The 129,892-nt window shown below is 28.3% G+C and overlaps 4 protein-coding genes across 5 annotated transcripts; 1 reads left to right on the plus strand and 3 right to left on the minus strand.

The window, feature by feature from the left end:
• Positions 1–31,953: 31,953 nt before the first annotated feature.
• On the minus strand, positions 31,954–58,938 carry LOC129966200 (uncharacterized). The gene is made up of 16 exons (XM_056080611.1): positions 58,923–58,938; positions 58,429–58,456; positions 57,844–57,871; positions 55,920–56,004; positions 51,729–51,847; positions 50,823–50,912; positions 50,530–50,737; positions 48,414–48,510; positions 46,281–46,374; positions 41,962–42,164; positions 41,634–41,740; positions 40,218–40,367; positions 38,301–38,564; positions 37,028–37,207; positions 35,566–35,640; positions 31,954–32,108 (listed from the first exon to the last, which is right to left on the minus strand). The coding sequence occupies exons 1-16, from the start codon at positions 58,936–58,938 to the stop codon at positions 31,987–31,989; spliced, it is 1,866 nt and encodes a 621-aa protein (XP_055936586.1). The 3' UTR covers positions 31,954–31,986.
• A 16-nt stretch (positions 58,939–58,954) lies between these two features.
• Positions 58,955–72,362, plus strand: LOC129966201 (IQ and ubiquitin-like domain-containing protein). The gene is made up of 10 exons (XM_056080613.1): positions 58,955–59,010; positions 59,944–60,190; positions 61,387–61,555; positions 61,958–62,168; positions 63,404–63,579; positions 63,697–63,864; positions 65,168–65,344; positions 66,640–66,903; positions 70,029–70,214; positions 72,231–72,362. Exons 1-10 carry the CDS (start codon positions 59,001–59,003, stop codon positions 72,360–72,362), a joined length of 1,740 nt encoding a protein of 579 aa, XP_055936588.1. The 5' UTR covers positions 58,955–59,000.
• Positions 72,363–72,375: 13 nt separating this feature from the next.
• LOC129965397 (nucleolar protein 8-like) lies at positions 72,376–98,445 on the minus strand. The gene is made up of 11 exons (XM_056079242.1): positions 98,367–98,445; positions 97,247–97,397; positions 87,203–87,328; positions 87,025–87,109; positions 84,765–84,867; positions 84,012–84,110; positions 82,396–82,568; positions 82,193–82,298; positions 78,755–78,819; positions 76,460–76,539; positions 72,376–72,484 (listed from the first exon to the last, which is right to left on the minus strand). Exons 2-11 carry the CDS (start codon positions 97,373–97,375, stop codon positions 72,392–72,394), a joined length of 1,059 nt encoding a protein of 352 aa, XP_055935217.1. The 5' UTR covers positions 97,376–97,397; positions 98,367–98,445; the 3' UTR covers positions 72,376–72,391.
• A 6,485-nt stretch (positions 98,446–104,930) lies between these two features.
• Positions 104,931–117,802, minus strand: LOC129966181 (uncharacterized). Of its 2 annotated transcripts, XM_056080584.1 has the most exons (9): positions 117,663–117,802; positions 116,414–116,455; positions 113,932–114,873; positions 112,877–113,033; positions 111,663–112,203; positions 109,107–109,276; positions 108,099–108,228; positions 106,883–107,095; positions 104,931–105,691 (listed from the first exon to the last, which is right to left on the minus strand). In XM_056080584.1, exons 1-9 carry the CDS (start codon positions 117,712–117,714, stop codon positions 105,551–105,553), a joined length of 2,388 nt encoding a protein of 795 aa, XP_055936559.1. In that variant the 5' UTR covers positions 117,715–117,802; the 3' UTR covers positions 104,931–105,550. The 2 variants fall into 2 exon arrangements, with proteins under 2 accessions (XP_055936559.1, XP_055936560.1); XM_056080585.1 differs by lacking the exon at positions 104,931–105,691 and having other exon boundaries at positions 106,972–107,095; positions 108,089–108,228.
• Positions 117,803–129,892: the final 12,090 nt, after the last annotated feature.

Consider the following 129,892-nt stretch of genomic DNA (forward strand, 5'->3'; position numbering starts at 1 on the left):
GAGACGAGCGATATGGCTGTTGAGTGGTGATGTATTAGCTGTTGATTCTAATGCGCCTGTACCCATTTGAGTATTTGAGAAGCGCCAAGCGTTATGGCGAGCGTGTGTGGGTGAGTGGTTGCTGATGCTGTTGCTGCGTCAAGTGAGTCTGATGACTTTTGTTGCGGGTAGATGGCGCCACAGGTGTTATCTTAGATAATGCCTTGCATAGCATTGTCGCTCAGTAGTTATGTGTCATGAATTTCGCATTCGCTGAATCTATCGTCTCATCTGTGGCGAGATTTTTATCGATTAATCTCTGATTTGCGCTTATTAGTATCCGAAAATCAAATTTGTGTTTTAGACACGTGTTTCCCAACCGATTGAAACGACAATTTGATTCAAAACTACACTTGTAGTCACAGAATCCCATACCAATTTTGATATATTGAAGTCATTGCGTTTTTGAGTGATCGCATTTACATATTTCTGGAATTACAGATCGACAGATGGTCAACTCCTTGTTGGATTTAACTGAAAATTTGGTATGTGTCTACACTATAGATGTTAAATACGTGATCGAATTTTATAGATGTGGCTCTTTTTGTTTGGTAGGTATCATGTTATCTTATATTCAAATTGTCGGACAGACATGTATCTTCTTAAGGGATTTTGCTGAAAATTTGATATAAATCTATAAATTTGGCGTAAAGATCGTATACTAAATTTCATCCATCTGCCTCATTTATCTTTGTCACAGAGAGACAGAGGGACATTTTCCAAAATTGTGTTTTTGAAACTCGGAGAGCTCTAAACCATGAAAATGAGTCAAAATCTCGAGTTTAAATTTGTTGACGATTTCTATACTTTCTCTACACTACATATAAGAAAAAGTAAAAAGCTTTCAAAATGTAATTCATTTTTCTTCACAACTCGGAGTACACCTCACACCTTTTCGGAGCACACACAAAATTGCTGATGCGTGTGATCTTGAAAATAAAAGCCTGCGCGCACTCATGGCTTCCACGGCCTTGTACAAGATTCATCTGCCCGGGGGGGGGAGGTAACACTTTTATTATGAAGTATGTCCATTTCACTTTTGTTACAGCTACAAATCGTGACACATCTGAATTTTGGAAGATAAAATTATGCACTTCGGAACGATTTTTTTAATTAGAATAATTAATTGAAAATTAAACGAAATTTTTACGTTTTTTTGCTATAACTTCCGAAAATATTACAATAAAAAAATAGTTTGCATAACATTTTTATATTTAAAAAAATTTATCTTTTCAATGGTACCCATTTTTTCCAGGTAATTTTCCCTCTGGTGTGGTATGGAAATTTGGAGAGTGGGTGCCAGTTCAAGTGTCATCTACGTCATCTGACCGCGGTTCAAAATAACGAGGTCCGTCCCAGAATAGCCCTAGTATTGCTTTAAAACGGGACGTTCCTATAATTAAACTAAACTAATCCGTGTATTTTTTCTTCCTGTTTTTGATTAATTTTTCAAAAATATTTCATTTTTGAAGTGGAACTTAAACCGTTCGGATTGCTGCTATTAATATTTCATCTTCGCTTTTTTTCCTTTTTTGTGACTAAGACATGAAGATTCAGCTTTTTTTTTTATGTTGAATAAGTTTTAGTATGATCTATGATTTGTAATAATTTCAATATAGTTTTTTGATATTTTGTTATATTTAAAATTATGATTTAAGTTCAGAATCAAGTATTGGTGGAAAAAACGTTGAAGTTACACTGTTTTAAATTATTGCTGCTTTTTATTGCAGTATAATTGGATATATGAAGATGAAAATAGAAAAATGGAAAACACCATGAACATAAGGCTGTCGAAATAATTCTAATTATATGTATATATCAAAATTTCAAGTTTAAAATTAATTTGCTAAGAAAACAACTGAAACTTTACGTAGATACGTAGAGAAAAAGAAAAATCCAGGGAAGCCAAAACGGCAATTTATAGCCAAGCATAGAATGCTTGAATCTATCTTAAGAAATTGTGGCAAACATACATCAGTCCCTTTCTACGAATGGTTGCCTACTTGCCGTCTTATAACTGCGCACGTGTAAACCCGGCATTATTCTATGCATTTAATTAAACCCCCGGGGGCACCTCGAAAAGTGGATGAAATGCTTCCGGTATGGTGGTTTGATCTCGTCACTCTGGAGACTCCTTTATAGCCAAATATATAGCTCACTTTATAGCCAGACTCCTATAAAGATAGGAGTCTGGCTCCTCCCATCGATGAAGGGACGTACTTCCTTCGGGAAGAGTTGTACCGTGGCCGCTGAAGGCCCTTAAGACTCAACCATAGTTCCCGCCAGTGTTGCTGTTGCGATGGTCCGGTCATTCAGTTTTCTTTATCTGTGTGCCTTTGGGTGGCTCGGAGAGTTAATGATATGACTATGCATTTAATTAAAATAAGAATAATTGTAGGCTATCATAATTTTTCAAATATGTTTGAATTGCAAATGATAAATTTTAAATTGTTGCCGACTGATACAATCTTTTCGTATTTGTTTAAAAGCATCAAAGTTTTTCAATAATACAAACAAGAATATTTGCGTATTATTTTTATAATACATGGTATCAATGATATTGATTTTGCAATAAAAGTGAATTTTAAGATAGCAATAAAATCATCATTTATGATTGCTTAATATCTAATTGTTTTTGTCCAAGGATTGAAAGGAATTGGGAAACAGTAATTTAGATTACAAGGAACCTACTTTTGCCTTCCAGCTTGTCGTCAAGAATTGTTTTTAATAATTTTTTTTTTCATTTTTCATTTAATTTCGATATTTTTTTTGATCATTTGAATGAACATAAGTTTTAAAGGCATCCATGAATTTGTTCTTTACTTTTGTTAGTTACATTTTGATTTAATCTTTACTTCGACTTTTTATTTCATTATTTAACCAGCGGGATTGGTCCCCCCAAAATTTCCTCGCAGTGGCGTACAATAGTTGCGAAACATTAACCTTTGATGTGAATTTAGTATTTTTACTGAATCTATAGTGTCATCCTTGGCGAGTTATTTGGCGATTATTCTCTGGCATACCGTTATTAGTATCCGAAAATCGAATTTGTGTTTTAGACGTGTTTTCCTCAAACGATTCGAACAAAAATTTGACACAAAACTGCACTTGAAGTCATAAATTTCCATACCAAATTTGATATATTAAGTTGCATTTTTGAATTATCGTACTTACTTATTTCAGAAAGTATAGACCGACTGACAGTCAACCCGTAGTTGGATTTGGCTGAAAATTAGACTGGGCATAGTTATCTAGACTATAGATAGTAATTCTGTGTATCTAATTTTATATATCTTCGTTTTGTTGTTTTCGTGTTGAATTGTATTCGAACAGCCGAACAAATAAACTTCCTCTGATCGGATTTTACATAAAATTTGATAGAAATCTGGAAATTTGGTGTAAAGACCGTATACCAAATTTCAACCATCTAGCTCAAATCATATTTGAGTTATCTTTGTTACAGACGGACGGACATTTCCCGAAAATGTGTTTTTGAAATCGGGAAGGTCTAAAACGTGGAGATTCATCAAAATCCCAAGTTCGAATTTTTTGACAGTTACTATACTTTCTCTATACTACGTACAAGAGAAATTAAAAGTGAATCTCGGTCGTAACTAAAGTGTTATCCAAAGAATGAAAGAAGACGAATTCATTTAGCAAATGAATAAGCATAAAAGTTTTGAAAGGCATTGAGGGAGGAGAATTAGATTGTTTCGACAACATTCAGCACGCTTGCATATATGTGGATAGGGTATAATGATTTTAAAGAAGCAATGACAAAAATTTGTGAGTTTTGTGAGGGCTTAATTTTGAAAAATTGAAAAAATACTTACAATAATAATACAAAATTACGTCATGGTGATAAAGTGTGTTTTCAGCTGTTTGGAACTGATGAAATATTTTTTTATGCTTCAGTTTACCTGAATCCCATATTCTAGAATACAATTCTCATTAGCTTTCTTATCTACGGAAGCAGAAATAAGTATTCCAAATGGAATTGGACCTTATTGCTTCGAAATTCATGGTCAAATATACCTGACACCACGTTTCCCTTTCCTAGAGCAAAATCACGTCAGATGTTTGATTCCATGGATATGCAGCGACGTGCGTAGTCTGGCATTCTCTGGGATCACATCTTTATTAGAGTATATGCTAGAAAGTTTTCGGGAGACCACTCCCGCTGGTTATAATTGTGGTATAATGTCACACAATAAGTACTTATTGTTGAATATAAATAATTTGTTTTAGAGTCTTATTTAAATAATTCGAAAACTCTTATCTCTTTTATTTTGAATGTTAACAATTTTCTTTGTTAGTTTTGTCCTTCTTCCAAATGCTTATAAAAATACAGGAAGAGACCTTTTTCAAAGCCAAAATATTTCATTCAGTTCTGCTTTGAATTAAGGCATTCTAAGTAAATGAATTGAATTCAACTATAATTGTATTTTACAATTACTTTATGTTCGCGCTAGATGCTTAGTTTTGCTCTCTTTTTAAGTTCGAGCAACATTTTAGCGATTCCGCTATCTTTCTCCCACCTCTGAGTATCATTTCGTTAAAATACTGTTACGAATCTGTAATGCTGCTTCCCAGCATAGTTGGTTCCACCATCGGAAAGAATGTTTTACAGTCTTCTGTACTGGACGGAGTCCGGGGTCGCTTCGAATGTTCCAGAGCATGGCGACAAACTTGGCGACGGATTTGGCGCCAAAATGGATTATACCCGAAACATTCAGAATTTTCCCGAACCGTCCGGTAGAAGCGGAGATACGCCTCGAACGTTCCTGATTGGTTGAGAGGCTTCTAGCCCCGCCTCCTAAGACCTATAAAAGGAGCAGTGGTGAATCGAGTTGTGAACCATTCATTCCGTCTCTAGCCATGGAAGGAGACGGACGCTCTAATGACTCTAGCAGTTGCAGGAGTAGTATCAAGAGCATTAGGATTAAATATCCAGGTTCATATACACCTACCGAGTTTATGCAAAAAATCAAGCAGCACTGTACTAATCTAAGTAGTACGTATAGAAATCTGAAAAATTCCAGAACATCCTTACAGAAATATGCTGCTATGCCGAATACAGATGATAATCAGCACTGGATAGATGAATTCAATAGACGAATTCGTATGTATGAAGAAAGGTTAGGAAAAGCAAAACCCTGCATCAGGAGAGATTGCTATGCCCATGATGGGAACAAGAACCTTTGCGCACATATTAAAAATCATCAGACCAGAATCCAACGACTTAATTCCATTGCTCTAACCTTTATAGAGACCCTTAAACAGATGAAAGAAAACCACCTGGAAACTACAACACAATACTTTGATGACAACTCTAAACTCCAAGAAATCCAATCTGAGATCAAAAATTTAGAAGGCGATCTAGATGAATTAGGCCCCTGCCCTTTCCCGAATTGTGACAAGCATATTTTAGATACTGAAGAGCTAAATCTAGGTACTCCTGACCCACCAAAAAATTGCAACTTGAGCGCAAATACAGCCGAAAATACCCATATGGAAATAGAGCAACCCTTCCAGGTAGTGGAGAAGAGACACGTGGCCAAAAGAAAAATTTCAGCTGACAACCAAGAAATAATTGTCCACAACAAATTCCAAGTACTAGAAAACGCCGAAAACCCAACCAGCAATGAAATACCACCCATAAATCTAAAGATGGACGAAGATTACAACCTGACACTACATGAGATCTGCCGCAAGTATCCTGAAACTGAAAATCAATATGTAAATGGCTTCCTAAAAATCACCCCTATCAGTGAAGAAGAAAGACAAGGAATCATCGAAATATTGCAAAATAAGAAGAAAGAGTTCATCCTCTCAGAAAATCCCGCCGAAAGACCCATTAAAGTTGTCATAAAAGGCCTCCCCGGAAATCAAGACAAGGATGAAATAAAGAAAGAATTGGAAGAGCTGAACTTTAATATCTCCAGAGTAACGCAGTTAAAGAACTATAGAAATAAGACCCTCCACCCAATTTACCTAGTTGACGTCAATAAAACAGGAAACTTCAATAATATATATAATATCAGATCCCTCTTTTATATCAGAGTAAAGGTTGAAACGTACAGAAAACCTTCTAAGGCCACTATGTGTTTCAATTGTGCAGGGTTCTACCATAGCGCGAGAAATTGCAAATGCAATCCTCGCTGCATCAAGTGTAATGGAAACCACCCCACCCAGCAGTGTCAAATCAAGGAGAAAATACCAGACCCGATCTGCATCAATTGTCAAGAAACTGGACACCTAGCCTCTTGGAGAGGATGCAAAAAATACACAACAATAAGAACCTCCCCCCCCCCCCTGTCAGAAGATCCTTCGCTGAAATTACAAAAAGAAATCTCGCAAACACAGCAGAAAACAAGCTCCCGGAGAACAACCTGACCCACGGACCTGAACAGCCTCCCCAGAAATCAGCTTTCAAAACCAAAGAAACCACCCCAATAGAAATTGCCGACTTCAAAGAAATGATTGAAGCACTCAGAGAAATAAAAACCCTACTAAAAGAATTCCCTGGAATCCAGCAAGCAGCCAAAAACCTGAAGAAAACAGCCGACAAGGAAGAGAGAAAACTTATCCTGATAAACGCACTAATTGCCTAAAGTTCCCGTCCGCCCACCACAGCTATCAACGATCCTGATTGGACACTGACGAACAATAGTTTATCCATCTCCTGACCCTCGGAACCCTGAAAATCCAGAAAACCTCACCCACCCCTACTCTACAGTCTTGCTGCTTCCCTATTGGCTCCCACAACTCTCACCTTCCCCTACGCCCATGCCGACTGACTCCTCTGCCGATTTGGAAGATCATTTGCCATACCACCACAGTTCAAGGCACATCCGCTGCCAAGTCTGAATGGATGTCAGGAAGGAGATAGCCCGGCTTCGCCGGGCGGGTGCTCCATAGTCCCAAATCTCGAGTTGTGAACCGACGGTGAATTGAGTCATGGACCAGTGGAGTCGCAGAGTAGTCGGAATCGACAGAAAGAACTGGCCTTCCAGAGATTAGCGGAGCAGCGACGGTGTCAAGTGAGTGCTCAATTAAGTTGTGCGCTACGGTCTGCATTAGAGTCTGTTGTGTGCTATTGTCTGCACGTCTCGGCTGAAGATAATTGTGTGCTGTATATAGTTGTCGTCTTTGTGCTGTCCTGTGTGTCTTCGTGTAGATAAACGTCGTTGTTTCATTTTCTACTGTCGTCTGCTGATTGAGTGTTCTCCGCACCCTATAACTCCCACTATCCAAACGAACCCCGGAAATTTCGTAACAATACTTTTCCTTAATATGTATAATCATCACAGCTTCTAGCTTTAGCATGAACCCCGCAATCTGCCTTAGGACAGCCGAAAAATGTATCAAACTTGTATGTAGGAAAATAAATTCTTTATTATAGTTTATACAGTCCATTGTCTGTCAATCAATCTCAATCGACTAATTAAAGGAAAACATAATTTGGTCCGCCGAGCCAGAATTTGTATTTAATCGAACTTTTCATTTCATCATGGCTATAAAGGATAAAATAGTAATCATTAACGGCAAAGGCGGATCTTTGAAAACTTTTAGAACAAAATTCGCAGCTTTTATGGCGTCAGGAAAAAGAATAATCAAATTCTGTGCGAAACAAAATCGATGAACTTATAGAAGATTAAATTCAAGCTCAATAAAATAAAGAACGAATATTTTAAAATCTTTGAAGATGCTGATTTGGAAGCATTGGAAAACTCAGTGATTGAATTAGAGGAAGAATACGAAAAATGGTAATTCTGAAAGCAATTTTTAGCTCTAATTATAAAATATCTGTGTCTACAAGTAAAGATCTTCCCAAACCGAAAGTTCCATATAAGATTATATGATATTCCACTGCCTAAATTTTTTGGTCAGTACCAAGACTGCCAGAATTTTAAAGTTCAATTTGAAATAATAATTCATTCAAATGATCAACTGACTGAAAGTCAACAATTATTTTATTTGAAATCTATTCTTAGCGGTGCAACCGCAGAAATATTCTCATTATATTAAATGATTCATATAACATTATTTAAAACGTTATATGATTATTTTGATAACAAACGGTTGATTTATAACAGTTATTTTCACAAAATTTTGTCATAAGATATACCAAATTAAGAAAGCCGCAAAAGTTTAAGACAGTTTGTTGATAGTTGTAAAAGTACAACAGAGATCTTAAATCTATTGGATTGGAGAGAATGAGTTCGCTGATTAACATCATTTTTTAAAAACTAAACAGAAGGTCAAGAAGACAGTTTGGACTCTCATGTGCTTTAGATGATTAGCTTAAATAAAGTTATTTCTTAGACGGTTTTGGGGAAAAAGTTCTTCAATGCGGAAAAACTTCAAAATAATATAACATTAAAACCGAACACATCAGCCGGTTACGAATAAGAGATCACTTACATTTTTCATTAAAGGTGACTAAAAAGTCATCTGTATTGCATGTAAGAATCTTCAACCGTATCCTATATTTAAATGTGGAACGTTTTTGAAATTGGACCCTTTGTTCAGACTAAATGTAGTTAAAAACATTCATTGTACGAAGTATAAAATTCACCAATTTTTATTGACAGAAAGTGCAAAAAATTGTATGCTATTGCATTACAACCTTTTACATATTAATCAAAACTTTTGAATTAAAAAAATTTAATCAAAACGCAGCTGAGTTGTCGGATTTGAATCAACAAAATGAAAATCCCCAAGTAATTAATTCTGAAACTCAGCGTGACCTTTCTTTTCTCTCCGTCCAAAAGAGGAAATGAACTCTAGAAAAAATATTAAACTATCTGCTCTTTTTCCAACTACTATGGCTTACATTAAAAACGCTTCCAATGCAAGAATTCCAAAACTTTTTTTTTTTCATTCCAGGAATGAAAACAGCTTTGTATCGTCTGAGTTAGCAAACTGTTTAGATTTGGTAAAGAATAAATTTAATGTATCCGTGGATAGAATTAATGGCAGTATTCATTCTAAAGTTTTTGAGTAGATTTCTAACAGAAATGAAGCTTATCACAGGAATGTAAAATTATTAATTATCCCTAAAATAACAGATTTTATTCCTTATCACTATATTAACCTTCTTTCCTCTATCGCTGAAGTGTAGATCTGTCACATACAACAGATGTGTTGCTTTCAACTTTCTTTTATTTTATTTTTCGATATCTTAGAAGCAGGCAAATATATTATGGATAAATTCAAATCTCAGAAGTTCGGATTTATTGCCAGTTCTAATTCTGATGGATGTTTTAATCATAATTTTCGTGGTCTTGTTATGCAAACATGAACCGTTTGATGATGTTATCCAGCGCTTTTGGGAAATGAAGATAATTGTTCTTTTAAGTGAAGAAGCTATTTTTCGTGAAAAGCATTTCAAGAACATTCATAAAATAAATGATAAATGCAGATATATTGTAGAAATGGCAATGAAAGAATTTCCACCTTTGCCGAATCAAAAGAAATAGCACAAAAACTGTCATTTTAATTAAAGGGCTGGAAAAAATTCTCCCATGTAAAGGCTTTATTCTGCATTCATTTAGGAGTGTGAAACTATAGCTAAAATGAAAAGAGTTTTTCAGGATGAATTACTCAGTGGTAATTATTTACCTCATCATGGGATTTATAAATCAGAGTCCACAATTATTACCCTGAGAGCATAATCGTTAGTGCGAATTCCGTAGTTCATATGGAGTTTCTCTAAATAGTTTTTTATTGAAAAGTGATGTAGTTGAAGATGTTTCTGAGTTAATACTCATATCCAAGATATATAAATTTGCATTCACATTTGATGTTTAAAAGATGTCCCGACAAATTTTAGTAATTCTTCATCAAAGGGACTGACTATATACGCATTTTATGTTTCGACGATAATAATGTCAGCCTACAACATTCAAATAGAAAATTATCACATATGGAACTAACTGCCTATGTACTCTTTTCCGGAATAACGCGCGGTAGAACAGCTGTTTTGTGTTGCTTTTACGATATTGAGCTGAAGTTGTAAACAAAAAACATTTTCTCTGAATCAGTTTGCTTTTTCTCAGTCTTTTTTTTTCCCTTCTTCTTTTTTTTACTTTTGAAGCTGTATAATCTTTATTTTCAGTCAGGGTTTTTTTTTTTTTTTTTTTTTTTCCTCCCTTTTCCAAATTTCGAGTTCGAATCCATGAACTTCCTTGTTCGTTTTTGCTTTTGTTTAAAAGCAAACTGGGTTTCTTTTCTTTATTTATTTTTAAAAGACTTATTCTTTTTTTTTTTTTTTTTTTTTTTGCTTTCTTTTTGCAGTGTGATTTCAGAGCTAAGGGGAAAAAAGTTCTGGCTTACAATCCCTCTATTTTCTACTTCTCCCATTACATTTTTTAAGAGATGCTTATAACCAAGACAGAAACTTTTACCTTTTCTAACAGAATATTTTTCCGTGCCCATAAACGAAATAAAAATAGAAATTAGGTAGTAGTCTTCTTATAGTAATTCCTATTAGAACGTCTGGTAGAAAAATCTTAACAATCTCACAGGCGATTCGAATTTGAAAATTTCAGTAGTCGAGTCCAGTCTTAGGTTACTAAATTTAATATTATCAATTTGTATGTCCAACAAGATTTTGATATTGAACAAGCAAAACATTTCTTTGAATATTTGTCTCTGCCTACTTCCATTTTTGGCGATTATAATCTTCACCACACTTTTTGGGGAGGTTCTCGTTTTAATAATACAACCACTCTTAGATTTAACTCTTTTTTTTTCGATTGATATTTGTAATCTAATCATATGATACGTGATGGATTGAATCAGCAATCATAATCTTATAATTGATAGGCAATAGAAAGTGCCAGTAGAAATTTGAAAACATTAACTGGTCGAAAAATACACAGCAAACGCATAAAATATTTAATGATAATGCCCAATGTTCCATAGACGAAATCACAGTGAATACAATCATGTTAATTTCTCAAAATACTTCTTTTAAACTCTTGTCATATAGAACTTACCCTCCTTGGTCTAATATTTCTTACCATAATTATGAAAAACTAAGTATTTTCGAAAAAAGCAACGAGGAACAATTTTTTGACAGATTGGATTAAATATATGAAATTTGCAAATCGGTTTCGCTCTTATATAAAAAAAAAACGAAAAGAGAATATTGTTAGAACATTTTTTATTATATATAGTAATCCAAAAATGTTTTTAAAATTTTAAATAAACTTTCGAATTATACAAATAATTGCATACAAGTCCGAATTAAACACAGCAACATTAGTTTCCATAACAATCGCTATATTTATGATCAAGCTCACTAAAGTAAATTATTTGCTTACAACTTTTATAATCAAACTGAAAAAAGTGAACCTATTTTCTTAACAACAAATATGAAATTTGTGAACTTAAGAAAGTAATCCATAGAATTAAAAACTCTACTCCTGGTGCAGGATAATACCTCAACCGTCTGGTTCAAATTTCTTAATGATGATCAACTTCAAATTATTTCAACATCAGTTTGATTTTTTTCTGACATTCCTAAACAATGGAAACAATCTCTTATCATTCCGATTCCCAAACAAAGACAAAACTAAGATTTCTTTCTATCATTCAATCACTCCAACTCCAGCGTTTTGTAAAGTTTTGAACTCATCTATCCTCACTCAAAGCTTTACTTATTATTTAATGTTATATATTTAAAAAAATCATCACAATAGTTTGCATGACTTTATACCATCTAGAAAAAATTTTACTGTATTAAAATATTTAGCACTTTACAATATTCAGAAAAAACTCACAGAAACTCAAGAACAACAAAAATAATAATAATAATTCGTTATCATTAATCTTAATATCAAGTGTGCATATGATTCCTTCAACAAGCAATATAATAAAGTGGATATCCAACCTCCTTTAATCCAGAACTTTTCAGATTCGTTGGAGACATACCCTCTTTTGTTTCAAAAACCTGAACAGAAGCTTATCCTAGGGTAGTGTACCTTCTTTCATCCTTTTTAAGTGCGACTTCTACGAAAACGGGAAGAAAAATATAGATTTTTTTTGTTACCAGTGCTATCTTTGTTTTCTGAAGTTATCATTCTTGAGAATTTGTTTCCAAAAAATTTAAAATACATTAGAAAATATACTCATGTCCAAAATTAAGGTTACAAAAATGTTTTTCAAAGTAATTCTAAATGGCTACTAGTAAAATTTAAACAAATTATATTTTTATATATTGTGAAGGACCAGTAACACGATATTAACCTTTGTTGTGAGAACAAATGTTGTTTAGCATTAGTTCTTGAGGAACTACTGAAATTAGACCGTATAGGCATCTGGGATTTTTGCCTGCAATTTTGTGAATATTGCATTAAAACAAAAAATTTAACCTATTTCCAGTGAGAATGAGTTCTCATAATCGTTTAAACGATTCCTTGAGATGGAAAGCCGTTGGCAGGCTTGAAGCTGGGCAGTCTCAAGCGGAGGTATCTCGATGGTTACAAGTGGAACCGAAAGTGGTATCCAGGTTGTGGAATCAATTTCAAACAAGTAATACTGTAACCAGGAAGGTCGGCCAAGACCATCACAGAGCAACGACGCCTGCACAGGATCGCTATTTGGCATTAAGCGCACGATTGCATAGGCTGACAACGGCTCCTCAAGTTGCCCGTGACCTTGCTTCTGCGTCTGGAATAAGAATTTCCAGACAAACAGTATACAGACGTCTAGCAGAGATGAACCTTTATGCTCGGCGACAGTTGAGTGCCTCCCTTTGACTGCATCCAACAGAAAAGCCCGGTTGTTGTGGTGCCGAACACATCAGTCTTGTGCATAGCATGTGTCAAGATTTACCACACAGAGTGATACTCGTCGAATCTTCATCTGGAGACAGTGAGGAGCTCGCTATCATCCTTCTTACGTAAAAGAAATCGACAGATTTGGTGGCAGAGAAATCCTTGTCTGGGGTGGCATAATGTTGTGCAGTCGTACACCACCGCACGTCTTCGATGCGGGTACTGTCAATACATATCGCTATAGGGATGAGATCTTTGAAGCCTATGTGAGGTTGTTCCGGGGTGCTTTGGCCCAGACTTCATGCTTATGGGCGATAACGCGCGTCCACACAGAGCCCAGATCGTTGATGATTTTCTTGAGGAAGAGGATATTTTACGTATGGACTAGCTCTGGAGGTCTCCGGATCTCAATTCTATTGAACATGTTTGGGATTATCTCGGAAGAGCCATTGCACAGCATAATCCCTCTTCTATTACCCTCCAAGAGTTAAAAGCTGTGCTTTTGGAAGAATGGATTTTGTTGTCCCAAGCATTTATTGACATCCTCATAAACAGTATGAAAGCTCGTTGTGTCATAATAATCGAAAAACTCAGTTAAATACCAAAGATAAAAAATCCATTTTCTGTATTTTCAAAAACACATATTCACATCTTACAATCAAATTATCACCTTATCTAAAATTCTTTCAGCCAACTCCAATCACTTCGAAATATATTGTTACGAAATTTCCGGGTTCGTTTGGATAGTAGAAGTGATATGATGTGGAGAACGCTCAATCAGCAGGCGGCAGTAGAAAAAAAAACAACGACGTTTATTTACACGAAGACAGGACAGCACAAAGACGACGAGTACACAGACGACAACTATGTACAGCAGAGACGAACACAGTAGACGACAGTAGCACACTTCAGTAGGCAGCAGCACAGTAGACAGGGAGGCGGGGCTAGAATCTTCAGACCAATCAGGACGTCTCTGCGTGTATCTCGGTTCCTACTGGATGGATCGTGAAACTTCACAAACTTTCCAGTATGACCCATTTTGTCGCCAAAGTCGCAAAATCCATCGCCAAGTTTGTCGCCACGCTCTGAGGTCATAGACGCTTAGCACGCACAGGACAGATCGTACATCCTGTCTTTCTTATGATCATACTAGTCGTACTGGGAAGCAAAATTACAGGTTTGTAACAATATCTTACAGATTTTAAATTCCAGGATAAATATCTCCTTTTGATTAAGATAAATAACTATTTTAATGAATGCATATGGGATTTCTTTCCTGAATACTTATTTATTATTGCTATTAATGCATCAAAAACATTTTATACACTTCAATTACTGATTTCTATTCTATTCAAAAATTCAGATTTAGAATCCAATAATCAACTTCGTTTTTACTGCTGAAAGTTTAGCCATTGCTGAAGAATTGGATGTTTTCGTCGTTGCTGCAAAAGATTGTTTGAGTCTGACAGATAGCTACTTTTCTCTTATTTCCTTGAAAAATATTTCCAACAAATCACCAAAAATTATACAACGTATTGCTTCCCAAGTTTGCGCACTGATCAAACTAAACCAAAGAATATCCTTCCTGTGGGTACCTGGCCATCCAGCATTATCTGGAATGAGCTGGCAGCTCGTTTAGTCAGAGAAGTTACAGAAAATATACCTTGCAATGAATGAATCTCTCCTGAAGATATCACCCCGATCCTCAAGAAATGATGATTCAGATCAAGTTAATAATTATCAGAACAACAAATACACCATTTCCTTAAAAGGCGTTCCAAGTATTGAAGCTCTCTGCCTGTTTCAAAAATTAGAGATAAGACGTTGTTTTGGCCAGACTAATAGAAAAATGATTATAATTCCAGATCTTTTGAATCGTTTTATCCTCCATAATGTTACACTTTGCACATTTCCTGAATCGCAATTATGCTCAAACTACCAAAACGGGAAGTTTTTTTGTTGTATGTGTGAAATAAATAAATTTGACGATACATTATGTTTCTTGAAAGAAGTAATAGTTTTAGTGTTTAATTAATATCTTACCATTAGGGAGAGGAAAAAATTAACTGATTTTTATTCTTTTGTACTTTATTCTTATTCTTTTTCAGTATGTATTATTCAAAATATCAATGATTACTACTCATAAATATATATAAAATGATATACCATTTTATTTTATAAGGATATAAAAAGAAGCGGTATATTTCATTCACTAATAAATGTAAACCGATTAGCTTTTTTCCCCATGCTCTACAGATAACTCTGTGTTTTATAGTAATGCTTTTTGATTGCAAAAATATTTCATTATATGAAGACTCGGATACAGGATATAAGCGTATTACAAATGTAGAACGCAAATCGCATATCGTCAATCTAAATGTGTTCATTCATTTATTCTCCATATTTTTAATTTTCGTTGTTATAGCACTTTTTAAAACAATTTTAATTACAAATTTTGCTACTTCTGATATACATCTTTCGGTGATAGGTAGCAGCCTGAGTTAATTCAGAGACGTCAGCAGAGAAGGATTGGGCCGGAGCTCGAAAAGAGACGATCTTCTGAAAAAGAATCTTGTGTTGAAGAATTCCTTTGCAAATGTCGAGTGTACCACACGTAGGTGGAATAGATAATTTTGAACAACATCAACTGTTCTTCTTCATATCATATAAATTCTTTCTTCATCACTGAATTCTCAATTGTTAAAATCCTTATAGTCATCTTTGACAAAGATGACTAATCCACGATTTTTTGAATAACAAATAATATTGATATTGTTATTTTTAAATATGCGTTCCAAATATCTGTTATTTCAATCATATTATTAATTAAAAATTATTACTTAATATTAAATATAAAATTTATTAATTGTAATTAATACTTAATTTACTAATTTAATTAACGTGTGATTGAATTAATTTATCTGTTTCAGCTTACTTCTTAAATTTTATTTTTTTCTCAAAACTATTTATTTAATTTATTTATTATAGTGAACCATTTTCTGGAAAAGATGAGTTGAAAATATAAGTCATTTCTTTAAAATGTTTACTTTAGTCCTATATTCTACCAATAGATGACGCCAGCAGTAAACAGAGTACATGTAATCAAAGTCAATCATGTCAGGAGCAATTAAAAATGATCTGTATGGAATAGTGCATCATCAAATACGAATATCCGTCACTCCCGTAAAGTGCAGCGGTGACTTCGCACTTTCCGGTGAAATCACCGCTCCGATAAATTTCAGTGATATGCAATTCAATGATACGATACGATAATTCCAATAACCGGTTCGTTCACTTTTCAATCCAATCACAGATTTCTTTCGAGAGCTTCCATTGGACAGATCGTATCGATTGTTACTCTCCAGTGAAGTCACCGCTCCGGCAAATTTCAGTGATATCCTATCGATTGTTACTTTCTATCGTGATCCAAAACCTGTAATCGAAATATCATCAGTAAGATCGTATCAAGGATTTGAATCACACCTCTCTTTGAAAAGTATTGATCACTTGTATTTGTGACTTTTGGATATTGGTTAAGTAATAACCGCTCTGAAAATATTTGTCATCCCTGATCTTTGTTAATCAAGAAATTAAACGATTAAGCTACCTACAACCGTTGGGAATCGGAGCCGGTGAACAACAAATTCTAAATTTACTGTGATACTTCTGTTTTATTCTTTCTGCCTTATTTCTGAAAATGAATATTTTAAATAATTTAAACAAGTGTGATTTAAAAATAATTGCCAAAGAACTCAGAGAAACTGTGCAAGAAAATGCTAAAATTTTGGAACTTAAGAAATTAATTGAAAATTCTGGTGTGTTCAAAACGGATCAAAAGTTTGTCCGGGGCGTCATCAAAGCGATCGTTGCGGATCTGATTGAAAAAACGAAAATGACCCAATTTGGGAAAAAAAAAAAATCTTTAAAAAAACGATCATTCTTCTAGTGAGCGGACAACCACATTTCTTAGCGTTGAAAATTTAATAAAATGTATAGAAACATTAAAAATTTCTGTTGATAAGAAACCTGAGGCATTGAATTTGTTTTTTACTTCCTCATAAAAAGCATTTATTACTTTAGAAGTTCCTAAGGGCTTACAAGCCGAGATACTAATTAATTTGCTAGGGGTTGAAGTTAACAACGTTCTAACGTATGCGACTGAGAAAGAATTGTCAGATTAAGAAAGAATTAAATAGTTATTTTTAGCTAAATTTCAGCCGACACCTCGAGAATGTTTTAGTAATTTCAAAAATGCTCAACTCTTACCGAATGAATTATGCGCGTACAATTTGCATGGAGATTAATTGCGACATTTGAATATTATTGTCAGATAAGATAAAGAAAGAAGAATTTAAAAAAATTATTTCATTTAATTGTTGCAGATAAATTGTATGAAACATTGGATTTCAGAACGAAAGAATATTTAGTTATCCGCGAAAGAAAAACGTGGTTTCCTCCATTACAGTTAGGTCGCGAACACTATCAGAAATAATAATGTAATTCTAAAATATACATTAATTAAACTAATGTATCCGAGTTTCAAAAGTAAGTGATGAAAAGTGAGTCATTCCGTGGAAACCAAAATCAAAGTATTAAACCGAAAAAGATTTGTTATTTATGCTGGGGGAAGCTTTTATTTTACTCGTAACTGTCTAAAACGATTAGAAAAATCTAAAAATGAAAGTGAGGCAGGAAATCAGTTCGTTATATCGGGAATTGGAATTAAAAAATATGCTATGCAATAAATTAGAATATATTTATATTCTCGTGGATGGAAAAAAAAATTCTCAAAGATTCTGGAAGTGAGTTTATAATAGTAAACAAATAATTTTTTCTACCAAAAGAACGTTGGGAAATATATAAGTTAAAACTTGTTTTGGAAATTTAATTTCTGTTGAAACATCCAATTCTCTTATTTGCTTTTAATGAAGACTGTAATCCTTTTGTGATTAAGGCAGTTACAAGTGATAATTGGGTAATGGAGGGAAGTTTTCCGCCAAAATGACTGAATCTTATTCAGCAAGGAATTGGCATATGTCCAAAATAAACAGATAAATTTTAATTCTACAGGGATTGAGAAGAAACTTCTAAAAAATTGAGAACGAATATTTCTTGAAGTTGGTTATACAGTCTGATGTTTGTATACGATTTCAAATTCTGCAGTTGACAAAAAGTTATGAATCAAATAAACAACCTCAAGAGACTGACTTCAGCTTAAATATTGTACTAAAAGACGATATCCAGTACAACAGCGGTCTTGAAGATTGACGTTTGCAGAGAAAAGGATTATTTACAAAAAAAAAAAAAAAAAAAACTAGATGAATGTTTACAAATGAGTATAATCAAACATTTTTGTTCGGAATACGCATACCCAGTACTATTCGCCCTTTATGAAATAAAAATATTACTGTTCAAAATTTTCCTGAACCTAAGAATATTAAACCAATATAAAGCTTTCTAGGTCTGCCAGGATATTTTAGAAAAAAAATATCCTTGTGCCAGAATATTCTAAAATTGCAAAACCATTTGGTGATTTGCTTAGTAATGGTGTAGAATTTGAATTCGGGCCATTACAGAAGCAGGCATTTCAAAGATTAAAAGAACATTTGTGAAAAAATCCTGTACGCCACATTTTCTAGCAAGAGAAACTTTTTGAACTGCATACAAATGCTAGTAGCTATGGTTAGGGATGACGAATATTTTCAGAGCGGTTATTACGTAACCAATATCAAAAAATCCCAAATACAAGTCATCAATACTTTTCAAAGAGGGGTGTGATTCAAATCCTTGATACGACCTTACTGATGATATTTCGATTACAGGTTTTGGATCACGATAGAAAGTAACAATTGATACGATATCACTGCCGGAGCGGTAACTTTACTGGAAAGTAAGAATCGATACGATCTGTCCAATAGAAGCTCTCGAAAGAAATCTGTGATTGGATTGAAAAGTGAACGGACCGGTTATTGGAATTATCGTATCGTATCATTGAATTGCATATCACTGAAATTTATCGGAGCGGTGATTTCACCGGAAAGTGCGAGGCTTCACTGGAAAGTGCGAAGTCACCGCTCCACTTTACGGGAGTGACCGATATTCGTATTTGATGATGCACTATTCCATACAGATCATTTAAATTGCTCCTGACATGATTGACTTTGATTACATGTACTCTGTTTACTGCTGGCGCCATCTATTGGTAGAATATAGGACAAAAGTAAACATTTTAAAGAAATGACATATATTTTGAACTCATCTTTTCCAGAAAATGGTTCACTCTAATAAATAAATTAAATAAATAGTTTTGAGAAAAAAAAAAAAAATTTAAGAAGTAAGCTGAAACAGATAAATTAATTCAATCACACGTTAATTAAATTAGTAAATTAAGTATTAATTACAATTAATAAATTTTATATTTAATATTAAGTAATAATTTTTAATTAATAATATGATTGAAATAACAGATATTTGGAACGGATATTTAAAAATAACAATAGCAATATTATTTGTTATTCAAAAAATCGTGGATTATGCATCTCTAGCTATGGTTCTGTTTTGTTGCAACGCCCAGATGATGGACAACTACATCCAATACACTACATAAGTAGAAAGACATCACCACAGCAAGAAAAATATCAAGTTATGTTCTCAAAGTGCTAGCGATTATAGAAGCGTTGAAGAAATTTAGAAACTATATCTCGGGGACGAAATTCAAAATAGTCACTGACTATGTTGTCTTCCGAAAGACGATGGAAAAGAAAGACATGGCGTCTAAGATAGCCAGATGAGCATTATTGCTTGAAGGGTTCGAGTATGAAGTAGTCCTAAGAACAGGTCAACAAATGAGGCACGTAGATGCATTGAGCAGGAGTACAGTATGCTCCCAAACCAAAATTAAGGCTAAGATCGCAACTGTGCAAAAAACTGACGAACGTCTTCAATTGCTGAAAATTCTGATCGAGAAAGGACTTGGAAATTATGTTATAAAAGAAGATGTCTTGTCCTTACAGGAGAAGAAGGTCAGAAGGTCACCTCAGAACAGGTCAACAAATGAGGCACGTAGATGCATTGAGCAGGAGTACAGTATGCTCCCAAACCAAAATTAAGGCTAAGATCGCAATTGTGCAAAAAGCTGACGAACGTCTTCAATTTCTGAAAATTCTGATCGAGAAAGGACTTGGAAATTACGTTATGAAAGAAGATGTCTTGTCCTTACAGGATGATGGCCGTGAACTCACCGTTGACCAGCAGCGATGAAGACAGAAATTATTCGCGGTATCCACAACAAAAGACGCTTTGCTATTCAGAAGATTTGTGAAAAGAGACTTTCATATCTCGAACGCAAAGAAGAAAATAGAAAAAACTCATAAAGAACTGTTTTGAATTCATCCAATGCAATAAGAAACGAGGCAAAGGAGAAGGTCTTTTGAATCTAATTTCTAAGGATAATATTGCTTTGACCCCATATCATATTGATTTCATTGGTCCCATTGGTCTACAAGCAAGATATATCAATATATATTTACTGTAGCAAATGCCTTCACTAAATTCATTTGGTTTTACCCAGTAAAAACAGCATCAGCAACAGAAGCACTGCAAAAACTCAAGATATAACAAGCTGTTTTCGGAAATACTTCGAAAATTATTTCTGACAAAAGTTCTGCCTTCACTTCCAAAAACTTTGCGAACTTCTGAAAGGACGGGTCAAGACTAAACGTCCTCCCGCTGGTGTGGTGTGGAGAGGGGGGTGCCAGCTCAGGTGTCGTCCTCGTCAGTGTTGCTTCAAACAGGACGTTAATATAATCAAACCAAAATACCAATCTGCAAGGACGAGGGAATTCAACGTATGCAAATTACAACAGGAAAGCTAAGAGCAAATGGACAGATTGTAAGGCTACATGGTACTGTTATTCCAGAGCTTTCAAAGCTGTCACTAGATGATTCTGCCAAGCGGTTCAAGTTCGTACCAGTATTAATGATGAATCATTAATACATTATTAGCAGATCCATCAAATTTACTCCTTTTGAGTTGATGAAAGATGTGAAGAGAAACAAAGTAGACCTAAAAATCAAAGAAATCCTTGACGAAGAATTCCTGTATGCCCTATTCAAGAGAAAGAAATTGTTCGAAAGGAGGTCAAAGCGAACAACTTCAAAGTGCGAAAGGAGAATCAACGCTAATATAATAAACGTCGCAGAATTGCTCCACTTTACAAAATAAACGATTTAGTAGCAATTAAAAGAACCCAATTAGGAGGAGGTCTGAAACTAAGACCTAAATTCTTAGGACCTTATAAAATTGTCAAGATAAAGCCACATGATCATTTCGATGTAGCAAAAGTATGAAGGGCCTGAAACAACTTCCACTTCAGCTCATTGCATGAAGACTTAGACTGATGCAACTTTAAATCAACGCATTTCACGCTTTTTCTTTTTTTCGTCTCCATCATCTCCTTTTTCCCCTCCATTTCCATTTTGTTCTCTTTATTTTCCATCTTCATTTGTATGTTTCAGATTTTGGAGAACCTCACGTGCCGATGGCTAAGTTATGTGGTAATTTAATTCCATGGGAGAAAGAGATTCTCCTGACAAATCTAAATTATAAAAGAGACATCACAACCACAATAGCAAGACTCAGAACAGGGCACCCGAGGGGCATGAGGATCATGCCTGATGGTTCCGAACTCTATGAAGATTGCAGACACTGTCCAGACGTGTAGCTGGGCCCGGAACATAATTTTAGCTGCCATTATATTATTTCAACCCTCTTCGAAATAGACATTGACTGAACCAGGGATATTCTTTATTCCGATAAAGCTGAAGATGTGACCAGGGCGGTTCTGCATGCTTTCGGCCCAATCTAATTGTCCCCCTCTCTCAAATTTTTTCTTATAAAAGCACTTGTCACACGACAACAACAGCAATAACGGGTGGGTCTCTGTATTCTTTCGATGATAACTAGCAGTCAGAGTTAATTCAGAGTCGTCAGCAGAGAAAGGTTGAACCGGAGTTCGAAAAGAGATGATTCTCTGAAAAAGCCGCAATTGGCATTCTTCCGTTGAAGAATTCATCTGAAATTTCCAATATACCACACGTGGGTGGAAAATATCATTTTAGACAACATCACATGTCCTTCTTTATGTATTATAGTTTAAATTCCTTCTTCATCAGTGAATTTTCACTTGCACAAATCGTCATAGTCATCTTTGTTAATAAAGAAAAAAAAATTAAGCTTTACAAGTGGATCGATGCATTAAAACTTATCACACACACACACCCATACACATATATAAAAATTGTTTTTGAATTAATTACATTTAGATAAATTATTAAGAGTTTTAACTCTTTTTTATTAATTTTATCACTGATATACTTGATAAAAACTATATTTTTACAATGCTAATTTAGTTGAATTAGTTGTGTTAGATCAAAACCATTATAATACAATATTCTATTATTTTGTTACTTTTGAAAACATTCTTCGGCATTCTGGTAAGGAAGACTATCTTAATGATGGTGCATCGACCCTCGGCTTTAGTGACAAAATCGAAAATTCCAGAAACATAAAGAATCTTGTCGATGGATCCATTAGGATTCAAGGTAGGATTCCATTAGGATTCTTGCAATTTCTGTTCTCTGTCACTGAAAAATAAAAAAGCCAAAAGACAAGTCTTGGAGTTAATTAGTATTGAGTCAGTATGGAATGAAGTAGCGAATAGACAGTTGAGTTCAGCTTAAGCGAGTAGTCACGGAGACTAGAAGATTCAGATAGTTGTGCAAAGTCTCTCTTTTACGGATTCTTTCTGAGCTCTTTGCGTTATTACGATTATTTATTACCGATTAGTTGCTTATTGCAAGTATTGTTCTTGTATATGCCTCGGCTGCGTTTTGTTGTCTATGTTTTCGTGTTGTAAGAAAGCGTGGTTATTGTTGTGGAGATATTGGATTGTTTTATTATAAACCCACAGCATCAAACTCTTGATTTTCGTATTTAAATTTTCAATAACATTGGTGTCAGGAATGGGGTTCTCGTATGGGGTTGCTGTATATGTTGTTGAAGACATCCAAGCGAAGATGGCTGAAAACGTCTGTTTAATATCTATGTTAATCGAATTATAGAAGACAATAAAGAGATTCGAACTGAACAAAAGAAATACTTGACTTCGATCTTCAAATGAAAAATTGGAAGTTGGACTTAAAAAAACTGGCCGCTGGATGCAAAGAAATGACGAATATAGTTTAAGCTGGACAAGAAAAAACGGAGCAAGGAGAAGAAGAGCCGAAGAATCAAATTCAAGCAGCGGAAAAAGAGTTGTAAGCATTCGTTTAAAGTTAATTCGCTGGAATTAAGAATCATGATAATAGATGCATAGGAAGAATGAAGGAAGATTCCAAGGAATAGAAGAAGAGATTCAAGTTGCGAAAGGAGAGATCGAAGAAGTAAAAGGTGAGAGAAAAGTAAATGGCGAAGTTCGAAAAGAGACTTAATTAAAGGGAAGGATCGAGGAAAAGGGATTTACTTTGATTTGGAGAACAAACCAAAGTAAGTGTAATAAAGAGGGACATGTACTGGAAGAGTGCTGAGTGATCACAGGAAAGTCATCTCATAACCATCCTATGAAGCGAAGGCTGTCCTCTCTGAATGATGGCTCTAAAAAAAGATTTTAAGTTCCTTCGCTTAATATTGGGAAAATGGAACTTATTTGGCCTGATCTATTTGTGATACCCTGTGTTCGATGTTAATAGACACCAGTGCTAATGTGATTCTACTGGAGTAGAATCACAAATTAAAGATAGAGTATATTTACAAGACTCTTGACATTTTCTTGCGCAGTCTAGGACACCCTGCTTTCTAGGTTTAGATGTTCTTTAAAAACTCACCTTTTCTTGGGATCAGAAGAGGAGCTTTATATAAATAGGAAATTTAAAAAAAAAACTCTTTGTTCCCGGACAACGTGCATCGTCCTAAACAATCTCTCACAGAAATATAGAGACTTTCTCTAAAAGATTTTGTATTAAAAGCTGCAGATAATCCTCAGGAGCCAAGAAGAACCCAAAATGAACGAAGATATTCCCGTGAAAGCTTTGGTGACGACAACCGAGAATCCCTGGTTTTCAAGAGAAGTCCATAGTCAGGGCATCCTGATGTTATGTGGAGGAAGCTAAAGCATCTACCTTGGCAGGAATTAATCGTCCCGGAAGATCCTGTCACGAAATGATATTTTACTTTTTAAGGCGCACGATCAAGTTTGAATGTATAACCCGAAGAAGAGGGCCGAGTCCGGACCTCCATTAAATTTAAAAAAGAAGCTTTTGCTACTGTCAAGAAATTAAAACATATTGTCCCAGACTTCAGAAATCGCGAGAGTCAAACAGGTGATATTCACATTTATTATTTAGCCCTATATCGAGTTATTGATTATGCTTTGATCTAAGAAAATTGGCGGGACATTAGTCTTTGATTAGGAAAGCAATGTTACGAATATGTAATATTGCTTCCCAGTGCAGTAAGTTTTCTTCTGAGGAAGACACTATTACGGAATGGATGCTGGGTCAATGATCCCCGACCTTGGCCACAAAATCGAATATTACAGAAAAAAAACTAAACAAAGCTTGGCGACAGATCCATTAGTTTTCGGGTTATGATACTTCTAGAAGTATAAGTAATCCGTGCCCTGTCACGTAAAATATAAACAGTCTAGAGACTAAACTTAGAGTCAATCAGTACCGAATCGAGTAGCGAGTTCAGCTCAAGCGAATAAGTCATTGAAGATTAAGAGACGATCAAGAAGCGTGCATAGTTGTGCAAAGTCTTTTTTTCCCACAAATAACACACCAGTCAAGTGGCATGGAAATTATTTGTCGATTCACTCTGTTTTTGTCCGTACTGTTGATTGATTATTACCGATTAACCACTTATGTATTGCTGATTCTTGTTTCTATTGCTGAAAGTTCTTGTTTACGCTTAGGTTGCTTTTCTTTTTGTCTGTGTTGAATAGAGCGCCATCATTTGCTATTGAGTCTCTTGGAATGTTACACCATACACTGGACCCTTGCGTATCGGTTTTAAATTTTCTGTAAAAATATATTTTATACTCCAAAAATTAATACTAAATGCATAATGTTTTGATACCTAAATTGAATTTAGTTTATGATTATATACAACGTTGAAATAGTTACAATTCTAATAGATTAATTTTGCGAAATTTGTTACTATATTAATAAATATTGAGTATATAAAACAAACATTAACAAGTTTAAATAGAAAGAAATGGTCCTTTTCTTGTTACAAAATTTAATTAATGCATGACGTACTCCATAAAAAGGAATAATTCAATATGCTTGTAAAATTAAATATTACAATCCTAGAAAATATTTATTAGGAAATGAAATAACATTTTTCATTCACATCTTGTTTTCTGTAGTCATTAGATAAGCTGACCAGAAGAAATTTCAACTTGTCAAAAGGATAGAGACTCTTCGCAAGATTTAAAAGCAACGATAATTAATAAATTATTATGGCACTGAAAAACATTATTTTAAATTTGATTTTTTTTTTTTTTTTGCCCTTAAATAAAAATCTTAAATGCTAGCCGCCGTTGGCGATCAATTGGTTCGTCCAGTTTACTGACTTTTTAGATTATTAAATGATTATTCGTTTATTTAATATGACTCATGGCCTAAAAACATGAACTCGTTATTTGATACGACCATGGCATAATAAAAACATGAATTCAATTCAGAGTACTGCAAATTAAAAAGTATATATATTGCGAAATAAAAGCGGAAGTAAAAGTCCTACTACTGAGTTAATGACTGGTAAAAATACGCGATTGAATGTTTTGATGTATAGTTTGAAATCCTTCGTAGCATTTAAAAACGTTTTTTTTTCAGACAATTTATTAAACTGAATTAAAAATATCATTTCTTTTAAAGAGGAAAATGTACAGAAATGAAATTGATATCATTAAAAAGATAATTTTATGAGTTTAAGATAGTACAAAAATAAAAATATCAGTATCAATTTCCATAGGGAAGTCAATGATACGGCTGGACTTAATGTACGGTCGCCAAAATTGAAATACTTTGAAGCGATTTGTAGCCAGTTTTTTGCATTTTCTAAAACTATTTGCTACCATTTCTGGTACCCATCCAAAACAGCAGTTTTTGGATGGTTGGCACGATTTTAATGTGCTTGTCAAGAAACCGTTAATTAATCTCAAACCTAACCACAATTACTTATCTCGAGATGGTTAAGCCTATTTTTGCGTTCGATTAAACTTTTTGTTTGAAATCTATTTCTTTCTTTCATTCATTTATATCTTCTTTTCTCTGACTTAGGGATGACGAATATTTTACGAGCGGTTATTACGTAACCAATATCAAAAAAAGTCACGAATACCAGTGATCAATGCTTTTCAAAGAGGGGTGTGATTCAAATCCTTTATACGATCTTACTGGTGATATTTCGATTACAAGTTTTGGATCACGATAGAAAGTAACAATCGATATGATATCACTAAAATTTACCGGAGTGGTGATTTCACTGGAAAGTAACAATCGATACGATCTGTTAGTGGAAGCTCTCGAACAAAATAGAAAAGGAGAAATCTGTGAATGGATTGAAAAGTGAACGGACCGGTTATTGGAATTATCGTATCATTGAATTGCATATCACTGAAATTTATTGGAGCAGTGACTTCACTGGAAAGTGTGAAGTTTCCGCTTCACTTATGAGAGTAACCTTGACTTTCCCATATTCGCATTTGATGATGCACTATTCCATATAAATCCTATTTAATTGCTTGTGACTTGACTTAGCATATATTCCGTTTATTGCTGGCGCCATCTATTGGTAAATTATAGAACTAAAGTAAACAATTTAAAAAAATAATATATATATATTTAATTCAAATTTTCCAGAAAATGGTTTATTCCAATAAAGAAATTAAATAAATAGTTTTGAAAAAAAAATCAAATTTAAGAAGTAACTTGAAATAGATAAATTAGTTCAACCACACGTTACATAAATTAGAAATTAAGTATTAATTACAATTAATAAATTTTATATTTAATATTAAGTAATAATTTTTAATTAATAATATGAATGAAATAATAGATATTTGGAACAAATATTTAAAAATAACAATAGCAAAATTATTTGTTATTCAAAAAATCGTGGATTATGCATCTCTACTCTGACTAAATGTACGTTTTGGTAAGAGATGGTGAAACATCCCCAGAATATTTCTAATAATATTTTGCAGCTCCATTAATTAGCTGAGCGAAGCGTAGGATTTAATACGCCTTTAAAAATATTCAATGAATGAGGCAGTCTGAAATTCATATCATGGTTTGTTGATATTTGAATGTTGCCATTCTACTGTAAATAATAAGCGCGATTTCTGTGCCACGTAAGTTAAGCGTTTCCTTTTTATATATACAGATGTTCTTCAATTACGGCACCATAAAAAATGATATTTGATTCAAGAAATGCAAGATCAGTAGTATCTGAATGCCAAATAAAAAGCTGATAACATTTTGAAATTTATGAATGAGCTCCTAAATACATTATCCCAAAAGCAATACAAAAAACATATGTAAAAGATAAATTACTCATAGAATAAGCTGAAATTTTGGATGCCCTTATAATATGGCCTTACTCATTGATTTATGCCTAAATTTAGATATGTTGCCATTAAAAAATTTTTAATCTTAATTTTGAAAAAAAAAAAAACATTTAAAAAATTACTTTTAAATGATAAATATACATGGGAAAATGCATGGAATACCTTATATTTCCATTATAAAAAATTCAGGTCAATAACAATATTATTTCTCATGATACGAATAAAAGTCAAAAATTTTATTTTAGCATTAGAAGATCTAAATTTTGTTAGTTCATAATTTCAAAACTAATAGACCTAAACAGACGAAATTAATGAATATATAATTGATATTATATTCATCAATATTTATTTTCTTAATTAGAATTTTAATTAATTAATATTTTAATTAGAATTAGAATTTTTTTATTTATTTTAAACAAAAGGTAAATTTTAAAAATTTAAATTTAAAAAGCCAAATGAAAAATAGTAGAGCCTATTAAACAAGAAATATAGTAATTCATCATAAATTTTAAATGAATTAAGTGAATATTCATCTGCAATAGAATTTTATTGCAACTATGACATAGATTCTACAGACCTTTAAATACATATAAATCTTTTGACAATTACATTTAATGCAGAGAAGATATTTAAAACAAAGCATTAAGTCTATAAAAAACAAATTTGTACTAACATTTTTGTTAAAATATGCATCATAATTCATTTTTATTCTTTCCCCTTTCATTTATTGTAAAATAGCATAACATCATTTCTCAAAACTGTCCTTTAGGAAATGACTTTAAAAATTATACATGTCTAAATATTATCAGAATATCAAGCCCACCAAGGCCTACTAGTTACTTTTCAAAACTTTAAACACAATGTAATTTTATTTTTTTAATGAAAAAAATTATTTTAAATAATATAGCTCTGCATTTGAGAAAAAAGTCTATAACAGGCACACAAATTTGTATAAAATTGTAACAAGTCAATGAAGTATTTACATAGCATAAAAAATAATTTTGCCTTGCACATCAATACAAACTTTTATATACACATTTGCCATGCATATAAAAGAAACATGTCACAATTACTTATTGATAACTGCACTGGAATCTATTGCCAAGCACATGATTTACCAATAAACAATGAACCCCAGTACAATTATCAATTTATTAAAGTATTTTATATAATGCTCTTGGGAAATATTTTAGCAACATGCCATACAGCCAAAGATTCTAAGAAAATACATTTCAATTTTTATTTTTGTACACATATTAAAAACAATGACGAAAAAGGAATCAGAGGAACAAAATAAATTTGTTACTAATTAGTGTTTTTGGTTAGAAAATAAATATAATTCACATTTTTTTCATTCAAATTTTTAAGCTACACTTGTTTCATAAGATACATTTATTTTATATAGCAACAGCTTGTTAAAAATTTGGTGCAGAAAAAAAAAAATATTGAGCTTTATTACTAGCTTTATAAAAAAAGTTTCAATACAGGGATGCTATAATTATAATATTTTAAACACTAACACACATGCAGAAAAGAAAGTTATTTAATTGTGAAGTGAGAAAATCCCATGATTAAAACTGGTATGAGATTTTCATGGGAGAAAAAAAAAAAAAAAAAAAAAAAGGTTAAAAAAAATATTATTATTAAAAATACACAAAATAATACAAATTCTCAGGAGTATATCCAAAGAAGTTTACAGGAAGTAAAGAATGGCAAAAAAGTTTATATTCAACAATATTCAGCTTCCAAAAATCTGAAAATTCTTTGACATATTTTACTTTTTTAAAGAAGTTATAAACTGTTATTAGAGCTACACTAATACAAAGAAAAGAATACCAGAAGAGAAAAGAATACAAAAAAAAAAAAAATCTTTAGTATTTTACTGGTGATGCTATGGCAATATTGGATTGCCATCATACTTTAGGCATAGCACATATAATTAATTTTTTTAATCATGATTAATTAATTACTTTGATTAGCAATAAAAATTAGTAACTAAAGGTCAACCTATATTGTTTGAAATTGAATTATATATGTTTTAAGGATAAAGAATGCATGAAACTCAATGTTGTAACAGCACCAATGGAGTGCTAGGGGTTAAAATATACATGTGAAAAATGACTGAATGCATCATCAGTATTATAGCATAAAGAATGAAGTCACTACAGTAAAAATAATAGCATTATTTTACATTGAAATAAAAACCGTTCTGCGGTTGAAATTTTTTTTCATAATAACAATCAATTTTTCGAATATAACATTATTTAAATCTGTTATTATTAACATTATTACCATCTTTATTTGATATCTCTCTCAGATTGAAAAAAAATGAAATGTAAAGAACCAAAAAGAAGCTAAGAACTAATACAAGTGTTTTCCCTTGACTTCAATTTTATAAATAATTATAATTTATGCATATAAATTGCACATTTAAAATTTAAGACAAAACAGTGCACATAATTTTACTATGATTGGAAAATGGAAATTTAAAGAAGCTAGAATATCAGAAATTTGATTATACAATTAATCTAATTTCCTTACTTTTAAGAAAATTTTGAAAAATTTGGTAGCTCATTTTTATTGTTATGTTTCAAACTTTGCCAAAAAAGTGTTTCAGTAAAAGTACTAATCAAGTATGTGCAAGATTATATAAGTTTCACAATTTCATACTAAATGAAAAAGGTGACAAAGAATTTAATATCACATTTAAAAGTTACGAAAATTAATTAAGTAGATATCAAACCTTAATCAGTTCAGATTATCGATCTTCAACTGAATTTTAAAATTGAAGATAATTTGAAGTGTGCAGTTATGTATGTGTCCTTTGTTTATATACATAAGAATATATATATAAATATACACTTCTAAAGTAATAAAAATTAGTGCCAAATTTTACTTTATAATTGACTGATTAAAGTAAACTTGGGTAGAATCCAAAATTAAAAGCAGAATAATTTCCAGTGATGATTATCATGCATTTTATATTTAAATAAATTTTTTGTATATTATATTACATAGATAATTGAATAATACATATCTTATTTATTCAAGGTTATTAAAACCTTACAGTTACTTTAAAAAAATACACTGAAATAACAAAATCGGTACATATACAATCACGAAAGCATTTTTACAGTTTTATTGCAACAGAAAACTGAATAATATAATTATTAATGGAAACTATAAATAGTTTATAGCATACATATATATTTCTAAAATTCAGAATTCAATCACTCATTTTTAAAGAAATGAGACAAAGAATTAAATAGATTAATTTTTCAGCTCTTTCTTAAAAGCTCATAAAAACAAAAATGCAGAAAGTCTTCATTCCTGATATTTTAAAGGCTAATATTTTATCATTCAAATTTCAAGTTAAGCTTTAAATGGGATGAAATATATAATGAAATGGCAGTATGCTTTCTGACTCAGTAATGGAATAACAAACAGGTCATGAAGTACCATTAAAAAATAATGAGGTAGAACTAATTGGCCATTAAAATATTTTTTTTTTGGTATAAGTCATCTCACATCAATGTGTATTCTTTATTTAACAGATTGTAATAAATTAATGCTTTTAATTACAACAAAAAAAATAGTAGGTGGCAAATGCATCATCAGACAGATGAAATATTAACCTCTTAACAAATAAATTATTACATCTCAATTAAGTTTTCTTTGTAAACATATTATTTTTCAATTTACACAGAAATTCAAATCCACCAGAAAAACAAAAATATCTCACGAAGTTTGTTGCTTGAATTAAATATTTATTATTCTTTATTCTTCTAGATCTTAAATCTGACAACTTAACAGGAGTGTAAGCCACATCATATGTCAGTCGATTAAACATGATGAAAGAATTCTCTTCATCACTATCCATCAAAATAAAATTTATCTAATTATAATAAATTTTATTGATAACAAATTAATACTTAAAACTTATTTTATACATGTTTTCCCTATATCATTAAATAAATGAAAGGAAAATATATTTTAATAGACTACATACCTAAGCAAAAAGGAGGAAGAAGGACCCATGATGAAAAAATATAATAAAAGAGATTTTGGCCTATTAACAGTCCAATTTTAAAAGAAAATAATTAATTTTATAAGGTCAATTATTTATTTCAAATAAATACGGTTCTTTTTTTTTGTACATAGTGCCCCAAAATGCATTTATCTTTTTACAAAATAAGATTCAATGAAGAGCGTATACAATTAAATAGATTTATTTAAAGAGTTATCACTGCCAAACAAATTTTCATGATGTGTAATTTTTTACATGCACATCTGATTCTTGATTAACTGAATATTCATGTATGCAAAAACATCTATCTTCTGAGAAAATAGTTTAGCAGTCAGTTTTATGGATACAAATAGATTTAATCAAATAAATTCACAATAACAAAAATGCACAAGAAAGATAATACTGATAACAGCACACAAAAATATACAACGGTGTCAACAACATTCCTCAACATACATTTTTAATAAATTAATTTATTTTATATATTCAAAACTATCAATCACTTATTTTTTCCCCAAAATTGATCAAGTCTGCTTCGGGCTCTGTCTAAAACATTAGCAGATGTTAATTTACCAGAGCTTGAAGTGCTACTACCTTCTTGTGGTTCTGCTACATTAGGCACTAAAAGAATAGATTAAAACAAAGTATTAAGACGTTTAAAATCAAATAATAACTGTAAAAACAATGGATGCAATTCATTAAGCACTAAAATAAGATAATTTTAACTTAAACTTACAACATTATGAGAGTTCATAACCACCAGTGAATGCAGAATAAAATGAAAACTAAGAAAAGTGCATATAATAAAAGCAAAATAAAGAAATGAACAAAATTGACCTTTTGATATTTTATTGATGAAGCACAATTTTTTTTTTCAATATGAATTTCGAGACGGAAATCAGTCTTAAAATTTAAATAAGTATATACACACATTAAATAGTGAAGTCAAATATATTGAATTTACAGTTATTTTAAATACATTTAAAAATGTACACTTTATCATACACAATAAATTCAGCACACACTAATTAAGTCAAAAGTTATTAAATTAAATCAAATCAAATAAAGAGAATAAAATTTAGTACATACATTTTTATACTAATACAAAATGCAACTTTCTATTAGTTGAAGAAACAAGTAATGTATACTGTTCCAAAATTTGTAAACTGGACAGTTTACAATTTTTATGATTCTAACAATTTAACTATTAAATACTATTCAGATGAATTTTTTTCAAAACATACACTAATGAATGCATCAAATAATATCCACTGTATAATTAAAAAGAATCTTATCTTCAGCTTTCCACAGCAACAATTTTTATAAAAACTAAATCACATTTAAATGAAAAAAAAAAAATGCTTAAAAGCTATACCTGAAAATGGTTAAATTTATCTCAAGTTCATATTTCATTAATAACACTGAAATATAAATATTGAGTTAATGCTTTAATAAATCATGTTGCTAAATTTTTTTGATGAAATTTCTTATTCAAAAGCTTAAGCAATGAATTACTCTGCTAAATATATATAATTGTTAATAATATTCTGTTGATTTTAGAGTAATTTTGTAGGGCTGATTAGGAATCTAGTATTGTTTTTGAACAATTCTAGTCTTCTAGATAAAGTGAAAATTGAATTTCAGCAGTAATATTATTTAACACTCAAATCACACTGAAACTTTCTCAAATGTAAACCAATAATAAAAATAAAAGTAATAAATTTAATCCTAAAAATAATCAATATATAAATAAAAAGATAAATCAATACAGAAATCACATGAAATGTATGTCAATTGTATTATAAAATTTAAAACAATATTAGTGAAGTAAAGAAATACATTTCAATAAATAGAAATAGATCCACATGATTAATATACTGAAATAGTAAGAGAAAACTAAAAAAAATATATAATAATGCTGTTTTAAGCACAATAAAATGAAAATAAAATAAGTTTATGTTGTTGTTACTTATGGCACTTTACAAGCACGCTGGTAGTTATCTGTCAGTGATTTAAGCCTCATGAGTGTCTCTTGTTTTTTCAGTAGCGCCAACTCGGGCTAAGAGTACAACTTAGCTACTCATACATCACAATCCATTTTACGGGGCGGACTTCATTCATGCATTTCATTCACTCATCCACAGATCGTAATTTAGACCTGAATCAGAGTACAATCACCTTTGAACCAGTACCCCCCAGTGGTATTACTCTGAACATAGAGGACTTTGTGACCATGACAGATTTATACGTGTGCCAACCACACACACACACGGAGAGTCTTCGGCCGGCAGAGTTCGAACTCGCAACCCAAAGGATGAGAATCCAACGCCTTACCAACCAGGCTATCCCGGCCTTAAATAAGTTTATTCAATAAACATATAAAAACATATCTCATATCATTTCCTTTTATATAAAGTAGAAAGAAGTGTTGGAATTCTAGAAGGAATCTGTCATCCTTTGTACACTTCACTCCCTTAAGATTTATTTTATTTCTATGATATCCTATTGGAATTTTTATTTATATTCCTCACTAACATGATCCAGAATGCACAAAAATTTATGACTAAGCAGAAAATGCAGTTTTGTATTCATATCAGCACCCAGTTTTCCGAACATTCTAAGCATATTTTACAGCAATTTTGCTCTGCGGTTAGTTACTCAACAAATTCTGAACAACTAAGATAATACATGATCAAGCAAAAAAGACTCAGATGAAAATTTTGAATCAAAATCTTCTTTTAATTATTTAATCTTGAAAATGTTTTGTAAATGTATTGGAAGCAATCCCCATATTTATTAAATGCCCTAATGGATTGATTCATTTGGACAGATTTTATATAAAGCATTGGCAGAATTGTCTCTATCAACAAATGGTTCCTTCATAATATTTACAGAACTTACAGTCAGTTCTCTAAAAAATTATTTCATATTTTGATATTACTCCTTAAATTTCATTAATGAACAATTGGCACAGATGGATAATCACTTCAGTTAATAATAACACACATCTCGCACTTATAGTTGAAATGTCTACAAAAAAAATCTTGTTTTCCTATTATATACTGTTATAAGAAGAAAGAAAAAAGAACCTTAAGATTATTATTGCAAAATATAAGTTCTTTAGATTAATGTATGAAAATTCTTATCTCTCCTAGCACTGTTGGCAGATATTTAAATAGCAAGCAGTCCCCCCCCCTAATATATGCATAAAAAGTTTACACTCCGTTTTGACAGACCATCAAATCATTTAATTTTCTTTCACAAAGCTGTTGTACATTTACATCATATTTGAAATTCTGAGTTTTTATATATAATTCTGACAAAAAAATATCAGAGAATGATGTTTATAAGAAATATTTAATAATAAATAATATAATTGATTAAAATAATTTTCCCATTATGGTATTAAATATGATAATGCATAAAATAGACAAATAAATATATAAAAATTAATATTAGTAGGAATATTAATTTTTACTAATATTACTTGAGGCTGCAGATCTCATTGAAATGTTGAGAATATGCATTATTTCAAAAACTAGACTCAAAATTCATAAAAGTAACAAGTTTTGAAATCAGCAGCCTCAAGTCACCCTAAAATTGTTAAAACTTCATTGGCAACTAAAAATTTTTTTGTTATTGAAGAGTAAGTATTATATGAAAAATTATTATTAATTTTTAGAAAAATATGATATTAAATTAATTGCTATTTCTGTCAACATAGGAGGAGCTACAGAGAACGATGTTAAATGAAATAAACAGAATAGCTGATTCAGTTCATAGGCTTAAGATATATGTACAGATACAGTATATACAGAAATGCACGTTAATTAATATAATTCATGCCCCAATCTACGAAGATTTATTTTTGCTACACCTAAAAAATAATTAAAAAGCATTTGAAAGTTTTTTATTGAATGTGCTTTATTAATTGAACAAATAAATCTACTCAATTAATAAAATTTACATTAGAAACCAATACATTTTTAACGAATCTTCATTATATTACTACCTATAAACAGGATGATTTTGGAAGATGAATAAAACTACTAAAAACAATAGGAAAAAGAAAGCTTACCTGGTTCATCAGAAATATTCATTTTTGACAACTTCTCACTTACTTCTTCTGGAGTTTTTATTTTTAAAGGTGCTTCTGAAAAAAAAAAAAAGCTCAAGTTCTTATGATTTTAAAGATAAAGGATAAATTTTTAATTAAAGAGCTTTTGATTTTTTTAATGAGAAATTAGCAAACTTTCAATTAGTAGGCATAAGCACGTTGTCAATAATAAGCGAACATAAGTGGAAAAGTTGTATAATCGAAGAAAAATAGACTTGTATAGGTAATAAACTGATTATACTGGCCTCATGATATTTTAAGTATGGTTTTAATACTAATAAAAAATTATTTTCTAAGTCATACAAGAAATAAAGTTAAATTGCTTTAAAATTTAGTTAATTTTACTACAGCTACTTTGATTAATAATTTTTTAACATTTAAAGTCATAGTTTCTTTGCTTTAAAAACTGTTGTAAACAGAGAATTTGAAATTTATTATTTTTTAATGATTTCCATTTTAATTTCAGATACTTTTTGCATGATTTTTCATTTCAGATACTTTGCAAAGCTCATAACACACACATTTACTATTGGGGCAAAAATATTAAAAAGTTTTAATTTAAATTCTGATATTAATAAATATAAGTTGTATATAACTGCATCATTACACTTTAATGAATGTTATTTATGTAAATAAGAATCTTCATATTAAGCAAGTAGATTTTTTTGAAAAAGATTAGAAATTAAAGTAGAAGTAAAGTAATAAATTAGAAGTTAAAGTAATAACTGAATTTTGAAGTACTTAAATTTACAGAATCGTTTAAAGCATAAACATTCATTAAGTTCATTTTATGCCTAACTGGTATTATATGAAATCTGAAAAAAAAAAAAAAAAAAATCACATTTTCATTAAAGAATGGCTTCTGGACCATCATATTGAGACAAGAATTTACCTGATGTTTTACTGATATATTTCATTACATTATATAATACAAGTTCCAATTTAAGTAATCTTCTGATGAAGAAAGTCCACTGTCTGAAGCAAGATTTTTTCCTCAACTCATACTTTTCTGTATTCCTTACAGAGGTCAATTTTAATCTCTGACATATACACAGGCAAAATGATAAAACCTAACAATTCTTTCATATTCCTGAATGCGAATATCAAAATTATACTTTTGGTAATATATTTGGACAAAAACATAATTCTACGCATTATTTAAAGCATTTGTGCATTTGAAGTACACGCCAATTTTTTACAGTTCAGAAATGAACAAATAAGCTGTGATCAGAGCAAATACACTGGATAAACATATAACACTCTGTATATAAATAATTTTTTCTTCTATTTTAAGATTATGCCAATTTTACAAAAAATGTCAAACATTTCAATAAAAGTTTGAATTTATAATGTCCAGTAAAAAAATTTTGAAACACTTCACCAAGAAAATGAAACAAAAATTCCTATAAAAAACACAATATACCAGATGTATTAACTCCACTCCATTCTAGGCGTTCACTGCTTTCAATTGGAACTGTCCAGTTTTCAGGATCAGGGCTCTTAACACCGGTCACCTCTTCAGGAGTTCGGACATGGGTCAAAGGAACAACAGAGGATTGTGGCACAACAGGTTTAACTTCATCTAATGGTTCTTGTTCATTTACTATATAAAGTTTAAACATTTATATTAATTATAAAAATAAAAAAAATTCACCATGTTTATATTGATACAGACAATTCAAACTTTTATATATATTATAAAAAATATTCCTAGAATAACAGAAAACTCCAATTAGAATTTAAATTACAGAAATTTAATTACCAAATTAGAATTTAACCAAAATTAAAAAAAAAAATCTGCTGTTTCAAAAAATGCATTAATATACTATTTACCTCAAATTCTGCAAAAAGAAAAAAAAAAAGAAGAAATACAATAAACATTAACGCTTTGTTTGTTAAATCTATAAGCTTATTTTCTCCAAACAATTAAAGCAAAAGAAAATTTCGTGTTATTTAGTTTTCACAAAAGAAAAGTATTATTTAGCAGTAGCTCTCTTCTAAATTTATACTGTACTTATCAGTCTCATTTGACTGATTTTTTCTCCAATTTGCAAATAAGTCCTTCCACTTCTGTTATTGTTCCTTCAATTTGTCAGATCTTCAATTAACAAAAATAAAGGTAGATGACTTGATATAATTAATGTCAATTCTTTTCAGATGGAAATTAAACTCTACTAACACGATAAAAGACATTAAAAAGATTAAACCACTAGGTCTGTAAAATTCAAAAGGTGAGTGGAGAGGGACTGATGCAACTTGCTACATATTCCTCCTTGCGATTCTTTAATACAACATATTCATAGCTAGTTTCATATGTCAATACTTTATATATGAAGAATGTGTTTTATTTGTTAAATCTATTCGCTAGTTTTTAGTTTTAAAATTAATTCACTTCTTTTCAGAATAAAAATTCTTATGACAAAATGATTTTTTCATTGATATGTCTGTATATTTGACATAACGATATTTGCTTCTTTTAGAAGAAAATCCTACACACAGTTTTCTTTTTGAAAATACTACAAACAGCTAGCAAGTCAACAAGTATTTATTTAACATTAAGAATTTTTTTATGCAACTCAAGAGCATTTCTCAATTAGAATACATTTATGGAAGCTAATGTTTAAACTAAATGATTGTCATAAATAAGCAATAATAAGCATAAATAAGCAATAAAAACTTCTTGGAATTTTATTTACCTTTAGTGGTTTCAGCATTATCGGAAACATTTTGAGGTTCTTGCTTGGATAAAGAAGCTGATGGAATTGGTGACAAAGAGGAAGGCCTCACAGCATCCGAGTGCTCTTTTACAGGGAAATCATCTTTCTCTGTAGTTGTTGAAGTTGGTTGACCGGCCTGCAGCCAGACCTTCCCCCCACTGCTAAGGGAAGGGGATTGTTGAGTTTTCTTGGAAGCAGATGTTGGTTTTGTAGCATCATCCTTTTGTTTCTTCCCAATTTTAGCTACAAAAAAAAAAAAAAAAAAAAAACCATCAAAATATAAGTTTCTTTTCCATGTAATAAAAATTTTAATGGAAAATAAGTCATATTTTCAAAAAATGTATGAGTATGATTATTAAACTATAAGGATTTGCTGTGAAAAGAACCATTGAAAATACTGTTAATCCATTAACAAGACATATGACATTTACAACTTTTTTTTTATGTACAGAAAATAGTCTTTATTTCCTACAATGCCTATTCCTATAAGCAAAGTTACTGAATATACACTTAATTAGCAGACAATATCAAAATATGGGTAATTTTTACAGTATAAAGTTATATGGAAAATTATGTCTATGAGAGAAAAATTATGAAAAAAGAAGTGTAGACTTGAGTGGATATGTACAATTTTGTATCCTTTTCAATCTCCCTTGATGGAGACAAAATATTCATATTGTCATAATACATACATTGAGAAAGAATAGGTATAGAAGCAAGAAAGATACAATATACAAAAAAGAAATTATATGAAAGAAAATTTTTTTATAAAATCTGCTGGCCACTGATCTATGTCAGCAAATGAAGCTGTTGGATTTATGGTATATACATAGTGAAGTTTCAAAACTCTAGAAACACTTGTATAAGGAACCTGACATCATCAAATTAAGAAAGCGGTAATTTTTAAGTAATAAAATATAATGTAAAACTTCATGCAGTTTTTCAAAATGTTTCATTTTGTTTTTCTAAAAAATAAAATTACATCTATGTTATTTTAATTTTAAAGAATCTATATAATTTTCCATAAAGTTTTTTTTCCACCAATTTTTAACTGTTGCATTAAAAATATGATTAACAAAAATAAGAAAAACATGATTAACAATTATATTGAGTGTAGAAATACATGAAGTAATTTCCATAAATGACATCAAAAAATATAAATAAATATGTTCTAAAAACATATAATCAGTCATTCAAAATATCTAATATATGATATCAAAAGGTCTATTATTAGCTAAAAGAGATGACATGACATCCCGAAATAAAAAATATCAAAGATTTAACTACAGATTATTTTAGAAAACTATCAAAAGATTTAACTACAGATTATTTTAGAAAATTATCAAAAGATTTAACTACATATTATTTTAGATAACTATTAAACAATTTAACTACAGATTATTTTAGATAATTATCAAACAATTTAACTACAGATTATTTTAGAAAACTATCAAAAGATTTTTTACATAGTTTGAAATTCACAACTGATACAAATATCTGTTAGGAATAATAGTGTGTAATGATTGACTTTTCAATTAAATAGGAAATAATTTCAAATTAAGTAATACATTATTAAATATATCAATACATTTTAACAAACTTTTTCTAGTGAAACTTGCAAGATTCTTAGATTTATTTTGTAATTCTAAGCTTAGAGCTAAGGACAAACAATTCATTAAAAGAAAAAGATTATAAAAACTGCATCTAATAAATTGAATGCAATCAGATCAAATCCTAAAAACATAATGACTTTAGTAATAAAAAAAAAAAGAGTTCAAAATACAAGACTTAAATAGATAAAAATAAAAACAAAATTCTAATAATTTACCAAATTTTTGATATAAAATGATTTATTTATTGAAATTTTGTTGTCAACTGTTATTACATAATAAATACCTTTTGGAATTTTTTCAACTTCATCAAGTTTAGGCATTCTTTTTTTAAATGGCAGTGAGTGAGAACTAGACTTTGCTGGAGGCGTTGTTGCAGGACGCTTGTATTTCACAGTTTCTTTAGCCTTAGCTGGTTCTGCAGATTTTGGTCTCCCTAATGAAATAAAATTATTTTCAATCTTTTTTTTTTCTCTTCTGCAAAAAATAAAATTGTTTAAAAGTGTTATATTTCTACAGTGCCCTGAATGCAATTTTTTCCTTTTAACATAAAACTGAATGAATTTTAAAATAAGAGAAAAATGCAATAAAACATTTGGATATTTAAGAACAACAAAGCTGCTCAAACACTCTCGTACAAAAATATTAACTTTCCATGTTTCTTTAGAATACAGAAGTTCTCTAATAAAATTCAAACTTTCAGTATTTTTAAAGAATGTAATACAATAAAATTTCAGTTGTTTGATATTCCACATTAAATAAGAATGATTCTGAATAATTTAAAAACCACAAACATATTTCTTTCTTTATTTATAAGGTATCCAGGCCACCAATAAATGTAGCTGGTAACTTCTATGTCAATTAGAGCACAACGGCAGTGAATACTTTTATATGTTTCTCTTGATTTTCATCCATAAATGGATGAATGTTGATAAATAGTATAAAATGATCTGTGGTGAAATAGTCAAACTTGTGAGAAATGCAGATAGACAATCAAATGAAATCAGCAATGTGAAAGAAAAAAAGAGTCAGAAAGAAAGAGAAAAATGGTATTGAAGTAACCCAGCACAGAAAAAAACTCGAGTACACATACTATGCTTTTCATGAGATGGCATGCTATAGCAAATAATAATAATAATAATAATAATTAAAAAAAACCATGTCCATCCCTAATGAATGAGCTGCTACTGGTGATTAAGTATATTTAACTAATTAAATTAACTACCTAAAGCTACTATTAAAATAAATATTACTCATTTACTAGAAATATCTTATGTAATATGCAAGACAATCAAATTTTTGAAATAATAAGATTTTGCACTTTGAAGTTAAAGAACGGAAGTTGGAAATCAGATTGTAAAAGATGACTCAATAATTTAGAAATATCTATAGCTTATTACAACTCCTTAAAAAAATCTTGGATTATTGTAGTGCATATATGATTTGCATTTAAAAAATAATAAATTTGCATTTTATTAATTAAAAAACAAGGACAAAGATGCTTTCAAAAATTTTAAAGAATCTTCATTGATTAAAATTATAAAATCATAAAATAGAAATGAATGCAATGATTGTTATACTATACTATTATCTATTAAAGTGTACTATTAAAGACAAATGCAATATTAATACAGATATAAAATTCTTTGTATTATCTAAAAAAAAAGTTATGAAAATATATAATGATGACCCAAAAGCTTACTTAGTGTTTGTTTTTTTGGTTCCTTTTCATGTTTCTTTTCTCCTGAAATATCAGTATGAACTTCTTTTTTCTTAGTCTCGCCCTTTTTTGAAGTGGTTTGGTGACACCTTTCAATTAAATAAAAAGTTTTTAGATAATTTGGAAATAATTACATACTTGATAAGTTCTATATTTTTAAAGCAAAAGACAACGTAAACACGTACTTTAAAAACACTTAGATGACAGTAGATAACATTGACTTGATATGGATTATAACTATTTGTAATGTTGAATAAGCTAAATTTTATTAAAAACATTAAAAGTAATAAAATATACGAAAAATACATACTTTGGTTTAATAAGCTGAATTTCAACAGGTTCTCTCTTTGGTCGAACTGAAGGATCACAGAGCTGCTTGTAATTATCAGCTAATTCGTCACCATATATAGTATGACCATGGCCTCTACAGCGATACTCATTAGCCTTCTGTAATCTTTCAGCAACTTCAACAATCCAAGGTTCAGCATGATCTATAGCTACTTTTTCAGGTACCTAAAAGGAAATTTATAAAACAATACTATAAAATATAATAAAGCATTGATTTGATCAACTGTTTCCCCAATTTGAATATAAAAATGTTCTAAGGCATTGGATAATGATATTACACGTTCAACATAACAAAACAACTAAGTTAGAGAAAAAAAAAATCTGGATTTTTTCTTCTTCTATGCTTTCATGTCTTTGCTTTGAAAATTAATCTCACATTTCATCCCTTTTAGCATATATAAAATTTTTTACATGATATTTAAAATAGCTACACTTTTATTTTTTCTTAACAAGTATTGCTTTGCTTAAATTTTTGCAATTATTCATATTTTCTGTAATAATGGGATTGTTATTAATTTTTAATCCTAGTTTGCCCAATTATGAATGTTAGATCATTTACAATTTTGTCCATAAAACAATGAATAATGACAATTTTGTCCTTAAAACAATGAATATGATTTAGTACAATTTTGACTTGAAGTAGGTGAAATTTTAAATGATTCATTTCACTTAAAAATTTAAATATGAATTTAATATTTCATCCTTTTTATATACTTTAAGGCTGATTTATTAAGATTGGCTCAAATACATCAACAAAAAAATGATCAAATAATAAAGGGGAATAATTCCGTATTTTTAATAGGATCTTAGAGTGTAATTAAATAAACTATAGTTGAGTATTTTTTATAAGTATTTTTAAAAAACACATAAAAATAAAATTTATTCTTCTAGTTTAATTTCTAGTAAAAAGTTAACTCTTACTGAATGATTATGAAAAAGCACTTTATTGAAATAATTTCAAGTGCATGATGTAACCTATCCTGATTCCTGAAGTACAAACTGCAGAAAAGAAAAAAAATGATTGATTCCCACAGCAGTCACCACTTATAGTGATCATATTTTGATGAAGTCATGATCAGTCAGTTATATTGTTCAAAATAGCCCGAAATAAACTAGACATATCGAATTTGCTGGTGATTCTAGAGATCAATAATTTGTTTGTAATGATCTATTTCAATGGTTGAACAAAAAAATTTAACATTGACGGCAAAGTAAAACCTCTCTAGATCACTATTTCTGCTAACAAAACAAGCCTTCCTCTCTACTCTCTGTAGTGTTCCATTTTCTTTTTCTTCAGCTAATAGTTGCGACTTTGTTCCAGTTCCACAGTGAGCAATTATTAAAGGTTGAGCATGAAAGAAAAATGTGATTTTCTGAAAGAGTACGATCAATTTTACAGACTAAGTCAGCATGAAATTACGATTATTTTGATAATTTCACATATATTGCTTGATTCATTATTAAAATGCATTACAATACTGAATTTATAGTTTAGAAAAATGATAATTTGATTTAAAAACAAAAAAGATACGAGAAGGATGGGGAAGTGGAATATACATGGAAGGAACAATTTATCAAAGTAAGAGTATGAGATGAAAGTGTAAGAAGTCTTTAACATCATTGCGGTAGCATTTTGAATTTCTCAATGAACCTTATTCATATGAATTGTAGTCCACTAAATGCTTGATAAATCAAAGAATACATCAGTAGTATATAAATGTATAACTCTGCATCACTTTGCAAAGTGATACAGACTTATACATAATTTTTGACGAGAGAGCTCTTATGAATTGCAAGACCGGTGTATACATAGTGGGGGGAATGCAAAGCGAAGCGACAGCCGCAATCGATAGTTGATGACAGGAAAAGTTACATTTCAATCGAATGTTGTTCGCATTGACTCCCAAGGAGAAAAAAAAAATATCATCGATCTGTAAAGCGGGGTTAAAGCGTTAACAGTGATGCGTTATTTGGGATCTGGCTTTTCATGTGGGAACTCGGGAGGCCGCAGCCAGATATCCCCACTTGCTTTTTTTCACGAGGTATCACCCAAACAATCATAGATTGCTTAAGTTCTATTCTCTGTTCTCACATTTGCCGAATAATATAGATATTAAAAGTTTAAAATTTTGAACTGCGCTCAGCTGATGTGAAATCAACTGAAGCAGCACCTCACCCATTCCTAATGAAAATCTAAAAATTAAATTTTGAACTGTTTTAGCTGCTGAGAGGACAACTGAAACTGTAAGTTAGATGTTAGTAAATAGTAAGTATTTGCGACGTGAGGACTTGGAAGCTCAGTTAAATTAACGTGTAGCAGCTTCCATTATTCTACACGACAGTGTTTTAGGAAGTTTAACACAACAATTTCCAAAATGTAGAAATGAAACGTGGCTTCCTCAGGTTTGCTGCTACCTGGGGAAAAAATGGCGGAATAAGATAGAAAGCAGCATATAAATGGAAAACACCACCTAAGCAAATATATCGAAAGCATGATGATGATGAAAATGATAGCAATTTCAATTTTCTCACTAATAATTAGCATAATTGGATGTTTTGCGTTTTGATTCCTCTTTATTTGATAATGTGGTAGCACAGCTCTTGTTCAATACAGCTCATGACAATACAGTTTCAAAGTTCGCCTCATCTGTTGTTTTGGATTCAGTTCTCTGTTGATTCGATTCTTTTTTCATTCGTAAAATTTTGCTAATGATGATGAGAAACATTAATAATTCTATTAATGATAAGCATTTTAATACTTGCAGTTTTTTTTCATTTTATTTTTATGAATTTTTTTTAATGAAAAAGCATTCTCAATGAACCTTATTCATATGAATTGTAATCCACTAAATGCTTGATAAATCAAAGAATACATCAATCGCAATCATTTTTTTAAAAGAAGCTTAAAGAGTTAAACATTCATGATTTTGCTTTCAATTTTGCATATTGTGTCAATTTTTCTAACTAAAATGAATAATACAAATAGTGATTTGTTTTTCTGGCATCCCTGCAAAATTACAATACTTTTTGATTTGTAGCATTTTGGTACTATTGATCCTTCAGATGAAATCATCACTTTGACTTAGACCCTAAATGGATACAAGTGGCATTTGCTGTAGTTGAAATATGTATATTTTGCTTTTACATATGAATGCAGTGATAATTTTATAATTTTGTTCTTTCAAGCTGTTTTATTTTGACCCTTTTGTGAAGAGCGTGTCACATATGCATCACCTACAAATATCTCTCGCAGCCGGGCGTACCATCCACACGTTTCTGGAAATTAAACTCATGGGATGGTGATGCATATATGCATTTTGAACTGATACAATTTTTAAATGCCACTAGATGGCATCCTGTGTCCATTATTGTTTGAAATGAATTATTATACTGTGTCCATTATTATTTGAAATGAATATAGTTTTAGTATCCTGACCTTCAGTTTGCTTCATATTCAACCTGATTTTGATATTTTATTCATCAGCTGTTGCAGGGGAGAAGGGTAAGAGTAATGTAAATAAACAGAGCTGGGTTATGTAACTTTTATCTTGATAGAATCATTTGCGTTTTTGGTCTCCTTACGGGTATTTTTTTTTTTTTTTTTTGTTATTATTATGCAACTGTAATTTTTTCGGATTTTACCATCAGTTCTGTTGTATTTCGTGTAGCTTTAGGACACATTTTGAACACTTCTCTTTTTATTACAGAAAGCCTTGGTTTCAATTTAATATGGCAAGAAAATACGATTTGTCAGAGGAAGAATGTGCTCATATTATGAATGAAATAATAATCTAGGTAGCAAAAATGATATTAGGATTTAAACTTCATTTTTCGTGACTTTTTTTTTTCAAAGTTAGGCTTAGCGATGCAAACCCCCTGTCCTGTGGAATGATTCCATCCCATGCGCACATTTGGATAGAGGCCTCCCCTTTTGAAAGTGTTAAAAAGGCTTTTTAAACAATGATCACAATTATTTTCAATAGTAGCAAACATTATAATAATTGAGACATAACTTTCCACAGAACTTTAATTTGTATTCTTTAACATTTATAAATAAATATTAACAAAAAGACAAAATTTAACTGAAATAAATACTATTTTAAATTATTTATCTTTAATCAATCTTAAACTGCCTATTTGTTTCAAAATTAAGAAGCAAAGAAAACAATTTCTGTTCATATGAGAATCATATACCACCATAACAACACTAGAATTCAAGGGAAATTGCTTATCATAACTTGTGCATAAAAATTAATATCTTTAATTGATAAATGAATATACCTTCATAAGTCTAGATGTCTTCTTCCATTCTCCATCCACATATACATAAGAAGTAAAAGGTTTATATTTTGCTTTATATTCTGTTTTGATCTTCCTACAAAATAAAGGCTATATTGGACAAATAAATAATGCATAGTGAGCAATGCTAAATTTCAAGTCAAGCCTACCAATAGGAATGATTTAAAATTTTTAAAAAAGTAACTATCCAAATTGAAAATATATCATTAAAAATAATCTACAGTTGCAAATAAAGAAAAAAATAATAATTTTCTTATATTTGTATTTTATACATCATATAAAAATCAATTTGTGTATATCATATATAAGTAAATTTATCTATAAGCCAAAAGTGCATTTTCTTTCAAAATTTTATCCAAAATTCAAACCTTGTAAATAAGTAATAAAAAAAAAAAAAAATTCAAAAGGGGCAAAAAATATTGACAAGTAGATAGAATTGGAGGAATATTTTCACATCAAGTCACAGTTAAGTAAAAGATTTTGACAATGGTGACAGTTTTAACTCTTGTAATATCAGAAGCCAATACCCCCCCCCCATATTCATCTGTTGTCTTGTATACATAGTCTGATGTAATTGTGTTACTTTTATTTTTATTTACATTTATTCATTGTTTTAAAGATAAGCAGAAAGAGAAATTTTCATATGGGCAAATTTCAAACTATAGGATATCTTGCTTGTAGAAAATTCTAAAAATAGCTTTGATACTTTTCTGCCAACTAGGAGCAAATTCAAAAACATCACATGTTTCATTTTGGTGATGATGCAACAAACTAGCAATAATTAAACAATTTCAACAATAAAATAATTTGGTTCACAAATAAAATCTACTTTCATTAAAAAAAATTAACTTAATAAATATAAACAATTGAAATAAAAATATTTGGCAATATTTAACCATTTACTGTTTGCATAACGAAAAAGTATTAACGGCTTTTGCAAGATTGATGGATCTATATAAAAGCCAAATACCAAAATTTAGCTTTAGAAAAAGTTGCAGAAATTTTCAGTAGGCATATGGAAATATGTGGTATGTACAAAATGATACACAAAATTTTCTTTTCTATAAAAAAAGCATACAAAGGCTTCATTTTAAATTCTGCATGCATCTGTCTGATAACATTTTAAGACTAAGACTTTTTCAGATATTAATGTTTTGGGAAACTTCAAAACTTTATTGGTTTAAAAATTATAAATTAAAGTTTGCAGATTATTTAATGATTTCCAATTTTCTTCAAGAAATGGCATGATATACTGCAAATAACACTGAAAGATCACACTAATTTCAATTTCCTTCCCTTTATTTCAATTAATTTTTAATTCAGTAGCTACTTAACAAGATATTCAGTGAATTATCTTAGAATACAAGAATGATTCAAAGAATTTACATTCCTATACCCTAGAAACTCATAAGTGTGTTTATATCTATTGATATAAACACACACATTCAGGAATACTAAAAAAGTAAGATCAGACCTTTCAGTCTAACAACCTGAAGAATTTCACAGAGTCTCATTGGTTTCATCTAGCATGTAAGGATAATAATCAACACTAATGCCTAATCTAAACTGTGTAAAATATTGCAATTGCTGTGGAAAGAAAAAAACCCTATGACTTTAGAAGTATTTAGGTTATCTTTATAAAGATAAAATGTCATTATGTTATCATTATAATAAAGTAAGGAAGGAGCGAATTTTTCTTTCATACATAAACCATGTATAGATTATTTATATGTGAAACATGGACACACCTTCAGAAATCAAAATTTGAAAAACCATTTTATTCATTTATGTTAGGTGCATTTTTTTAAAAATTCCTCTCCCATGTAGAAAAAAATACTCACAGAACAAAAGTTTGTCCATAACAAAGACAAATTGAAGAAAAGCAAGGTATTCCTACTATTGAATGGAATTCAATATAAATATTAATTTATTAACTCAGCAATTTAAAACAACTGAAGATTAATTTCAACAAAGTAATCTGATCTAAGCCAAAACACTTACAAAAAAAGTGAACAGAATTCTGGTTATCGCACATATATTGCAACCACATGCTTTCACTTTTCATCAATCAGAAACAAACATTACTGACTAAACATATTAATTAATAATACTTACTTTTTACCATCAGGAGGCTTTTCTGAACTAGTTAATTCTCTATGCACCACACATGGTCTATGAACAGGAGCTAATTTTGATTTGTGCAAAGAATCCACTTGAAAAATTATACAATAAATGAAAAATATAAATTAAAGAAAGCCCATAAAGCAAAAATTTAAATTGTGAATAACTGTCAATTTAGAAATTATAACTAAAGAAATAAAAAAAAATAGTTTTTCTTGGAAGTGGGTAAATTCAAAAACATAAAAATAAAAATTGTCAAATTGTTACAAATAGTTCTAGTTATTATTTATAGTTTTTATTAACTTTATATGCAATAATATACTATTAACAACTTCATATAAACTTAAATATTTTATTAAAAATTTAACGTCTTACAAGCAAATATAATTTTTATTGTTTTATTATACTTATTAAGTATTCAAAATGTGCATGAAATACATCAGCTATTTTTTTAAAATTTACTTGAGAATTAAACAAGACTGAGAATCACTAAAATGCTGAAAATGAAACTCTTACTATATGATCAATATAAGCTTACTAAATGCAATTAATAAAATTTGTTAGATAAATCTAATGTATCAAAATATAAACTGTGCTAAAAAATAATCTAATATTTTATTATCAAAATGCAAACAAACACAAAAATGTATTGGTGAACATAATGCACAATATAGCAATTAGGTATTAATTACTGTTAATTTTTTTAGTTAGATACAATAATTAATTTTTATTCTACAAATACATATTTAATATCTTAGTTAAAATTTTTTCTTGCATTTAGAAAATTGTTGTGGATTGGGTAGAATAGAACCTGAGACCTTGTCGTTCGTAGACAAGTAACAAGACCACAAGATGAAAGTAATTACTCATGTCCCGTAGCTGTTATCTGGTTTACAAGCTTCACCATAGTACTCTCCCTTCAGTGAGTCGGAGGTGAGATGAACGATATTACAGTTGAGAAGTGATGTTTCGAAGCTGTTGAGTTTAATGCACCTGTACCCATTTGAGTAGCACCAAGCGTTATGGCGAGCGTGTGTGGGTGTGTGGTAGCTGTTGCATCAAGTGAGTCTCACGACTTTGGGTTGCTGCGCCAAGTTATTCTGATGACTTTGGGTTTCTATGCCAAGTGAGACTTTGGGTTGCTGCGTCAAGTGAATTTGACAACTTTGGTTGTGGGTAGATGGCACCATAACAGCTGTACAAAGGTTAAGGTTGTGTTTTTGCTCATCGTCCGAGGTCAACAATGTGGAAGTTTGTGAATTGGGTAGAATAGAACCTGGGACCTTGTGATTCACAGCCGAGTAACAAGACCACAAAACGAAAGTAATTACATGTACCCCGTAGCTGTTAACTGGCTTATAAGCTTCACCACAGTACAAAGTTTGTGACTCTAGCTCCATAAGCCAGTTAACAACCTCTAGACAGAAGTGATAACTTTTGTCTAGTGGTTATGTTACATGGCTATGAACGCTAGCGTCGCAGATTCGATCCTCGCTCATAACAATCTGCCACAATATTTAATTATCTTGGTTTTTAATGATGAAAGACATTTTGTATCAAATTTGAAAGCATAAAAAAAAGAAGAAAAAAAGGTTCCTGTTTTTTAAGTTAAAATTATATAATCATAATTTAATTTTACTAAGTCAGTTTCTACTATGAATGAAGTGTTAACAGTCAGAAATTAGACAGATAATCTGCAAGCATAATAATTTGAATAAATAAAATATCCATTTAAGTCTATGGACTTGTAGTGCATATTAAATTAAGCACTTCTATATTTGAAGCAAATCCATACTAATGAACAAGTACAAACAGTACTTGTTATTTTTATGGAACTGAATTTACTTGCAGATTTTTAGATTACATCAGGATTGCCAAGCTCCATTATATACAAGATGCCAAAGATTTCACCAAGGTGGTTAGCAATGGTTTGTATTTTTTTGACAATTTATTACAAGGGCAGTAAAAATAAATAAACATGCAAATCACTATTAAGAGAATTAAAAACATAAAGGATAAATTAAATATAATTAACACATTTCAATAGTATTGGTCAACTATGAGATAAAAGGAATTCATATAAAATATATTAATAATTCTATAAACTAACCTGCATCTTCAGAACTTTTAATTACATTCATAGAAACAGATTTTCTAGCCATACATGGCACCTGATCATCATTTTTTCGAGGCCAAGCAAATTTTGCTTTATATTCACTAGTCTCACATGGCTCTTCAGAAACATTTGGAAATTCTTCTGTTTTGGGAAGCTTAGACACACGTCCAGATGTAATAGGAGGAAAACTCTGCACCATGATCTACAATTAAAGACACTAACCATAAATAACCTTTTTTATAAATTAAAAAATACATATGAATTTCACTACAATAATGAAATCTTACTGATTTCTGCTGCTGATGGTTCATGCCAGGTTCAGCAGAACGACTACGTGGACCTGATTTTGAAAGTAAACCAGCATCCCGCTCTTCACTCTAATATTAAGAAAGAATACAACACACAAGCATGTAAAAAAGTAAACAACATAATAACAAGCATGCAAAAAAGTAAACAAAGGATTTTATTAAATATCGTTTTTATTAAAAGATTTAATATGATAACATTTTAACACTCCCTATATTTATACACTTTCTTTAGCAATGGATGCTGAAATGATGTCAATTTTAAGGGCCATGACCCACTAACAATTTGCTCATTGCTATTAACACCAATACCTTCCCAAATAGTTCATTTTCTCACAATATTTGCCATCATTTTAGGATTTTAATTACATTGTAAAACATAGTTTATTTCAAAATATATTAACTGGATTTCAATGAATAAAATTTAAGTATAAGAAACACAACATTGCAATCCTTAACATAAAATTTGAACTGCTCAATAAACAATACAATTATTTTAAAATCAATAAAAAGGAGGTAACTATGATAACAGCATTGCAAGAAACACTGATGTTCTAAATTAAGAAATACTAGCCAAGTAAAGAAAATCTACTTTACAAAAAATTAGACATATAACTTGTAATAAACAAGTAGATTTTAAACCAATAATCAATGGTATTAATGGACACATTATATCAATTTGCACAAGCCAATACATGAAAGTACTATTTCTGTTCAAAAGGATTTTTTTAAAAAAATTGAGTTTATGTATTTCATCACATATATTTAAGACGTGGTGAAATTACAGACCAGAAATTCAATTAACCACCAAGATTTTGATATTTTAAAAATTAAACTTATAAAAAACAGATATTAAGTATACATAATTCATTTTAAAATGAAAGTTACTCTAGCTCTGGTATCAACATCTTTTAAATGTTGTCCAACATCATGACGAAATACTTCATGACTCCGATGAGCAAGATCAGGGTACTGCTTTCTTCTTTGTAATCCAATCTCTTTGATAGCTGAAACAGGGGGAAAAAAACATGTAACATCACAAAGTAATAAAAAGGCTCAAATATATTATATTTCTTAAATAATTATTCAAATGTTAAAAAAGAGTATATAAAGAATAATTGGAAGAAAAATTGCCATTATTGACTTACATTGCCATAACCACATTTAATAATAGTGTTTAAAAGCATGCAGTTATTTTTAAGAATGAACTTCTTCCTTCATATTCTAACTATATATATGTAACACTTTTCGGAATCCTGTCGGCTTTTTAATATGTATAACATTATTTGTTGTGAAGCATGATGCAGTTTGAAGACAGTGAAGAGACTTTTTAAATTCTTTTTAATATTCATCGGGAAAGCATAATTATTTACAAGCAAAGATGCGGACATTGCACGGCCAAAAGCAGAAGTGTGAAAGAAGGAACAAATTATCCCTCACCTTATATAACCTTAGGTTTTGATAGGGAAAATATTTCTTCATTGCGCTAATATATTAATAAGATTCTGATAGGGATTTCTGACACTTGTCAATCACATGTAAGGGAAACACAGGGATCTTTTAAGAAAGAATGTGCTTACTGGACATTTTTACCCCTTCACGCCGAGCGTGTAAAGTATCGGCGTTTAGCTGATTAAGCAATTTTATAAAGCTTCTCTTGAATTAATTAAGTAGAGAAAGTGGAATTGGATCACGAAATAAGAGAATATTTTAGAATGAAGTTACTATGGGCTAAATTAAGATAAAATTTTGGAAATTAATTAAATCGAAATTAAAAGTTTAAAATATCATTACATATATATGTGTTAGAAAACATGTGAAGAATTTTCATATACTGACTGATTTATTAAATGAATGCATTGTTTTGAATTTGAATAAAAGATTTTGAAGCGATAATATATATTTAACACAATAAAATAAAAAAAAAATTAACAACCAGGAATTGATTGGAGTTAAAATGATAAAAATAAATAATTATTTTAATGTAGTCATTATTACATATATTCAATATTAAATTACTTAAAATGGTTGGTATGAAAGTATATATACCAATAAACATAATTATGAGATTTCTTTCTAGTTATTTATTACTTTAGAAAATATAGCACCTAAAAATTTTCAAGTTTTCATTGCACCCATTAAGTTATATGAAAACTTTCCGAAAACATAACATTTTATTTGGAAGACAAATGAAATATAACAAAATAGTTTTGTTATTCCTTTTACGGAAACACCAAGAAACTTTTTTAAGAATAAATGTAAGAAAAATAGAAAAGCTTAAGAGTTTGTATGCTCTCTTGTACCCTCTTTAAAACAGATTTGGTTCAATATCATAATTTATAAAGCATTTATACAGAATCTTTTCATTTTCTATCATTCAGAATTCAGCTTCACACACATAAATTTTTTTCCCATACAGTATAATTAAAATTCTGAGACTAGAGAGGGACTTAAGATCATCTGTATATTTTTGATTATGTTAACTTTTTAACATGCTGATGATGGACATATATAATAGCTTTTAATGAATGTTTCGTTAAGCTATAACATTTAAAATTTTACAAAACGAACATATTATACAATATTTGTTACAGTCAATAAATGAGGTTCACATATTTCAACAAGTGTCAATTAGTAGATGAAATTAGGCTAATTCATTACATATTCATTCATTCTTATGAGAAAATTATTCACCTTTTGCAACCAAGTTATAATAATTGTGTTTAATGATTGTGATAATTATAATGATTGTGTTTAATTTCATTAAAATTTTTTATAGACTTTATAAACTTCAAAAAACATTTTTAATCAAACTGTAACAGACATTATAACCATACTATTTTATAAGCTTTACAACTGTTCTGTTTATTATGTACATGAACTATCCTGATGGGAGTAAGTACCAACTAACTGTAACCTCCATTCCATTCCCCCCCCCATATAACAACATACCTATTAGACATAACCATTCTCTCTTAGCTTTCAACAGTAGAAGAAAATCATGCAATTAAACATTTGATGAAACAATAAAATTTATTTTAATTTTGGTCCAAAATTGAAATTTATTGCTGGGAATTATACAGATTTTTTTTTAATTGCAAAAATTGAGAACATTTTTTTATGTCAATTAAAGTGGACCATCTAATAGACATATTTGTTTAAATTTTAAAATAATATAAACATTACTTTTGTTCAAAAATCTCATATTATTTTGCTCATTACGCAATGCATCTCCCAAATTTTCTGTCATGTCATCCAGAATTTGACCACTGAGTAAAATGGAAATGATTAAACTTTAGACTTACAATAACTTTTTTGTTAATGAAAACAATATTAATAAAAGGACAGAAAGTAACACTGTTCTGTATTGAAAAATTGTAAGTAAGATAAAATATGTTCTGTAATTTATACAAAATTTCAAATGATTATTCAATAAAAAATTTCTTTGATTTAATGAAAAGTTTAGTATACTACAACAGAAAAGCAATATTCAAGTTTTAAGAAGAAAATATATGTTTTTACAATCAAATCTGTTTTTGGAGAAACAGTAATATTTAAAAATTAATGCATTTCAAAAAAATTTCATGATTACATGCTATAAAATTAAACTTAAATTTAGATTACATTAAAAATATTTTTTTACTTTATCAGGGGTGTTTGTGGGACCCCAAAAAATCCCCTGAAACTTTTACGGACTTACTACCGACATTTTGGAGTTTCGAGAAGGGGGGGGGAGAGAAATGAAAAATTACGATTATGAAGTATTGAATGACCTAATTATAAAAGTTCAATTAATTACTTTTTTTGCAAAATTAATAACCATTAATTTTGCAAAATTAAGACCTTTGAACCCAGGTCACGTGATCCACATCTGGTCGAACGAAGTCTCTCCTTTTTTTTTCTACCGCGCCTACTTGCCGAAAAGAATCCAGAAGAGAATGTCCGAGAACCGGGGGAATGAGTCATAACTCGCAATAAGGAAAGAACAAAAAAGAAGTTTTTTCCCCCTTTTCACGCATTATCACTGCCTTTGGAGAAAGAAAGGAAAAGTTTTCACCACACACACTGACCTTGCGTTTTCTGCTTTCAAAGCAAACAAAATTACCCAGATCAAAATAAATAATTCATTATTATTCCTACTTCCTTTTGAACGACGATCCCCGGAATTTCCGGGTATCGAAGTTCAAAATCCCCGGAATTCCGGGGTTTCCCCGGAGCACAAACACCCCTGCTTTATTAAAGGTATACTTTAAACAGATACTCAATATGAAGACCTACATAATGAAGGTGTCAAGATATGGTTTATTCCTCCTTATGTATATATGTCATACTTCCGTTTAAAATGTGCAAAATGGAAAAATGTACATTATTATCCTTTTCTTTATCTTAGATATTTTTAATATTAACAATGAAAAGAAAATACAGATCAAAATACTTGTGTTAACATAAAAATGATTGAGTTTTATAATGCAAAGTAAAATTATTTCTGAAAATCAATTAAAAATAAAAATTTCACAGAAAATAAAGTATTATTATTGAAGAAATATTTTTTTGACCTCTAAGATGATTTCAAATTTATTTTTGCACTATAATATTTTCAGCAATTGGGAAGGAAACACTTCAAAAGTTTATTTATTTTTTAATTAAAAATTTTAAATAATTATGAATACACTTAACCATTTGTCAAAATATATTTAAACTAAATTTAATAGCTGGCTCAAATTTAATATGTTTTCAAGATATTCTACTAGTTATACAGCATCAACATGCATTACCTTTTTACAACAACCTTTTTACTAGCAGAATTGTTTATTATTATTTATGAGTTTTTATTTACATTCAAAAAATTTATTTGAATGTAAATAAGAGCTAAATAGTGGCTTTTCATTATTTATAACTAATCAGGAATTGTCATAAGAATGAAATGATTTCACAGATAACTTCAAAATAAAATATTTCAAAATTTGCTACTTTAATATGCAAATATTAGAGAAAAAATGTCCAAGACTAAAACTCCATACAAATTTAGAGACATAATAGTATAATTTTAAACATAAAAAAATGATACTTAAAACCTACCTGCCTGCGGAGCAACACTAACAACTTCTTGTGCCAGAGGTTTGTATTGTTGATGCCACACATAATTTCTCTTATACTCAGAGTTCTGCTGTAAATATATCACTTAAGTTGAATTTTATATTATATATCCAACATCCCTGCATAGCAAAAATAGATAAAACATTACAAAGCCAGAGATATTCACGACTGTTTATTTGTTAAATATTTTTATTATTATGAAATTCTGGATTGCCTTTAAATGAAAAAATCTTTTATAGTAAGTAAAATTAAGGCTTATGGATATGATACACTTATCAAGATATATAATATCTTGAAACATAATTTATAACACTTAATATGTCATTTAGTATATAATATCAAGTATTTTTTCATTTCTGTTATATTATTTCTGTATCTTATTTTTCATGCAGGATAATGAAAATAAAAGAAAAAAATTAAATAGAATTTTAAAGTTATGTATTAACTCAATATTTAAAAAAAAGCAAAAAAATTTTTGCGTGTAATTTATATAAAAATTTCATTTTAATTACTGGGCAAAATTCAGTAACATTAGGTATATTTTTTATTAATAAATAAATTTCTTTAGCATTTTTATTTCTATAGATTTTTTAACAAATATATACATTTTTCATTATATTTCTGTTTTATATATGCAGTAGCACTTTTCAAACTTATCATTAATTGCTCTTTTGTCATTTTCCCCTAATTATTATCATAAGGTTACTTTTCATAAACTAAGCATATGCTCTGATAACATATAATGAAATATTTAATTAAATATTCTTCATGATGTAAATATCTATTAATATCTACTTGATTATATATGAATTATGAAAAATGAATCAGAAAAATAAAAGTATAATATTTGATACTCAGAACACAAGTCTCAGTTTTAAAGAAATACTAGATACTCAATGATTTGTAAAAATTGCAATTTGTAAGTCAGTTTTTTTAAAAAATAAAAATTAGTTTGTTTATACAAGGTTGGATTATTCAATAATCTATTGGTCCTACAATTTTGGGACGCTTCAATTTTTTCTGGTATCTTCCGAGTAATTTAATATGAACATTCATTTAAATTACAAAGGCCATGCACTCAATCCCCTCAGAATTAAAATTGAGCATCACTGAAATTTTGATCAGACTTAAGATTTTTTTTCATGTTTTAAAATTCACTTCTGATCAGTGTGATCTTTATTTTTTTCAGTTGGCTGAGTATTTCACTCACAAATCAAGAAATAAGTGTTAAGGTTAGTTAAAATTAACTTTTTTCCTAATTTATTTAAAATTACTTTCATATTTACCTTTTTATATATACTGAATACTGAAATCAACTATCTTGAAGGTGACACAAATTGAACATTTTTGTTTTTTCTTTTCAATTTGTCACAACAATATTTAAATACAAGCAGCTTTTTTTAGAAATTATGATCTTAGATTATTTTTCTTTTCATTCAGTAATTCTTTTAAACGCATTTTTAATCAAATTTTTTTAACATTTTGAAATGAAAATAAAATTTATTAATTAATAAATAGTGAAATATTTTGCAAAATGAAGAAATATTGTAACTGCATTAGAAAAATGTTAGAGTAAAGTATATATCACAATCACAATGATTTATCACAATTATCTGATTTTTGCCAATGACTATTGTTCTAATCAAATAGACTTCTAAAAGCAATCTTTATTACAGACCACAACTAAATAACAAACAACTTACAAAATAAATCACAGTAATACTTATTAATTTACAATATAAGACACAGTTATTTATGCAAAACACATTAATATGATTTTAACTTTTAAGGAACAAAACAAAATTTTAATAACTAAAAGAAGCAACAAATAAAAATAAATTCATTATTTTTAAAGTTTTATTTCTTACAAGATCTAATTTTTCTAAAGAAAAAAAAATATTCTTACACGGAATAAGCGAAAATCCTCTTGATTTCTACAGAACAGAAAAATTAAAAGCACTGAAAAACATATAAAAAGAAAATGATTCCATGCAAAATTCACATCATGCAATTGAAATTATAAGTTTTGGAAAAAATGTGAACAAAAGGAAAGCAAAATTAAAACGCTTTTTGAAACAAATGCATACATAAATATAATTTACAAAAAAATTAGAAATAATAATATGAGATATTTAATAGTGAACTTGATCATAAATATTAAAAATTCGTGAAAGTCATTAATTGAGAAAGCATAAAATGACACATTTTAATTCACAATAATTAATTCCATTATAAACTCATAGATAAAAAAAACAAATCTTTTCTATCATAAAAAAAATCAACAATTTACTTGACTATGAAAACACTGCTGTGAAATATTCCATTAATATAGAAAATCTATTGCAAATTTTCAGGCAGCATAAATAAAATTAATATAATTTGAACGAAAAAATGTACTTACACTTAAGAATAATAACTGCAAAAATTTTGAATCACAATTATATAAATAAAATAAGATTTATTGCACGAATTAATGAAAAACAAAACTAACCTTCTCCTCTTTGGGCATCGGACAAGTACTACAGATATTCCAGAACGAATTAATCATGTGCTATGCTGTTTGTAATCACACCTGCAGAAAAATTCTTTTAAATAAAATTAAAAAGATTGATGCAAATAAAGCATATGGTTTAAAATCACAAATTTAAACGCCAGTTGCTAAAAAATCGCACCGAAGAGAGAAAAAGCGATACAGCAGAAGAAAATCCGAATGACTTCACTTCGTTTCACAAATTCTTACTTTATGTATTCCACTCACATTGAACTGCATAAATAAGGGCAATTAAATAAAGTTTAGAATTCAATTGTACAAAATAAAAGACAAAATAGCATCTTTTAGCTTTTTAATCATCGATACAAAAATAACAATGAATAAAAAGAAAATTATTTTGAGATTTTACATTAACGATATTGTGATTTTGATATATTGCAATCGTTTTGTTACTATGGAAACCGCTAGCATGGCAAATTTAAACTCGAAAAAACTTGGATGTAGAACCATACTTTAAAACCTTGCCCAATACGGTAATCAACTCTATAATTTTAACTTTGTACAGTAATAACATGTTTAAAGGTAAAATTTTCAGTTTTTTATTTTGAAAATAAGGATGAAATGAAAGGGATAATTGAGTCTGAATAATTCCTCACTGTATATATTCAAGTTAAAATGAATCTAAATAATTTACTTTAGCCATTTAAATGAAGCAACAACATAAAGAGAATTTAAATGCATCTATACCATCTAATTTATTAAAATCATTTAGATAATATCCTAATGATAATTTAATTCTTCAAGTTAAAGTAAATCTAAATAATTTACTTTAGCCATTTAAATGAAGTAACAACATAAAGAGAGTTGAAATGCATCTATACCATCTAATGTATTACAATTATTTAGATAATATACTAATGATAATTTAATTGTAAAGCAGCAAATATTTTATTAAAAACGTAAATTTGCAGAAATTCTGAATAATTATTTTTTTTAACACTCAGTCTTGCTGACTTGAAATACTACATATTAATTTTATAATTTTTATCTTAAAAGCCCTTGCAATATTAGTCTTTTTTTAAGACTTAAATAAAATAATCCCAAATTTTATAATTAACTGCTAATTTGTTTTACTTTATGATGTCATTAAATCACTCGCATATATTCTGAAAACTATTCAATTTGTGAATGATATTATATTAAAAATTCCTAAATAAAAATAAAAAATAAGCTAATACTTAGGCATATATATATAAATAAAAATCTGTGTACAAAATTTAATTATCCAAATAATAGAATAACACATGAAGAGATTTTTGAATATTAAATTATTTTTCTATTTTGAAAATTATTCAAATAAGCTTATTTTAACATGCTATAAGTCTACAAATTCTAGAATTCAATCTCATCATTCAATAAAGCTCATAATGTGAAAAGTTTTTCATTTGAATCATGATAAGAAATCTGCAATAAATAATGATATAAAAATACATTAATACTACTATTACATTTCAGAAAACTCGAATCACTTATTAAGTGCAGAAAATAGTTCAGATTCTACTGACCTGACAATTAAAAATACTAAATCTTCATCATACAACATAAATGAAGTTGGTAGAGAAGATACCAAACCTCTAAAAACTTCAAAGAAACCCTTCTTAGGAGGATATAGAAATAAATTAACTGGTCAAATTTTTCATCATGCCTTTACCCAGACTCGTCCATCTCCATGGAAATATGAGTTTGTTCTACGATTTAATCGGCAAGTTAAATTTCTGTTTTCCTTATGATATTTTTCTACTTAAGAATATATAGTAAAAGCTAAGCTAAACAGCATTTACAGATAAAAATTTATGAAAAATGATAAAAAAGTGCTTGTATAAATTGCTATGTTCTATTTATATATCATCAAAAGTTACAACATTCAAAATCATAATTTAAAATATATTGTCTATTTAAACTGAATTAATTTTGAGTCATTACAAAATAAAAATTATTTAACAGATTTATCACTTCCATAATTGACTTACTAATTTTTAGAAAACTCTATTATATTATAAAATAATGGATTGGGACCTCTAACTGCAATAGTCTCTCAAAAAAGAGATCTTTTTTAGGATAGGGGGAAGATTAGAGGCTCTTGCTTGAATACCAACGATATTTTCTTGAAATATTTATTTTTGGAATTTTATTCTTTCTTATTCATATAATAAGAATATTGGCAAAATTTTAAAGAAACAGAAGTCTTTTGAGAGTATATAAAACAAAATGAATTTTAAAAATACATCATGAAAATAAAAGTTTTTAAAACATACTTATTTTCAATATATTTACTTTGTAGCAGTTTTTTTTTTTTTTCAACTGAAATTTGGCCAAAATCACCTGTACTTACCTATACCTGATGATTTAGTAATAGTAGTCTATTTAATAAGCTGTAAATGATCCATCTAGATTACTGAATTTTAAGATATTGATTATCATTTCATAAAAACAAGTAAAATTAAATGTTTAAGAATTTTTAATTCCTTGGAACTTTAATTCTAATTTGTTTCTTTATTTTCAGAAAATACAACATTTAACACTTTCAAAGGAAAGAAATAAAATTTCTTTACAAAATAAACATGAATTAAAATATCAATAAAGAAGCTGAAAGGAATAAATGATTTTGAAATATTTATTTTAATTTATTTATTTGAATTATTAATTTATTCATTTGAATTTGTCCATTTTTCTCAATTTTTGACACAAACATTTTTTTAAATAATCAAACACCCAATATTAAATATTATTATTGATAAATTTTTTATAATATATTAAATAAATCTCCTTAATAATTATTATCAAAAACTCAATTAACTGTTATGAAGAGTTTATATTTTTAAAATTTAACCTAATTTATTTAAAAATTGAATTAAATTGAACAAAAATTTTAAAAATTGCATACAAATTTCATTTTAGTGATGCACAGACAGTAGAAATGAAAGACAAATCTCAACAAACACCAAAAGATGCAAGTACTCAAGTACAAGCTCGGAATATATATTTAAGCATTGAAAATGATAAAATTTTAGAAACAACAAATAATTATATTTATGCTGATGAAATTAAAAAGGAATATTTAAATAAGGTAACAATGTTCTTATCTTTCCTATACATATGTTCATTAGATTTAATTCCTTTTTTCATATTTATTGGCTAGTATGATTTGCAATGACCAATATACCATGTTTTTTCTGTTGATTTTGTAAGTATCAGTTAAGAAATTGAATTCTTTTTAATAAAATAGTTTTGAAAGTAATTATATATATATATATATATATATATATATATATATATATATATATATATATATATATATATATAAATTTAATTTAAATCATATAAATGTAAGGATTTTAAATAATTGTATATAAAATGTAGAAAAATTATAAATTGTTCAATTTATTTACAGACATTGGCAGATTTTCATACTATATTTAATTTATACTAATAAACCTTTCATTACTGATATTCATTTTCTATTGTGCAGATAATAACATTGCAAAAATACATTAGAAGTTGGTTAGCCTTTCGTGAATTGTTAAGAAGAAAAAAGAAAGCTTTACTACAAATTTTATGGGATAAAGAACAAATTAAAATTAAACGTAAAGAAGATGCTGACTGGCTACAGAATTTAGAGAAAAGAAAACTAAATCCAAAAACTGCAGATGATTTTAGATTAATTTTCAGTGATTTACAAAGTAAGAAATTTTTTTAAACTTATTATGTTTTTTCATTTATTTTAAATATTTTTAATGATGTTTTCCTTTATATTTATATCTATTAATAAATATGTAAATAATGATTTCCTTTAAAGTCAAAACCAAAATATCAAATATAAACTCCACATATAATCCTTTTATTATTATTAAAAGCTTTTAAAAATTGTACTAATCACAGAATTAAGCTTTTATATTCTTAACCCACCTAGAAAAAGACAATCTTTGTTAAATCTCTATCTCTGTACATTATGCTTGATAAATATATCTGTCTAGTAAAATAATTGTCTTTATAAAAGACATTATAATAGTTAAACCTTATAAAGTGTAAAACAACATAATCTAGACATTTAAAATAATAAGGAAAAACCAAAGGACCAATTCCCTAGCTCTGCTATTGGTTCAATTTCACCCATTTTTGTTTCAAATGAAAATTAAAGACTCCTGGAAAAGTCATCAATGAAGGGAGAAAAAAAAAAAACACAATATAATCCCCCAGTCCAAATTCAAATGTTCATCTTCACTCTCATTTTTGAGAAAAAATTAAAGAAAAAAAAATGCTAAAATGCTGTACATTTTCTAAAGAGAGGGGGGGGGGAGATTCAACATAATCCTCTGGTCTAAATTGCTTTGCTGATTTCATTGATTTCTTTATTTTTTGAAAAACTCATGAGATTTAAACTCATGATTTATAGTTACTTGCCCCTCCCCTCTTTACCTTTTATTTTCTAGAGATAATGCAAAATAAAACCTTGCTTGATACAGCTTGAAGCATCAATCGACAAACCAATTTTATTCACCAATCAATATCACAATATTTTTGTACATAAAAAACTCATCAAAATGTGCTTTGCTTATTTTGTAAATATAATTTTAAATAGTATTTTCATTTGGCGTAATAAGATGTGTTTTATATTTTATTGACATTTCTAAGTGCTATTTTTAGATGGAGAAATAGCTGGTTTCTGAAGGGGGCTAATATATTAATAATTAATCATTCACTTTTTAGATATATGAATATTATATATAATCAACTCTTATCTGTAAGATGTCACTTTCATACATTTTTCTGTTACCTAAACATAAAAGAAAAATTCCTAATATATAGCTCAATATGAGGAATAACAAGTTCCATAAAGAAATAATACTAAGTATTGTAGATAGGTGATTTTGTAAAATTGAATACATATCAATCAAAAATTTACATATTTCTTTAGAGTGGCTGAATTCAGAAACTAAATCTATTTCTGAAGTCCGGTCTGGTGCAGATTGTAAAGCTGCTATGTGGTTACTTGTAAATTCAGAAGTGGCAAGAATTGAAGATGTCAATAAGAAGAAAGATAAGTTTGAACATGAACAATATATTCAGAGGAGAGAAAAGTTTCTTGAGAAGGTATATTTTAATTACTGAAATAATCTTTGATGCATATGGATTTAATAAGTTCCTGTTTTCTTATAAAAAAACTATTTTATCACTTAAACTTACTTCATTTTATTATTATAAATAAAGGCTGCTAAATCAAAAATGTGGAAAGCTTCAAATGACACTGCACAAGTACATACTGGTACAACATTAAGAGCAACATATCTTCATGACCTTTACCAGACTTTATCTACGAAATATATATCAGTTCAAGATCGTGTGGATGCTTTAAAAAATTTAAAAGCAATTCTAAAGGTAAAATTCTTAATATATAATTTCTTTTGTTAATTATGTAAGCCATAATTACTTTTTTTTCGATGGTTGAATTCACATTTTAAACAGAGTTATTTGTTTTTGTTTATAATTGTATATTTGAGTATTTGTAGTTATAATCAAACAGTTTCAAAAACCAATTAATAATTTTCCGAAAAATTGAAAATTGTTGTTAAAGATATCTGCATTGTATTTTTTTTTTCCAAATATAACTTAACATGATGTAGTTTATTTATAAAAGTTATATTTTTTATTAATAAATAATAACATTTTTATTAAAAATTAAAATGATATATACCTATAAATTATTATTTCTTAAGATTCAGTAAATGTAACAATATGATTTCAATGACAGTTTACACCTGATAAAGTAATTTTCAATCTCATTTTCCAGGTTCAGAATAAAAAGAAATATTATTATAAAAATAAAAATAGTATATATTTTTTAATGTAAAATGTTCATTTTTTTTTATGTACAATAGACTAATTAAAAAAAAATATTAATTCTCTATAGTAAAATAAGTAATAATTTACTTTATTCAGGCATTGGATACTTTCAGTAGTTAAAAATTATCAGCTTTGAGTCTTTCATCTTACGCCAACTTTACTGGCCTTATGCTAGTATTGTAATCTTCCATCAATAATCAGTAAAATAAGTTTAAATATTTTTTGTAAGGGTTAAGCTGATGATATATAATAATATTTTGATAATTTTAAAAGTTTTATGTATTTACATCATAGTGCAAAGACTTTTATTAAATATTTTTTATTGCATTTATTATTATTTTTATTTAAGACATCAAATATGTACTATAATTTCATTCTTACACTTCCTTTTTCTGTAATTGGTCTTTAAAAGGTAAAATATGGTACTTTATACATTTTAAAGTACCGACACTTGCTAAGAAATCAGTAATTATGAATGAAAGTGGGATTTAATATAAAAAGGATGTTTTTAATGGTATGAATAAGGTGTGAAATAAATATTCACAAAATTCCTGTCAGATGAGATTTTTGTTATCCATCGCATCCACATGCCATATATTCTACTCCTTCCCCATATTTGACTAGATAACAGTTAATCATATCATGAAATACTAATCTAACTGACAGTTTAATAAAAAAAATCTATAATAATTGTTTATAGGATATTCTTTCAAAACATGTATATATTTTGTTATAAAGGTTAAAATAATTTTAGGAACTATATTCATATTTAACCCTAAAAATAAGGAAACCAAAAATACATTTTCTAATTTTATTAATGCACTTTGACTTTTCACAGCCATATCATTCTAAACTAACTGATAATTTGATACAACTGGCAAATCGAGAAATTGACTTGCATATCAGAGGAATAAAAAATGTTCATCTAGAAGGTTTACAAAACAGGATTCGCAACCTATTCTGGCAGTTTGCTAAGAAACCAGTATATAATCCAGAAATGCAGTTACTTACTAAAGTAAGAAGAATTTTTCATTTTTTATTAATTTATGATTCATAACAAGCAATTTTGTTTCAACCCTAAAATAAAATTTATGAATTATTAAAAATTAATCATAACATTTTCTAATTGTTAGAAATTATTAATAAATTTTATGTATTTCATTTTGAATATGGATCTGTAGACACAAAGGAAAATTATAAATTTTATCTATTTATCAACTCATTCCTAGTCATTTAAATATATTGAAAAAAATCCTAAATAATCTTCCCAAAGAATTATTTCCCATGTGAAAAATGCAAAGGTGATAAAATAAACAAAGCTTATGAATAAAATGAATAAGTTCTAGAAATTGTAATGCATGGAAACAAAATTGAACATTACATATCTTCAACCATCTCTTTTCTCTTCATCTTAAATGAAATGATTAAACAGACTTATTTTAATTATTGGCAAATGTATATTTCAAATTTTGAAGTAAAAAAACCTTTGAAAACATAACAATAAAAGAATTAACATAAAAATGAAAATCAATGAGAATATGATTTTAAAAAGCAACAGAAAAAATAATAAATTGAATCCACTTATTTTAATGAATATTTTTAACAGATTTTATTCAACTGTTAATTCTTTTAAACAAGTATTTCTTTTACACTTCTTTAGAAATTATCACAATCAATTCATTGCAGAATATATTAAAAAAAAGAGGACATTTTATAACATTTTTTTAAATCTCCTCTTTTAATGTTCGATTCAAGGACTAAAAGAAACAGGTAAAAAAATCCTTTTTTTTTCCCCCTTCTTTTTTTACATTTGAATACTTTCACAACTGTGACACCTTGAAAATTATCCTTTTGTTTTTATCATTATATCTATCTTTAATTTCAAAGAATTAGTCATTATTCTTGACATCTTAAAAAATATGAGATTAGATTTCAATACAATTCTTCCATTTTCTCTTTTTATATCTGGAGAATTTCATTTAATTTGGTAGTTGAAAGCGACAGTTCACCAAGGAGTTGAGATACAGTTTCAAATAGTATGAAATGTCCATAAAAATGTATTTTATATATGAAATAGAGAAGACAATGTTTGTATTTTTCCATATAGTATCAAAAAAATTAATATATTTTTAATTATATATTATAATTTCTATTCTTAATTTAATTATATATTAAAATTCTTATTCACAAAAGTTCTTTATGAATTTAATAATTGCTAGAAATTTTATTCAAAATAGATTATTAAGTACTCAATGATTTCTAATTTGTTAAATGTGTTCTTGCATTTATTAGTTTCATTACATAATATAGATGAAGAAAGATGATACATCTTCTCCTTATATTATGTGCTGTTCTGCTTGCAAAAGCTTTTATATTTTACCAATCAATTCGACTGATGAGATTCTTGGGAAAAGTGTTATAGAAAATTATTTCACAAAATGCAAGAAATGTTTGAATATTGAAAATGAAGCTTGGATTAGAAAAGATCTAGAACTTTACAAAAGAATATTAAGAATACTGATATCTGAGGAAGAGAAAAAATCTTCAAAATCAAGTATAATATATATTCTGCGGGTAAGTGTATTCTTATAAAACTAATTAATAATTATTTTTTTCATCACTAATATTTAATGTATATAAGCAGTTAGATTATGATCACATTATAAATAAACATTTATATACCATTTAGTCTATGAAAGGAAATAATTTTGTTTTTTAAATCACTAATTAAAAAAAGATGAAGTAATAAATATTTGAAGTATAGCAATGAACACTAGAATAGCTTTGACAATCTGCCCACAATATTCACATTTAACAACATAAAAAAAATTCTTTTTATAGTCTTTTTCTTTTACAGTCAATTAATCTTGCCATCTAATCAATAACAAGGCCTTTCAAAAAATGAAAGCATTTTTAGTTTTTGCCTTTCTAATCAGTCTAAGAAATTGAGTTAGCATATTAAAATATCTTTTTCTTACAAGAAAATCATATAACAACATCAGACCTGCATATAACAGTTTATTAACAATATGTTAAAATGGACCTGATTATAATTTCTTATTGAACTGTTTTTGAAAAAGTAAGATTATAGATTAAGTAAACACCATGTCATGTTACTTCAGCATGATAGAAAGCTTTTATGAAAGCTACTAGAATGAAACTTTGTCATTTCTTTAAAATTAAGTTTAAATGCTTTTTGGTAATAGTCATTATTAATTGTTACCTTTTAGCAGTACTTTAAAATTTTATATCATCAAATATGGCAGCCTTTATTTTCTACATGAATTTTCTGTATAATCTTTAAGCCTTTTTCTTTTATAAACTGCTATTTTGTTATTGCATTTATTTAAATACAACCATACTTTGTGAATTGTAGAAATAATTATTTATTAATTTCATATAATAGATGAAAATTTATTCAGTAATTTTGTAATAGCTCTTGGAGCATTGGATTTACATTTAAATAAGTTAATTGACTTTTGAAATATTAGAACATAATATTTCAAAAGTCAATTTCTTGGATACTCGATTTTGGGATTAATTGCATATATAATATCTAAACAAAAGACTTATGAAAACAATTACATGTGAGAAAATGCTATTCACACAGAAAATCTCTTATTATTTTTTCGTATAGAGAAAATATTGTAACTGTTAAAAAAATACAAACTCAAGATTTTGGAGAATTTCTATTTCAGACCTCTCTTGGTTCGAAAAACACATTTTTGGAAAATGTCTATCCGTCTGTGACTAAGACAATTAAAAAATGCTTCAAGCTAGGTTGGTTAAATTTGATATATTACCTTTAATCAAAATTTGTAGATTTCTATCAAATTTTGAGCAAAAGATATGGATTCAGAGGAATTCTATATGTCCAGCTGTTCGAATATAAGCTGACATGATAATTACAAAATGAAGAGAACTGGATGGATAAAACACAGATTTAATATTTGGAGTACTTTGGAACTAGAATCTGTACTTTCAAAAGCATCTAAACAATATAACTGAAAAATGAAGTGACTTAAATATATCAAACTTAGTAAGTGATTTTATGACTACAATTGTAGTTTTGTGTAAAATTTTCGTTTCCATTGGATGGGAAAAAAAGGCCTGAAACACAAATTGGTTTTTCGGACACTATTAACCGCAAACCACAAATTAATCGCCAAAGATCACTTGATAGATTCAGTAAAATTGTTAAATTCATGCAAAAGGTTAATATTTCATATTGTACAATAATGCCATGCAAGGCGTTCTCTGTCCGACACAAAGTACATGATTTTTTTGTAGCAAGTGGAGGATGACACCTTTACTAAAGAGTATGTAAGAAAGTTTTAGGCAGACCATTTCATTGTTTTGAAATTAAATCTGTATTTTTATAACATTTCTTATATATAATAGCATAGTTTTTCAATTTGTAAATCATTAAATTTTGATTTGAAATAAAGATCATTTTGAAATTTTATAAAATCCATCTGCACTCCATATAGATAGAATCCTAGCATAAAACTCATTTTTAGTAGTTTAACTTTCATGCGGGTGCATCATATGGGCTTCAAATCACTGCTTCTCAAACTTATGAACTAAAATTAAATAATTCAAACACTTTCATCTGATAAAAAATTACCACTTAATACACAAACTCCTTGAGTATTCTGTGGATTCTTAATTAAGTCAATGAGTCAGACATATTCAAAATGCAAGTTGTCCTCTACAAAAGTAAAACAATTAAGGAATTAAATTTGATTATCTGATCAAACATGACAGTATGATTAATGTTAATCTGGTTCAGATACTTGTAAGATTTTAATTTTCAGAATATATTAAAAGTTTTTGAATTAAATATCACTCATAGGCTAACATTGCTGTAATCAATTTGTTTTAGTATATGAGTTCCCTATATCTTTACAGAAAAAAAATCTAAAAATCCAATCAAATAGAATTTTTTTTTTTAATCAACAATTGAAGAATTTTGAAGATTCTTTGTAATTCTGAATCTTCTACATACTTATTTCAAATTACAATAAAAAACGTTTCACTTTAATAAAAAAATAAAAAAAAAAAACCTAGAAGAAAAATTACTTATTTCATCCTACCTTCTTTCTGCCATAATAGTATATAAATGATCTTAGCCAGCCATTATCTTCATTTGACCATAACTTATGCCATACTCTTTATGTAAATTCAACATGGTTACAAAGCCTCTCAAAATCTTTACTTCAGCAGCTAATTTCATTTTCTACATGCACTATTTATACATTCAAACATATTAACTCCAGTCATAGAGCTAATTTAAATTAGAGCATTAAATGGAATACTAAGGGTGATTATAATGTAAAATCTATTTAATTGTTTGAAACTTTATACAATATAAATAAATCCTCATCAATTTTTTTATCTTCCAAATGTATTTATTATTTTTTAAGTGGTGTCCCCATTCATTCTCTTAAAAAAAAAAGACATTGTATGCAAAATATATCTATATTTTTAATAATAATTGAATCGAGTTTAAAATTTGTCTATTATACAAACAAAATTGATTATTTTATACTAATTTTAAATGCACTATTATTTTATTCCTTAAAATAAAAATACAACAAAAGCCAATAATCGAAAAATAATTTTCTGCACTAATTAAGAAGAAATATATTCTATATTTAAGAAATAAGATACCATATTTAAAATACCCCTTTTTTCAGCCGAGTGATATAGGATACCTCGTAGAAAAAATATGGAAACATCAAAGCTGTTTAAGCTGTTCAAAAAATGACTTGGAATTAGAGTTAACACGCTTTAACATGGATAAGAATTGGACACCTTGGAATTGTCTACTTGTTACAAGGCAAGAGGCAAATGTTCTATCGAAGATTCCCGAATCAGAACCAGTAAGTAAATTATATAATATTGAGAATTAAGTTATGAATAAAACTAATAATTTATAAAAACGATTAAAAAAAAATTTGTGTCCCGATTTTTTACATATTGCGTCTTAGATTTATGAAATGCAAAAGTGCAATATCAAATTTTTATCAGGTTACTTTAGTATTTTGCAACCATTTTCAAAAGTCTGGCATTTAACACAAGAAAGCTAAAAATAATACTTCATATTTAGAAGTAGTTTTGTCTTGATAAAATCTTTTCATTGCTATATATAATTTGATTTATAGTATTAAATATTTAAAAAAAAATCCATAATTACACAACAGCTTTTAAGCAAAATATTGATATAATACAAGGTGATCTAGTCATTTTAGAAAAGAGATTTCATTAAGAAAATTGCATAAAAATAGAGAAAATAACACTTTGCAAATGTATAAAACTTCTAAGCTCTTCAAAATACCTACAAACAATCATTTAGTAGTTTAAGATATATATGTTTTTAACAATTCATCCCCCCCCTTAAAAATTATAATCAAATGTGGAGATCAATTCTTAGATTTTAATTTCTAATATATTAGTATATTTAATTTCTCATATAAAGAAACAGAAAGTATTATGATAGGAAAAAAATTCCTCCTCCATATTTTTGATGAAATTTCGAATATTTCAAATGCATCCAATTCCTAAAAACCAATTTTTTAAAAATATATCTGTTACTATTGAACATAATTGCAACAAGTGCAGAGGATGAAATTTAATACAAATTGTAAATATCAAAATTATGTGTTTCTTTTATATTTTGGTCAAAATCTGACAAAGTGAACATGACAGCTTAAAAATATAGAGCTAGATAGACAAAATTTGGCATATAGTTTTATCACAAAAATTATATCTATCTCTGTCTATCAGAGTTGGACTAAATCCACTAAAAGGCTGGTTATCCTTTAATCTTTGATATTCATGGGTTTATAAATGCAACATCTAAAAAGGCCAAAAAAAGGTTATCTGAACATCACAAGTTTAAATCAAACTTCACACTCTAATAGCTAATAAAAATAAGTTCAAAGCCTATTCGATATTTTCTACTGTTCTATAATTATGTAAACTGCCCAAAATTGTATAAGAGTTAATCGAGGGTAGTACAATATAGGTCGTTTCTTAATGCATATTAAATGGTAGGCTATTTTAGCAAATACCGGAACCGTATTTTAGCAAGTACCGTAAGCTATTTTTAGTACAGCAATTAGTTATATTTAAATGCTTTTATCTTTAAAATAAACATACTTGATGTGCATCACCATATCTATCGCATGTAAACTTTATGCATGTACCTCCTTCAGAATTTGATAAAGGGCAATGCATTATGTTCGATACTTTTCTGTTATATGGATGCCACTTAGTAAGTTTTGGCAAATTTCCATCTTTTTTTTTTTTAAAATAAATAAACAGCAGCACATTATAAGCCTTTTTTTTTTTTTCATTCTTAATTGGAAAAAAAAATGTAGGCTAAAAAATAATAAATTGTAATATATGACTGGCATAAATTTGCTAATATCTGCTACTATGAATGAAAACATTTTGACCATTTGGGTAGATGCAACAAAAATTTTACTAAGCGAGAATCAAAATGTTTTCAGACAGAACTTCTTTTATGATTGATAATTGAAAGAAAAGCAAATCAGGTCAACAACTGTGGCAGCTGTCTAAAGGAAAAGTGTCTTATTTTCTTGTACTAACTGAGATTATTAGTTTACTTTAATTTAATAATAAATTATTATATTAAATAATGAGTGAGACACTTCAATTACAATTACACAATTATGACCTGAACTAGTTTATAAAAGAATGTTTTGTGAAATAAATTTTACTTTTAAATATTGCATTTGTATGTATTTTAAGTAGCAATATTTAAAGTGCAGAAGCAATAAAATATGTAATTTTTATGTTTCTTGAGAATTATAACTTTCTTTAATAAAACTGATATAAACTTTTATCATGATTTTTTTTATATATAAAAACAGAAATATGATAAGAAATTCAAGATGTGTGTGTCTCAGAAGCATGCAGAAGCAAGAAAATATTTTGCTACCATTCCAAGATTTTTACCATATCTTGTAGAAGATAGTGATGCATCTTTGAAAACGAATATTTAATAAGTAAACATACTTTTCATATAAAAAATTTATTTTTTTGCATAAGCTTTGTTTTTTTGACTGGCTTTTATTCTAGTTACAAATCCTCTTTGGTTGGATTTTCTCTTTCTTCTGAATAATTCCTAAAAATAAAATATAAATTGTAAAAAAACAATAAAAATATAAAAGTAGTAGAATAAGTGTAAAGTTAAGTACAACTACATGAATCTCTTTATACAAAAAATAGTGCATAAAAATTCAAATTTAAAAAGAAAAAATAAAGACTTCTGTATTCTAAATTTTGAGACAATCAACATTCTGCTAATACAAGGACAAAACAGGTTCTAGCACTATCAAATAGGTATTCAAAAATGTTTAAATAAAATAACCAAGTTGTATTTTTTGGGGAGAAAAGAAGTAAGTAATTACAGAAAACTCAGAGCTTCATAAATAAAAAAACAACTAAGCAAACCCGATTTTAGAAAAGGTCTATTATTATGCCTTTAATTTCAATTCAAATATCTTCATTCATTTTTGAAGTCAGTATATTTAAAATCAAAAATTTGCAAAATTTCCTCAATATCAAAAATTTACAGAAAATTTCTTTATTAATAAATAAATTTGACTTGTACATTTAACGAAATTCTATTTATAAAAAAATTTGATTATAATGTTAAAACCAATCATGGACCAAATTTTCTTGAAAACAACGATTAAAGAAACAAGCACTACATGCCATAAAAGCCTTTGATTTGTATTTTGCAAGCCAAAGCTGCCATAATTCAAATTTCAAGATCTATATTTTTTCCCAAGAAAGTTACTACAATCTGCAATTAAAGACAAGTCCCATATTGAGTCTGAATTTTATTGAGTGGTCTTCTATGTTGGGGATCTTTATCCATGCATAATTGTATGATTAGGAGAATCAGGCTTGCTTTCAACTAGGTTAAATTCTTTTATAAACAGTAGAACTCTAGTAATGAATCAATACTAAGTCAATCACATACTTTTGTATAATGTTTACATTAATTTAGACTTCAAAATCAAAATTTATATTGAAACAAACAATGAAGTTAAATTACTCTTAAAATAAGAATGTCTAGTTTTAAATGGGGAGCTCAGATTTTATTGAAACAAAAAAAAATATCAAATTCCTATATAAGGAATTAGAGATGCAATCCATACAAGTCAGTAACGCTTGTAATGTTATTTGCACACTATTAATGTTCTACTCTCATTCAAATAATAAATAAATGCACAGACACACTGATATAAATAAGAAATATAAAGTCTTTTTGTTTTACTTCTACTAGGTGTCCCCAAAATGACCAATGGATTTGGAAAATTTTTGTTTTAAAAAGACAGAATGCAATAGAAATATATCGTTTATAGCCTTACGCTTGAGAAATTAGTCAATTTTATCCATCAAATTGCAAATTTAACTAACACTGCCACCAACAGATTGTAACAGGTGCAGTTAAAATGAAGCACTTTAGATCTGAAAATTTTTGCACCACACTGTGCTACATTGTTGTTGTAAATGGGGGTTATATCAAAAATGTTGTTTAATTTTTTGCAACATTTTCTTGCCAGTTTTTATTTTTCATATTTTGCAGTGCCATCTGTCAGTGGAAATGTTAATTAAATTTGCAATTCGTAGGAAAAATTTCCTTATTTCCCCCAGCATATCATCAATCATCAAAGTGCAGCATAAGATATATTTGATACCTTATGCTGGGCACAAATGATACATTTCTATTGTATTCCGTCTTTTTTTATTATTGATTTTCAAAATCCATCAAAATTGAATATAAGTTATTAAATAAATTATATCTGAATATTTAGGCAACTTGATTAGCTGCTAGCCCATTTGAACAGGAACTAGTAAAAACCTTTAAGTATGGAAATGAATTTTCAGCACTTTCACTTCATAGTACAGCTGCAGATTGAATTATTTGCAACTCAAATCAGTGTGCATTACAAAAGGCCTCTTTTATTTAACTCAATTTGCATTCCTATTTCAACACATTTTGAATACGATTTTAGTAACTCTGAAAAAAAATGTAGAATCTTCTACTTATTATTTCTCATGAATGTACAAAATTATTTAAGCACATGCATGGTATTTATAAATACATTAATAACTGAAATAAATATAATAAAAAATGTAGAAACCTTGTCATTTATATATTACATTAGATGAGTTCATATTATGTGAATAATTTTTTTTATTTAAATAATTTACATTTTTAACTTTACAAATTACTTTTTTTACTACCAACAGACGACTTTATAATTACCAATCAAGTGTCTTTATGAATGGCTGTCATTTAAATTATGCAAAAAATGCCAAATACTTGGGCTACATTCTCGATCAAGAGATATTGAGCAACAGACATATTCAGGCTCTTGTAAATAAATGTAGGAAAAGACTCAACATACTTAAATATATTTCTGGACGAGATTGGGGTGCAGATGTTAATACACCAGGAACCACCTACATCTCTCTGATCAGACCAATTCTAGAGTATGGTTTCCCAGTTTATTTTTGTGCCTCATAAGCTAACTTAGACAAGCTTTAAAGAGTGCAATTAAATGCTTCAAGAATAATTGCTGGCCTTCGTAACAACTGCCTAATGATATTGTACAGTACGAGAGTGATCTACCACCTCTTTCTCTGAGAAGAAGTCACTGTCTTTCAAAATATTACAACAAGCTCTTTAGCTACAATGATCAGCACAGAACTTCATCATGGTATAATAATAAGCGTTTAAAGAAACACAGTCCTTTTTCTTTCACAAAAGTCTACCTTCGACTACCTTCTGGATATGTGGAACCACGTTCCTTAAAGCCTTATTAGAATTTTAAGTTTGACCCTGATCTAATTCATTTCCATACTGATCTCTTGGCCAAGATTAGCAAAAAGTCAGAGTTAGCTGAATTTACTAGACAAACGTCTCTGGAAACAATTCATAGCATTCTATCTTCGGCTCTGAAAATGTACACTGATACTACTAGACTCCTGAAGGAGCTACTGATATTTTGATTAGAAATCCTGTCAACTCTTCAGTATTCAGGTCCGAACTTATTGCAATCTATAAGGGACTTCAATATATCGACATGTCCTCTGAAATTGTCTTCAGAGACATTTGGATTTTAACAAACAGTCGTGCCTCTGTACAGCACCTTTCTCATTGAACGAAAGTGGGGGACAAGATTAGTATAAATATCTTAGATCTTATTGCCAGGCTCTCCGCTGAGCACTCTATACACTTTCAGTGGTTCCCCTCACATGTTGGTTTAAATAGTAATGAGATAGCGGATAACTTAGCTAAGACTGCCTCAGCTGACATATTTCATGGTGATGCAACTCTAACTTATTCTGAAATCTCCTACACCAAAAAGATGCCCTTTGGAGAGTCACACCTGCTCACTCTTGGTACTTTGGTAAGAGTCCCGGTTGGTGTCACCATCTGAATATCACTAGAAAACAGCAAATGGCTCTCTCTCGTTTTACGAGTGGACACACCAAATCCCTCACCTTCCCACACGGACGGAGGATCTTTGCTGAATGTCCTTGCTGCAAGGACCCAATTCCCAATATTTTCTCCAGCACATTTGCCTTAATCAATTGCCCAATTAAAGCCTTGCCACTAATTATTTGTCAGGATTTTTTTTTTTTTTTAAATATCATGAATTTAGAAGACAGATTGGTTATGGAGAATTAATAAAGAGTCAAAATTATTGTAAAGACTTCTATTGGCTATTTTTATACAAGCAGTTTTGAATACATAAAGCTCTTAAATAACTGAAGATGAAGAAACAAATATTTTATAATTGATTTCTCTTCTGAAAATTTTTAGAATAAATAAGAAATCAAAATATTATGATTTTGAAAATATGCCAAAAGCATATTTTCAGTAATTCAAAATCATACTTTTTATATACAAATCAATGCTAGGAGATTAAAATTCCTTTTTTAAAGAAAAATCTGTTTTATTATAATGGCCTAAAACTGTAAGAAGTTATAAGGGCAGGTTGGGGCTTTTGATATAATAAGAGCATTCTTCCTAAATTTATAAAAATAAAAATTTTAAAAAATATTTAAAATTATTTACCATCACATCAGCTTTTCTTTTATTCCAGTCATCATGTATTTCTCCAAGAGTCCTTTTCCTTTGAAAAAATTCTACACCTTCTATTAATATTTAGAAAAATAAACATTTAGTAATATAATTCAATAAAAAAATGTTTCAATATGAAAAAAAGAAATGATTTTGTCGTTTATGATTAATAAGCAACAAAATGAACATTTTAATATAATTTTCTTAAATTATACATCAATTGATTTTTAAAATTATATATACCAAAGATAGATTAAATAAATTAAAATCATTCTCAATTAATTAGTAGCCAATTATTTTACTATTTGAAAAAAAAAAAATTCTTTGAATTCTTTATTTCATTGTTTATATGCCAAAATTAACAGCAATGTGATTTTGATAAATGCTAAAATCGTTTATCTTCTGACTATCAGCAATTGCATTAAAATATTTTCAAAACATTTTAGGATAGTTTCTCTGTCCTTTTCACCCCATTTTTTCTGAAAAGAGCATAGTTAATGAGTAACACTTAAATAATCATATGTTTTCTTAATAAAAATAGTTTTGTTAATATGAATTAGATAAAACTGTTTTCAATGAGAATACCAAAATACACCCTATGATAAACTGTTGAAAAAAAATTATAGGAACAACCCAAAAAAGAATTTTTTTTTTAATGTTAATTTGATTATGTGAAGTTCAATGAAATGTTGTTGATTGGTAACCAAGTAGCCTAATAGGATTCCCCTTCATTAAATAGAAAATACAATTTGTACCCATTCTCTTTGCAATGTAAAAAAGATTGCATATGTATGTTTATTTTTAAAATTTCTAAGAAATATACAAGTAGTTGAGTAAAAATTTCACTTGCAATAAATGAAGCATATTGCTGAGAAGATGCCTGGTGCATTATGAGAAATGAGATGCAACTGATATTGCCAAAAGAAACAGAAACTAATGGCAGGCCAAACTACAAATGAGTCTGCTGCAACTGCAGGAATTCTACTATTCAGATGTATTCTGTAAAGCAGGTTGCATTAATGGAGATAATTAGAAATGGAAGCAAATAATTTGTTTCTAATTAATACAGATTATAAAATGCACTCCGTTGAAGTGATACAGCGACTGAAGTGGCAGGAGCCAGTTTCCAGTGAAATAGAAACAATGTGGAAGAATAATAATATGGACTGGCATTATTTTGAATGAGTACACTGATCAATGTATTTTTATGGAACAATACAGAATACTAAAAATATGCAAAGATGAAGTTTTGGTTTTTCATGTCAAGTTATTTAATGGTGTAAATGGCAATTATTTCCAACTAATAGATGATAATATGCTGCCCATTATTTTGCAATAGAGGGTAAAATAATCCGTCAGAGGGTAAAAGAATCCATCAGAACCTTATATATTTTTTGAAGTTACATTCAGTAGAACATGTAAAGAGAAATTAGAAAGACTGATCTGCCTCTTGTTAATTAATTGTTTCAGAGGATGCCACTGCTAAATTTTTTTCCATGCTCTAATCAATCAGAGCTTGCACTTTTTTACATGACTGAATTTCTGGATCTGAGAATATTTCATAGGAAAATGTTCACAAATAAATTAGTGCAAATGAATAGTGTGAAGAAATGATGGATATTGAAATAATCTAGCTTGTAAACAATGATAGGTATACACTTGAAAAAGAGTCTGGTTATATTTAAAAAAAAGTTTTAATGTAATAAAACCAATATTGGAGTAACTTTGAAATGTAATAAACAGTTTGAAAAAGTGGATGTAATGCTGTTTTTTTAAACATGCAATACAATTACTAAATATATATATCATATTATATGCTTTCTGTAACTACTTTATCTTGATAAATTAATTTTGATGATATTTTTATTAATAAGCTTAGATGATAGTTTTTACAGTATAGAACTTATGTTTTTATCTGCATAACATATTATAAAGATATTTATGCTAATACATAATATAGAGCCATTTACATAGAAGGAGAGTCTGCTTTCCCCGCCCCCATTTTATTCAACATTTTCATCTGTCCAACATCAGAAATCCTTGTCTGTATTGTACAAATGAGACTAATATAATTGTAATACAAAAATAATTTATAGGTAGAGAAGGTGAATTAATTTCACATAACATGTTTAAATATTTTACTCCATGTAACACAAAGCTTATCGATGTATTTGTTTAGGAATAAACAAATGTTCTTTTTCATATAATGTTGTTAATCAGTTTTAAATGTAAATTTTTAAAAAAGATTAAACTATATAATCCAAATGTATACTAATTAACAAAACATACCTTTTAACTTATCATCATCCTCAGCAATAAAAAACTGAAACTTTTGTCTATTTTCAAATATATTCCTGGAAAAAAAGTAATGAATATTAAATTACATAAAAACAAAAAATAAATAAATAAATATGCTTCGGAATGTAGGAATGTGCTTCTAGAAATGATTAAAAAAAATTTTTAAATAGTTGAAAATTAAGTTGAATTTTGGGATTATTCTGGAATAAATTACAAAAATATTATCCACAAAAAATAAATTTTACACTATTTCAAAATGTAAAAAAATTTTTCCTTTTTATGATATTAATTTAATAATCATGCCAATTTTTGTGCTTTGGTTTTTTTTTTTTTTTTTTTCCAATTTCTTTTTTTTTTTTAAATGTGTGCCTAATTTACAACAATATATTGTATTATTGTCCCTAAGTTCAGACTGTTTTCATTATTTCATCAACTATCTTCTTCCACTGTTGAAAGTTAAAGAAGGATTTTTTTTTTTTAATATTTGCATAAGTTACAAGACATATAAAAAAAAGTCATATTACAATATCCAACATTAGAATGGGAGAATAGCAAATATGAAATTAAACTGATTTGTGGCATATTGTTTTGACAGGTGTAAATTGTTATGCCAATTTGAAAACAATAAAAGCAAGAGTAATTCTTTTTTTTTACAAATTGCTCTTTTAAAATATTAATTCTTTTTAACTGAATATTTTAATTAGAGCAAATATTAATGCAGGTAAGTGATAAAATATGGCTTTTCAAAAGAGCTTCTTTCAAATATAAGATGACAAAAAAAGGATTTATTCAAAGCAAAGTAAGATTCTTTTGTCATAGATATCAATATGCAAATTTTCCTTTATGTTTTATTCAATGATTAATATTTCTTTTTACTTTATTTGCTATTGTGCAATATTATATATATATATATACAGTCACTCCAAGTCAAACTTGGACATCAAAGAAAAAAATATTAATACAGTCAAAATTTGTAAACTAAAAATGATAAGAATCATAGTTAAATGAATTTTCTATAATATATATATTGCAATTATAAAAACAAATAACAAAAATTATAAATCAATTCATTTCACAAAGAAATTATGGCAAAAAACAAAACAAAAAATTGTGCACAAGCAAAACTCAGACGGATAAGAAGATTTTGAAAACTAGTTAATATTTTAAATGAATTATTACTTTGTAAGCAAATCCTTGTTTTTTATAACCACTTTAAGACATTTAGGCATAGATTGCCCAAATGTTTCACAAAAATTAAGTTCCATATTTTCTCATTTTTGCAAAAATACTCTTTTCAACTCAACTTTAGAAGAAAAGGCATGTTTCCGGACTTTTTTCTTAAGATATTCAAATAAAATTTCGATGGAATTTATATCAGGGCTTTAGGGTGGAGTGTCCATGAGGTGAGGACAATTATATAGAAGCCAGGAACGCACATGATAAGCTTTATGTTTCTGGATCATTATCCTGATAAAATCACCACTTGTTGCCAAGAGAAAGTTTCAGCACAAATTGTTTTAAATCTTTCTTTAAAATGTCGTGGCATACATTCTTATCCATTCTCCTTTGAATAAAATGCAGAATTCCTGGACCAGTGGCTGAAAATGAGACCTTGGCCATTACTGATCCACCACCATGCTTCACAGTTGCTTTCAAATTTTTTTGTGTGAAATTCCTCTTTTGATTTTCTCCAGATGTAAGACTTGCAATCAGATCCAAAAATGTCAAATCACCGGTAAATAAGACATTTTTCCAAAAAAGAAAAATCCTTGTTTTCATGTTTCTTGTGAATCTAAGTCCTTATTTTGTGAATTTAAGTCTTAATATTATTTTTATTAATTATGAAAGGCTTTTGTCTGACTTTTCTCCCATTGAGATCTGCTTTACGGAGCACTTTTTTTTTTAAATTCCTTTTCAACAATAATAGATAGGTTTAGTGCACTAAGGAATGGATTGGCTTTTATTTTTCTGATTAAATATTGATCGTTTGCTTCTTTGAAAATCTTATTGGACTTAAGCTTATTTTCCCCTTGATTATTGGTTTTGAAGCATTTTATGATGTAATTAACTATTGAATGACTTCTGTAGACAGTCTCTGACAGTCTTATGGCACATACATTACAACTTCAGCTTGCTTAATAAAAAAATTTCTAAACTCAATGCTCATTTGGCTCCTTTGCCTTGATATTTTAATTAAATTAATATTTAATTCCCCAGTATATGAAAATAACACAATTGAAAAATTCCCCCGAACAATTATAAAATTAACTATAAAGGTGGCAAAAATTTTTAACCCAGGGTTGCAATTATTAGGGTGCTTAATTGTGACATGTCCGAGTTTGACTTACATACTCCTCTTCACAAATTTTAATTTTATGTCTAAATTTATAATTATAATTTATGAATCGGCACTATTTGGATTTGTTTTTAGTTGTACAATAAATTCACTGTTAAAAAAAAATCTTTTCACATTTTTTCTAATTCATTTTAGTTAAAATATTTAGGTCGAGCAAGTTTTTGTCTTATGATGTCCTAGTTTGACTTGTAGCGACTGTATATATAAACAATTTTTGATTTAATGAGAAGCATGCGTTTCTTTAACAATTTTTCATTCCTCAGAATACTACAAATTGTGAGCTCATACAATTTTGAAGTGAATTTCTCCTAAATTCTCGAAGAATCAGCATTTATTTTATGAGAAATAAAGATTGAAGTGAATGGTAACTAAAAACCTGAGTAACTCAGAAGTGAAACACATGCACGCACGCACACACGCACAAAAGATGTTTTAATGTTTAGAAAAATGAACATTTTCAATTCATTATAGATCATTTTCTTTTCTTTAAATAATTTTTTTTTTAAAAAGCTGTTACGATTCCTTTTGAATATAGAAATTCACTAATGTAATTATTTATAATACATGAGCACTCTTTAAATTCCCTCACTTTGGAATTTGTAATACTTTAAAAATGAAATATAATTTACATATACAAGCACATATCTGAATGTAGATTTATTAAAAGTTAGATCTTTTAAAGATGGAGTTTGGTTTTACTGTTTAAACCTATATTTGAAGAAAATATTTCCTTAGCAATAAAAAATATTTCAATATTGCTCAGATTTAACATCTTTTTCAGGTTTTACACAAAAAACAAACACTGAAAAAAAAGACAAGTAAGAGTATCATAGATTATAAAGATCAATTTACTTATATTTTCATTGAACCTTGAAAACTTGGAAATCAACAGTATAAAATAAAACAAACAAAAATCTAGCACAATTTTGTATACTTGTAAACTACTACAATAATAGTAAATAAACAAAACAAAAAAAAATTAATTAATTAATTTTTTGACATTTATTCATTTTTAGTTAAATGAAAATAATTTAAACAATATAAAACTGAAAGTTCAGATAAAATTTTCTTACCTTGTTTGCTGTGGTTGTTTTGATGTTTTAGGTTCCTCTTTTTTATTTTTTGGAACTATTTGTTTCACTTGTGAATCTTCTTTTGTTCCAAATGAAAAGGAAAAGCCTAAAGAATTTTAAAAATAATAATAATATCCATCTAAAAAAGGGTTCTTAAAAAAATCATATTGAAAAAAGTATTAACAAGCAAATTCCATACATACCAGTATTAGAATCATTATCAGTTTCATTACTAAATTTCTGAGATAAACTAAATGGAGTTGATGATGAACTTAATAAGTCTTTCAAATTTGAACTGACTTCAATATATCTTTCAGAAGAAATAGGTATTTCTTGCTTTTCTTCTTTATTTAACTCTTCTTTCTCCTTTTTCTTTCTATAAATATATATAGAAAATAAACTTATAAATGATTTACAAAGAAATTTTTGTTTAGTTTATTTAGAACAGCAAGTTTATAATACTAAAAGACAAAAAATTTATTAAAAAAAAACAATAAAAAAATCACTAGCTGAGTAACAAGCCTATCAAACTAAATCCAAAATCCAATTTACTCAACAAAAATTTTGTCTTTCATTTTGTTAGTTTGTAATGCAATGTAATAAATACTGTAAACCCCCAAATTTGCTAATTAAGACAAAAAAAAAATTTAGCAACAAGTAAAAAATCAAACAATAAGTACAGAAATCTAATAAACTGTTAGATGTATTGTGAACAATAATTAAAATCAGATTTTGTATTTGAAATAATTTTATGCAATGTAAAAGTTGAATATTAAATGTATATCACCAGTTAATAACAAAAAAAAATTATAATTAAATATTAGAAAAGAAAGGAAGGAACTTGACCATCAGTTATTTAGCTGTTAAATATAGCTTCTTAATGTTAAAAGACAAGTTGATTGGAATGATACTTGAAGCTGTGTCTGAGAAATTTATCATAAATGTAGCTGAAATTCCACCTCAAAATAGCAAGGGGTGCATTACATGAAATATTGCCATTTTACGATGATATCTATTACTGTGTCTTTTAAAAATCAAAGAATACTTTTTACTTCAACAGTAACGATCTCTTAATGATATTCGCTACATTATCTAACCTGAATTCAATAAATCTGTAGTAAGAAGATTCAAAATTTATGAATTCAATGATTTACACTATATATTTATAAAAACATACTTGAATAAAACTGCAAGATTTTAACAGCATATTTCCAGCAAAACAGCAATTACTGTTAAAAAACTTCATTTACTTCAGTTCAAATAACTAATTTTATACTATTATGAATTATCAAAAAAGTTATTATGAGTTATCAAAAAATAATAATAAAACACTAAATATCATTCAAGATAAAAAATCGCCTGTGAACAGTTTCTACAAATCATAGTTTTTCTTAATACTTATTTATTATTATAATTCACTGAATCATACTGCAAAACATGTCAAAACAATCAAGTTCAAAGTGCTGAATAATTAAAAAAAAAAATTAGAAAAAATCAAAACACATTTGTGTCAACCAGAAGTAATTTGTTCTTTGTGAATTTGGTTATTTACATCATATGACGTAATTTAAATCAATGCAATCTATATTCTATTTATCACAAAGAGTCATTCCAGAAAAGAATACTGCAGATTTCAAATATAAGTAAATGTAGATAACATATGCATTAAAAGAAAGAAATGCATGCTTTTCGTGCCACTTCTTTACCATAATAAGTTGGAAATTTTTTTTCACAATAAATAATTAAAAGCTCTTTATAGTGATAAAACAAAATGCATACTAAAAAATGAAAAAAAAAATAAATAATAATAATAACTTACCGAACTTTTGTTTGTGGATGTTCTTCTGAGATGTCATTTGCTTTTAAATATTTTGATGCATTTTCATCTTCAGGATCAAATCTCATAAGACGTTTTTTTCTGAAAAAATAATTATTAGCTTTAAAAATTGGCCTTAAATAACAATATAAATTGATATTTGCCTCAATTTCATTTTACAATACTAAAATGATAAAAAATGTTGATTTCAACTTTGATGAAAAGTACATGATTCCTGTATTTCAAATGAGAAAAGTACTTTTTTGGCAGGGTTCCATTTTTTGAAGAGGTATAAAATAAGAAATTTGTACTATCTAATTATAAAAAATTTTAATATGAAGATGACTTGAAGTCATAATATAAGTCAAAACAATATATTAAAATTACAATTCAATCAAAATAACACAAAAACTTACTTTATTAATTTAATAAATTACTTTACTAATTTAATAAATAACATAAAAACTTTAAATTAATTATTTATTCCAGCATAAGGAGCTTTTTTTAGTCTCAATAAAGAGCCTTTAGTTATAAATAAGATTAATAATAATACTGAGAATAATTATTTAAGATTGTTCACATTGAACAGCTAAATATATAAAACAAAAGTTTAAAATTCAATTTTTCAGAAAATATACATTTGCATTTAAATATAACGATATTCACCATATAAATCTTATAATAGTATATAGAACAATCTACTATTTGAATTAAAGAGAATAGTTGAAATCTTTATTTAAAAAAAGTTATATTTACTTTATCACACTCTTTCCTTCTGGGAATTTTTCAGCAACTTCATAGCCCAAAACAGATTCAAGAATTTTGATGTTTTTCACTTTTTCTTCATTTATTTCTGCAGCTAAAGGTAAATTTAAAAATAAATACACAGAAAAAATAAGATGATAAATTATAAATATGACGATAAATTAACTTATTAAATAGAATGTGTTTTTGTTGAGAAATATGAAATTCTTATAAAATAAAACTTTTTGCACAAAGAATGATCATTGAAATGTTTAGATTTCATGAACAAAAATGTAATTAAATATTAATTTTTGCTTAATTTTTTGCAAGTAAAAACTACAAAATGCTACAGACCATGAGCCTTTATAATAATCACATAATAAAAAGGATTAAGAAACAACTGAAATCTTTGTAAAGCGTAATATGTTTTATCATAAATCATGGAATAATGTTTTTGATAATGAAATATGACAAAGCTTAATATTTAATACATGTTTGACACAGAATTTTATACTATTTTCATTAAAAAAAATAGAATTAGAATTTATGCTTTTACATAGATTGTTTACTTGCTTCTAATTAACAACCCTGAACTTATTAGAACTTTAAAAATAAATAGCATATTCTAAATTTGATTATTGCATTTTGTTAAATGGTTTCTTTCAAATAATGGTTTGAAATTAAGATCCATAGATGTTAAATACTTCATTTAACCAACAATGCTGATGTAGCAGGTAAATATTACTGCAAAAGCAGTATCTACTTTTTCACAATTTCAAACACTGATGTACAACATATTTACTATTTTTTAAAAAAAGGGGGGGATTGTGGAATCAGATCACAAGCAGATCTCCAATAAACTATATTTCCTTCACCCTGTCATTACATTCTGGTATATAAATTAATTTGCTTTTCATCCAAGTAGATAGCATTATCATTTGTGACTCCTTTCATAAGTGAAAAGCAGCATATGGTGCAACAATATATATATAAAAGTAATTGTAACTAGAATTTGTAAAACTGATTAGGTATTTTTCAAATAAAAGTAATGATATTATTAAGCTTCAAATTTACTTGTCTTAATATTCATCTTTTTAATTTTTTTCTTGCTTCTAATACAACTCAAACTACCATATGTTTAGACAAAATCATTAGCAGCAGGATTGTTTTACTTTCATTTTGCTTATCTTTGGTTGCTTTTACAATTTCTATAATTTTTGCTTTTATGTACTTTATAGGAGTTACCATTAATATTTCGAAAAGAGCAATATATTATTTTCTAAAGAACAATTGTTTTACTTAATATTAGTAACAATAAAAAATTATTAGTTACACAAAATGGTTTTATTTATTTATTTCACTTTTGAACAAGCCATTCAATTTGTCATTTAGTAACAAACTAAGATTTTGTTACCATTTGAAACTTAATTAAATAACTATTAATTAACATAATTAAATAACTATTTCATTGAACTTGAAATTTAACTAAAATGGATTATTTCAACATCAAATGTAGTCTCCAAAATATTCTTTTTAAGAGGTATTAAATAAAAATTTATTCTAGAATTTTTTTTAATGCATCAATGTTTATAGCTCATTATAATATTTCATTTGATTTTTTCTAAAAAATTTCAAAATACTTTTAAATAAATTTAAATCTAGAAGATATATTGGGCTGACAAAAATATATCAAGACATTTTTTTTTCCAGAAACTTTCTATACTCTGCATATAAATTTTGATATTTAAAAAACTAATATATAATACATCACTAAAAAAAAAAAAAAAAAATATTATAACATTTTACAATTAGTAATTTCCAGTTCTTTAAAAAAATAATGATCCACTGTCTTTGCAATGTGAATTTACAAAAAGAAGTTTTCATTCATTAAGTTTTCGGAAATATAATTTAAAGAAATGCTTTGTAAAGATACACTTAAGTAAATGATGCAAATATTTATCTTACCTTTTTTTCATTTAATGTTTTAGCTTAAAATGTCTATTAAAACAATAATAGAATGCAAAAACATCTTAAATATGACATGGATAATTGAGGTATTCAGTAAATAAATAAAAATCGGTATGAGAGAAAATGAAAATATGCATATTAATGATTTTTTTAATAAATGCAGTCATAAATATTATTTTTATCAGTTTGAGATCAGTTATTTGAGAACTATTTTTGCTTATTTTAAAATATACTTAATTCATGTCACCTAAAAAATATTTTTTTGATTAAAAAAACTAAGTCAAAATCAAGTAAATAATAATACCATTAGTTTCAGATAAATCATCATCTTCTTTAAACCGTTCATCTAGTTTAAAGCGGCTTGACAGCTCAGCATTTAATTCCAACAACTAAAATTAAAATAGTAAACATTTTACTAATTTAAAGCAAAAATATTTACATATCAAAAGCATGAATTCCAACAAATAAAAAATACTACATACTTCTTGGCCCTTTGCACCTTCAAATTGAGGACGTACATGAAAATCATCTTCAAAATTATCCTCCTCTCCATCTGAATTAAATAATGTAAGTTTGTTTTCAGGTATATTCTTCTTTCCTAATTCTTCCTGAAAATTATTATAATATTAAAAACAAATTCAGTATTTTAAACACATAAAAACTTTACTGGAATTTTTAATATAGCTAAAATTTTTAAATTTTACTTGCTCAGTGCATGAATGAAAAATTTAAATTCTAAGGAGAATGAATACCTATTTTTAATCTTTATATGTTTCCAAGATCCATAAATTTACTTTTCTAAGAACCACTCATTTTATTTAGCAATAACTTAATTTTTATGAATTAAAATTACAAATAATCTTATGGCATATGAATAATAACATACATCTCAAAAATTATGATACTTTGAAGATTTCCAGTTCAAATCGTAATGCATGTATACATGCTAGATAATAAAACAGTGGGCTCAATATTTCCATCTTTATTATGACATTTTTCAATAAATTTCTTTCATTAATCAGATATATCTTTACATCTTTCAATTATTTAAATTTCTTAATGACAGAATACTCTTATTTTAAGATTACTGCTCAAATCTGGAAGGAAAAAAAAAAATCCTGTTTTCCCTGTATGTTTACACAATATAAGAGGGAAAATGTGAATAGCACTAACATGATAGTTACAAAAGTATAATAATTCCTTCCTACTTTTTATCAGTCTAAAAAGCAAAGGGAAGTAAGCAATAATTCAACATTACTTGAAATAATAGTATATTAAATTATTGTTTATATTTACAAACAGAAAAAAAAAAAATCCCTTACTATTGATTATAATTTTGTAAGAAAAATTCATATATTAAGGGAGGAAAGAAACACAAAATAACATTCTTGTTATGATGACACAAACCATTTAATAATTACTTTTTAAAAAAAAATTACATATGTTTTTTTTGTGTTTTTTTTTAATTCATACATTCAAGCATTAATTTCTGCAATTTCTACACATTTTTCAGCCATTTGGTTTCTTTTTTTTTTTTCAAGCAATTTAATTTACAAAGTTGTTTTATATTTTTTTAATGCTTCCCTTTTTTTCCTTGATTTTTTTTCTGCTATTTGCTAATTTTGCATACTGTAGCAAATTTCTTAAAATTGGAATATTTAAGATACCTCCAAAACAGTTTATGGCATCATATAAAGCTCTTAGATCAATTAAAGAATTTTCTTTCACAGTTCCAACAAGGGTATGCTTGTAGGAATTGTGAAATCCACTTTTTATCGTGGCAATGCCATGTGACACCAAAGCATTACTTCCATGACTTCTCAAGAATCAGAAAATTCTTCGGATTTCAACATATTAGAATAGAAATCATCTAAATGAATTTCTCTATTAAATGAACTAAGCTATTCTCTGTATTCACTTTTTAGTTTCTTTTCAGAAAAATTTCAAATTGAATATTTGCATGTTCTGAACATGCAGAGAAAATTTGTGCTTTGGAATAAAGAAGCAAATCAATTATTCATTTTTTGCATAATACTTATTGTTTTTCAAAAAACATGGATTTAAACAAGGTAGAGCTTTTAAAATAGCAAAATTTTTGGCTAAGAATTAAAGTACTCTTTTGTAGTCTTTACTAATATAAAATACTTTGCTAAAATCATCTTTTCACTAACTCCACTAATATTCAAGTCACAATTCCATTATTGCTAGCTTTTCTCAAACTTGGAAATTGACTTTATCTATGCAAGACAAAAGGAAATTGAACAGAAAAAGGATGAGATTCTGTAGATGGTGGTGTTTAGTTTTAGAGCTATGGTGACCATCTTTTATTTTAGCAATGTTTAAAGAAGTTTTCTGATTTAAAAAAAAAAAAAACTAAGAAATATTAAACTTTCTGCACTTTCACTGATTTTAAGAAACATTTCAAAATTCCCTGGTTAAAATAATTTTTAAATTCTCTGCCTTTTTTCAGTTTTTCTGATGCTATGGCAATCCTATAGAAGCTTTTTCACATAGCAGCTGTCAAAATTGAGAAAACCGTACAGGAAGAGCATTATTGCAATTTGATGGCATCCATGTTTTTGAGGGTTTTTTCTTTTATATATATAATATTATAAATTAATGGAAAGAATTTAACAATGAATACAATGATAAAAAAAAACTTTTATTTATCAGTATTCTATTAAATATTACAATTAAGTAATAAAAAAACATTGTTTAAGCTGATGTGAAGTAGCTTGCCTTCATTTTCATATCTATGCCAATAATAAGGATGAATTTGTGTATTTGAGCATAGGTGAGGTGAGCATAGGTGTTGGTGTTTTACAGCCTCACCATGTGACTTAGAAGTGATAAATTTGGCTTACCTTAGAGGGTGGGAATGTGCACAACAGAGATTTTTTTTTTTTTTTTTTTTTTTTTTTAGAATTTATATTAATTAAAAATTAAGATGAATTTTGCTACTTATCCACAATAAGTTCTGAAAATATTATTGCACAAAAATTAATTTTGCACCACTTCAAGGCTTAAAAAATTTTCTTTTTAATGATACTTATTTTGTAGTCATGCAAATTTTTTATAAGATTTGGTAATTTTTTAAAAATAATTTTTTGCCTGATTTCCAGCAAAAGATTACATTACTGCTCTGAACATCAAACCTTTTTCAGTATTCCACCAAATATTATTCACATAATTTTTTTTCCATTATTGAAAGCTAAAGAGTAAAGAATCTGTTTAGTACTTGTGTAGATTACAAGACAAATAAAAAGGTGAATATCGTAAAATTTAGAAGATAGATTTAAAAAATATTATGTTTCTAATAGGATTATGATGTTATGAGACAATCTCAATTAGAAATATTTATGTATAAAATAAACAGAATTTAAAAGAACTAAACAAGTAAAATAACATGGCTTTAGTCAGATAATTAATGAAGTCAAGAAAATGAAGTAATAAAAACAATTTCTCAGGAATCAAATATAACTAATATTCCTGATGAACAGCTGGTCACCTAAGGCGACTACTAACCAATATGAACAAGCATTTAAAAAGCTAATACAGAGAGAATGAATTTACTGAATAAAAAGTCAATCCAATAAAAATCAATTCCTATAAATTTCATAAAATAAAGAGTTTTGAATAAAATTTTATCTAAAACAATGTTGTATTAATCATTATAATGAAGTGTTTATTTTAATTTTGTTGAATTATTATGTAACTGTTCATTAGGTTTTTATTGTTGTATTGTTCTGATTATTATTTTATTATTATTATTATTTATTATTATTTTTATTAATTTAAAAATTGCTAAATGGATAAAAATTAAATTGCCTAATAGTATAAAATCTTTTTCTCCACAAATCATTTTGTAATTGCATTAAAAATATTTGTTTAGAAATTTATTATGTACATTCTTTTTATAAGGAAATATTTCTAACTAATTTCAATTTAAAATTCAGCTTAAAAATATATTAAATAAAATCAACACTCAGCTGGCATCCAAAATTTATTAAATATTTTCGGAATTCCACAAGAATATTTCTTAGAAGTTATGTACTCTTTGCCCAAAAAAGTGAATTCATTTTTAAGTGTCTATCTTCTGTGATTTTCTATGATGTAAAGAACCTTGTCCCCTCCCCCTAAAAAAATTCTTTCAATGTGGGATTTTTTTTTTTTTAATTCTCTAAGATCATCCTTTGCATGCAGCTATAAGAGGACTTTTAATCTTACCCATTCAAGAATTTCAATATTTCTTCGTGGGAAATGGTTGGCAATGAATTCCTTTGTGAAATTACAAAACCCTTCACCTAACTCATTAAAGATTAAAATTAATGCATTAAGAATTAGATAAGTTTGCAAAAAGAAAAAAAAAAAAAAGAATAGGGAAATAATTTAGCAGTTTAAAACACGAAACTCACTATGGGGCAAGAGAAGGAATCCTTTTTAACAACTTGCATTCGTGAAGAGATGGAGATTTGACCTTTGATTTTTCAAAGCGAATGATTGCAAGGACATCACCAAAAGTCCAGAAGAAATATGAATGTATAAAAATTCCTGGTAGAACAGACCAATCTGAAAAGACTCTCCCAGGAGTGCAACATGATCACATTGTGATAAATAGCTATATGTCAGAGTGAACGATCAATTTCTCCATTGGAGGAATGCTAAGGGAAAATGAAGATTCAAATTTGGATATAGTCACTAACAAGGCCTGCTTTTAACGCCAAGAAATCTTCAGACATTTATATTACCATGATGATTCTGCAATCTCTCTATGTTACCTCACCTTGATGCAAAGATGCATCCAAAAATCACAACTGTTTAGGCATTTAAACTAAAATAAATAGAATTCTGCTCTTCAGGTTTATTCAGCTGAATAAGCTCAGAAAAGTTTAAATATTCTATCACCTATACATAAATATATTGTAAATTCCAAAAAAATCCTAATAAGGTTATATAAAATTGTATTGAGTTTCTTTTGTTTTTATGTGTGCACTAAAGTTTAATTTCTGAATCTGTGATAATTTTTTTTTTAATTTCTGGTTTTTAAAAATATTTCTATGTAACAGATTTTTGAATCAGAAGATGTTTTGAGTTTGATATGCCAAATTTACTTATAACCTCTTCAGTCCTGAGGTACACATATGTGTACCTGCAATTTTTCTCATTTCTCTTATTCGGTAAAGAAAATTTTTGACGAAATACATTTCAACATTTATGAATGTAGCTTCCATTTTGCATCAATCAATAGCACTATAGTTTGATATTTTTTTCATATCCATTGCTATTAATTAGAGACATAATGAAAATGGCACTGAACAGAAAACACAGCAAATATAAATACATTTTTAATATTTATTATTAAAATAAACACTTGTATATATATATTTTTAAAAACTAAGTGTCTGGTTAAAGTCATTACCAAATTATATCTTGTTATCTATAATAGAATCGGTGAAAATACAAATTTAACTAAGGTACACATATGTGTACCTCAGGTGTTTTCATGCCCATTTCCTGACTGTTTGTAATCTATTGCACTGTTTATCTTTTGAGCGCTTGTTTCCAAATTGTCATTTCTTGTCCTTGAATATATTATATATCTTTTTTATAATAAATAATTCTTATGTTCTGTTATCTAATAAGATATAAATTTAAAAATATTTAACTTTAGTAAAAAATTTAATTTTATAGCTGTCTTGTAGTCAATAATTTCAATCCGACATCATGTATAGAATATACAGAATTTTATAAGCTAATAATAATTTTTTTCATGTCAAGTGGCTTTAACTCAAAAGGAGGTTATTGAACTTTTAGAAAAAAGTGATTTTAGGGGAAGCAATAGAATTTCTCATGTATCGAAAATTATGAAACCTGGCAAATGAGATGAATGGGTCACAGACGATAGTCAAATGTGCCTTGTCAAGTAAAAAAATAATAAATCTGTGACTCTATTATCCACATGTATAGGTAATGAGCCAATTGGAATAGGCAGAAGACAGTCAAAATAATTGAAACAAAAAGTTGATATAAAATAATCTGCTATTGTAAAGGCATATAATATGGGAGGCATCGACCATTATTTTGCATATTACTGGTATGCAGTAATTACAAAAAAAGACCGACGCAAACATTCATGCATTTTGTACATTTAGTAGTTGCCAATTGCTTCATATACTATAAAATGGTGGCAAAGCGACAAGCAGAGCTATTAGGAATGAAGCCGAAAATGTTATAACCTTAATGCAATTTTGAATGCATATAATTTGGTCTCTGTTGAAATATGAGAGCATTCTCATCATCAGCAAGAAAGGAAACCAAGAACAAGTAAAAAATTATCTTTTGATGAAATTAATAAAAGAAGGGTCATCAAATGATGGAAATACAACTAAAAGACCACTGGAGATTTCATTATCACCATCTGATGAAAATATCTCCTCTAAAAGAGCAAGAAAAATTGACCCTTCCCAATTAAAAAGAAATAAGACTAGATATGTCAAGCCATCTACAATATTACATAGTCAATAAGTATGAATCAAAATGCAAGTATCCAGGATGTAAATCTAGAAGAGTCAAGTGCTCAAAATGCAGTATCTATTTATGTAATATTTTTAAAAAATGAAATTTCATTCAAAATGAGGTTTAATAGATTATTAATATAATAATTTTTATTTTTATTTATAAGGCCTTAAAATAGAAAAAGTATAGCTATTAACCCTAGAATGCTACCCTTTAGTATACTCACGGGAAGGGTAACGATTCGTCTGGGAGACGAAGTATGCATAGGCGCTTTTAAAACCTAAGTTAAAATCAAAATAAAACAAAAATATACTACCTGTAGCTGTTTTTAGGCTTTTTAAACTTCATTTAAGCAAAAAATATCATTTATTCATTTTCAGAACAATCTTTACAAACATTAGCATGGTGATCTTCGCACATTGCTCTTGCACAACTTTGACAAAAAAAAGCGGGCCATTCTTCGCAGATTGTAAGGGCAAAATGCACAAATTTTTCTTTTGTTACTTTCATTTGTTTTCGGAGTTTCACAGACCATGTCTATTTTTAAAAGTTCGCTAATAATTGTTCTTGTAGAACGAGGTAAAGTAGGCGCATCCAAACGCTTCTTCATCCATGGAGCAAGAAGATCTTCACTTAACTTTACTGCAAACTTTTTTCTGGACATCCCTTTTTCCGATTTTCTAGTCATGTTGTGGCTATATAAAACATGTGAATTTACTAAACTGATATTAATAATATCATAAAATACACAAAGAGGCCATCGACGTGTCTTCCTGCTGCATGACATGTTGCTACACATCTGGTCCAATGTGTCAACAGCTCCTTTTGTGGAATTATAGAATTCTATTATTTCAGGTTTTTTACTTTCTTTATTTACATATGGTTTTTCATGGAATGTTGAAAGCAGGATAACACACTTATTTGGCTTTGTTTTGTACGACAGTAGAGTTTTGGCTTGGTCAAAACAATACATTCCTGTTCCGACACTTCTAGAAAGCAACTGTAAAAGTTCTGGAGGAATTTCATTTTCATTTTTTCTTACAGTTCTCACAATTGATAAATTAATTGGGCTCTTTAAAAGATTATCTGCTAAAGGTATCGATGTAAACCAATTGTCCATCGTAACATTTCTGTTGGTCCTTTGAATGGGTCTTGTTAATTCTTCAACGAAATACTTTGCCAATGGAGTGCCTTTGGTTTCAACGCTCTTTCCTAAATAAGGTATGGCATTAATCATATAGTTCGTCCCTACATCGCAGAGCATTACTATTTTTATGCCATATTTTGCAGGCTTATTTGGTATGTACATTTTAAAGGGACATCTTCTACGAAATGCTATTAACTGCTCATCAACCGTAACATATGATTCTGGTTTATAAAAATCTGTACAACGCCTGATAAATTTTTCCCAAATCTCTCTGAATGGTGTAAATTTATCTTTTTTTTTTTTTTTTTCTTTCTTGTCTGGTTTCCTTTGAGTCAAAACGAAGGCAGTTCAACAGAAAACGGAATCTCACTTCACTCATTCCACCTCTGTACCGCTGACCACATAATGTTGTATCAAATAACTCATTTGTTGCTAAATGATTATTTTTCATAGCCGCTGATAAAACCAATAATCCCAATAAAGCTTTAATTCCATCAATGCAGGTTTCCATAAAAGAAGAATGTTTTTCAACATAGGATTCTTTTCGTCTTTTGATTTCAGAATTTGTATGAAAAACAATTATTTCCAATATTTCTGAAGTAAAAAAATGAGTAAAAGAATCCGAAGGTGTGAAAAGTTCTTTTGCTGAGTCTGTTGGTCCTTGAATGAAATGAATAATGTTGCGTGAGGCTGTCCTTCTATTACTTGATTTGGGAATAGACGACCATTTTGACTTATCTTTAGCAGTGAGCTGAATTTTTCCAGGGTATACTATAGATTTGTCGCAGGACTTAAAAAACTCTGGAATATTTCCAACCATATCACTTATTTCTGGAACATTGTGCTTTCGTTTTTTAGACTTCGATTTCAACTTCATGTTATCAACTTCTGTATTTTTCTCGAGCATTGTCTCTTCTTCAACTTTATTTTCAAGCAAATTATTTTTTATTTCATCTCTGTCACTATTTGTGAAATCACTGTTTTCCACTTCAATGTAATCTTCAGTTTACGATTCATCAGAAAAAGTAGAAATTTCTTCATCATTAATACCTCCCGAATTGCATCAGGTCTACCCCAAAAATTTTCTCCGCGAAAACGCTTTGACATCTTAACAGTAGCAAAGAAATAAAACTAAGTCCTTATCTAAAAAGCTAACTTGCCTGCTAACCATTCGTCTGCGAGACTAACATTGCTGCAAATGTGGCACTTCCTGAAAAGTTTTGATAACAAGGAATGTGTGCACGTGTAGCAGTCAAGGTCACATAAAGGTACTGAGGGGTACGTCCCATTTCCTGTTTTAGGGGCGCCCAGAGAAAGACATTTGTAAGTGACTTCGTCCAAGAGACGAATGAGTAGCATTCTAGGGTTAAATTATATATATATATATATTTATCGAGGATACTTTAACTTGCTTAAGACCTGAGGTACACATATGTGTACCTTAAAATTATGGGACTTAAAATTGCTTGATCAGCAAATATTTCTTTCCACAAACTGTTGAGATGTAACAAAGGTGAAAGATCTTGAAATCAAATTTTTAAACCAGTTTTTAAAAAGTCAGGTTTGAAGAGGATAAGAAGACAGCTTGGCTCATTCTACCTCCTTTTAGAAATACATTTTTTATTTGTATTTTAAATTCGATATAAAAAATAAATGTTAGCTGTTCCATTATTTCCAATTATTCCATAGAAAGTATTAAATTGATTAAATTGTGTTTATTTGTATCAAATTGATGAAATTTCCATAGTTTAAAAAAGTCTTTAAACTACCACAAAATAAATGTCCAAAATAATCATACTTCAATATTGTGAAAACAAGCAAAAATGAAATCATTACAAATCTGTTGTGTAAAATAAGTTAAAAAAAATTCTTAATATCTTGGCAAAAAATGCTTTCAAAAGGAATATAATTCAATTTTAACAGAGCTACAAAAACAGAATGAAGGGAAAAAATTGTATAAATCCATAAGAATGCACTGTAACACCTCATAAACATTAGTTTATCCAGATTAAAATAAATTGATATAATAATAACTACAGTACACTCCCGATTATCCGCGGAATTGGGTGGCGCGGTCGCCGCGGATAACAAAAATCGCGGATAATCCGAAAAAAGCTAAAAACGGGTATAGCAAAAAAGAAAACAATCATTCCAACTTTGAAAAATCGTTTTATGTACAATAAAACGTAAAATAAACAGCAGGAAATGTTTAACTAACGCTTAATATTTTAGTATATCACTCAAAACTAACCTAAAATGCATTTTGTTAATGAAAACAGAAAAGTGCTTTGTATTTACGAGAGGCGTCAAGAATACACAGAAAAATGAATACATATGTACTGATTTAATACTGTAATGTATTATATAATTACAAAAGCATAACTGTAAAACCACCTTTTTGAAAAAAAAAAACTTTGTGCAGCAGGCGCGGATAAGCCGCTCACGGATAATCGGGAGTCTACTGTATAACAAATTTCAGTTTATCTGTACATTTCATTTTTCTTCTTTATTATTACTGATCAAATAAAAGTTCTTGATAATTGTGTCAGACCAATATGATACCAAAAATATTATTTGATCTATAGGCATAATTCCCCAATGGCACACAGTTAAGCCAAAGATTTTCTAGTGGCATGCATTTAATACACAAGCACCAATTCCTGTTACTAAATTTATTCCTTTACAAACTTCGTGAATTTATCTTTTTAAAGATGCAGAGTTTTAAATCATTTTTAAGTGGTATTATATGACTACAAACAATCAAAATACATTTCTTTAAAAAATATTTTCATAATTTACAACTGTAATTAAAATTAAAATACATTCAATTAACAAAATAATAATAATAATAATAATAACTTACAAAATTTACTCGAACTGGTTTTGCTTCTACTTTGACTGAATGTAGATTTCTATTTTTCTTCCATTCTTGTATAGCTTTTAAACGTTTTTCATTAGCTAGTCTCTTTTTTTCCTGAGCATCCATGGCCATTGTTTATGAACTACACAATTCACTTGGATAAAATTATAATAAAAATTGAGTTAAAAGAATTCACTTATTTATAATATCTGTATAAAAAGCACAGAATCAACATAAACTTGCTAATTTTTAAAATGTCACTCATTTGTTATATATATATACATTATAAACATTCAAATGATTCATTATTTTTTAAAATAGTTTGATCACTTCATCAGACAAAAAGTACATAATATTTATAAGATGTAGGAGTAATATTAAATGATCTAGTGAAGTATTTATGAAAAATCTTTTAAACAGATCATATATCTGCATCTGAAACAGATTTTCAGAATATGCTTATATAATAAATCGATAAAATATATGAATAAATATTAAAAATCAGAAATGAAAATGATGATGGTATTTTTAGGAGAAAGGCACAATTTGCAGATTTCGAATTCATTTTGTAGACAAATGATTTCTTGCGAATATTTTTTTTTTCATTACAGGTAATTATATATATAATGATTAAAATAAAAGAATTTCCATTATTAACAGAAATTCAAATATTTTTACAATATATGATACTTTGCATTTGTTTAAACTCATTATACATTTAAAATAAAAATTATCGATGCAGTTACGATATAATTTAAGTAGCTACTTATAATATATTTAATAAAAAAAATCATTAAATTAAACATGCTTATTCTTAGAAAATTTGTAATTAACTTGAAACTCTTTAAATACATTGAATTAATTAATTTAAAATTTTGTTTAGATTAATGTTAATAAAAAATTATTTTATTAACATTTATTTATTTTAAACAAATTTAAAAGAAAATGTAATTATGTCAGTAACACGTGCTGAATTGCACTGGATTTAAATTGAGAATTTAATATCAAATTCATTCAATTTATTCAAATTCCTTTAATTTTGATGCTATTAGTTTGAAAATTGCAAAATTATAAAGATTTTATATGCATTTTTAATCGTTAAATACAACCACCTTCAACTCACCAAAATAAATCTTCAAAACCACGTCCAAAATTGTTTTTATTTACAAATTTGAAAGACATTTTTGCATGCTTTAACCAGTGTTGGCAATACATGTCGTAATTTTTAAGTAGTGTCATACTAGAGCTACATATCGTTCTACCGACTAGAGATGCATAATCCACGATTTTTTGAATAACAAATAATTTTGCTATTGTTATTTTTAAATAATTGTTCCAAATATCTGTTATTTCAATCATAATTTAAAATTATTAGTTAATATTAAATATAAAATTTATTAATTATAGTTAATACTTAATTTACTAATTTAAGTAACGTGTGATTGAATTAATTTATCTATTTCAGCTTACTTCTTAGATTTGATTTTTTCAAAACTATTTATTTAATTTTTGTATTGGAGTAAACCATTTTCTGAAAAATTTGAATTAAATATAAATGTTATTTCGTTAAATTGTTTACTTTAGTTCTATATTCTACCAATAGATGGCGCCAGCAGAAAATGGAATATATGCAAAGTCAAATCACAAGCAATTAAGAACGGTTTGTATGGAACAGTGCATCAACACATACGAATACCAGTAAGACCGATTACTATCATGAAGTGGAGCGTCGACTTCACACTTTCCAGTGAAGTCACCGCTCCGATAAATTTCAGTGATATGCAATTCAGTAATACGATGATTCCAATAACCGGTCCGTTCACTTTTCAATCCGTTCACAGATTTCTCCTTTTCTGTTATGTTCGAGAGCTTCCATTGGACAGATCGTATCGATTGTTACTTTCCAGCGAAGTCACCACTCCGGTAAATTTCAGTGATATCGTATCGTGATCCAAAACCTGTAATCGAAATATCACCAGTAAGATCGTATCAAGGATTTGAATCACACCCCACTTTGAAAAGTATTGATCACTTGTATTTGTGACTTTTTGATATTGGTTACGTAATAACCGCTCGTAAAATATTCGTCATCCCTACTACCGACCGCAAGACCAGAGATACATAGACAAGAATACATACCAGAATATCGGGAAGATTGTTCATGATTGAGGTTGTATTTTTACAAGCAATAAAAAAAAACAGTCTATAATGTCAAAGTATTAAAATTCAGTGTTCTTTTGCTGATTTGTATACATTTTTATCTCTATCAATAATGAATGAGAATGGGTGTCCATACAGAAAAAAATTGTTGGATCAATTTGGGAAAAAAAAAAAAAAAAAAAAGCTCAATTTCGAAAGATTATGAACTTGTACTTTCTCATGGTTTTTAAACAAAGTAAAAAAAAAGTAATTATGGAATGCGCTTGGTTTAAATACAGAAGCAAAATATCTATAAATAGTATGCTGAGCATTAAAGGAAGGTGGAATAACTTCGTCATCGTTTAAATCAGCCAAGATAAGTTGCCTTCTATTAATTCGTATGCACTGAATACTTCTGAAGAAATGATATCATTTTCATGCTATAAATCGACATGCCTCTTGAAACATACTTATGCTTTCAGGAGATTCTAGCTTTCTTCAACAACGAATCGAAAATGGCAGATACCAAAGCTTTCCGTGGTATAAACAGGGTCAGATTAAGTCTTCTGGTGGCTCTTAGCTATGTAAATTTTGGATCTCCTTGCACTCTGAACTTACAAGGCCAAATTTTTATTTTCTCGCATTTGAAATATAGAGAAAGTATTGTAATCGTCAAAAATTCTAACTCAAGATTTTGACACATCTCTACGTTTTAGACCTCTTTGAGTACGAAAAACAGATTTTTGGGAAATGTCCGTCTGTCTGTAACAAAGATAATTCCAAAAACGCTTTGAGCTACATGAAATTTTTTTATAAGGTCTTTTTACCACATTTGTAGATTTCTATTAGATTTTGAACAAAATCCATTCATAAGAAATCTTTCTGTCCAGTTGTTCGAATATAAATTAACGCGATAACTATAAAACGAAGCGAGCCAGATTGATAAAATATGGTACGAAGAATTAACATCTACAATCCATACATCTACCCGATTTTGTGCTAGATCTAACAAGGGGTTGACCGTCTGTAGGTCTTTCAGAAACATGTATAAATGAGAACTCAGAAACCCAATGAGTTAAATATATCAAATTTGGTACGAAATTTCGTGATCACAATTATAGTTTTGTGTCAAATTTTGGTTTCAATTGGATGAGAAAAACGCGCTTTAAACTGAAGCACGATTTTCAAATACTATTATAACAGCATGACAAGTAATCATCGGCAAAAAAAAAACTCTCAAAGGATCACTCGATAGTTTCTGTAAAAATGTTTAAATCATGCCAAGATTTAATTCATTGTACACCAATACTATGCAAAGCGTTCTCAGGAACAACCCCTTTAATAGAGAGTATGTGAGAAAGTTTTGGGGAGACCTTTCCCACTGGCTGGTTATCCCACTGGTTACAAAATCCTTTCTTTTGCTTCCGATAATGGAACAATGTCATGGGAGGAAATATTTGAGAAAACAATGAAAACGGTTTGAATTGCAGGGAAATAATGTAGTCTATCGTTAAAAATAAAGTAAATAAATAAAAGTAAAAAACAGTGCTAGGATTTAGGGAAAATTTCCACATATTTTCAAATTACTATCAGTAAAAAGATATTTTTTAAAAAAATTCTGGAACGGCGTAAAATTTTTTTTGTGTAATAATATTCTCGAGAGTTATAAAACAGAACAAAATTCACCTAATTTTCGATTTAATAATTCTAAGAATTTTTTTAAATATTGCTCGAGAATGCACATTCTTATCCTCCAAGATATTCATGTGCCAAATTTGGTAACAATACATCAAATGGGCTCACTTATTTAAAGCCATTTATAAGAGAACCATGCATGTTACATTTTTAAGTTTTTAACAGAATTTTCGCTAAACATGATTCTTATGTCCGGCCATATTACGGTAACACAGCTTTGCCCACTTGAAACGGGTTGTGAGATGTACCGTTTTAGTTAGTAATTGGCGAAAAAAAGATTTTATATTTTTCAATTTAAGATAATTGATCGGTTTTTTTTTTAATGTTTTTACCTATACACTTTGTCGGTATATTAAGTTTTAAAAAATTGCTTAAATTTTTTAAACTGACCCCAATATTTTTTTATAAATTAAAAATGTTGTCCAAAATTATGTGATGAGGCAATTATACGAAAACCTAGGGTCAAGTTGCAGCATATTACAATTTGTAACATGTAATTATCTTCATGTAGACTTGATTTAGATAATTAGAATATTTTCTTTAATTATTAATATGCAGTCAAATATCAACCCACTTCCGCCGAAAGAGGTTCACTTATTAATATTACTACTACTAATAATAATAATCCCAACTCATTCATCTGATAAAGAAGCAATAGAAAAAGTAAATTACGAACTGATTAATAAGCAATTATAACAAGAAGAAAGGGAAAAGTTCCAGGAAAAAAAAAAAAAAAAAATTCAAACAAAGGGGGAAAAAAAGTGTTAAAAGGATTTTGAACCAACATGCAGATTCTGAAGAGATGCATATTGCAACTCTGATGATAAATCATATTATATCAACATCCAATTACAAAGCAACTTTAGGGTTATTTTCGGACAGATTACATAATTTCGATCAGACGATGAAAATAACGTCTCAACTAACACTCTTCACTCCCCCCATCTTTCCGCGCAACTACAGGCAGATTAGATTTAAGCCCCAACAGATTTACTATACATCACATTCGCTTACGCGGTGATATTGGGTTTCAAACCGAGAACAGTCGAGCTCTAAAGGCAAGACATTTCAAGACGCAATAAGATGAACAAATATTACAACTGAAAACGTTTATTTTTGATAGAGAAAGTAGGAAACTAGATTTAAATAAGTTAAACATGTCCAAAATTATTATTCAGATGCTTGAAATAATTATTTTCTTAAATGATTCCAAAATTCCTTAAAAAAGTCATTGTATGGCATAAAAATTAAAATACTAAATTGGCACACATTATCAACATAAATATTTTATTATGAAATTTGAAAAAAGAATTATCTGATACCATTCATCAATTAAAATGCATATTTTTATTTTATTTTTAGATTATGTTGAGAATCTTAAAGAAAAATGAATTATTAAACTTGCACTCATTAAAGCTCCAATGCACGCATCCTTTAAAATAATACACATAAAATTTAAATTTATTGGCATTCTGATATCTTACTTTAAGCTATTAGTTCTAAATAAAACTGTCTAAACATTCTATTTGCATAAATTGATGTAGAATTTGTGCAAATAGAGTATTTTGAAAGATTAATGTCTTTAGATAATCTACCCAAGTTATCTATTATAGATAGGTTATCTTTAGCTTCTTTAGAATAATAACTGATATTAGCATGAAATACATGTTGAAGTTTATCAAATTTCACAAATCAATACATTCTAATGTCTTAATTGTAGCAAAAAAGAAATCATATTTGTACATTTTTTATTTTAATTATATTATAAAATAAGGAAGGATAATATATGTGCCATTATTAAAACAAAACTAATATAAAGAGATACAACCAAAAAAGAAGTTAGCGAGCAACATAGATCTTTTAATAAACAGATTAATAAAAATTTCCGATGAGATCAATGATAATGTGTCTGTCTTGAGTATGTTAAGGACAAATTATTCAAAATCATTAACACACATTGAGAAAAAAATATGTATGTTATAATGTTTATAACATAACTTATTAGGAAATGTAAAATGGATTAACAATGCGTTGACTTTCCCCCTAAAATTTAAGACATGCAGTAAGGAGAGAAATTCTTCACAGCAGCTATAGATTAGATTTCACTAAAAACAATCTTGAATTTTAAAAATGAAACCCTTTCAAAATCACAAAACACTTGCTTACGAGTGGTTATTAATAGACAACAAATGACATGCCTACATTCCATTTCAATTAATGTAATTAAATTATATAAAGCTATTTAAAACTAATAATAAATTTGAGAAAAACTATTAGAGAAACAAATTTAAACAAAAAAAATATTTTTATTAAAAGAAACCATAAGAAAGTTCCATTTAATTTTTTAAAAATTCTATAAAGTTGAATTATTAAAAATAATATAAGTCTTCAGAATAAGCAAAATGATGAAATAAAAATTTGATATCTCTCTTTAATATTTATGAATTATAGATGAGACAAGTACAATCATTTCAAAATCATCAATATTAAGATAAGAGCCAGTCTGATCAAATTATATAAAACATGACATTTAATCACAATCTTTATAACCATTTATACAAATTTTTGGCACCATAGAATGTTAATTCTATATTCAAAATAATATACAAAACAGGTAGATTCATGGATAGATACAATTCTAGATAGAAACACTTAAATCATAAAAATACTACAGAAAGAAACTAAAACAGGAGAATCCTTGAACAAAGAATTGAATGAAAAATAAAAAACACCTGAAGAATGTACTCTTAATTCTGATTAATTTTTGTCATTAATTTTAATTATCAATAAGGCTTAAGATAAGTAAAGTCTGTTCTTCATTGTTTTAAAACTTCATCAAAATATATTTAAATTTTTTTAGTATAACTCAAAAACTATAAAACTAAAAAAGTTTCAAATAATAATATTCTGTAATTCTAGAAAATTTTCGCTACAAAAATTGGATACATTTTTCACAACTTACATGAAAGATAATCATAAATGAAATTGTACATGAATTATGATATTTCACTTCCTTTCAGAATTTCTACAAAATGATGTACCTCAAATATGAAAGGCTCACACACAGATTTCTTTTTTCTTCAAATACCTTCTCTTAAACACAATTGCAAAACTTAGCAGCTTGTATTACTGGTTTTTAACATTCAAGCATCAAAATTTAGCTTATTCTTAAGCCACACAAGAATTTTGTTAGCTTTAATTAATAAGTTAAAAAATTAATTTTTACAAAGCCATCTAAAAATTTAATGCACTATCTTTTTAAAAATTATATTTAAAATGATGTTATTACCATTATAATATACTAATAATAAAAGTGACTATTATCCAATTTTACACAATTGATTATTTATGTATCACTTTTTAATTTTAATATTATTATATTAAATTGAATAATTCCTTGAAAATAGCCAGTCCAAACACAAGCTTTTAGGAAAATTCTTAATATGAATCGAAGTTATTATATCAACAGAATTTCTAACTGGAACATTAGCCAAAAATTACAAAATGGAAACTAATATTTGTTTCTAGTTCTAACAGTTCAGAAGTATATATTAAAAACACACAAGAGTTGTTATTCCTTCATTTGCAATTTCTATTTTCTTTTCAATGGAAAATATTTATTTATACTTAATTCTTAGATTTGTTCTCTTAAGAAAAATAAACCATATAAAACAATGTTTAAAAATAAATTGAATGTAACAATAAAATTATGATTAAAATTGAATATATTGGTAATGAGACTAATGATTGAATATAAAATATATTTTTTTTTTGGCAATTTTATACTATCAAAATTTCATATTTAAATATTCAATTAATATATTAAATGATTTTTTTATTACATGTTCAACTTTTTATTCAAATGCATTGATTAAAGAATTATCAATTTTGAATTATTCATTGGCAAATGTGGTAAGCAAATGTATAGGTCCTAATTACAGGGTCTCAGACAAATTATTACTCAGAACTAAAATCTTAAAAATAAGGAAATGTTTGAAATGAAATCAAAACAGATTTTTAAATGTACACAAATTCAGCATTTTGAAAGGTGTTACATCATTTTTGAAGAATAGAAAACAAATCCGAATTCTAACAATTTTTTTTTTAATGAAGTAGAAGGCAATAATATGATGATCAATTGTGTAAGAGTTTGTCATTTTTGCAATGTTTTATGTCACTTCAAAAATGTTTATCATAGAAGATTCAGAAATGCAGAAGTCAATTACATGATTTTATAAAATTAGAAGAATCGTAGATTATTATAGAGGATTTAATAAATATATAAGGTAGGCACTCAAATAAATATTTTGTAGGCAGATTTGAGAATAAAATAGAATCATGTGTAGCACATACACAAATAAAATATTCTTTCTTAATAGTACATCTGATGAAATTCTAAAAAATAGTATTACTGCTGGATTGCTGATCTAAATACATAAAGGATTCTCCCGATAACTGAACAAAGCTAAATTTCTATTGTATATCATATACAACTTTTGTGTTACTGGAGGTCCACTGAAGAACTTTTTCTATTGGAATATTTTGAAGTGCAGCAACTTGAGCTGCAACATGAATGGCCATACCAGGATGAGAATAACGAGTACCTTTTGGAGCCTACAAAAGAAAGGCAAGAATTTGTAACAAAAAAAAAAAAAAAAAAAAAAAAAAAAAAAAAAACTATTATTTTAGCTGACCAATGCATTGTATAAATTATTAACTTTAATACTTTCTACCTCATTCTCTTATTAAATAAATTCTGCTTGAAATCGAATGATGCAATTCAAATAAGATGTTGCCTTTAATAGAAATTATCACATATTTATAATTACGATGAATACAAATATAAACAACATATTCAGAATTTTTTCAATTTTGGGACAAAAGAAAATGGATTAAAGTTTTAATCTGTTTTTTTTTTTTTTTTTTTTTTTTTGTCAACAAATTTATACGACAATTCAAAATAATAGTAAAGTAGAACCTCGCTTAATGAATATAATTTGTTATTGAATCAACTTTTTCGACAAGTTCCATGTAAAATAGGATAATATGTTCCATTAAAAAAAAAAATCAATTTATAATAATTTAATTTATTATTTATAATATACAATTTCTTTACATAAAACGTTTTTTAAATACATTTATTTTTGCCTACTTTTCAAAATTTGACAAAAATGAGATACAGCATTATTGTTAAATAAATTTATAGTGCATACTATTGCTTTAACAAAGTGAGGCTTTCTCAAAGTGCAATGCAACAGTTTTTCATACTTTCAGTAATTCCTTTATTGAAAGATTGATATATTTATATTTCTTGATAAAATATCTTCCACAATTTATTGTTGCAGCACAGAATACAGTTCTATTATACAACTTCAGAAGTCGGCTCTTGGTTGAGTTTACATTTAAGCCTACATATTAAAGAAATACATCTTCATATCACAATGTGAAACAATGGTACTTAAAGTGTCTCACATTTTTTTTAAAGTTAAATATATAGTTTATAATGTGACATCACAATATAGCTTCATCATTCACTTTGAGAAACATTAAAAAATTACTGTCTTAATAAGTAAACTTTTTGTTCTATTTTTTATACAAACAAAACAAATACAAATAACTCTTTACGAGCAATGTTCATCAAGCGAGAATTTGACTGCATCAATTACTATACCACAAAACAGAATCCAATGTTTCGGAATTTTTAATAAAAAATATTCTAAAAGATAACCAAAATGCAATTTCTACAAAAAAAAAAAAAAAAAAAAAAAATGTATGCACTATTACTGATGTGGAACAAAAACTTACCATTCTAGGCACAAAATAAGGAGCATCAGTTTCAAGCAATAGATGTTCTAAAGGCAGCTTTCTTACTACTTCATGAGTTGGAGTAGCTGAAGGAAAAGTGACAAGATTTGTAATTCCTATAAACACATTAGGAAATTCATTTATCCATTTCTGAGCGGTAACCCAGTCGCCAGTGAAACAATGCAGGTGAAAAATAGTATCTTTAGGAAAAACCTAATTGAAAAGAAAAAAAAAAAAGTAAATTAACCTTTTACTGAAGAATAACATTGTACAAAAAAATGATTTAATGTCATATGAATTAAAACAAAACAAAATTTTCAAAGTGAGAAAATGAAAGACGAAGGGTTAAAAAAAAACAAAAAAAAAAAAAACAGCAAATGTAATATATTTCCAGCAATAAATACCAATATGATCATCGTTATAAGGAAAACTTGAAATAACAAATGTACAATACTTTAAAAATATGTTTATTTATTAATTGCTTTAAAAAAAAGAAGCAGCTTTAAAATTAAATGCTCTAATGTATTTTTCAATACTTTGAAGAAAGAAATTTAATTTATAACAAAAGTATATTTTCATTATATAGACAATAAATCAATGATGCCAATTAAAGTGTTAAAATAATCATTACAAAAGAAAAAGAAAAAAGTTCAAATTTTAAGTTCAAAAATTTTAGTACTCTTAAACTAAAAGCTTTTAAGAATAGTTATTTTGTTCTGAAAGCAGAATAATATTTTACTAAAAATACTGATATTTAAGATTTCTTAGGGATTGGAGGAAAATTAAATTTCCCCCACTAATTTTGTAATTCCTGGACATTTTGAAGAATAATATCATAATAAATTAATTATTGGGCACTATAATAAAGATAACCTAAAAATTCAGCAAGTTACATAAGATGACCTCAAGCAGTTATAAAATCTACAATTCTGAAAGCTTTATCAAGGCATTTTTTATCAGAATAGCCTATTTAGAAATATTTTTGAAGTGTTTTGTAAAGGATTTAAAGTAGGTGATGGTCTTTGTAAACTCACATCAATGGAATAAATGATGATTAATTCAAACGTGAAATGAAATTTAAAACTATGATCTTACCCAAATAATACCAATAAAAATGAGATAACTATTGAAATAAATTAATATATTAATAACAATATATAAAGTATTAAATAAAATATTTTTATATGTGGAAACAAGAGTCATTACCTTCACTTACTTCAAGCATAATTTTAATAGTGTCATCATCAGCATCACGGCAATGGATAACCAGTCTCAATTTTCTTTCACTTGCAATTTTTAACTGCCTTTTAAAAACATTTTGTTGCACATCTCTTGGACATCTATTTCTGATAGGGAAAAAAAATTATGTAATAAATAGTTTACATTTCTACTACATATTCTAACCTGCTATATCAAGTATTTATAAAATGAATTTTTAATGTGCATGACAATAAAGATCTTTTTACATGAAACTCAGTAGACCTTTCACCCAATTTTTATATACTTTTTGGGCAATTTATTTGCAAATAATTCAAATAAGTAATGATAAGTAAAAAAAAAAAAACTTGTATACCAAAAAAAAAAAAAAAGAATTGCTACAGCAATGCACTACAATAAAATAAACATATTGTAATTGAAAGTATTGCTACTCATCAAAGTTTTTGATGACAAATTTAGCAAGTGGGTTGGGGCATAGCTATTTTATTCACTGGAAGATTAAATTGCTTTAGCTTTATTTACTGTAAATATATGTAAATAACTACTATAAACAAATTTCAGCTTGTCTTCACTGTCTTAATTAAAGTCCACTCAATATTCACAAACCTACCTGAACCATAATATAATAATTAGTATTTTCTTCATTGTTTATATATATAATTCATAGTGATGCAATACATGATAAATAAAAAGTTACACCACCTAATGCCGTGATAAATAATTTCATGCTTTCTCAAAAATAAAATTTATTTTCATGCAATACTTTCAATGATGGGAAAATATCAATTAAATTCTCAATTTATTAATGAGAAATTTATATTTAAAAAATGCAAAGCAATACAAATATGAAACATAGTTTTTCAAACATTTTTTGCATAGAAATTAATATTAGAGTTATCAACTCTAGTATATTAATTATCAAGTCTATATAATATGGCTGACTCTTATTGTAAGAGATAACTGAAAATTATTTTAGCTAATAAAAAATGATAAATTGAAATATTACCCCTCTGAATAGTCTAAACCAATTTCACCTAATGCTTTCACCTTATGATGGTCAAGAGCAGCTTTCAAATCTTCTTCTATTTGTTCATTATAATTCTGAGCCTCTTTAGGATGACAGCCAAAAGCTCCCCAAACATTATCTTGTTCAAGATGTTTCTGCCATATATATTTCTGAAAATAAATGATTTAAAGTACCTTTAATAAAAAGATTTCTAAAAATAATGCATTATAGCAGTCAGGTTATAATATTACAATTAAAATGAGTTTAAGATTACTTTAATACAATCAACTAATCTCAAAAATAATCCAGGAAAGATTAAAAACTAACAAAAATTTAAACAAATTTATATATATATATATATATATATATATATATATATATATATATATATATATATATATATATATATATATATATATATATATATATATATATATATATATATATATATATATATTGGAAAATTGAATCTTATTTAAAAAAAAGATTTATCTTATAAATCTGTAATATTGTTTTCTTACATAGTTAGTCTCATAGAAATGAAGAGAGATAAACAAAGGAAAGAAAGAGGATTATTTATTTTTAATGGATGCCTAGTTAATGGCCCCAAATTCCCCCTTATCAAGGAAACTATATAAACCAAGAGAGGTAACATGTCACATTAGTGATTTCTCTTTTTGGAATATTGATCATAGAGTGAAATCTCCAGTTGTTTTATCATGAGTTCTGTTGTGCTGCTATTTAATTAATGATTTACTGCCTGCAAATGAATTGCTGATATATGCAGATACCATCTTTATGAATACTTCAGCTCTGTTTCAAGTTTTCTTGTGGAAAAAAACGAATCATCATCCATTACACAGCTCACATAATTTCTTTCACAAAATACTCTTACATAATTATCCACAAAAATATTCTTAAAGATCATTTTAAAAAAAGATTTGATAATTTCTATTTTATTAGTCTAAAAAAATTAAATTAGAATAAAAGTATTTAAATTACTAGAATATCTTAGCAATTTAACTATCAGTCTCAGTAAAAAGTTGATTCTTTAATTAAATGAGACACAAATTCGTCTTAAAAAATATAAAAATTCAAGATTCAGAAGAAAAAAATTGCTTTTAAAAAAAGATACAATTTTTCTGATGAAAGGATAAAGTTAGATTTTTGTTTTCCTCATATAAAATGAATTTTTTTTTTCAAGACAAAATATTTAAATAACATATAATTTAAAAATTTATTTATCTACTGCAACATTCTTAAAAAATATTTATATACTAAGGGGGGGGGGATTAAAATTTGAGAATGATGAAAGCTGCACTTAAAAGTTATAAAAAAATAATTATTCATTACTTTCATTGAAAAAGAAAAGAAAAATGTCTTACTAAAAATTACAAGATTACATTGACCATTTGATCACATTGATTGGAAGACCACAAAATTATATTATGAAGTCATATCAGAAACTTAAAATTAATTTAGAAAATTTTCCCAGCACCTGCAGTTTTACTCATAAGTTTCTGGATTTGATATAAGATAACAGTTTTTTAATTTCCATTTAATAAAATAAAAATGAAACTTGATAGGACAACTTTTTAAATTGAAAATTATCTCTTGGCTGCATTAAATTTAACAAAATATTACTTCATTATTCTTTACTTATTTATTATTCTAATTTTCTTTGTCATTTTATTCTAACCTATAAGTTTAAAATATTGTTGAAAAATCTTTAATTTTTTTTCATTGTATTTTCAATGAATTAATAAGCAATTCTTTGAAGTATTGATGAACCTGGATAATTTTGAGTATCAATAAAAATGGGCACCTAAGTTATTTTTAAAAATTTTTAATTAAAATTTTAATTATGAATTAAGCTGCATTTTGGGGCATTTATGCAATCACTTCCCTAAATATTAGCATGCAAAAATGAATTTTAAGTTGTTTAAATTTTTTAATTGTCTTTTTAATGATATACTAATTTAATAAATGTGCAAATTTTTCCTGAATTTTGGTAATTATTTAAAAGGATTTATTTGGCCAATTTCTAATAATAGATTATATTCTTGTCCAGAAATTCAACCTGTTTTCATAGTATCATTAAATATTTTGTTGCAGGATTTTCTTCCATTATTGAAAACTACGGAAATAGGATTCCATTTCATATCTGTGTAGTGTACAAGATGATGAAAGGTGAATTTGCAATGCCATGGAAGTTAGATGGGAGAGAGAGATGAATTGGATAATTGTGTTTTGAATACCACTATAATGTTATGAAAATAGTCCCCACCAGGAAAGTTCATGTATTCAATCAATATAAAATACACAAGTCTATTAAAGCAACGTGATTTCAATATTTGACAGTATCAAGGACATGAAATTATGTCAAAGTGATTAAACTAAAATTAAATATAACCAATATTCCTGGTGAATCAGCAGGTCGCTATAGGTAGTTAGTTTTTTTTAAAAATGGGTCTATTTTAGATTAAGCACATTATATTAAACTTTTCCTTTAACTAAAAATTTTAAATTACTTTAGTGTAATATCAAATTTTTTACCTTAGAAAATGTAAATGGTTTGCAGAAAACTGCAATACATCCTTTGTAACTTTCAGGATAACTGTTTTTATGCTGAGCCATATAATCAGCATATGTACCATGAAATCCTTGTCGATTAAGCAAAAAATCGAGATGACAATGTGCATCAAAGAAACCTGTTGTAGATTTCAGAGTCATTAAAATATCAGCATCATAGCTAGGTAATTTAGCTACATTATTTTTATTTCTAACCATTCTTTTTTTCCATTTTTCTTGTAACAAATTGCAACTAATGTTCTCTATCTTGTTGCAACCACAGTTTTCGGGTTCTGAAACTGCAAAATGCTGACCTGATGACTGGGTTTCTTCTTTTACAAGACAACTTTCATGTTCTGAGAGATTTGCAAATTCAATTATATTTTCACAAACAGATTCAACATCTTTATATGCTGTGGCTTTCTCCTGGTCAAGAAATTGTGAATACCTTGAAGAAAATTTACAATCATATGAAAAATTCTTTCTCTCAGTTGACTGTACTTTCAGTTCCTCATGCATAAGATGCCTATAATAAAAATGTTAAAATACATAACTAAATAAATAAAATTCATTTTTAACATACAGTTAAAAAAGAATTGCATCAGTAAGTAATATTACTTTTTAATGCAGAATCAATCTTTTAGAAGAGCTAAAGGTTATTTTAATTCTCAGATTTTAAAAAAATGCCATAATAGCATGTCCAATGGTAAATGCCTAAGGTAATAGCATTTAAAAATGGTATAATGAAAAATTCACTCCCTTTTTGTCATAGCTAAGCAATACTTTTTAAAGATCACTTATTTCAGCTTTGTTAAACTTTTACCCATCTTCTATCAATTAATAGTATTATGAAAATTGGAAAAATGCCAATAAGTGCATATAATTTAAAATATTTTAATAGTGATCTAATATTGATATTTCATTTTATATACAACCTATTAAAAATTATGAAAGCATTAAATTTGAATTAATGTTGCAGTGAATAATTTTTGACTTACTTAAGATATAATGAAAAACAACAATACAGATAGTATCAATTATTCAAATTCAAAATTCCTTCGCAAAAAGTATAATTATTTAAATCCAAAGATATTTTTAACTACATTAGCTATTAAAAATATTAATGTCTGACATTTCTTAATTACAAATTTAAAATAAATTTTAGTATACTAAATATTGTAAATGAAAAAAATATTTACTTTTCCTTCATTATAAAATTATCATTTCTGTATGAAGCATTTAGGATGTTGGAAGAATTTTCTTCAGATGAAGAAATTGAATTTTCGGCAGAAGGTGGCAAAACATTAACTGATTGATAATCTGATGGATTACGAGTCAAATCTGGAGATATTTCCCCTAAAACATTTAAAAACATTTTTATGCTTCAATTAGGAAATAACATAAAAAGCATCTTTTCAAATTATTAAATTCAAGTTTTAAAAAAATGAAACTTCTAAAGAACTTCTTAGTTTAAAAATAACATAAGAAATTTGAAAATAAAATATTTTTTGAAACTTAAAAACTTAGAAAAAATGATTTGGGGATTATGAAGATTGCTTTTATAAATCTATGATGAATAATTTCCATGCATTTATTACCCAATTTTGGAATTAATATTTTTAATAATAAAATTTCAATTTTACTTAAAATACGACTCAAAATTTCATTATTAGCACACTTATTTTTTTTAAACTGATAAATAAATATATTATTCATAATTACAACTGAAATAATTTAGCTATTTATTCACTGGTGTATTTTAACAAATTTTTTTAAAAGATGCAACAACAGAATATTTCAAAATCCAAACAATGCTTTAGTTATCTACACATAAATGATTACAGGGAAAAAAATATTAACTTATGCATCATAAATCACTAATTGAACAATTTTAAATAAAAACCATTAAAAAACAAATATTTAATAGATGTTAAAAGAAAAATGTTAGAAAATTGAAACATTTGGTATAATGATAAATTTTAACTGATGAAAAGCATTTTATTCATAAAGCTGAGAGTTTGAATTCTCTGTTTCTATCACTTATCATTCAAGCTGATAAGACAGATAACCTCTTATGGATAAATAAATAAAAAACTCAAGTGCAAGACAGAACTTATTTTGTGCAATAAACTATTATGAACTTTGCACCTAACATCAAATTAAAATACCTTTAAAATCCCAAAATGTTTCTACAAAATGATTATAACTATGACATAAGCAATTAAAAAGTATCAAATTAAAAATAAAAGCTTACCAACTGAATTCATACAATAAGGTGAAATAAGAGTAGCATCAGAAGTGTATTCTTCTAAAGGTACATTCTCTAGTTGCTGTAAAGCTCGGAGTCTGTTTTGCTTCAGCCATAAATCAGTTTCATTATTAATGTCCATATGCAATGTTTCTTGAATTGAAGCCAAACGACTGTTCTCTACCCAAGAACATAAATCAGATGAATTATTTTGAAAAGATGGACTGCATTCATCAACAACTTGGAAAGAAGAACCATTCCCTAGCTGTTGCAATGCTTCGAGTTGATTTTCCTTTCCCCGTAACTCTGGTTTATTATTAACATCCATAAATAAGGTTTCCTGAATCGCAGTCAAATGATTATTCTCTACAAAATAAACCATATCCATCTGATTATTTTGAAAGACTAGACTACTTTCCTCAACCACCTGGTCAAAAGAATCGTTCCTTAGTTGTTGAAATGATGAGAACCGTTTTTCTTTTATCCATAAATCTGATACATTTTTCACATTTGTATATAAGTTTTGTTGATTCAATTTCAAAGGACTGTTGCTTACACAAGGAAAAACATTTAACTGATCATTTAGCAAAGGTGGGCTGCATTCATCCACAACCTGTTCAAAAGAATCATTCCCTAATTCCTTCAAAATGCACAATTGGCTTTCTTCCATCCATAAATCCCATACATTTTTAGCATTTGAATGCACAGTTGCTGCTGCGTCTAAATTATTGTTGTTTAACCAGGAACACATATTCAACTGATTATCTGGCAAAGATGCAGCACATTCATCAACTTCATTGGGAAGAAATCCATATTCATTTTCACTTATTTCCATTTCATTAAAATCTTCAGATGAGCATATATTATGCATATTTTCTTGGGTAACAGGAAGATGATTGGCAGGCATAACCTTTGCCTGAATAATATTATTCTCACTTGTAATAGAAGCTATAATAGAAATTTTATATATATATTTATATGCTTTATTATATAACTAAATATTTATATAATATTTAAATGCTTTATTACATAACTAAAGTTAGATGGAGATAATTTCTTTTAAATTAGATAAAAATTATAATTTTATTATTATTGCTTTTGAATTGTAAGAAAGTACTGTCATTGAATAAAAAGAATGTCCCAAATGCATATATAATAAAGAAATTTTAATTTCAGCACGATAAAAAGTTTTTGATTCATTTTAATTCTCAGCTTAGGTGAATCACCCTCTAAAAGCAGTCAGACCATATTTTAAGAGATTTAATGTGATATGTAATATTCATTTCTCATTAAGAATTATTTTTAAAATTCAATTGGCACATATCTAATTACAATAAATACTTAATTTTTTTAAGAAAAAAATTTAGAATTAATTTTACTTTGCTTAATAAAAGGTCTTAATAAAAAAGATTTTCAAAAATTCAATTTTTTTTAAACAATAAATAAATTCTTTAAAAAAATCTCATTCCTTAAAACTATATTTGATTATATTCTCTATTTCTGTTGAATTTTTTTTTTAATATTAATTTTACAATCATATTCAAGTTTCAGCTAGAGTATAAAATCTCTGAATTCATTAATATTTTAAAAGAATCCATAAAATAGAAACTAGTATTTTTACTCTGAAATCAATATTAATTCTCTGTATTAACTATATGCTATTGGTAAAATTTAATGGTATGCCACTTTTGAACAAGTTAAGCACTTTTTTTTTTACTGACTCATTGCTGGCATGTGATTAACAACCAAGTGCCTCATTATCAATTGTATAAAAAAAAGAAAAAATAATTAATAAACCAATTTTTATTTAGTAATTTTTGATGTGAGAGTTAAATTTTTAAAAATGATACCTGAAATATTTATAATGCATTAGAAAATAAATAAAACATACAATTTGTATGAAATGTTTGGAAAGTTGACTTTTTATGGATGGCTGACTACATAACACAGGATAGAGCCATTATGTAAATAGAAAAATTATTCATAGTAAATTAGCACATTTCAAAATATTTAAAAAGCATGCAAAAATCAGAAAATAAGTACTTAGTGCCTAATAAAATGAATTAATTTTTAGTGGTAAGATATATTTACAGCCACAAAATTTAGATAGCAGTTTTCGGCTAAATAATTTTAACTATAAATCTCTTCTTTTTTATTACTTAAAGAAATGGCACCTTACCAAGTTTCATGAAATTCACAGATTAAAGAACTTGCAATATTGAAAGTTCTATTTTTAAAAGATATCACAAAAAAGTTTAATATTTCACGCAGCCCACTATTTTGACATGATAACTATGAACTCTCAACATCGATGATTACAATCACATTTTATGATAAAAGGCTTCCCCAAAGTGTCCAAAAAAGATTGGTTCAGATATATGGAGAATTAAAAATTAATACACAGAATTGAAACATAATTTGAAAGTCAAATTGATTATTAATCTGGTTGTAAATAATCACAGATTTACTCAAAATATAATTATCTTACTTTTTTTAGATGGTGCTTCAAGAGATTTTATAGACTTCAGAGCTAAAAATATATAAAAGAAACTAAAGTCAATAATAGATAAACAATAAGAGAAAAAGATACTTTAATAATATTTCATATTATTTACTGCTATATTTAAATAATAATCAGCTGAAGGTTTTCAATTAAGGAACCAGAGAACAGTTTATTCTAAAATAGCAAGTTTGAAACAGGCATATTATTGCAGTAAGAAAATGTAACAAACTGAGATATGATGGAATTTTTTTTTCTCTCATATAGAAAAAACAAGTTAGCCAAATTCTATTTGCAGAAATATTTAAATCTGAATAATTATGTTTTCCCTCACTTTCTTACAAAGGTGGACTTTTCAAGATGCCAAATAATTTTGAAATTGCATCAGTAAGAACAATAATAAATAGTTAAAAATCATATATCATTTCAACATTACCATAAATCATATCTACTTCCAATTATAAAAAGAGATGAAATGAAAAAGCAATAATGACCAACACCAAGTAAGTGAGAATAATGATGAATCACCAAAATTCATAAACATAGAATTATAAATACTATTTAAGAAACAAATCAGAATTATCATTATTGTGGATAATCATTCAGTGTAAAATATGATATGTTGTCACAATATTGATAAATCTAATCTTAAAAATTGATTTTGAACAATTTTAATCTCATACAGGAAATAAATTAGAAACTGGCACAGACTTACCCATAAATTCAAATTATATAGATAACTTAAGCCAGGATAGATATGTTATAACTTTAAATGATCCAGCTACTACTTACATCTTATACTATAAACATAAACTTGAGAATTTTTAATTAATGATTGTTGATTTAAAAAATTATAGATATTTGACCACTCTAAGCATTTATATGAAAAATTATCAACATAATACACACATATTATTAAACACTATAGGGATTATTTCGCAATCAAAATAATCCCGAATTGTGTTGGACTAAATATTAATTTAGAATGGATTATTCAAAATGTAAACAATAAGAAATTTATAGCTCATTTAATAATATCATTAATCTGAAATAGCAAAATACAATTTAGAAATCAGAACAAAAATACAAACTCTAGATCGATAAAAAGAAATAATATTACTTATTATGCAATTCTGACAATATGAATTAAAATTTTGCTCACAATCTTACTTACGAAATGCATTAACTTAAGCCACGGTTCTTTTTAATAATATTAAATCGTTGTTCTAATGCTCACCATTATTGAAAATCCTAACCCGGCCATCCACTTTTCCATTAGGTGGCTTCATTATTCAGCTTACGGATAATTTGCCCATAGATAGATAATTAGTTTTTCTTGAGGTTTAAACCATGCGGGTTAAAATTGCGCAAGACAGGCCAGAGATGGGAGATCACGCATGCGTAGAAAGAAGCTTGCGCATGCGCTGTTCACATTCAAAACATTCTTAGACATGCGGACATCGGTTAGCGAAAGAACGATTATACAATGTAAGAGGACTATTTTCTGAACAGGAATGAGTGTCTCTGCGCATGCTCAGATTTAACTGGAGAAAATGGAAGCATTAAATTAAGAGTTTAAAATATCATTATATATATTATAAATATCAGCTTTGTAAAAAAATGTTTTGCTTTATTATCCTTTTCTCCTATTTAATCATATATATATGATTAAATAGGAGAAAAGGATAATAAAGCAAAGCATTTTTTTACAAAGCTGATATTTATAATAGTGTAAATTTTTATTTTTAATAAGTCACTCAAATGGTTAAAATTCAAATTTAAATCATTTCATTGAATAATTTAATTAAAATTATTTATATGCCTATCTACACATATATATGCATAATTCTGGATAATGACACATTTTAAATGTTATACAAAAATCTAAATCAAAGCAAAACAATTACAGAATAAATAAAATAAATAATCTAAAAGTATTTGCATACAATAATAAACTTAAAATAATATTATATCTGATCCAGGGTGCGTAGTGTGAAATGGATGCAAAAATTAAGCACTTTTAAACACTTTTTAAGCACCTTAGTGAAATGTTATCGATTAGAGCTGCCTGGTGGATATTTTTCCCCCAAAAAAATTTCTAAGTTCGTTAACATTATATGATCGTTCTCTCGCTATCCACTTCCATTCTTGACACTGAACAGAAGTGGATAGCAAGAGAACGATCATGCTATGTTTAGGAACTTGAAAATTTTCTGGTGGATAGCTCTGAAAGTTTTCTAATTCCGTTAACATTATATGATCGTTCTCTTACTACCCGCTTCTTTCAGTTTTGTAATGGTTGCGACTAGATGGCATATCATGCGAAATGAACGAATGCTTATCTCTCTTATAATAGAGTCTGTATCAAATGAATGTAGAAATTAAATTCAAAGGGTTTGAAGCGGTATGGGACGTGTGAGGATAGAACCTGGGACCTTTAGGTTAGCAGTCCAGTAACTTAACAATTATACCAAAACGATCGTTCGGGTAGAAGAGTTGTTACTGGCTTATATGCGATTCACCACAGGTTTTATAAAAGGAATTTTTTAGCAATCCAAAATAATTTATACAAAAATATTTGATATTTTCGCTCCAAATCGATCTTTTTAGCTTAATCTTCTATCTAATATGACTTTTAAATTCGGATTGCAACAATGAGCAGGAATTCAGTTGTGTTTTGAGTCTAAGGGTAAATTCGCGCGCATGAACAAAAATTTACTATTCGAACACAAACAATATAGAAGGCTAGAACACTACGACAATGTTTTTTTAAGAAGACTGGAGAAAATATTTTGTATATATATATATTTGCAGTCGGTAATATTTCATTAGTTAAATAATTACACCCTAATAAGTTGCAAAAAAAAGTATTACTAAATAACTTAATTTACAATTACACAATTTACATATCTCAATAATTTACTGTGAATCTCCTTTATTTGGCCACGACAAAGCAACTCTTCTTAATACCGTATTGCAAAAAAAAATGCCGATAATACAGGATGGACCCACAAGGTATGCAGCGTCTAATTTTTAAAGATTCGGATAGAACATGTCGAGTATTTTGATGTATAACATATTGGGTATATAGTATCATAGTCTAATTAAGGTGTAAAGCTTGTGTCATGAAAACTTCAAGAAATGAGAACAAAACCATGTTAAAATAAATGTTCATTGAGAACTTTCTATATAATAGATTTTCGACATGTCGGCAGTTCAAATAAATAAAATGGCGAAGTTTGGAATCGAAGTTCTAAATTGTTTTCTGCAAAACACATGTTTCAATTTCCTTGACCTCGGTTTCAGTTGCTGCTCTCAAGCAATCCAATGTTGAGGGCTGCATGAGATACACTGTGTCTTTCAAATGTCCCCATAAAAAAAGTCGCACTTGTTAAGATCCAGGGAGCTATTCGGCCATTCTCTAGCATTATTTGCTTCGTAATGGAATCTAACTCGATCAATCTATCGTGAAAATGTTCAGCTAAGAGATTGAAGTGCGGTGAGGTCTATGACTATCTTGCGTAAACCAATAATCGCTTATCTTGTCTATGCCATGCAAGAATCGGATGTCACCGTCATTCAAAAACTTTCACTTTCTGAACAATAGGTTCTTGTCTTGCATGCATCTCTTCGCTAGCACATTGTCCAACACAGTGCCGGTTTCCTTAGATCTTTTGTACGTTCTTTTGATTGTCGTGCCATTTATGTTGTGGTGATGTCTGTTTTTTTTTTTCACCGCACTGTGATATGATTGCAATTCATGATAAGTCAGCACCATGAAAACACGTTTAATCGAATATTTGCTCATTTCAGAATCACAACGAATACGTACATTACACAGAAATTTTTGATTTTTTCACCGCACTGTGATATGATTGCAATTCATGATAAGTCAGCACCATGAAAACACGTTTAATCGAATATTTGCTCATTTCAGAATCACAACGAATACGTACATTACACAGAAATTTTTGAGCGAATAACGCGCCCCTCATTCTCACAAACCTGTTTTCTAGCTTTATATGTAGCTGCAAGAATTTGCATGTTCACTTGCAGACACGTTTTTCCTCTCATTGGTTGCCACAAATTTGCATAATTACCGAGGGAAGTTTCCATGTTGGGCAATTGTCACATGCATTATAATTTGGAATACACACTGTCGGATTCATAATTAACGCTTTTCGTGTAATGGGGTCAATTCATGTGACGTAAAAGTCACGTACTTCTTGCGCTTGGCATTTAAGTTTCATCCGCACCGCTTTCGTCGATCAGTCTGTCATTAACGTTCTCCGCCAAGTATGAAGCGGATATTTTGTTTACATTTGAAGTTATAATTTTTTAGTCATTTTCTTTCCTCTTATTATGTGTTAACAGAGGAAATACTGGTGTGCTGATGGATGCATGCTTTAATGCGGAACACAAGAGTGACTGTCATGATAAAATGTTTTCGTATTTTCCTTTCAACAATCCTGACTTGGGTTGATAGCTTTGGTATAGATTTTTTCAAGCCTTCGAAATCGGTGATATGTTCCGATCATTTTGAAGAATTCATTCAGTGTGTGTCCATTTATTAAATATAGCTGTTCCAGTAATTTGTTAGAAAAACTCTTCGAAGGGAAAGAAATCGGTAAGCGATTTGCCACCAAAAACGATCAAACAAAATCGTGAGTGCATTTCTAATTTACTTTATTCACATTTGATGAAATTTCTGATAATTTTGAATATGCTTAGAAGGTTTTAAAATGTTTACATGATTATTACATTGCATTTTTTTACAAAATCTTATCTAAATTTAATTAATGTAAGTAAACAAACTCCTGTTGCAAAAATAACAACTGCTATAATGCTAAACTTAGGTGGAAGTGAATATTACTAGTTTTCTAATTACATTTGCAGATTTGTGATGGATTTAAAGTGAATTTATATCAAACAACTCTTCTATTGTTAAAAATGAAATGTCAATAGTTTATTGTATTTAAACGGAAATTGAGTGTTATCATAAATAAGTGTTATAATAATAATATCCTGTTATAACACTGTGCACCTCAGTGATTTCTGTTTTAATAAATAAAGGTTTTTTTCATTGAAAATCAATTTCCATATCAACATTTATTATATAACTTTTATTTCCAACTTCATTGCTACATGCATGTTTCACTTTTTTTTTTCTATTTCTTTAACATATCAATTTTGAATTATAAAATTCTGTGAAAGCATAAAAGTGTTTCTTTCAATTCCTCTTTATATCCTATTTAACTTCTCTCTCTCTCTGTCTGTATATATATATATATATATATATATATATATATATATATATGACCTTATTCTTGTTTATTAAATTTAATGTATTGTATGTTTTTGTTTTATTTTATGATATTCATTCAATGTAATTTTTATCAATGTAACTTTAGCATTTAAAAAAATTTCATAAATGTTCTGCTTTAAAAGAATATTGTTCAACATTATGTTTTTATTAGTGATAAAAAAACTGTTCTTTAGTATCTAGGATGTTTCTGTTGAATAAAATTGATTTCATCATTTACACTGACATTCTTGTCATACTGTGTTTATATTATTTCTGACTAGAAAAATAAATGTTGATAAAAAGTAAATAGTTTCTTTTTAGTTTTTTGAATTAGTGAGTACATTAAAACATACATTTGATCAAATTTCTTCAAACAATTATCACATATATTTGATCTCTCTCTCTCTCTATATATATATATATTTGTAATGTGTAAATAAAAATTATGAAAGTGTGATTTTGTTTGTTTTCCTTTAATGAATTCTACAAATTAAAATGAAATTATTTATTCATAAGTTGCATAGATTTAAAAAAAGGTATCCATGCCTTTTATATTTCATAATTTGAAATTGTAAATATAATTTATTGAATAAATACTAATTTGAGTTTCATGTTCTTTCCTCTGAGCAAACTGAAAACATCAAAGTCTCAATATTTATAAAAGTAATTAGATAAGAAAAAAAAATAATTTTATTAGTAAGCTTTAAAATATTAAATTATCTAAGAGTAATAATTATTTTTAAAAAGAACTAACTGGGGGAACTATATTCATAAGATTCAACATTCAATACTATTTAAATAATATCTAAAAAAGAACATATGTAATTTTTCAAAAACACTGCCATAGTCATTTGTCAAAATGTATCCTTCGGATAAAAAAAGGGAGGGAAAGGAAAGAATAAAGCGTCACCAAACGAATTAAAAAGCGATGCAATGATGCAAAAACAATAATTCCAGTGAAAATACTAATTAAAATTTTAATATAAGAAATAAAATTATATAGCTAAGAAAATTTGGAGAAAATAATTCAATCTTTAAAAAAAAATCAGAAGTTTTTAATAATTGATCGGCTAGCGTAATATTTACTAAACAATGGTTTCGTCAACGTTATCGGCAGACATCACGATATGCGCAGAACGGTTGAAAATTGAACAGAAACGGTTTGTTTGGTACCTGACACGTGACCGTGAATTGACCCCATTAGACTATGATGCTATATTCGAGGACCCCATATGTTACATATCAAAATAATCGTCTTAACGTGTTCTATCTGGATCCGTAAAAATTGGATGCTGCATACCTTGTGGTACACCCTGTAGTTGTCTATGTTTTATCTGGGAGCACGGCAGTGCCCCCGCCAAGTCGAGCAAAAACAAGCGGCACGGCCGTACTATCCTTTTCTCGAAGCAGTTCAGGCCATTTTCAACCCCCTATAACTTCGTTATGGATAAAACTAGAAGCCTGAATTTTCAGTAACCAAGAAGGCATTATATAAACACGGTATATTTCAAATTTCATTAAATTTGAACCAGTAGTTTAAGAATTATAACTAGTCAAAGTTTGTGAATTTTGTCACTGACTGACTGACAGATCATCAAAACTCTAAGGCACTTCTAGCAGACATAGAAGCTTCAAATTTAGAATACAAATAGTGTTTAGTGTATAAATCAAAGAAAAACTAAAATATCCATGTAATAATGGACGGATCGATAAATTTTTCGAAGTTTCGAGCATTATCCATTTTGTCGGCAAATTCTTCGCCAAGTTTGCCACCAAGCTCTCGTATCACTGGCTCGGCATCCGGCAGCATCCAATACAGATTACTGTAAAACTGTCTTTCATATGATGACACTATTCTCTCTGGGAAAAATTAATTAAAACTCAAAATTACAGGTTTCTAACAATATCTAATTTGAAATAATTCAATTTGAAGCTGTGGAAGCTGCAAACGCAATGGGTGACTTTCAGAAAATCAATCTGGTAGAAGAAAGCAAACTGATCTTCAAAGTATGATCGCAAAACTTAATGTCGATCAAAAAAGAGTCTTCGATATGATCACAAATAAAATGGACACAACCGATAATAACGCTGACGTTTTACGCTGTTTTGTGTGTGGAACTGGTGGCACTGGAAAGAGCTTTTTAATAGAAACTCTGAAAATTTGGGTTAAGACGTATTTAAACAAAAAAAAGTGGCAGTTAGTGCTCCAACAGGAATAGCTGACTATACATAGAATAGATTGACTATACATAGACTATTGCAACTGCCTGTAGAACACAAGCAAATACCGAAGTACAAACAACTTTCTGATGAAGTGCTCCTTCTGAGATCAGATTTGAAAGAAGTAGTGTTGATTATAATAGACGAAGTGTCGATGATATCCAATGTTTAACATATATTTACTTACGCTTATCTGAAATATTCGACACAAGAGACGATCAGAATAGGTAGGTTGGAAAAAAACATCTTGTAGTTTTCGGAGATCTCTTACAGCGTTCGCCGGTAAAAGAAAAGTCACCTTTTGAAAAACTATCAACTGCTGAAACTAACAAGTTGTTAGGTTCCCTCAGTGTACCGAATCTGTGGACCGAACTGTTCATATACGATGAACTTACAATTAATCTGCGACAGCTCAATGATTTTGACTCTGTTGAAATGCTAAATAGAATAAGATTAGGTGTGACTACACAAAAAGACCGCGACTTACTCTCGACTAGATTAATAACTCTCAAATCCAATTCAAATGAAAACAGATTAATTGAAATAATTGAACACCTCGCGAAACTTCCTGATGATATCGTTTGCTTATTATCTACAAAAAACATGTGTCAACAATTAAATACTGCAATGCTTAAATCTCTTCTACATCCCAAAATAAAACTTACAGCTGTAGATAGCATAAATTTCCCCAGATACCTAACAAAAAGAGCTCGTGAATGCATAAAAAAATATGAAGACGATGCTTCTATGACTGCAGGCCTGGAAGAGAACATAATTATAAAAATAGGAGCAAAAGTCATGTTAAGGCGAAATATTGACGTGAGTCTTGGTTTAGTTAATGATTCTATCGGTATAGTGCAAAGAGTAAAGGTTGATCTGGAAAATACAAAAAATAATTAAGAAAATATACATTGCATTTAATAAAGAACATGTTTACGAGCTTAGTCCGATCAAAACTAAATTTGAAATTATTAATAGAGCTTATGTTCATCGCGAACCGTTTCCCATATGTATAGCCTATGCTATAACTATACACAAAAGTCATGGTCTAAATCTAAATAATGCACTGATGGATATTGGTTCTGCAGCGTTCACATCCGGTCAAGCTTACGTGGCACTTCCGAGAGTTACAAGTCTGGACGGCTTACATCTAATAAATGTCGACTTTGCAAGTATTAAAGCGCAGGAATCCTCAATTTGTGAATACAACAGACTAAGAAGCATTTACCGTCCAGACTTGTCAAAAATTGTCACATCAAAGCTTAGGAGAAAAACCCATAGAGACAGAGACTGGGCTTTGAGAAAAACTGTGGCTGAATCTCAAGAAGTAGTACCGGAAAAGAAAAAGGGGAAGACTACATACAAAAATAAGAAAAGGACTATCTACAAAAAGAAATGAGATGCCATCAAAAACATAACTTGTAAAAAAAACCAAGTCTCGCAACTCAATTCTTCTATCGTAAAAAGTTGTGAGATCCATGCAAAACCAAGTTGGTCCATTTATTCAGTCCCTACTTAAGGGTCCTTCTGTCTTAAGTTATTACGTAATTAGCTAACCTAACAACATCTTATGGTGACCATATCAATATTAAAAATCTTTTATGGTTTAAATAAATAGATTGACTTGGCAATCGCACTAAACAATCTAATTTGATATAATATGTTAATGTAATCTAATTTAATGTAAAGATACATTGTGTTTTCATGTGATTGCCAAGTCAATCTATTTATTTAAACCATAAAAGATTTTTAATATTGATATGGTCACCATAAGATGTTGTTAGGTTAGCTAATTACGTAATAACTTAAGACAGAAGGACACTTAAGTAGGGACTGAATAAATTGACCGACTTGGTATTACATGGATCTTACAACTTTTTACGATAGAAGAATTGAGTTGCGAGACTTGGTTTTTTTTACAAGTTATGTTTTTGATGGCATTAAATTTACTTTAATTGTTAACCAGATTTTAACCAGGGAATTATCATAATGAAATAAGCATAACATATTAGAAAAACTTGAAAATTCATAAAAACTGGATGAATAAAATGATGATTCTTTTCCGAAATATTCAGTGCATTTTGAATAAAGGAAAAGAACCATATTTTCCGATTCATGTATAATATAATGCTTCAGATTCTCTAATAAATCCAACGAAACGTGATCGAAATAGTGGAGGAAAATAAAAATTTAATTTTTCAGTATGATATCTTACAAAAAACGGTCAATGAAAATGCGACATCTTATTCATTTGTAACCTTGCCGTTTATTCTACGAAAAGTAATTCAAATTATAAGCTGAATGAATTATATTTAAATCAAATATATCAAACTCTGCGGAATTAACGGACTTTGTGGACATCCTCAAATTAAGTTCTTAGTCTGCCGACTAAAAATTTTTTGGCTTCTCACCCTATCGGCTATTTTACCAAATGTAATAATTCTGCTGACTTAAACAGTTACTTGGATATTTAGACTGTTTACAATATACTAATTTTAAAATGGTTTTTAAATTATCGTATTCTTTAATACCCAAATCTCAATTGTTCCGAAACAGTGAAAACTTTTGACAACGAAAGTCGTTTTTTCACCGACGAGGGAATAACTGCCACACTACTGACGCCATCCCTGACTAAATGGAGTATAATACCAAAATAAAAGAAATTATTCAGTGAATGCAAAATTGTATTAATTTTTAGCCAGCCTACCAGTATTAAAAAAAATCACTAAGACATTAGCAGAATACTTAACCCATTTTTTTTTTTTCATACACAGAAAAGCAGATAATCGGTCCTTATCACCAAATGACTTTCTTTGTTGCAGGAAAAAAATATTTTAGAAATATAAATTTTAAACGACCAGGAATGGTCTATCCGAAACTTTCTTGTATACTCTTTACTTAAGGTGCTATGCCCCCTTTCCCATGCTTAAAACCGGACAAGGTCATAGTTTAGATTTTTTTCAAAGTCCGGCTCATAACTGGTGCATGATTTGTAATATACTAGAAAAAAACTGATTAACTTGCATGTTACTGGCGAACAACATTACGAAAGACCCTATTAATGTCAATTAATCGTTGACATGTAATTAATACCAAGTACCAGAAAATTAAATATGTACTTTGGATGTCTTTTTTACGACCAATTGAAACCAAAATTTGATATAGAACTCCAATTGTAGTCATAAAATTACATTCCAAATTTCATTTATTCTGATTTACAATTATTCTGCAATTTCGAATATTATTATAACCGACTTCACAATTATTTTAAATAAGAGCCTGGATACTAAACAGAACCTCAATCACGACTCGATCTAAAAACAATGAATTAACAAATTATAATATCATCGGATTATCATTGTAATATCATAAATTATGCAAGAAATCGCAAGGAAGGAGTAATTATCTTAATGGATAAATATAAGATAGGTAATATAAATAGAATACAAATAATGAACTAGTTAGTTGGTTCAAAACAGCCAGCACAATTTGAAACAAGCATCCATCATAAGATGCATGACAGCTTTTCTTCAAAATCGAAGGAATTTGTCACATACGGCGCTGACGGAATTTATGAAAACATTTCATTGTTAGACGAGCGCATAAAAAAAAGGCATGGTCTCCATTTCCGATTGTCAGTAAATGACTGATTTTCTTTGGTTGCCAAAGTTGTTTTATATAACTTAAGAAGAAAAAAAAAAAAAAACAAAGGATAATGAATCGTGAAGTCAGCCAAGAATTATTTTTAAATAAATCGCTAGGGCATGTCTTGGAATTCCCTGCCCATTCTCGGTTTCTCAATCGGCCCAATCGATTGCTGAACTGAGCTGTGTGGTAAGTTCTGGTGTTTATTGTGGAAACAGCATAGAGTCCTGTGAGGAGTAGCCAGTGTCGACTGTATATATTTGTTATCGTAAAAAAAAAGTTAAAAAAAAAATCCTTACAGAAAAGTAATCCGTAACAATATTCTGGTAGTATGTGTTGGCTTTATTGAAGTTCTGCGATTCTTGGATATTTTTTGAAAGCATAAAATGTTGGATCTCTCAGATTTTCAAAAAGGCAAAATTGTAGGAGCCCATCTAGTTGGAGTAAGTGTGACCGAAACATCCCAACTTTTAGGCGTTTCTAGAGGTATGGTGTCTAAAGCCATGACAGCATACACACAGCATGGCAAGACAAGCTCGGTAAAGAAAAATAGTGGGCGGAAAGAGAAGCTCAGTGAAAGAGACCGACGGTATTGAAGTGGATTGTAATGTCTAAAAAGCGAACAACTGCAGCAAAAGTGACCTCAGAGCTCAATACGCATCAGGATTCTCCAATGTCAGTGATTACAGATAGAAGGCACTTTCATAAACAGAACATTTATGGCAGAGCATCGATTCCTAAGCCACTTGTCACAGATGTTAATGGTAAGCGTCGTCTACAGTGGTGTTACATTCACAAAACCTGGTAGATTGATAAAGGAAGAAAGTAAAATGGTCTGACGAATCGTGTTTCACACGTTTATCTACAACAGAATGGGTGCACGTTTGGAGGACACCTGTACAAACGTACGATCGTGATTGTCTTAACTTCCAACTGTTAAGCATAGAGGTGGATCTGTCATGATATGGGCACCAATGTCGTGGTTTTCTGCTGGACCAATCGTAACCCTGAAAGGAAGGATCACTGGGGAGAAGTATAGAGAAATTTTAGCTGACCAGGTCCATCCTATAACACAAACTTTGTTTCCTGCAAGTGATAGAATTTTCCAGGATGATAATGCATTTATCCATGCAGCGAGACTTGTCCAATCATGGTTTCATGAACACGAGGATGAAGTTAAACATCTGCCTTGATCCGCACAGTTACCCTACTTCAATATAATTGAACCGCTATGGTCTATTTTAGAGCGTTCAATACGGAATCGATATCCTCCACTGGCATTTCTTCTAGAACTTTCACAATATCTCTAGGAAGAATGGTACAGTGTTCTTCTAAATACTGTTCAACACTTGTATGAATCGATTCCTAGACGATTCCAAGCTGTATTACATGCCAAAGGCGGTCCTACACCATACTAATAAAGGATTCTTTATAAATCTATGGTGTTTCCGTCATTTTTATAACTACCTGTAGAATTTATAAACATAAGCTAAATAAAAATGTGCAACTTTTTACTCTTTATTTTATTACTTAAAAACTGCTTTGAATGTAATTTGATTTCAAACCCTTGTCTATTAAGATAATATTTGCTTCAGATTCATACTCCTTTAAATTCTAAATTAACTCCTCTATTTTTATTCAAATTTTGTTTGGAGCCACCTTTTAAATAACATCTTATTGACAATTTTTAAAACTATTATAAAAGAAATTCAATGATAATTAAAATTAAATTAATATCAGTTGATCAGTTAAAAAAAATAATCTATCCTCTTTAAAATCAAATGTTTTGAGATTTAAAACTTCAAAATAATATCAGAAAAGAGAATCATTTTTCAGTTACACAAGTACTGAAGTTTAATTATCTAGTACCCTAGAAGATAATTATTATATATTAGAACAATAAAACTTTTTTCAGATATATTTATATTCCAACAAATACATGTGGTTTGAGTGTGAATCTCAGTGTGAACTGGCACAACATTTAGAACGAACACAACACTTAAAATAATGAAAGGAGAAAGGAAGGCTGGCTGCCTTTTACACAAATTAAAAAAATCAGCATCACAACATCGCTTTCTTCGTACAGCATGAAGTACTTCCAAATCTCTCCCTCTAGTGGAGAAAAGCGAGCGTCATCACGTCACTCCCATGCATGTACATTATTTCTTGTTATAGAATTTTATAACCACAAAACAGTTATGTCAGTCTTGGATTGCAATTTAAAGCTTTATTAGTTAGGTTAAATTATCAAATAGACAAAGAAATGTAATAAAATGTTGTGATACTTCCTGAGTATA

Source organism: Argiope bruennichi, chromosome 4, assembly GCF_947563725.1.
Source record: "Argiope bruennichi chromosome 4, qqArgBrue1.1, whole genome shotgun sequence".
NCBI classification, from domain to species: Eukaryota; Metazoa; Arthropoda; class Arachnida; order Araneae; family Araneidae; genus Argiope; species Argiope bruennichi.

Bases quoted from the DNA above. Each gene is read 5' to 3' on its own strand.
- LOC129965397 (XM_056079242.1), bottom strand. From the start codon at position 97,375: ATGGCCATGGATGCTCAGGAAAAAAAGAGACTAGCTAATGAAAAACGT. The intron at 84,868-87,024 runs GTATTATTATTT...ATTTACCTTTAG, and splicing joins TGATTTATCTGAAACTAATG to CTGCAGAAATAAATGAAGAA. The intron at 72,485-76,459 runs GTAAATAATTTT...TTTTATTTTTAG, and splicing joins AAAGAAAAGCTGATGTGATG to GAATTATTCAGAAGAAAGAG.
- LOC129966181 (XM_056080584.1), bottom strand. From the start codon at position 117,714: ATGAAGCCACCTAATGGAAAAGTGGATGGCCGGGTTAGGATTTTCAAT. The intron at 109,277-111,662 runs GTAAAAAATTTG...ATTTATTTTCAG, and splicing joins AACCATTTACATTTTCTAAG to AAATATATATGGCAGAAACA. The intron at 107,096-108,098 runs GTAAGTGAAGGT...CTTTTCAATTAG, and splicing joins CTATTAAAATTATGCTTGAA to GTTTTTCCTAAAGATACTAT.
- LOC129966200 (XM_056080611.1), bottom strand. The intron at 51,848-55,919 runs GTAGGTTTTAAG...CCCCTGTTTCAG, and splicing joins TAGTGTTGCTCCGCAGGCAG to CTATCAAAGAGATTGGATTA. The intron at 50,738-50,822 runs GTAAGATTTCAT...CTTTAATTGTAG, and splicing joins ACCATCAGCAGCAGAAATCA to ATCATGGTGCAGAGTTTTCC.
- LOC129966201 (XM_056080613.1), top strand. The intron at 60,191-61,386 runs GCAAGTTAAATT...ATTTCATTTTAG, and splicing joins TTTGTTCTACGATTTAATCG to TGATGCACAGACAGTAGAAA. The intron at 61,556-61,957 runs GTAACAATGTTC...TCTATTGTGCAG, and splicing joins AAAAGGAATATTTAAATAAG to ATAATAACATTGCAAAAATA.